This window comes from Idiotropiscis lumnitzeri, chromosome 17, assembly GCF_059441095.1.
Source record: "Idiotropiscis lumnitzeri isolate Australia: NSW breed Sydney's pygmy pipehorse chromosome 17, RoL_Ilum_1.0, whole genome shotgun sequence".
Lineage (NCBI taxonomy): Eukaryota > Metazoa > Chordata > Actinopteri > Syngnathiformes > Syngnathidae > Idiotropiscis > Idiotropiscis lumnitzeri.
The window spans coordinates 14,340,381-14,450,176 of NC_142407.1; the positions used below are offsets into that span (position 1 = coordinate 14,340,381).

Consider the following 109,796-nt stretch of genomic DNA (forward strand, 5'->3'; position numbering starts at 1 on the left):
GGAGGTGTCGAATGGTTACATTCTGCCGTTCCAAGGCCGAATGTTTCCGAATGTGATGGAGGAGTGTTGGATACACAGAGGAAGACGTCATTCAATTTCGGGGCACATCGGTTCAAGGTACATAAAAAACGACTATTTTTTTAAATGGAGTTTGGTTGACGTAGCCAAGTATGACTGGACTAACTGCGTGCAAGTAACAAACCTGATTTGTTAAATTCGATTCTCACTAAATTTGGCAGACTAGTTCTGAATACACAAAGAAATACTAGACAGAAAATTGCAACTTAGTGGGGGAAAAAATTTGATCTGAAGCTTGGTTGGCCCAGAGTCTGTTAGTGGAACAGCCATCCTTTTTCCCCCTTTTTAACCAAATTTTGCCGAATTTGATGATGGTGTGTCTTATACACAAGACTAAATTCTGGGGTGGATCGGTGGAACTTTGTAAAAAAAAAAAACAAAAAAAAAACATGTTCTTTACCTGGAGTTTGGTTGACCTGAGATCGGTTTAACTTTGATTTAAACTATTTATTTAATTCTTTTTTTACATTGAGTTTGGTTGGCCTCTCTCTACACTGTGTTCTGTTTCAGGTTACGGAGTTAGGATTAGGACAGCATTTTCTTTTTTTTTTTTAAACACGATTCTCACCAAATATGGTGAAGTGGTATCAAGTAAGACAAGAAAGACTTTTGAGGCAAATTGGATTACGTATGTTCAAACCGAGTTCTTATTTTTTTTATTTTAACTGAATTTTGCCCAATATTCATCCATTTGAAAGTTCTCACTGAAATACACCAAGAAAGACACCAATCAATTTATGCTAGATCAAAGCAATTTACTTGTAAAATAAATAAATAAATATTTCTTATTTATTTTTACATTGAGTTCAAATTGAAGGGCAATGTTAGTCAGCATGCCTTATTCCTTTTTCCTTGTTGGCTCCAATTTCCTATTCCCGGACTCTATTTTGGGAGTCCGCGTGTATTCTTTCTCACAATTTCCGCTTGGGTGCCTGCAAATCAAAGTATAATTCCACTGTGTCCCCCCCCCCCCCCCCCCCCCCCCCCCCCCCCCCCGCCGGCAGTCCCGCTGAGGACCCCTCGCTGGGTGAACGCGGCACAACAAAGGCTAAGGTTAGCGGTTAGCTTTGAGGACACGTCTCATTTTGGTTTGCGCCGCGAGACTTCTCCCGAGGTCGGAGGCTTGCGGATGATTCGCAGCGACGCGCCGTGCTCACCTTGATCGAGTGGGAATGACAGCTCCTCTGCGGGGGAGCGCGGGCATGTCACCCAAGTGGGGTTAGGGTCCAACAAACACGGGAATTGCTCTTGCTTTTTGCGCTAAAAGGGATGTTGGGTGAAGTCGTCAAGCCAGATGTGTTCGGGCAGGGAGACGCTTTGGAGAAAAATCAATGGGGAAGTCACGTTCATTGAAATTTTTGTCCGCTCTTTTTATAATGGAGACGACGCTGGCGACAGAAGTGGGGCACACTACGGATGGGAAGCCAGTCAATTAATTTTGGGTGATGGAATGGTCATTGATCAAATTCTGCGATCCGTCCCACCAAGTTGGACATAATCAAGAGTCTTGGAATAATTTAAATTTTTAAAATTAGAATAATGTATTCATGCTTTAGTTATTGTAATTTTTTATATTTTTTATTCATGATATAAGTAATATAGCATATAATAACTTATAAATACTAGTTAAAAATGAGAAAACACTTTAGACACACTGTAGTATCATTTGAATTTTATTAGATATTTATTTCATTAATAGTAATTGCATTTTCAAAATGAAAGAAAATGAAATAATTAATTTATTGTGAACCAAAAAAATACAATAAAGTAGATTAAATAATTCTTTTTTTTTTTTTTTTTTTGGGTGGGGGCAGTTATTTATAATGAATGCCAAATAAAAAAGAAAAAGTGCCTCAGCTGCCCCATTTTTAAAATGAAATGTGGCTCCGGGGCACAAAAGTTTGCACACCCCTGATTTCAACAATGTGCTTTTTGGCGAATTGGAATGAAAAGCCCAACAACAAACACACACCTCCCACCACTGCCAACACACACACACACACACACACACTCCCACGCACCCCCCCACACACACCCCCACATCAACAACATTTTCCCCTTGTACTCCAAACGTATTTGTATCCCGAATGCTTTCCCTTGTTTTGTATTCCGTGTGGCCTCCACCTGGAGTCTCATATAATTGTTGTGGTGTGGAAAAGCATCACTGATTCATCCCACCGATCAGGGTTTTCCCTCATTTTTAATTTTTCTTTTATTTTAGTTTCGCGTTACCCAGGGGGCCGTCGTTGTCGGCATCCAAACTGGAGACATTTTAAATAGCTCTGCCCCATTTATTTTGGTCACGGTGCTTTTGGCCGAGGTGATACCTCCGGGCTTTCTATCTCACACATTTCACAGCGTGTGAGCTCGGCGCCAGGCGAGGAGTCATCTCCTCGCTGCCATCCGTCCTCGTTTTCGGGGTTTCGTGCTATAATCTGCCCATTACTTGCTGTTTTCATACTTCCCACTGACCCGTACGTGGCTGGGACCGCACCGAGAAATGCGGTTCAACCGATTGTAAAAGGGCCACACTGGAAGAAGATAGTGCATGTCCACTAAGGGGTTTAAGTTAAAAAACAAAATAATAACGATAAAAGGTTATGAGAAAATTGTGCTGATTGAAAAAATTATATTATTCTTGGCAAAAAGGACGATTTGTGCAATTTGGTGAAAAAGGGTGCGAGGTTACGCAAATAAAGTAGTTTTATTGTTTGGTAGTTCTTCCTTTTTTTTTTTTTTCTAAGTCCCTCATGGAAAAATTTACATTTATCACTAATTCAACATTTTCACAGCAAAAGTTCCCATGAAAAAAAAAATCTCTGCAACTATTTTCACGGCAATATTTCCAAGCCCCACCCCCAAAAAAAATTCAAATTCATTACAGGCAATATAATTTCACATCATTTTATCTTTCAATATCATTGCACCCATTTCAACAAAATTTTCATTCAGCATTTTAGCCTTCACGTGGAACGATTCCAGAAATATTTCACGTCATTTTTACAGTAAACTTAACTTGCCATTGGCAAAAAAATAAATAAATGAATAAAAAATGCTTAAAACGAGCACGCTGTGCCTCTTATTTGGAGTGCTGTGCAACCGATTCATTTTCTCATTTCCTCAGTGATATCATACAATAATCTCGCATTTCTTCCCATTGCCTGACTGTGAACAGAAACCAAGTCTTCTTTAATCCAATCAATGAAACATATTTATAGAAGCAAAAATGTGCTTTCCAATGTGTGCGAGAGGTGACGTTGAGTTCAGTGAGTGAGTTTTTTTTTTTTTCTTCAGCCATGAAACTTGCGAGCCACAAATAATGTAGTCGGGCTGGCGAGCGTGGGAGCTTCCCCAAATGACTTTATTAAGCGTCCGTCTTTTCACAGGCAGATAAACGTGCTGCTGCGGCCAGACAGCTGCAATTACAATGATGGCGGCCATACGCCTCCCTGCGTGCCATCTCGACGGGATTTTGACAACCTTTGCACTATTTCTTCTTACCTGCTGCCTGACGAACCTCCAGGATTTTTCTTTTTTTTTTTGCTCTCTAATTTGCTGCACTCTGGTGTTGAATGATAAAGAGTGCAAGGATACGCTAGCTGCATTTGGATTGTTTTCACATCCAAAAACAAAAGGTGTTTTTAATGTTTTAGAGCAGGGTATAAAAACAGCCAATAATAGCATCATTTAAAAGCACGTAAATAATGAACGAGTTCACTGTGCATTGGTTTGGCTGGTGAGTGTGCCTTGTCCACCAGGGGGCAGTATAATAAACTCAGACGTATTACAAGAGGGGTTAATGAACAGAAGAAGCCCACCGTAACTAAGCAGCAGTGATAGTCTTTTTTTTTTTTTTTTTTTTTTTTTTACACAGGATCGACAATTTTATCTGTCAACTTCTTGCGATCTTTTGTACTCAAACATAACAACTGGTTTTGGTGTCTTTATTTAAAATGTATAGAAAATATGACAGAAGCATATTTTTTTTTAAATGAATGAAATGCACATCACACTTATCAGAGATTCTGATTATTAATTCTACAGATATGTACATGAAAGTGCATTGCCGTCACATTAGAAAAGAAAGTTGAAAATCACGTTATGTGACAAAGTTTGTGTTGTAACAAAAAAAATGACCGTATAAGGTGATCAAGTACATGTTTTTAACCTAAGTTTCGCAGTATAATGTGATACATTTCACAATTCAATTTAACATCTAGCAACTTTGGTTTAAAATTTTTAATTTTGTTTGTTTTGCCAAATACAAAAGTGATTATACCGTAAAACTTCAAATATGGGCTTTATCACATGATAATGACACAATTATTACATAAGAACGTCTTCACAAAATAATGCAATCCTTGGTGTGGCAGCGATACACTAAAGATGTTTTGCAAATTCGGCTGTAGCAAGTCAACAGAGCAAAAAATATTGGAAAATAACAAAGGAAAATGTACAAGAACAAAAAATGCCCAAGTAGGGCACCAGCGTTCATCAACTGTTGCCGCCACGATGGCTTTCCCCCTTCATAAATTTTCCGCTGCCGCTTAGACCGGAGGCTAAAATTACAAACGTCTTCTAATTGGGCCGCGTTCTAAATAGATGTCGTGCTCACTCCATCAGGCCTAAAAAAAACAAAAAAACGAGGGGAGTCAAAGAGTAAGTGAGGCGGCCGCTTTGGCCACTTTCAAAGTTAATTTAAAAATCTTGGAAAGCGTCCACGGCGCTTTGCCAGATCGAGCGCAATCTTATCGCGTCTATCTGTTAATGCTTAATTACTTTCGTTCCGCGCGCAACACAACACGGCCGGTTTGATAGTTGAATCATGGACATGTAATTAACCAAACGTGCCCTTCAAATACAGTGGATAGAAAAAGTCTACACACCCCTCTTCAAATGCCACTTTGCTCTGATGTCAAAATAACAACAACACGCTAAATCCTTTCTAAACTTGCACCACCATTAATGTGACCGATAACCTGCACAATTCACCCGGAAAAAAAAAAACTGCAATAATGTGATTGCAAAAGTGTGCACACCCGCTTATATCTTGGATTGTGTTGGCGTTCAGAATTCACGACTCAAATCAATTCATGTTAAATGTGAGTCGACCACCATTTAAAGTGCCTTTGATTAATTTTGATAAAGTTCAGCTGTTCTTGCAGGCTTTTCCTGGCATAGCGAGAGTTATTTACAGTATTTTGCTTTCGATTGTTTTCCTTCCACCGTCTTTGTCGGTTCAAGTGCCTTTTTCTCCAGGCTACTCGTAATTTCCCAATTCCCCAATTAGTCTTGTGCTGCGGGGAGGCCATATAGGTGCATACTTTGTTTAATTCCTGTTGTTTATGACAGCTAATAAATTTATGGAATGAAAAAAAAAAAAGCTAAAAGCCTCTCTAGCTACTTAACCCGCCCCCCTAAATGCTTCTTCATTGCTTTCAGCTAATTTGGCCACTGCGCAAATTGTGCCGCCATCTGTGTCGTTTCATTATGCTCGTATGAAACGCTCCTTTAAATTTTGCAAAGGTTGATAATGAGGGCAAAAAACTCATGTTGGTTGTTCTTAGCATAGCTTCTGAGCATGACCGGACCTCGGAGGGTCGGACCGTTCCGCCCCCGGGACGGACTGCCCACCTCTGAATATCACATTCCGAAACGGAGATGTCTAGAGTATATAATTGAAAAATACGTCTGGTTATTGTTTTTTGTGACCATTCTTTTTCCTCATGCCCTTTCGTAAAAGTTTCGAAAATCAGTCATTTTTGTTTGCAGCGTCATCAAAATGGAAGGCGCTTGTCGTCGTACTCGCCGGTGAACTCGGGCAGTGCTGCTGATTTCAAGTCCCATCCCACAATGCACTGGTCTTATTTCCTTTATTTCGGCCCCATTCGTCTTTGATGCGAGTCGCCCTCAAAGAGCACGTCAGTGTCGATGGCGGCGGCGGCGTGATCCATAATGCATTGGCTCTGTCGCGGCGGGCCGCTCGTCCACCGCCCGTCCTTTGATGGAATGACAATTTGAACACACACGCCGCGCGCGTTCAAACCATGGAGGGATTGGGAGAATCGCAAGATTCCCCATCTATTATGCATCGAAGGTCCGCTCTCAGGGCAAGGTGGGAAAGATTTCTCCGCATGAGCTGCGACAATAACAAGAGGAACAGTTTGGGGCCGCGAGTATTTGAAGAGCAAGACTGTGTGGCGTTGACGTGAAATCGGCAATATGGAGGTTGTCATTTTGGAGAGAACACGGGATAGTCTTACTTATCGGCGTAATCGGTGCAATTGAGCCGTATGACTCATCGAAGCCGAAAGGATTTCACGAGTGTTTAAATCCTTTGAAAAAAATATTCGAACAAACATCGATAACATTAAAGTTGAGATTTTTTTTTGTGTCATTTGATTTTTGTAAAATAATCTTGCACATAATGTTGGTTTGCTGTTGAACAGTTTTGTGCCGTCCTTGAATGGTCATTTTTAATTTGGCTAAGTTTGTGGCTCTTTTATACATGCATTGAAAATTTGTAGCCCCCCAAAAACTAAAAAAAATACTCGGGTGTGAGCGACGTGCGAGCGTTTCGGTAGCTGTCAGCCGGCATCTTTCAGTTCGACGCGAGATTCGGCCAGGCACTTAAAAATCATCACCTGCATGTGATGTCCGGCGGGCCGCCAAATAGCGCGTGGTGACCCGCGGAGGTCGTCGGCCACCTCCGGCGATCTCCTTTGGCCGACCAGCCCGGCGGAATAATGCATGTGACACCAGATGAGTTCTGTCGGGGGCAAGTGGACCTCGTGTGTCGACCGTTGTGTCGCGATTAGTCGGGATGATGAACACGGAACGGGCCGGAGCGGACTCGGAGGAAGTGACCTTTACCCGACGGACGGGAAAACAGTGCAGTGCTAAAATGTCGCCCCATTTCTTCTCCCAAAAAAAAATCTGAGCTCTCGTTCTACAAATTAGGCAAGACAAGGCCGCTTCACATAATTTAAATTTGATTTAAAACCACTTCCAAATATAACAATTCTAAAACTATTTTAAAAGCTAAGTAAATAAATAAAAAGTAGCTCACTAAAATTTGTAACCTGACGTGATATGAAATTTATATTAAAAATGCAATCAAATTCAGTATTGCGGGCTTTTGAGAGTTTGTCAAAAATAAGACTTTTATGTTTACATTTAAGAGAACGTACAATTTAACTAAGTTAAAAAAAATATTTTGACACATTTTTTAATATAAAAAAAGTTATAGGATGAAAGTTGTATTTTTTTTTACCTTGGATATGTTTTATTTATTTATTTATTTTTACAGAATCATAGTTCTCAGAAAGAAAATCACAATCAATAGATGGACTTTTTTTTTTTTTTTTGCAACTTTATTTTTCGGGGCGAAAAACACCCCATTTTTCCAAAAATGTGCTTTTGTGAAAAAAAACCCCCGTATGCGTTAAAAATGTTTTTTTCCCCCCAAAAAAACAAACACAACCACAAACTTGGTCACAGGTCAAAATAAAATAGTAAGTCAAGCAAGCACTCAACAGTATAAAAGTATTGACGTGGAGAATCGATCGTGAACGGCAGCCAAGCGGCGGTCTCTCGACTCGACGTGTAAAGCATCCAGGTGCTCGTCTGCAATTGAATCCTTGAACGTGACATTAAGAATTATACATCCAAACGTGAGGCTAATTCCAATGTTGCATTGGGGCTGTTTGTCTAAAAGATGATGATTACGCCTGAGCGTAGTCGACAGGCTGACCTTTAGCATTGCCGGTAATGAGAAGCAAAAAAAAAGCGGTGGTAAGACCTCGTTGTGGAAAGCCGTTGGAGAATTTGTTCCATATTTGACTTTTTTTTTTTTTTTTCAACCAGCGCATCATCTTCGACATCGCTATCCATCGTTTAAAAAAAACAAACACAAAAAAAACAAAAAAACACATATTTGGTAGAGACGCCACAGCTCGGGGTGGGAAAATTATGTTTTAACGTTTTACTTATATAGCAGGATTTCATTACACTTTTATATTACCGTTCGGAGTGTGCGTCCCCTCCAAAAAAAACCCCCAAAAAACCGTGTGTTTTATGGCAAAAACATTTGCAAATGTGTTTCAATCCACAAATGTGTAGAAATAATCCATTTCTGTAACCACAGTCCAAATTTGTAACATAATTCTGCAAATGCGTGCCTGAAGTCACAAATACGTACGGTCAACAAATGCGTGATTGGAGCCTCTTAATTGGCTGCAATCTTATGTGTGACTTTTGCGAGAGAGAGAGAGAAAGAGAGAGAGAGAGAGAGAGCGAGAGAGAGGAGAGAGAGAGACTTTCCTCACCCCGTTTAACCTCAAACAAAAAAAAAATAAAAATCTACACGATCCCCCTCTCAGTCAGATGGCCACCATTTAAGAAATGCGGCTAAAACTGGGGAGCAAATGAGCATCCCTTTCTCCACCAAGCAAAGATTTAAAAAGATAATCTCTCCACACAGCAGCCGAGGAGAAACACACGAAGTGCTCCTGTGGTCTAAGGTTGAGCTCGTGTTTTTTTTTTTTTTTTTTTTTTTTAAACAGCTGTACTGGTACAAAACATGCTGGGGAGATTAAAAAAAAAAAAAAAAGGTTTGCCGGCGAGCGACTCGGTCCGCCGACGCTTATCAAAACGCTGGGAGTCTTAACACGTCTTAATCGTGGCCGCTTTGCAGCAAGTCTGGCCGGGATGGCAGATATGATCATCGCTGTCCGTCAAGCTGCGAAAATGGAGCAGCTCGTCAAGGGTTAGAAGTTCGACACACAGCATCGTTCGCGTGAAAAATAATACAAATTATCGTGGAATATATTGAGAGAAAGACAAATTTCACAATATACATCAATAATCGTCCACATTTGAAAATACTTGACTAGAATGGCTGAAAATAAACATGCATGCTAACGTCAACGTAGCACGGATTTGATTTTTTCTTTTAAATCATCGTCTGTGAATAATCGCTTAACAACATTTTATTCTGCCAAATATCGGAAACTGCATTAGCCTAAAAAAAAAAAAAAATCACATGGGTCAGGCCCTAGTCGCTAGCTAATAGCACAAATTTGAATAAGATAATGTGCTAACATTAGCTTAGCTTAGCTTTGCTGGTGAGTTTTCTGCCACTGAAAAACATTTTCCTCCATAAAAATCCAATTCTACTTTGAGTTTCCTAACGATGCTTCAAAACAGGAAACGGAATTCAGGTCCCTCGTGTTTGCCGGGAGTAACATGTCACGCTTTTATTTGCTGTTTTCTGACACATGGATGTCATTTTAGCGCATTTTCCCTTTTGAGAGTGTTGATTGACAGCCGCAATCTCATTTGCTCAGCCCTAAAACGCTTTTTGGCTGAAACGGCGGCGGCGGCGGCGCCTCGGGGGAGAAAAGCCACGTTCCCTTTTGAGACACAAACGTGCAAATTGCGCAAAAATGGTTGCTTTAGCCTCATGTAGCGTTAAAGTGTCCGCTTAATTGAGGTAACGCGGCCTCCGACGTGACGTTTCCGAGCGGGATGAGGTTAAAATAGCGGCCCTCTTGTTCACGGGAAGCAATAATAGCAAATTTCCGTTTTTTTTTTTTTTTTTTTGTTTACTACAAGCTGCATATGAAATAGGGCAGATTGGCTGGTTGATAGAAAGAAAAAAAGAATGGGAGACAACAACAAGATGAATCCACAAATATTCATAGTAAGTTGGGGAGAAAACAGAAAACATGAAGGACGGGCGAGAGATGGGATTTGTCAGGGAGGGTCCTTTTCTTTCGTTCTTTCATTTTTTATTTTTTTTTTTCACTCCACTTGATGTTTTCCTTTTCGAGGACACAAGATAAGATTTCAGGCCCAAAAAAAAAAAAAAAAAAATTAAAAACAGGAGCTGTCAAGGCTGAACAGTGGGGCATTTGCAATAACAGTAGAAATGTCTTTTGTTTCTTTTTTTTTTTTTTTTTTTTAAAGCTTTGGAAGGAAACTAAAACGATCCACCTGTTTAATTTCATCCATGGCTCCTCAAGAATTATTATTCATTTTATGATTGTCATGCCCACCAAATTTTGGATGAGTTTTTTTTTTTTTTTAAATCATCGAAGAAAACTGAATGTACTTTGGTTGGTTTTGGTTCGGTTTGGTTTGATGTATCTTGTTTTTGTTTCCACCTGTTCCTTGTGTCCACCAATCAGCTCCCTCCGTCTTGACCAGGTGTGCCTCGTTGTCTCGTCTTGGTTCCCTGCTTTCTTTCGGTCTGTTTGTTCATTCTTGTTGATGCTGTTGTCCTTTTTTTTTTTTTTCAGAGCGAAGGGGTGCGCCTATTCCTTATTTTTCTTTGTTACTTTGAACCTTGTGTTTTTGTTAATTTATTTATTTTTTTTTCCATTTTCGATCCATACCGAAATGCCTCCGGGTGCTCCACAGGAGCTGGCACGACGACATGCAAACTTTAATTCCTCCTAGCAACTGGGTAAGTTTTGATCATTTTCTTAATTTGTCTGAGAAGCAAAATTGATGTCACTTGGTTTGTGCTGCTGTTTTGTTTAGCAACAGACCCGCAGTCTCTTGTAACGAGTGTTTGTGCGTGTCATGTTTGAATTGTCCTGCTGCCTTTACGAAATCTGAATCCTACACATGAATTCATTTGCAAATGTGCCGCGTTAGGCGCTGCTGTTTTGGTCAGCAACAGAGTTCAAACGAGCTCGTTGGCCGGCGTCCGTGCGTGGGAAAAAATAGCGTCTATGAATTTTTGTGTCAATTTATTGGAGCGAAAACTGTTTTGCTTGCGGAGTCAACCTCGCTGAGGCATCCGTCGTTGCCCCCGCTGTGATGTATGCATGATGTAGCAAGGCGCGCGTGTGCTAACACGCTAACGTGCGCCGACAACCCCCCCGCCTTCACATTAATTCACCTCCGTTGTTGCAATAAACCGCAGCAGGCTAATCGACGCTTTCATAATTGCATCCGCGTAAAGTTCACTCGGCTCAAGCTGATTGCGGGTCAGATGACCCCCCCTCCTCCCCTTTGCACCCCCCCCTCACCACCGTCGTATTAAAATTCATAATTCAACATTATGTGTGAGGATTTTTATTTTATTTTTTTCACCCGCGCTGGGGAGTGAGGTGATCAACATTAAAGGCGAGCAGACACATGAGGTTAATTGCCGAGCGGAAGGTCAGATCAATTATTGACATACACGAGACGGGTGAAGAGTTCACGGAGACCCGAACAAGAAGATCGAAAAGCAAAGACCAGTCATTCGCAAATTCAATTAAGATCGATTTGGAGTATTTGCACTCGTCAAGAATGTTTGTTTTTCCCGTTAATGATTTCCGATATATTGATGGCCTATGGTCACTCCACAATGTTGTGAAAAAGTGTAATGTCGCCAAAGCACCAGGAATGGGCGAGTTCCGATACCGCGACACCGCCAATACGACATTATTTTTAGGTATCGAGTACTCGTGGACACTAACGATACCAGCGTTTGATACTTAAGGCAAAGGAAATCTGCCTCCTGAGCAGTAGATGGCGCTTGACTACCACAGTTTGACATATTGGCGCATCATCATCGTCTGAGCGGTTTTGTTGCGATAAATTGAATTTTATAGTATATCAAAAGTATTCGCAATATCGATGAATATTCGTACTGGTATCGGTCTGAAACCACCTACCAAATAAAGTCCTGGCCAAAAAAAATATTTTAGCGGCCCCAAATTGACCCCCCCCCCCCCATCGAAACTCATGAGCGCCTGACTTTGAGCGAGCCACACATAATTGAGGCTATCGTGACAAGACGCACGCCAGGAATTGAAAAGCAAGTCGGCCATTTTGGCAGACGCCAACAAACTCCTGCGGGATAATTGGTCCAAAGCAGGACTCCAAACATTTCACGGATTCGTCATGGAAACAGCAGCGGGCAAGCCGTTATATACTGAGGGCGACAATTTGAGAGAGGCCTTTCTTAGAGTGGGCCGATGAATTTACTCTGGAGAGGGCAGTACATCACGCACGGGGGTCGTAACAATCATTTTCAACATGATCAAATTTCTTACGAAGGTAATGCGAACCTCCACGTTGCTCAATCTGTTTTTCACCGCCGACACGTAACAATGTTGCAATTTCCCTGAACTTTCAATTAGCTCGCACCGCCTCACCGTAATGGCTTTCTTTGAGAAAAGCCTCCGCAGACAAATGAAACCATTTTTTTTTTTTAAATTGGACCGCGTTGAATTACGATGGTCCGTCTAGCCTTTGAACGACTTCCCGTCTTGTTCCTCTTCTCATTTTCAACGCGGGCCTTTCGCCAGCGAATAATTAAAACATTAGTTCCGGCGTAATTAAAAATTGTTCGCAGCGTCGGCTGTCGCACTGTCGCAAATCGGAATTAATTGCGATGAAAAGAGTTGTTGGACTGCGTCGTCGGTACGACGCAGGTTATTTGACAATTGGACAAAAATAAAAACAATCCAGTTCTGAATATTCGCATAATTTAACTGCGACAATTAGTCAATCATTGTTGATTGGTTGGAAATTTGCTGAGTCCGTTTCATCAACGCCAATAAAACGGCTTCAATCATCATTCGAAGTCTTTTGTGTGGAACATTCGTTTCATTAACGCACTTTTTCTTAGCAACATGAGATTTGGTGGGCATGTTTATCATAAATGGAGCCACAAAAAAAATTCAAGAACCCATGTCTGGAAACCAAAGAGGAAGTTGGCCACTTTGATTTAAAATCAGTCACATTTGAGTCTGTTGCAGGTCTGTCGCGAAACGCTGGAAATTTTGGAAAAAAATTAGGTTTGGTAGGCTCGTCTATCAGGAGTAGCCCCACAAAAAAATCTTAAGAAGCCATAACTGCAAACATGCAGGAAGTTGTCATGTTTGAGTCCATTCCAGGTCTGAAGTGAAAAAAATTGGAAAATTCATTATCCGAAGCTGGTACCACGTTCCAGCATGAGTAGACCCACAAAAAAAAAGAAAAAAAAGGGTCACTTTGGTCATTTGCAGTTCACTAGTGCACTCCCGGAATATTTTGAAAATGCAATCCCAGAAGCCAATTTCACCTAACATCGTCAAATTTGGTCCATCATGAGCGGACCCACAAAAAAAGGGAACCATCCTAATCGAGCAACGTCTACTCATGCTGAATTCCGAAACATTTGAGTTTTCCTCGTCGCGTGTGGGCGGAGCATGGCAGCAAAATTTGAAAACTCCAATAAACCAGTTCCACCGGGTCAAACGTCTCGAGTGTGCCCCCTACTGGCTGCAAACGTATCCATCCAATAACTCCACACAAACGATGCGACTTCCCGCCTGCCATCGCGGATGAAACGTTTTCCTCCTGGCGTCGCGTTCCTAACTAATCTGACAACGACGGAGGCAGGCGAGAACGCGGGAAGTGATCGGCAAAGCGAAGACAAATCTCCCGTCACGGCGCGATTTTAGCCTCGTTTAATTTAGCGCCAAAGATAAGGCAGCTGAAGTCCTTTTTAATAGAGGCTTGCGTTCAGAACGTAACCGCTGCATGACTAATGGACGCCAGGCAACAATGTTAATGAGATGCGACAAGAAGATATACCTTTGGAATAAAAGCACACTGTGCCATTTTTCTTCTTGGGGCAAGATGATTAGTCTTGGAAGTGACATTTAATCAAATATTCGTAAATTCCTCCAGATAGTTTTTGCTTTAGAATGCAAGGGCAATACGAAAAACGCATTAAATAACTGCAGGATAATTTTTTTTAAATTTCATTTAATTTTTTTCAAGCCACATTAACAACAGTCTTACGAGTACGCCAATTAGAAAAAGGCAATTGAACGGACGCCTGTATTTCCTTGACGCCCTCACAAAGTCGCTTCAGGATGAAATGGTCCGTCCTTGTTTAGAACCTTGAAATTCATCTGCAAATTTCACTGCCGTCAAATAAACGCAGGCCGACGCTCAAAGTGCATTTATAGTGGCGGACCATCATTTTAAAGGCGTCGCTGGAAAGGACGACGCTACTTTCGAAGCGACCAATCATCCACTTTGACCGCCAGCGCTCGGACGCGCCAATGATGGAGCGTCGTTCCTCGCCGGCGTCGTTCTTCAATTAGGCCTCATTAGCGCCCGGCGTCCACGCCGACGCCTCCGTCATTGAGCTGGGCTTCCAAGCGCGAGGATCATCCCGACGCTAGGTCGGCGTGGAAAGAAAAAGATGACATGTCTGTGTCTGATCACCTCCAGGCGTAACATGACACGCCGTGATGGGACTGTGTCACTCTTATTCTCAACTGTCAGCTCAGTTCACATGACGGATGGAGGCTGCAAAGCCCCGATGGAAATTTGTCACGCAAACGGCAAATACGGCGAGGCGCAAACATCAAAACAGTTTCTGCTCTAAAACTATGGCGAATAAGTCAACAATTAAAAAAAAAAAAAAAAGGACTGACAAGTCGATTAGTCGCTAAGCGTGCTAATCGCTAACGTGAAACACAGAGTCGGGAAAAACACAAAATAAGTGCTTAGGTGTGCAGTCGACTTTTAACTGAAGTCCCGCAGAACAGAACATGAACAGAAATGTTGTCGTCCAATCAATACGCATCAAGACATAAAATAAGATAACAGCTACATTCGCAATTTAGCATAATCGGAACACGGAAATGGCTGACGTCAACATGATGAAGACGTTCGATGTTAAACGTATATGAAATATTTAGAATCTCATCATTAATATTTGCACCAAAGAATACTCACTTTTGAGATTCACACAAAAATAGTTCTCCAAATTATATTTTTGATCAATTTAGCGTTGAGAAGGGACGATGATTTTATCGACAATCTGACATGCACGAAATGTCAAACATTTTGGGGTTTAAAAAAAGGCATTTTCTTATTCACCATTACACATAGATTCCAAATTATACTTGACGGAAAGTAGGTTTGAAAAACTGCCCCACCGTAGATTGTGAAGCAAATCGCTAATTAAGTAGAAATTGTAACACCTGTGAGGAAAATCGCAATACCATTTTTTTTTTCTCCCTAAAATCATTTACTCCCTAACAGATGTTCAAATTTAAAAAAAAAAAAATATCACGGATGACAAAACAAACGCTAATCCCAAAACTCCCCCAAAGATAAACTTGCAAATGAGATTTGGGACGTCGGCGCCACAATTCATCGGTCGTTATCGCCCACGTCAAGTCACGCGAGCAAGATGGTCTCCGTTGGCCGAAGCGAGCGCGTCCCGCCTCATACATAAGCCGTTATCTGGCTCGGCCAAAGGCGGGCGCCATCGCTCTCGACAATTTATTCGTCAACGGCGCTTCGCTATCAAGGTCAAGCAGCCAGTCAGCCACTTCCAGGAGAGGTGAGGGAGGGAAGTCGCGACGCTTTGGTTTTGAGCGATCGAGACGTTCCGCCGGTTGAACAGAGTTGTTACTCTAACATGGACGCTTACGACATACGGACCAATTTGCTCTCCGAAGAAACCATCAGACTTTATGGATCGTTCTAATTGGACATTTTTTTTTTTTTTCTCTGCTGTAATCGGCTGCAATTCGATCCCTGAAATTAAATTTTGACTCTGTACAATTAATCACTATTTGGTTGCATTGTGTTTAATGAAAAAAAATTAATAAATGAAGAAATAAAAAAAACTTACTCACAGCTAACGATTACTTTAATGTCGATTATTTTGTTGTTGAATCGGATAAGAAAATCAGCAAAAAATAAAGTTGTTTTCCAAACTGAAAACAGATGTTTTCAATTGCCTTATTTTGAAAGACAACCAAATAATTTGTCAATAATCCAAAAATAATTCCAGATTAATTTGATCAATTGATTAATAGTCAATTTGTTGTTGCATCGCAATGATTTTTTTTTTTTCACCTAACAAAACAATTTAAGCTTGTTTCCCGGAACAATGCGACTTTATTCTCATCACTCTCCCATCCTTTCTTTTTTTCATTGTCTTTCTTTATGAGGCCGCAGGGCAGTCGCCGAGCCTTGTCGAAGAATTCCTTACAATGTCCACAAAAAAGACAAACGCGTGCCGATGAAAACCTCACCTCACTCTCACAGAGGTAATGACCAATTTCACACAGCACATAAAAGCCAACCTGTCAGTCCACCACCAGGGAATAACCCCCCCTCACCAAAAGTGTCGAGGTTTACGCCCCCCCCCTAAAAAAAAAGACAAATCTCCTCATGACTAAAGAACAAGCCGTAAATGAGCTTTAAAGGTGTTTAATGCAAGCACATGACTTCCTTGCCACCTCCTGGTAATCCTCTCGCGTATGGAAAAGAATTTTACCCCCTCTCGCCTCGCCTTTTGCACAGGCCGTGATGTTTTGACATCGAGAAATGTCAAGAAACGTGTACTAGCTTGCCTGAGTAGAACTCGACGTGGCATGCGCAGCATCGCCGCAAAAGCGCGGGCGGACGATTAGCGCAAGGATGTGTTCGGGGACACGTCGCTGATACGCAATCGCAAAGGTTTAAGCGCAATAGTCGCGTTGGTTGGTTGCTTACAAGTTCAATTTTTTTTCTGCAACCACAAAAATTTGCCATGAAAAAAAATTTTTAATTTGTTTTGCGACCACAAAAATCCACCCCAAAAAATTTAATTTGTTCTACGACCACAAAATTCTGCCCCAAAAAAGTGCTATTTGACCACAATAATCCACCTCCAAAAATAAAAAAATCCAACCAAAAAATATTAAAAATGTCTTTTGCCACCACAAAAATGCACCTCCAAATCCCCCCCCCCAAAATGTGTTCTGCGACCACAAAAGTCTGCCCAAAAATATAAAAAAAATCTGTTCTGTGACCACAAAAATTCACCCCCCCCAAAAAATTATCCCGCAACCACAAAAATTCCACCCGAAAAAAGAAAACATTTGTCCTATGACCACGAAGCTTTTCCCCCCCCAAAAAAATGTGTTCTACATCCACAAAAATCCACGTCCCCCCCCAAAAAACAAGTTTAGACCACAAACGGCCTTTTGGATTTCGTTAGCGTGTTAGCTAATGAGTTAGCTAACGTACGACAACCGTAGCGAGATCACCAATAGAATTTGTCTTTGATGCAGCAGGCGCTATTTTTAGCCCCGGTATCATTATCATGAATCCCTCGGTGACTTTTGGGCTCCCGTCGAGACCATCTTGCCTTCTCGCCGCTCGCACATCTACACCTCGGTGTGTGACACTTGGCTTGTTAGAGATGTCCTCCAGCTGCTCCCGCAAGGGCGCAGCACGGTGTCACTGATATGGCAGCGAAAGGAGAGCCAAACCCGCTTGGGGGGGCGGGGTCACTTGTTCACGCCAAACATAGAATTCAGTTTTTTTTTTCTTCAGAATAGCATGTTTTGCGTAATGGGGTTGCCTAGAACATATAATTAAAAAAAAATATATACTAAAATAAATTTTAAAAATTATATGGCGTCCCCTTCATGTTAGCATTTTTGCTAACGATATCGTACTTTTATTTTCCAAGTGCTCCCCGTCCATGTCTCACCTTTGGAACAAGCTATTAATTTTTGCGCCATTCCTCCAACTTTTCCTTCTTTCTTTCCTTCCCGCCGTCTTTCTTCTCTCACAGCTTCGCGCGTTCTGATTAACTTTGCTCTCGCCTTCGCGTTCTGCCTCACAAATCTGGCAAATGGAGACCGGCTCCGAGTCAAATGGAAAGGTGGCAGAATGATCCATCCGCATCCGTCTGTGTGACTTTGTTGTTATTCGTGAAAAACGCACACGAGCTCGCAATCTCCACATTGTTTTTAAACGGCGCGCTTACCGGCACATTAACGGCGTTAGCATAACTTTTGATATATAATCTGCAATTTCTCTATGAAGGGAGGGTGGGGGATGAGTTCCATTTCCATTTTGATTCCTTGTGATTATCCACAGTTGAGGCAGTTCTCCGAAGTCATTTCACGCATCCATCCTGCTCGGCACCAAGCCTAACTCTTATTATTTTTTTTTACATTTGAATTAAAAAATTAAAAATTCTAAAAGGTCCTCGCTAGAAAAACAAAATGTTGTTGGTATATTGTGACCACTCCTCTCTCCATCATCTTCCTCCTCCTCCTCCTCATCACGGGCTTCATTACCGTTTCCGATGAGCCGCCTCATGTGGTCACAGGTCATTACATTCAATCATCCGGGGAGTCCCCCATCGCCTCGGATCAATTAGTTCCTCGATGCCCAGTGGAGGCGGGGGGGGGGGGGAATCCCCTGCAAGTCCTGCCGTCAAATAACGCAAACTGATTGGATGACAGCAGCATGAACAGACGGCGGTGTCGGAGGACATTTTTTTCCCCTTCCCGCGCTATACAGGTGAAAAAAAAATCTCAAGAGCATGAACAGACTGCAGGTTGTTGCGTTTATTATTTTTCCGAACAATGCCAATCATGTCAATCGAGGGGTATGAAATTCATTCATTCATAAATTCATGAATTAATTTTTGAAAGAATTAAAATGGGTAATAATAAAATAAAATATTGGCGATAATAATAAGACATTATTCTGTGCCTGAATAGTAAATATTTTAACAAATATGGATTCAATTGCTTTCAAGAATAAATAATTTTAATTAATTAAAAAAAATAAGAATCAACAACACTGCTCAACAGCCATTTTTAATCACAGATGTGTTCTCAAACTTTCCAAAAAAATATTTTAAATTTCTTAAGTCTAGACATGATTTAATTTATAGTTTTGACATTTCCGGGAATGAAAAAAAAAAATTCCACCTGTTTCTAAACTGGCAAAGCATCGGAAAATTCCTCTGCATGGAGTCTTTCCACTTGACTGTGCGCTCAACCGACTAGCCGCCGTTGGCCGACGAGCGGCCGGTCGCCAATGCGCAACTGGCGTCCCCATCGGTACACCACTCGCTACTTCTCCCAATCACCTTTTGAAATCAATACTTGGCCGATGTTTTAGGCGACTCGCCTGAAACCGTGCTGATGAATTCATCAGGCAACTTTGCTCCTGGTGATTCATTTTCGCAATCATCTGTACGCGACTGTAAAGAATCGGGATCACTTCATAGCACGGCGCCAAACGACACTCAATCTTTTTTTTTTCTTTTCTTTTGTTAATCCATGAAAATGACTTTCATAATTCCCTTCCTCCCACGCGTCACAAGAACATACATTCCGCGTCGACTCATAGCGTCGCATGCATAATTAATGTTCGGCACGAAAGCCGGGCTTCCTTTTCTGGTGCTTCAAAGCGTTGTTTATTGTCTCCCCCTTTTTTTTTTGCAAACAGGCCACGTTTATTTCAGTCAGGTGGCATTCGGAAGAAGTAGCACTGCGGGAAAGCGCATCAACGTGAGGGCGTGGTGTGACGGTTGCTGTGACACCAAAACCTGAAAAAGAGACACGCAGTGAGATTGTGGCGGCGGTGTTCGATAAGTCTGGAAAAAAGAAGCACGACAAAGCGTGGAAGTGATGTGCGACACGAAAAAGAAGCACGAGCTGACTAAGATCGTGACAAAGCGCAAATGAGGCACCCGGTTGAAGGGTTGTGACAAGAAGCGATGGCCCGAAAGCCCGAAAACGAAGCACAGTGTCCCAACGTTATCATGTCAGTGATTTCGTTTTCACGTTAATCTGCAAAACCATGAGGAATCTCTCTTGCTTTAAAAAAAAAAAAATTCCACGTGAAAAAGCTTTGTATAATTTCCTTCCTCCTACACGACAAAAGCACATACATGTTCCCCCCGATGGCGTCTTCATGACTGCCGCTTAAAATGAGGACTTTCACCGACAATGGCTCGGCTCGCATGCATAATTAACCCCCCCCCCTCCTCCCGCCCGCTACGTTATGTTTCAAAGAGTTTTTTTATCGGCTCTCTTTCACAGACGCTCAGTCGTAATGATGCTGGCCAGCGCTCAAAATGCACATTTTTTTTTTCATCCCCATCCCGCCTCTTTTTGAAATCATCAATAATTGGCAACTCAACTTTTTCTAACGTGATCATTTCCGCAATAGGATGAATTACAAGATGAAATCATGACTTGACTGACGTGAATATTGTTGGCTTGCAAAGCAACCGGTCGGCACTAATTATTCCTTTCATTTGTCTGCCTTGTCTGTGGTGACGGCCAACTGGAAAGCAAGATGCTAATAATAGCCACGCTTGTTCAAAGAAGCGTGCCTTTGAAATGTTACATCACAGGTTTGGCTTTTTTTTTTTTTAAATGTCCTCATCATAGGAGAGTAGACTTCAGCCCGCTGTCTATTGTTGCATTTGTCCTCCTTTGCTTTAAAAACAAGTATTGATCTTGATACACTTCTCCCTTCAAATTAAGTAGTCAAAGTGTGTGCGTGTGTGTATGTGTGTGTGTGTGTGCGCGAGTGAGTCCCTTTCAGCGTGCGCTTCCTCAACTTGTGCTTCTTTAAATATTTTAATCGATGTTTATGACCCTTGGCAAGAGGAGCTGCTGTTAACGCGCCAGCCTCACTGACACACACACACACCCACACGCCCACGCACGCACGTTTTACTGCCTCCATGGGGTCATGCGGTCCTAAACTTGATCGAGTGAGGCTGCACCAAAAAAAAAAAAAAATGTCAGGTCATTTGTGGCAAAAGCGGGTTGAGTCGGACAACTTTGGCACACTAACGAGGCAAAACTGTGCACAAATTGACAACTTTGTAAAGACGTCATGCAATTATACTACTTTCCTACTAATTAGTCATTTTATGAGTGTGTCCTAAGCAGGCATGTGCACACATTCAACCTGCCCTCTTCCTCTGGACAAAAAAAAATAAACCTTTTTCTTTAGCCCATTTTTTATAAATTTATATCTTAAAACATTTTTTTTTTGATTTGCACAGCTTATCGCAGAAATATTTCCCAAAAAGCTTGCATTTTCGCATGCCACAAAAACCTGCCTTTTGAACAGGGGTGTGTAGACTTTATATTGCCACTATATCTTTAGATGAGTCAGTGCACTAACTAGAACCACTTGGGCCAGGAAAATAAATAAAAAATAAATGAATTAATTATTTAAAAATAAATATATATATATATATATATATATATATTATTTTTTATTTTTAATTAATTTATTTTCCTATATATAAAAATATATATATATATATACATGTGTGTATATATATATGTGTATATATATATATATATATATGTATGTGTGTATATATATATATATATGTATATATATATATATATATTCTTTTAAAATTTATTTTTAATTTATTTATTTTTAATTTATTTTCCTATATATATATATATATCTATATATATATGTGTGTGTGTGTGTATATATATATATATATATATATATATATATATATATATATATATATATTCTTTTTTAATTTATTTTTAATTAATTTATTTATTTTTAATTCATTTTCCTGGCTCTAGTTAGTGCACTGAATCGTCTTACTAGTACGAGGACCTTAAGATGGATCGAATAAATGCTCAGGCTGCTTTCCATCCTCGTCTCTGTTAATGTAGTCGCTCCTGCCTCTCTCTCTCTCTCTCTCTCTCGCTCTCTCCCCACCTCCCAAAGAAATCTTCGTCTCGCCTCTCACATCGCTGTCCGGATCCACTTGGCGCTCGTCGCCTCCCGCTGCACTCCACCTCCATTCCCCTCACGCACACACACATACACGCACACGCACTCCCTCTCTCACACACATATCTGCACACATGCATTCACACTCTGCCACGCTCTCTCTCCTGCCGGTGCAGACTTGTGAAGAAGATCCAATGCAAGCCAAGGAGCGGCTCTTTTCTTTATTTTTTTAAAAAACAAACAAACTCGAGCCATGTTTTTGGAACGACACATTTTTTGTCTCCCGTCCACAATTGGAACCTTTTGCCGGAATTGGAGCGGCAGTCATTTTCGGGCTCGCCACTGAAGGGATGCTCAGTTCTGAGCAGGAATATTCCCACTCCCAGTTTGGACACATTTGAGGAAGAGGGCATGTCAAGGAATTAACAAATCTCCCGCTGGACTTCTTCAACTTGCCATCTCAAGACAAAAAGAAAAAACGCAAATACGCAGCTTCACACCAGCCAATTTTTGGCATCAGACTAAGAGGTAAGGCTTTTTGGCTCAATGGAAAGTGGTTCTGATTGGACTCTGCTGCTGTATTTTGAAAATGAAGTTGCTTGTTGTGAAACCTCACTCTTGGCGCCGTGTTGATTGGTCACGGCTGGTGCTGCTCCGTCCTGCTTGCTATGCATCATTCAGCGTTTGGAGCAATGAGCATCACTGTGTCGTCTCTGCTCGACAGACGGACAGCGAGAGAGCGAGAGAGCGAGCGAGAGAGCGAGAGAGCGAGAGAGGCAGCTGACGTGGGCAGTGAGAAGCTGCAAGAGGATTTTTTTTTTTTTCGGCATCCGGCACCTGAGCTTGTTTTTTTTGGTTTGTTTGTGGGGTCGGGTCTGCAGGCGCTGTGAGAAGTTTGCGTTTTAAATCCGGCGTTGTGCAAAAAGATGGTTTTTGTGGTGTTGTCTGCAGGTAGTTGAGTTTTTTTTTTTTTTTTTTTTGAAACAATCGGCAGTTCAACTCCTGCATTTGCATTTTAGGGGACTTTTCCGCATGAAGCATTTTTTTTTTTTTTGTCGCCTTATCTTCGATCAAGTGTGAAGTTTTCGATTGACATTTGGCATTTAAATGATGTCGATTATTCTGCATGCGGCACCTGACTTTTGTTTTGTGGTCTGTGGTCAGTCAAGTGATCATAAAGCGCTTTATATTGGAGTTCAGCATCGGAAGGCAGAGGATTTTTTTTTTTTTACTTCTGACTGAATGAAAAATGCAGCAGATTTGCACTGAATTGTTAATTATTAATATTTGCAGTTGCATTCAAGTTTTGCTCGACTCGCTTTCAAGATGCCTTCCAAAATGACATACTGGCTTTTATTTATTTATTTTTTTTTTTTTAGTTTTTTGGAGGCAGTCTCAGCAGATTTGTCCTCATCCGAGCTCTGTCAATGTTTTCATGCTGCTTCACACCAAGAAACGAATCAAAGCGCTCATTCTTGAGCTAAGATGGATGAAAATAACTTTGATTTTCTGCAAATTGAAATGAAATCATTTTCAAATAAATAGAAATTTAGAAATGTCAAGTTGAGACTTTGTGCGGATTGTGGTAAATTTTCGGAATGATCTGGAAAACGTGAAATTCAGTCTGACTTTTTGGAACATTTTGAGGAATTTGGGAATTTGTTTGGTTTCTCGCTACATTCTGGAATATTTCTTGGCACAGAACAACGAATCCATCAACAGTTGCCTGCGACTACAAAAAAAATGAAGAAAACATAAACCAAGCCTTCAAAACAAAAGACACTCAAGTGAGAAGATGGAGGGCGCAGGTGTTGATGGGAAAGACATCCAAGCGGCGCAGTGACAGGAAAAAAAAAAAAAAAAAAAGCAAGAAAGCATGAATGATGGATTTTTGAGCAAAGGTGCACTCGTGGCGTGCTGCCGGAATTGCCGACACACCTTCATGCTACGCCTAATTACATATGCGCAGTCCATCTCGGAGGGAATTGCAAACCAAGTCAGAACAAGGAAAGTCTGTCAAAATAACAAACTTGTCATCGTCATTCCTACGCTTGGCAACTTTCAACGTGTCATGAGGAGCGCGTTCAAACGGGAACGATGGATTTTAAAATCACTTTTAACTCATTTAATGCCACCCATTTTTACTGGAGGAAAGCCCTCATTCCAAGCGTTTTTCTGGATTTTGACAAATTTTTGCGAGGCCAGCCAAATATTCGGTTCTAATGCTAGAAAAACACAGAGCTATGATGAAAAAAAAAAAAATAGCTAAGACGTATAAATCCGTCTTTGGGAGGCGGGGACTACGTTTTTCAAAAGGTATATGTATGTATGTTATGGATTGAATGAGTTAATGGCCGCCCGATATTATCCGCCAGAAATGAAATAAAGCCAACAAGGAACCACGATAACTAATTTTTCTGCTCACAAATGCCCAAATTAGATGGCGTAGGTGCGAAAACACGCCAATTTGGTCTCGCCCAACATTCCGATCGGGGCTCAACGTGACGAAATTTGCCAGACTTATTATTTGTCCAAAATGGCTGCTCCGACACAAAATGGCCGACTTCCGGTTCAATTTCCGGCTTGGGTCGTTACGTTAGACACGTGAGATTACTACAAACGTACATAATATCAGCATCGTGTGAATTCTACGTTATATACGAATAAAGTGTTTGTCATCGAATTACAGTCGAGATAATGGGGTGCCACTATATGCTTGGCACGCGGCTAATACGCGACAAGTAAAACAAGCGCATGAATGGAAAACCAAACGCGAGGACGTGAACAATGAAAAATTGCCTGGCATGAATATTTAACGCGCGGCTGCGGGGGGAAGAAAAAAAAAAGCGAGGCGAGTCCAAACAGCGGATTTGTCGCCGCCGCTTTTGTTGCCTGTCAACAAAAATGTTTTTGCCAGCCTAAGCTTTTATTTTGCTAATGCGATCTGCGGCGTTGAAGGCGGAAGCCTTAAGTCCGTCTTTGAATGTCCAACGCCACTGCGGCTCATTATGAACGATAAGACTTGAAACGGAAGAACGTTTAGGTTCCCGGCTACACTTTAATTACAAGTACAAAAACGAGAAAAATAGACGGATACTTCTTGAAGCAGCCGTGTTCGACCTTCATGAATTTGTGAAATTTGATGTTGCTTGGCAACTCAAAGTCCGTCCAAAGTTATGACACTTACACAATATAAGGCATCATTTCACGTACAATATAGTTTTGTTGTATTACCAACAAAAAGATTTTTTTTTTTGCAAAATTTTCATATATTTCCCAGACCTTTGAAAGTGAATTCAGAGATTTGTGAAAATTTTGTGTTAAATTTTCACCATTTCAGTTTTCCTCAATTTTTAGGGGGCGGGACTTAAGTGGCACTCAGGGACACACGCTTTAGAACTTGAGCACCATTTCTTTGAATTTTGTGCGCTTCTGCTTTGCTAGCAAGCTTTACTTCCGCCTCAAAAAAATATACCTGAACTTCAAAAGCTGGTGCGGTTGCTTTAGAGTGCCTCGTTGTTTTGCGCGTCACGCCGAACGTCCGACTTGACAGCCAGCATGTGGACCGCTCCTGAGTGAGTTTTGAGCACTCCCAAATTTATTCCGCGTAAAGAAGAAAAATAAAAAAAATTCAAGAGTACTTTTCCACTACCTGCTGCTCAGACCTTAAAAATGACCTTCCTGATAACTTTATAAGAAAATCAAAACTCCACTCCAACTTGCGGAGGGCTCACCCGCAACCGTGCCGATAAATCATGGACGAGCCTCCCGTATGCTCGCGCCGCTTCATCAACATTTCATTTCGATTCCCCACCGCCACTACATTGTATTTCTTTGATTTGACTTAAAAGAACACGCGCGCTGGATAGAAATATTGGGATTGCTGATTCTTATTGACGGTGGACATGCGCTAGCGAATTACAGAGTTGCAGTATAACTTCGTGACGTGCTTGGCAGGACTTCAAACTTGCTGACTTGTTCCAAATGGCATCACAACAGTGTGAAAAAAGTTTAAAAAAAAAAAAGTGAGATGCAGTACCCCTCCATGCCATCGGCGGCGCTAGTCGGCACGCAACCTTTGATGGTGATGTCCAATAACGGTGGTCTTTGGTGAATGAGAGTGATTAATTCATCTCGTTGCTTTTCTGTCTCATTTTTTGCGAAACCACTTCAATTTTCACCGTTTTTCTGCTTTTGTCACTTCCAGTTCTTGTCCAGTGCACTGATTCGCTAGCTAACAGCCAATCACGGTCATCATTTAACCTGACAGCCCGACCCGATTGTACATTGAATCGTCCGAACACGCCCCTAGACGTCACGACGATGGTTCAGATTTTACGACGTTTCGCACTTCACCAAACGGACGACATGTCCCGACGTTGCCTTCACCGATCCGCAGACTTCTCCCAAGATTGGTCGCCGGTCTGTGGCGGAGCACATCAAGAGACAGACATTTCCTCTCAGATCGATTCCCGATTGCCAAGCGGGAACGGAACTCACGCTTCCTGCACCAGTCGAGCCGATGCACCTCTCGTGACCGTTAAATCTTAAAACGCGTCATGGCGACCAACTGCGACCGCTTAGCACCCCGACGCAAACCTTCACGCCGAAACCAAACCCGTCAGCCTAACCTTCAAATGGAAGCTCAAAGCCCAAACCCAAAACGCATCATCAGAACCACAATGTGGAAATGAATAGTCCAGTAAAATCCATTTGTGTCCCCGGTTGGACTGCGGCGCCGCATCCCAACACACACATTTGCTTCCTCTCTTGTGGATTTTGTGCTTGTGTGCTCATAAATCCCCGTAATAACACCACATTGTGTGGAGCACATCCACTTGAGACGTGGGAGACACGCCGCCCCGCTACATTACCGACTCTTATTGTGTGGCTTTGCGGCCGGTTGTTACATCACCGTCGTCCTGTTGCTTTCGAGTGCCCCCCCCCTCCCTCGCCGAGCTGCGGAGAAAATGAAGCGAGCCGGGTTGTAAAATTCATTCATTATTTGATTTCCATCTCCGTGTGCACAATAACACCAGCGTATCATTTTCATGCAGACGCGCCGGTCAAATGTAATTCGAGAGACTTGTTTCGGATGACGTGCGCCCCCCCCCCCCCCCCCCCATTTTCTAAAGTCGTGCCGCTTTGGCGTGAATTAAAAGACGACAAGTCGCTCGAGGCGTTGTTTTGCGACCACCGTGAACAGGTTCTCGGGTTGGATGTTCTACAAAATGTTTCATTTGTCCAGCCCTAAATGTCGCGCTAAACCTTTTTTGCCCTAAATTTAAAGTCAATCTTGACCTTCATTCCTAACTTTAACACCTGAAACCAACTCGAATCTCAAACCCGAAACATGTTGCGTGAATCCGTGTACGGTGGTGCCTTGAAATTTAATTCTTAGAATTTAAATAATAAAACAACTTTTGCATCCTTTGAATGAAACATTTGGGCTGGCTGCTTTCTGGTTTGTGCCTTGGCCACTTGGGGGCGCTGTAATACACTCAGATTTGTTGTTGCAGCGCAAAGATTGTGAACGTCACAACTCAGCAGCGGTAATAAGACGTTTTTTGCAGAGGATAAAATATTTATGCTCGTGAGTGTTGTTGTATCGTCTGTCTACATGTGTTGCTGCACCGTTTGTGTTCAAATATATGTTTGAAGGGTTATAAATATCGTAACATCGACGCTAGTTTCGTGAGCCTATTGTGTGTGTGCTCTTCAGAAAGTTCAAGATTGTTCAATAATGACGACTGTCGTTTGACCCAAGGTTGGAAATTGCATCGGAATATTTTTGCGGCTGTCAAAGTGGCGACGCCCCCCCCTTGGCGACCTTGGGCCACGAATAATCAAAAATCGATGGGGTTCCCCTCTCAGTCTCTTTGGGCCTCTGTCTTCCTCCACCACAGTCGGTTAATTTGACAAACCGCAAAGCACGCACGGAGCATACCAGCGCGGCGTTTTAGTCGGCAGGAGGCGATTAATCCAAGCAATAAGCAGTCTGACGGGAATGAATTGTGACAGAGGAATGTCTCGGAATCAATGTTTGGAAAATACTGTACACGGAGAGAATTGAGAACAAATAGGGAGATTAAATTCTTTGTAAAGTTTAATTTTTATTATTTTTTTTCCCTCCATTTTAACACGGCAGGATGCACACGGGTGAGGCTGCCAAGGGGTTTAAATCCTGCACATGTCCACTTTTCGACGTCATGGCATATGGATGCGCAATCTGTATTGGGACACGATGTAGCGTGGTCGCAAAGGCTACTCGCACTCCGAGGGATCCAATATATGGACGCACCCGCTCGGAGCTCCTTGGATTTGTCTTGATATTGCCGCCGATTTGACAAGCAGATGTGAAGCGACTTTCGCAGATGTCAGCAAGTGTCGCGGTGGCAGCTGCTCTTGCTCCGAGTGAGCGAGTGAGCCTCTCTCATGTTCAGGGGAAAAAAAAAATGAAAAATTCCTTCACTTTTTTGTAGATTTTTCGTTGTCGTACGACCTAACTTGCGACAATTTGGCGTCACGCCATGCATGCGATGATGAAAATTTTAATTCCTCTTGACGGTCGAGTGGTTTGGAACAATTCTCAAGGACGGGTTTGTGTCTGTTTCTTTTTGGGGTAAGGTTTCTTGAGGCTTTTTTGTGGGGCTACTCGTGAAAGACACAGCGACCGGATTTTTGGGAAATTGGCGAGAAAAAAACCCAGAGTGCACGGCCATCTTGGAAATTGGACTAAGTAACCCTGAGATGGTTTCTTGTGTCCTTTAAATCTTAGCTTCTTGAGACTTTTTTTGTGGGTCTACTGGTGGAAGAAATGCCTGCAGAATTTTCCCCACAAAAAAATCCGTGGGTGTGTTATTGACCTGCAAATAGCCAAAATGATTCTAAAATTGCAAATTGCAGGTTCCCTGTGTCTTTTTGGGTCTCGGTTCTTCTTTTTTTGTGGGGCGGCTCATGGAAAACATGTCTACCAAATTTTATATTACAAAGCCACAAAATGAACCTCGAACGGCTGCGTTAAAGCCAATTGGCAAACTTCTTGTCTTTTCAGGCAGGATCAATCGCAATTTTTTTTTTTTTTTTGGGGGTCCACTGGTGTTAGACACGGCTGCCAAATTTCACGCTGCGCTGTGAAACGACGTGCTGCTGTCAAGATTTTAGGATCTTGCTTCTATCATGCTCAAAACTTCAGCAGGATGAAAATGCTCGCTTTCAACAACAACGCCCAAATGGCCAAAGTGTTTTGCGATTGTAATGAAGAAGCAATTAAATCCTCCCAATCTGCTTTGTAGGAACAACAAAGTAGCTTGGAGAAAAACATCTTTAATCACCTTAATTCAAGCTTGGGAGGAGGAATAATGGAGGCTGTTGCATTCAACAGTATCAATCTTTAATTCATAGATTGGTATGTATCTTGGTTTCAAAGTAACCATTTGGTTTCCGTTGTTGTTTTCCTTTTGCAAAAACTGAAAAAAAAAATATTCAAAATGCAAAAAAAAACGGTCTAAAAATTTTTGTGCTGGAATATTGCCAGTTAGCTTAGCATTTAGCATTCAAGCCCTGGCACCAAAATTGTGACACTCTGTAGTGTTAAAAAAAAAAAATTTTCATTCTCATCACAGCGACATTGGATCGTTTGCGTGCGGGGGTGTTCGATCCGCCGCTCCTCCAAGTGGATCAAGCTGGCCTCTCCAAAAACAACAAGTGGAAGCACTCCACCGGAGCTCATTAAAACACCAAAAGCCTTCACTTCCTGCAGTCACTCCGCCGGCACCTGTAACCTGCACCAGGTGCCAAAAAATCTAAAGAATCCCTATTAAAACGGGAAAAGCTGCTTTTGACTGGAGGCCCCTGCTTGGATTTTTACTACGTGGAATTAAACGAGCGAGGGAGGGAGAAGTGAGGAGGAAGGGAAATAAAGTCTTGGAGTCTAATTAAGGGAGTTTAGTACGTCCGAGGGAGGCGAGATGATGGCGAATAAAAGCTTGGAAGGAGCATACGGAATCATCCAAGCCGTCACCTACCTCACCTCCAGCTGGAGGACCCTCCCTACAGGGAAAGGACGACGGAATAATGGTCCGCGCTTCAGTAATATCTCACAAAAGTGAGCACCCCCCACCCCCCACCCCAAAATATTTCATCTTTTAATGGGACAGCACTGAAAGTACGTCAGCTTGTAGAACAGTTTAAATTTCCTCTCAAAATGACATCACAGACTGGCAACATAAGTGAGCACACCCCCCAATTTGAAGCCAATTTGCAAGTTCTTTCTTTCTCTTAGTAGTTACTTAGAATTAAGTTGGTAATTATTTGCTCATAATTGATTCTCGTTATTTTCTGACTGGAAATGAAACGATTATTTCCATGACGTCTTGGTCTTCTGTCACTTTCCAGCCATTTAGCCGATAATTACTCATCATTTGGACAGGAAATGTCTTCAATGTAGCAAATTTCAGCATAATTTCGCTAATCATGTTGGCCTTTATACAGAGAGTATAGACTGCCAAACTTTTTTTTTTTTTGCTTTTCCCTTTTCTGAATCTGGCTCTTTTTTTTTTTTTGTATCATTTATTATAACTAGCAAAGCACAATAAAAAGGCCCCCCCCAAAAAAATCTGCGTTATAAAGTGTATTGGAACACACATGCTATTTATTTTAGCGTAGCCTAGCTAATCGCATCCTAAACCTCAACGCCATAAATATCGATTTCCCGCATATTCCACATCATGCCCAACAAAGTGTTAACACGGGCCTTTTTCCAATATGCTAATGCTCGCTCACATATTTTTATTCCAAAATTTATGGCTCGTTAGCGCGCAAGCTAGCTCACGTCCCACCTCGCGATGCTCTCATGTTGTAAACGCACTGCCGCTGTCGTAAAAAAAAATCGGCAGCCCTCCATGTTGCCGACAATGCGCGATTGATGGGCGGCGAGAACACCGGCGCCGCAAAATGCCGTAAATCCACCGATACCAGAAGCGCCGTCCCCTTTTGGGGAGGATTTTCTTTGGTAATTTGTGAGGTGCTCAGGGGGAGGGAAAAAAAAAAAAAAGGCAGACTGCCGCTGATTAATCACCGCCACAAAGAGGACAAATGAAAGTCGGGATTTGTACAAGGAAAGCGTTTGTTTTCTCATCGCGTTCCTTTCACGAGAAGCGACAAAACGGTACAACACAGCTGGGCCGGACAGACGGAGGAAAAGGGCTTTCCTTTGCATTCTAATTTTCGCTGGAGAATCCTGTGCCGCTATCTTCAACAGCACAAAAAAAAAGGAAAAAAGCGGGATTATGGAGGAGCCTGTTATTGTTTCTCCAAAGCGCCTAACCTGGCGTCCGTCTGCCTCGCCAGGCATTGTTTCCTCTTGCTTTCCATTTGTGTTCTTTTCCCACAATTGGCCTGTCGATAATTGCTGAATATATAAATCCACACGACTCGAGGACGCGTGCCAAATATCGACAGTATATCAATGTTATCTCTTTGGCGGGCTCCTCCGGCCTCAGAACTCACTAATTTTTGCACTCCTCTCCAGCCAGGTGATTATCATAGATACGCACGGCTAATTTTCTGCTGGTCGGTAAAACTGAGGAGGAACTTGCTTTTTTCTTTTTTTTTTTTTTAATCTTTATTTATCCAGATAGAACATTTAGAACAATTTAGTAATTACAGTGTTGACCTGGTCAACGCTTACAGAAGATTTTCAAGCATGATTAGAGCTAGAACAAAAATGATTCCTTTCGAGTTCAGTTGGATACATTCAAAGTATGAGCGCCTGAATTCAGCTTCAATCCAAAATGGCCAACTTCATGTTCTTTTTGGGGTGTGGGTCTTATTATGTTGGACATTTTCATCCCATTTCGTGTTGATTGGACAAACTGGAGCAAGGGGTTGATTCAGTTTTTCATGGAGTGCATCTGAGGCCGTTTGCCCCAAACCAAAATGGCCGACTTCCTTTTCATTGTTGGGCGCGGGTCCTTGAGACTTTTTCCATGCAATTTATTAGCATGTGGACCCAATTTCGTGAAACTGGTGTGAGGTGCTGTTGTTATCTAATTTTCCTTTTTTTTAATTTTTTTTTTATTTATTTATTTATTTATTTTTACCATACTATTTATTAGTATCATTACATTGATTTAACAATTTACTGTACTTTGTTTTCATTTTTTAATTTTTATTTCAGGGGCCATAGGTTGCCCACCCTTGTTCTGCAGGATCCATCTGTGTCTCCTTTGTTTTTTTTTTGTTTTTTTTTCTCAGCTGTCAAGTCCTGGCAAAATCTGCTTTCTGTCTCCCGGCATCTCCTCGGGCTGCTGCCTTCCAATTATCATATGACTGCTCGGCAAAAAAAAAAAGAAAAGAAATCTGTGTTGAAGCATCTGAGGAGCTTTTGACAGTGAGATGTTTCACAAGGTGATCCGCCTGCTTTCCACCTTTTCCTCCCGTTAATTTCAATACGTTAGCTAACTTTAAACACAGCAAGACTGTCTAAAATCAGGTGAGCCACTGCTCACCTTGCCCCCCCGACTGCGGGGTGTGCCCACGCCCAGGAGTGGCGCTGCGGTGCATATGAAAAGTCGGACGCGTTTCCTTCAGGCCGATCCAGACTTCCCGGGAAGCCGTTTTGAATTGGATTCGACCTTCTAATGTGATAAACAATTCTTCCGCTCCTTCTCATGTTGCTTTCATCAATCTAAAACAAAATACAGTAATGAATCATTTAAGTTCTCATTTTCTGCTGCAACACCGGCCTGAAATTATGCAACTTGTGCTCATTTGCGCTAAATTGTCGCCACCAGAATGAGTGACTAATGAGGAGCTTGAATAAAATAAATGAAGAAAGAAATCATAATTAAAGCTGCAAGCGGCGACAAAGGGGGCATTCGCATCCCATTTTTTTTTGTGGCGCATCCTTGAAATTATCATCAAACTTTGACAGCATGCTCCACCCGCACAGCCTCGGCAAAAAGAATTTGTGAAGTAGCGTTTGTCAAGGATGCTACGATTGACGTGACCAGCAAGTTTTGAGTCGGTGTCAGGGTTTTTTTGGGGGGACTTTTTCGTGTGTCCTGTCATGCCTTCAATTACGGGAATTGAAAAAAAAAAAATGGACTTCCTGTTCAATTTCTGGCATGGCTTCTTAAGGCTTTTTTCAATTCCATGTCCATCGGTGAAACTGGTGTCAGAGGCAAAATTTTTCCAATTGTCTTTGAATTCCCTCCAAAATATTTCAAACCAAAATGGCGGACTTCATTTTTACGGGTCATTGAGAATTTTTTTGATCGGATCAAAATTTCTTGTCTGGTGTCCGGGATTGATTTTTAATGTTATTTTTTAAAATCTTTCCAGGGGGCGCTACTGAGCCGGTAGCCCTGATAATTCGATGGGGAGCCGGAAAACTAAAGGGCGACTTTTGCCAGTGCTTGGGGCTAATGACCATAAAGTGAATATACATCTCGACACCGTCCTGAGCTCTAAATCTGCAGCAAAGAGCTTCCCCTCCATCACGGGCGGCGAGCCAGCGCCAGATGATTTAACGGCGTTGTAAAAATGCGGTCCCGGACGGAGGCGGGGAAAGTCGCACCTTCAGCGGTAATTTGTTTCCCCCCAGAGGGCCCCCTACGCCGCTTCCCGGCATGCACCTGCCGGCCGCACACTTGAAATCCGTCATCGGCATGCCGCGCTACGTCGGCGATGAATGGTGAGCGGCTCATTTATTTGCACGGCTTCTATTATGCTTTGCTCTTATTGCCCTCGTCCGCGTTGAATACTGATTCTCTTTTTACGAGCACTCTCGCTTCACAATCACACGCCACATCCTGCTCACGTTTAGTCGTTTATTTAGTCCGGAAAAGTGGATGCAAGTTGTTTTTTTTTTTTGTTTTTTTTCTGAATATTTGCCGTCCTCCTTTCCGGCCTCGTTTCTGCTCGACTGATGACATATGCTGACAAATCCTCCAAAGAGCAAAATGACTGCAAGCCGGGACTCTGGGGGGGGCGGCGGAGGGAGTTAGCAGACTTTTCTATTTTTAATTTTTTTTTTTTTTTTTTAAGAAAATGGTGCCACGCAATTAGTAGACTACTAGCCATTTTTTAACAGATTTTTGTAGAAATTTAATTATAATAATATGAATATTTCCAATGTAATTTAAAAAGTTTTTTAAATAGATGAATATCAAGTATTCATTTGTATTAATATTTTGTACTAATTGTTTGGATTTTTTGCATGTTATACACTTTAATAAAATATTTTCATCTAAATTCCTTTAGTTTTTTTTGTGATCTTAGTAAGTTACTTTTTATTTCTTTGCTTTTTAGTATTAAATTCTTTTTTTCTCTCCTTTTAAATATCTTAAATTGTTTTGTTGGTAAATTTATACATTTAATATAAATTAATATTTTTCTCCGCGATAACTATCCTACAAGTTCTCTGCCATTTGTTCATTTATGAGTGTAACATTGAAATAGTGACTTCGCTCCGATGACACTTTGACACTTGAGTAAAACTCTTCAAGTCGTGCTGCCCTCTAGTGTTGCACAAAATAATTACTACTCAGGTACAGTTCACTCGTATTTAACTTTGCTTTGCACTACTTTTTAATCGAATCACTCCTCCCTACAATTAAGCACCGTGTTAATCTTCAAACTGATCTTGAGTAATATTTTTTTCGGTGACATTGTGACGCTTGAGTAGTGTCGGGGCGCATAGCCATCAGAGCGGCTTTTCTAAACTCCCGTGCGAGCGACAAGACGGCGTCTCGTTACCTCGGCTTCAATCCGACGAGCTCCGAGAGAGGCCGACAGCTCGTCAGGCTGAGTGACAGCGGAAGCGTTGCACGCGTTTGCGGCGGCGCCGACGGCAGGCGAGACTTCCTTCGGACGATGTCGACGCAGGAAATGGAGATGCATTGCTAAATAGCGCTAATGTTTTAGGTTTCTTCGAAACCTTTTGGTCCAGCTGACTCTGCTATGAAGAATTATTGAAGGTTAATTTGGCCTCCGACGTGGCAAGCCTGCTGCGTTTTGTCCTTTTATATGACCGTGGTATCAGAAAACCAGAGGGTGGGCAAGTGGGAGATCCTCAGTGGGGTCCCAACACTGGCCACCCCCACCCCTGCCCTCCTTAACCTTTGACCCCCTCCAGCTGTCTACGTTCATCCTTCAACCACGGGCAATGATGACTGAGACGAGAATGCCGACCTTGGTTCATGGCACACTGTAGTTTATCGTCGAGCTGAGACTTTGAGTCCTTACGACCAATTGTTTGTGTTTAGGAACAATTTTGAATGATGAAGAAACTAAAGAAAAAGAATTTGTTTGAATGGAAAATTCAATCTGCCACCAAAAAGTCGACGTGATTTTTTTATTGCAATATCCCTCCGAGCAATCCTCATTCTTAGACTTCCTCACTTATGTTTTATTAATATCCTCCCACTTCCAACCTTTTGCCCTAAAAGGATCCGCCCCCAAAAGTTCAAGTCATGTTAATTAATTCTGCATCAAAGCAGATTAGAAAAAAAAAGACTAAAAAGTGCTTATCAGCTCTTTGTTTATGAAGACTCGGAATGTAGATGGAGGGAAAAATGGAGGCTACTTACTTAACATTCATAAGGAGCTCGGCTAAGTGAGATAAGTCTTATCAGCCGACAGTAGCGGGCCGGAAGTTAGTCAAACGGCATTCACTGACTTCCCGGCAAATATTTAGCATTTTAGAAATGAATTACCGCACACGGGATTTATCTCCTGCTTCAAAATGTCATATTTTAACTAAATTGGATTAAAATTTATTTAAGAGAGTAGAACGCGTTGGATTTTGGTATGGAGCCCAAAAAAAGCGGGCGGCAGCTACAAAAATGCAGTTTCCAAAAAAAAAAAAAAAAATGTATAAAAATAAACTAAAATGAAGCATTTTCTTAAAAAAAAAAAAAAAAAATCAAACTAATCGAATTAAAAAGGCACTATCCTGCTAACTTTGGCGCGGACAAATCCTGTTCCGTTTTCTTAATTTCAACTTTCCTCTCCAGCTTCTTCCACAGCCGGCATGCATCTTGGAACATAATGAAATCCCGCGGTGATGGTCGGCTATCACACATCTCCAGATCCAGTAAACAAAGCCGACGCCGCACAACGACCCGTGAAGGAACCTTTTTGCCGCTCGCTGACGTTGACAACGAGGCACTCGCTTTCTCGCTCGCTTTGCTGGCGCCGCGTCAGCCGAGAGGAGGCCGGGTCACCTCTGCGCCGTTTCTGTAATTGTCATTCATTCGTCCTCCTGGGAGCTTGGGCCGCTTTGTTGCGACATCGCAGCGCCTCCATTTTGTGTCGGCCGACGCGCGACAAACGCAGTTGAGTTGCCAATTTTCGGACTCGGGACTGAAATTTGACCTGGACTTGAGCGTCGCACTTGACACGTCTTGCCTGGTTGGATTTTAAAAATCTGCATTCAATTGCACTCGGCACTTTTGCTGAATCAATTGTGCCAACGAAATCGTCGACAATTGATTTTCTCGATCATCTAGAAAGGAAGCTCGTTGTGGCTGTTTCTGACACGCTCAGTCGTGTCCGCAAGCTAGCTGTCGTTAGCACACTCAGGTTACGGTGCGTGTTTGACGTCATTTTCCAATGCTCACACGAACACGATGTCCTTTACGGTATGCTAACATCTTCATCTCATGAGAGAACTCAATCAAATTGCAGCTCAGACTTAATTCCTCACTTTTCCATGTTACAGTCCATGTGCATTGGGGCCAACGGGATGGTGATTCCAATTTTTCACAGTCAACGTTATTGCTCAGATGAATCGTATCCTTGGTATTTATTTTAATATCGTATTGAAGCTAAGAATACATTTTGTGTAGGTCACAAATTAAAAATATTCTCCGTCCGCATGGAAAATAACGAAAGCGTTTGGATAGCGTCTGCGTGCGACTCGATTGAACTCTCCTGCAGTAACGGTTTGTTATTTTCGTGTCGGGAAGATCAATGTTGGCGGCGTAGTGGCTTTTACGATTGATTCCCGTCAATCAGAACACCATCCGCTGCACTTTTATCTCCAGTGCACAGCGGCTTGAGGGGCTGGTGGGGGCGGGCCGTGGGCGGGGGGGGGATCGCTAAATCCTCAGGAGACCTTGGCGGAAGGGGGAGCGTTGTACAGTATTTTGGGAAAAAAAAAAAACACAAGGTGAATGAAAGCTCGCATGTTTTTTTTTTTTTGTTGGCGTAGTGAAAGGAAAGAACATCTTTGAGAATGATTCATGTATATGCAGTTCCAGCCTATTCATACTGTACAAAAAAAATAAAATAAAGAAGGAATGCTTTTCCCCAGTTGATCTCCTTTGCGCATCGGCATGCTCCGGATCTGCGTCCGCGTCTTCCGACGTGGACTCGTGTTAGCTCCTGCTAATCAGACGGCTTTCCACTTGTTATTTCTTACTGGCAGGTAGTGCGCATTAGCTGGCGGAGAAAAAAAAAAAAGTCTCTTTGCTGTGCCTTTCTGATACAATGAGCTTACGTGGAATCGTGGCAATTACTTCACTAGCCCGCTGTCCCAAAGGACCAGAAAAGCTTTTTTTTGTAATTTTTTCACAATGTGGAAATCCATTTTTCTCTTCGACATTTAGATTTTGTGTCGTCCCGCCAGGCTTTATCGCTCTCTTCCCGCCGCGTCACGGTCGCAAATGGCGTCAACTCTCCATTCTGACGCGAGCTGAAAATAAGTCTGGACGAGTCTGCCGCTGCACTTTTAATTTCTTCCTCTCGACTCCTGAATTGACTTTCAGACGGGATGAAGCGGCGCCCTTGCCGTCGCCCGTTGTGTGTTTTTATTTGGAGGAAGTCAGACTAGACGTGAGGACACGCAGATTCTATTAGAGCCTTGCCGTCTATTATTTTCCAGTAACCTTCGCGCAAGCGTCTGTTGGCTGCCCTTCAGCAAGATCGGACCTCTAAGCCTGTTAGCTAGATAATGCAAATGCTACTCAAAATTGCGAGCAGTAAAAATATCAAGGACCATGTCTAAAAAAAAATAATAATAAAATAATGGTCGTTACATTACATTTGATTTGATTTAGGTTGACTGATTGCCAAAAATGACAGAATTGGCACTGTTACAGTCTGCATGCAGCGGGGCAGTGACCCAGCAGTTTGAGCAAAATGGGCTTGTGCTGTCTTACCTCCACCAAGGACAAATCACAAAATTTGGCTTTGACCTGTTGAATCGTTGATTGGTCATATTACTCAAAAGTAACGGCGTTACAGTCTGCTTGCAGTGGGGCAAGTGAGTCACCAAGGACATATCGCACATGTTTATGTTTCTTAAATGAGTTGACCCACCAGAATGTCCTCCTCATTCAAGTTGTCGCTTCCCTGGGGCCTGTGCCAGCTCACTCGGGCCGCAAGGTGGGCTACACCATCGCCAGCGTTCCGGAGACTCAAACCCGGAATCTTGACTGTGATGCCGACATGTTAGCCACGACTCCACTGTGCCGCCAAAGTGGTTTAAAATTCTGCACGATTGTCAGCGGGAAAGCATTCCAATTCCGTTCTCTCCGTTTTGACCGCGCTGAATTCCGAGTGGCAACCTGTCGGCGCGCTCCAGATCGTGCAGCGGCGTACGGGAACTCTGTGCAACATGGCCTTGTGATGTGTTCAAAGGCCCCGCGGTGAAAGTAGAGCAGCCACTCGCATGGGAAATATTCCAAAGTCCATTTTTTTTTTTTTTTTTTTGGAGTGTTGTTTAAGCCCTGCTGGTGGTTGGCGAAGAGGCTGCTCTGCATCTCCGTCGCGGGAAAGGTCAGAAGGTTTTGTTGGTATTCCGGAGTTGTGCTCTTTCTTTAAAGGTGGGAGGTTGAGGTTGGCGGGGGCCGAGCACTTGATGGCACGGCGGGCACTCGAGCTTGAAATGATGTGGCTCCCCGTGCCACACGGTTGGCCCGCGAGGCCGCCGTAAATCCCGCTGTGTAAATAAAGATCGGCCTCGCTCCGCCACATCTCGCCTCTCGAGTCTCTGTGTAAACAACGTCTTGCCTCCTTCTCACTCTGAGCTTTTAATCCCTCTCTGGCCACGTCTTTTCCCAGTTGTTCTACAGCGTGTCATGGAAAACTCAAGATGGACGCTGATCTTGTGTCCGTGGAGGGCTTGCGGTATCTGTCGTGGGTATACGTTAACGCTGGATTTCCCGTGGCGACTAAACGGGCCCAATGAGGGAAAAGGATTTGAGGCCTGGAGTTGAATTTGTCAGATCAGTCGATTTTAATTGGCAATTATGCGCAGATAAGCCATTGTTTGGCGTACGATCCACAGTCAGGGTGTCATCGAGGCATTTCACGGCTCTCACGCGCTGTTTGGCTTCCTCCCAACTGTGATGTAACAGCGAGGAAGATTGACGTAATGAAACGACCCCCAATTGGCCGACAGTGGCGTTGACATTTTACGTCTGGCTACTGAGGCCTGAAACGTCGTCCCGATGACATCATAGGAAATATCTATTTTCTTGAAGAATTAGTCCTTCCGGTTCATGTTACAATCCAACTGGTGTAAGTCGAATTTGAGTGTCTTCTTAACAATGCAAGTCCATGCCTGTGAGTTGTGAGCTTGTTACAGAATCGGCGCTCCCGCACAGGAGGTTAATAACTAAAGGAGCACCGCTTGCCATTGATGGATTTTCGGGGCGAAACGGAAATTACAAGTCCTCTCATGTGACGTGACCAGAAGGCCCAAATTAGGTCTAAATTAAAATGCTAAAGAGGTTTAGCATATTTGCAGCATGGAGGCTGCGCCGGTATTGCCGGATGAGCCGAACAATCGCAAGCATCCAATCAGATTGTCCTGTAATCCCCTGACCTTATCTCCCCGAGTATTTCTTAGCATTGAAGGGAATTCTTGTTCCGTGTCCTGATAAACGGTGTTTTTTCAATTTTGTGTGCATGCTAATAAGGGAAGTAAAGAGGTTTGTGTTTTCAAGCAGGAAATATAGTCCCTGTGTTAATCTGAAAATAACATGTTGCTTTTAAAATCAAGTCATGAGGGGCGTTATTTTTTCAAGTTGCAACACGGGTCGGAAGTGAGATCGCTATCCACGACAGTGACATGATAATCCGCCATGCTTAGTCATCCTCCCCAATTCCTAAAAAAAACCTCATCAGGTCAATTCAGAGTGATGTGATGTCAGAAGTGGGGTCATCTGTGCTGAGGACACTTCTCATGTGGCGTCACGAGTCGGCTGGCTCGCCTTGACGTGACAGCAATCGCCCATACTTCGATTCTTGTTCCTCAACCCATTAAAAGCAATGACGCTTTATATCTGCATGATATTTAAGAGCTCCCCCACTATTCCATTTATCTTTGACTCAGTGGTGGCCGTGTGTAAAATATCCTTCTCATGTTCCGGACAATCATCTTTATTTCACTCTGTAATTGCCCCCCCCCCAATTTAACCAGCCCCCCCCTCCCCGCCGCTTGCATGTAACGTGGTACTGTCAGCTGCATTTCAGTACATGAAGGGAAGGCATCGCCATAAATTGAAAATCTGCTCGTGCCACACTCGTGCGCTTGTAATGCACTTACAATAAAATGTGGGCCGACGTAGCGCGGCGACAGAATTTTAATAGAACAATTACAATGAGATCTCTGGCTGGCACATGAAAGGGGCCCCGCTCGCCGTCGCCACGGCAACAATTAACAGTCACACCTATTAACTGTCTCATTGCGGAGATTTAATAAAGTCGCTTCTTGAATGAGATTTGACAAAATCATTAAACTGGAAGTGGTTACTTTGGAAACTTTTATGTACGAAGATTGTTCGTTGGAGCTGACTAGTTGGTTCAGTTTGTGCTTCTACGGTCTTCATCACCATTTTTTTTTTCACATTGAACTTAGACGTGACCTTCTTTTAGATTCAAATCGTTGATGAATTGAAGAGCGGAAAGGTAAAAATAGTTACCAACCAAACGATTTAAATAACACATGCAAAAATGTAGGTCAAATTTTATAGCTCAATGTTTCATTCAAAGGGGCTCTGGAGAAAAAAAAGACTTTTGATCGGCTGTAAGATGTCTTGATGAATGTGACTTTTTTTTTCAACTTAGATTTTTGTAACAATCACAATATACAAAGTACAAACACTTTGAGAAAAATAACAGTAATTTAAATGATATCATTTATTTTTACTTTTAGTAACGTGTCATTCAAAGAGGCTCTTCTCACATCGTGCTCTTATTGGTTGTCGCAGGCAATGCTGAACTTTGATTGGCTGGAGGGGGAAGGGCTGTTATTGGTTGTCTTTGGAAATGCAGACCGATGATTGGCTGAGGGAACGTAAAGCCCCACCTGCTTACTTGGAGGAGTCGACGCGGCATTAGCGAAAACAAAAATGTTTGGTAAGGTTACGTTTGTTTAAATACATCGAAGAATCATTCAGTTTTATTTTATCGATCTGGTTGCGAGCAATTTTGAACGGCGTTTTGGGTAGTTGAAGTCGAGCTAATTAGCCACACTGTCATGCTAACGCGCATGCGCACAGGCGGCTCTCATTATCGTCGTCCGCTCAAGTCACAAACGAGCAGAAAGGTGAAGTCAAAGTCATGTTGGCGAAAACGGTGAGCACTCATTTGGAATATTGACTCGCTTCAGTAACTTCCGTCATTAAGAGGCGCTCCTTTTCCGCTTGCAGGCCTTTTGGAGCCCCTCCTTCCCACCTGCTTGGAGACCCTCACGGAGAGCACCTTGCAGATGAAAGATGTTCTCAAATCTTTTGCCTGGCCGGTCAGCAGCATGAAAGGCACATAACAGCTTTAGATGAGGTGATTAGGCTTTCATTTGCTACTAAGATTTAATGCGAAATGTGACTGCAAATCATATTAGTGGGGAAATGGCAGAAATGGGAAAATAGCACCAGAACGCAACAAAAAGCTGCGATGAAGGTCATTTTGTGCTGTGATAAAGAGCACCTTGATTATGGAAATAACAAAGTAAATATGACTTGAATTACTACCAGAATCCGAGCTGTAATATGTGGGAGGAAAATGTCTTTATTTGTGAAATGAGGCTAAAATAATGTACAAGTATTGCTTTGGCGCCATCTTGTGGCACCATGGTGCCAACGAACTAGGTTGAGGTGAGGGCAGTTATAGTCAGGCCACAAGCTTGTCTAGTAGGAAAGTAGTGCTTTGCCGCCACATTGTAGCATCTCTAGGTATTTTTTTCAGTGAGGTCCATTTGTCATGATTCGCAGCAGGACTCTGTCCTTGTCACCTGCCAAATGTGGGCGCACTGCACCTGAAAAACTGCAAAATCCAAATTATGATCTCAAAACATTTTAATATCCTTTCAAAGCCGTCAGACAACATTACAATTTTCTGCTCCGTCATCCCTCCAACCACCCCCTCCTCCCAATTTCCAGTTGCAGTACCACCGACAGCTTTCCCGCCATTATTTTGGAGCGTCTCGCGGTTGCCGTTAATCGTATTTCAGCTCAGCTTGTCGCCTCTGCACGCCTATTGTCGGGGCAGGAGTTGTATGTACTTGGACACACACGCAGGCACAAACACACTCTTTTGCTTGGAAAGCATCACCACACACTGTAAAAGCTGACAAACACACACACACACACACTCTCAGGTGCACGTATGCTTTTATACACACTGATGGCTTTCTTGGAGATTCACAGCATGCTGTTAAAAGAAAAAAGTAATACACGCACACACACACACACACACATTGGGCCTTCTGCCTCAGCTTTGGAGTGTTCATTAACAGACACACACATAGTGAGGCGCCAACAGACATAAAGTGACCCCTGCGAGGAATTCATTCATTTTTATGCCTCCTCCTCACCGCATGACTGTTTATTTGTTTTTCCGACCCATTAGGTCAGCAGCTTTTTGGGACTCAATCCGCTTTTTTGAAATGTATTTATTTATTTATTTTTTTACCATGTTGAATGCGTGTCATGCCTGCTAAAAATGGCTTTTACAAGATATTAAAAGTGAAGCTGTCTAACATCTTTGACTTGACAGCAAACCCGTTAGGAAGCGGCACTTTTAAATCCACAGAGCGTACCGTCGTAAAGGGAGTAAACTTCTGCTGCCTCTTTCACAGCGATGTCGTCATCTGAGGGAGAAATTGTGGCGCTACGGTGCGTCGTTAAAACCATTACTAACCGTGCAAGTCATAATTTAGCGTACTTAATTAACATTCCCGTAAAATCGCAAGTCGGAATATGGATTAAAAACAATAACACAGTTTGTACTTTGGTGGAGATGATCCAATTTTCACATAGCTGGGTCGAACATTATTTATTTACTCTATATTGCGCATTCTTGTTCACCTATTATTGTCGGAAACGTGTAGTGACAGGCAGAACAATTACATTCTCCTCCACTAGATGGCAGAAGTTCCAATTAAGATGTGTTTCTAAACGTTGCCATTCAGTACTTTTTCATTTAGTCACCTTGATCAGACGCTGTTGACGTGCTAACCGCTAGCCCACCCTGCCTCACGCGTGTCCCCGTGTACAAACATAACACACACACACGGGGTATAGTACACCACGCTGCCTTTTGATCGTATGGCAACTAGCAAGTCGGCAGCTAATGTAGCAGCTTTACTGACAATGTTCCATGTTTGCGGGGTTTGTCTGGTTGTTTGAGCAGCTGTCCGACATTTCCCTCCGGCCTCCCCCCCCCCTTCCTCCTCCTCCTCTTCCTCTTGTATATTCATGTCAGCATATTCATAGCTCACGGTCAAACCATCTGTGAAGTTGTTGCGTGCCAGCAGCGCAAAACATTGCGCCCCGCCGTTACGAGCCACATTGTGGCAAATACCCAGATTTCCCACTTTTCGCCAGACCTTAAACGCAGCATGCTCATGCCCTACTTTAGACCTTTTGTATGCAAAGCCCCTCAAATGTCACACCTGACTTTTATAACGGTGTTCGGTGGGATGAAAATGATGTCACGCCGCAGGACGGGATTCCCAGACGGTGGCCTTCTGTCGCTCGATCCATCAGGGCCCCCTCCGAGGCGGCATGACCACACGCCGCCGTGACAAATCAGCCTGTCGTCCGGACGCGGCGCGGCATGACAACTTGGCATTTGAGGTGCTCGGATGGACTTTGTACCGTGGACGCGATTCTTGTGTACAACTATGTTTGTTCAGTCACAGCCCTTGTGACAGCAGACATTTTTCCCGCCTCACTTCTTCCCGTATAAATGGAATGAAACGAGTCGGCAAGTGAATGCAGTTGCTCATTCCGATTTTTTTTCTGCCTTTGATTCCCATTTCTTTTATTGTACACGGACAAACTAGCCCAAAAAAAACCCAACTCTAATTACACTTAAATTAATTACACAGTTCCCAGCGTTTGCGGCTAATGGATAGCAGCTAGCCGCTAAGTGAGTTCGCCATATGGACTGGCTAGCGCTGTTGGTTGATTAATTTTGCAAGCATTTCAATGTGCTCTCCATTTCGCTGTCTAAAAATCCGTGTACCAGTCCCTTGATGATGTTATCTATGTCATCAACTCACCTGTTAAAATGTTAATCACGACTGGCATTCCATCTCCCTTCGAAGCAATTTACCTCACGTAAAGTGTTCTTTTCTCGCAAGCATGCGTTACTTTATGTTGGAATGTCGTCGAAAAACGCAAACCTTGAATCCAAACCGCAACGTGAGTGAGAGCAGAAGAGGCGCAAACCCGGCAATGTCATCTCTTGATCCAGGCTGCTTTGCTTTGCTGGACTGAGGGATTGTGGGTGATTTATAGCACCGCCGAGACTCGGCGAGTGCAAGAGCAGAACTTATTAGACAAGTTCCAACACTCCCTGTTGCTTTGAAACATCAAATAATGGACCTTTGGAGGAAACACCTAAAGTGTATGATTTGTTGGAGACTATTCTGAGAGTGTGTGTGTGCATACGGAGTTTTGGCGTGTCCCCACCCCCTGTCAAGAAGAAGCGAGCGCTTAACGAATGAGCGCCAGCTCGGGGACACCGGGGCCGGGGACCTTTTGCAGGGCGAGTCGAGCAACAATAAATCTCCAAAATCAATATGACAGGGCCGGCGGTAATCAGCATCAATGATTTGAAAGCGGAAGAAGTCCCCAGGGGCGGCGCGAGAATGATAAAAATCCTCCGAAGCTGGGGAGCGAGGGGGGGAAAAAAACATCCCGAGGATGAAGGATGGCGAGTCGGAGAAAGGCGAGAAAGGACGAGGAGGATTATTGATGTGTTTCATCGCGAAAGCCTTCAAGCAGTTTGGTTGTGCGTCAACTTGTCTCGTTGTGACCCCCCCCCCCCTGCCCCCCCATCACTCAATCACCTTTTTGTTGACTTATTACGTTCCAGTCGCTTCTTATCGCTTTTTCTTTTTAAAGAACAGACTTTTGTCACTTTTTCACTCTTCACAGCTCAACAGTTTTTGTTGCTCTAAATAAGCTGTGGCTTTTGTGCGATTGTTGTTTGCAAATGTACGCTCTTGAAAGCGCAACTACAAAAAAAAAACAATCACGGTGACTAAACCAAACTTAAAAGCCTGCGCGAGGATCGACAAAAAAAAAAGCAAAAAGCTCATGAACAAAGTCGTCCTTGTGAGAATGCCGTCAGCTTTGATTGAAGGTTTGCCGAAAGCAGAAGTGGGCTGCCCAGCCAAATAACTTTAGCTCCGATTTTTCTGAGCAGCTGAGTTGTTTTTCTTTCTTTTTTTTTTTTTAAACATTTACATTGGTTTTACTTTCAAATTTGTGTCATTTATGGCGACAATTTTCACATTACCAATGCCCAAAATAATTTAGTTGAATTATCCGAATAAAATTTTCAAGTTTGTTGCCTTTTTGCTGTGTAGTTTCTGGAAATACAATTGCCTAAAATTCATTACGATTAAATATAATGTCAAGTCACTGTGGGAATCTTCATTAAGATGAGTGCAAAAAAAAAATTTAAAAAATACACTAACGCAACTCAAAATGTCGGATAATAGAAATGTAGTAATTGGTGTCAAGGAAGTATGCTGAAGTGATGCATCTCAACCGAGAGAAAAGCGTTGACGAGGGAGATGATCTTCGCGGTGTTATTTTCCTCAAGGCTCCGTACTTATCCCCTTTCAATTTGCAGAAATTTAAAAAATGTTACCTGATTTTTCTTGGCTTGACATTGTTATACACCTTATTTGACGACTGAAATTTTTTTCGTTGCAGCTGCAGGATTGCGACGGTGTCCTTTTCCCTGATAGAAGACGATCTCCTCGCCACGTTCGGCGTGTGCGCCTTGCCGTGATATACTTTGTGTCACCTTGCGACGCGCCAATCTGCACCCAGGCTTTCCCGGCCTCCTGTGCCGGATGCGTCCAAATCCCAGATAACGCTCGCTTAATACTCTCGCACTCTCCGCGGCCTCAACTCCACAGACATCCATCTTAAATGTTTTTTTTTTGTCAGCCAGGCCTTTCTCCAGCAGATAAATGTAGCCCGGATTCGGGGATTAGCCTCTTTTCAAAGCGGATGCAAACCTCCCAAACTCAGTAGAGAATTTTTTTTTTTTTTTTTTAACGGCAAAGCTATCGCCCCAGCCCGCACTGCGACGATCACAGAACACACTCAACGAGACCTGTACAAGGTCGGACCGTGCCCTTCGCTCGTCTTGTGTGGTTCGCAAATGGTTTGGGCGTCTTGTCTCACAAAAGAAGCGACGTCCATCCTTGCCATTAAGCATCTTGTGATGTCTCGCGATGAATGGAATTTCTTCCCGACTGCTTCCGAGTCGCTGCTTGCTGCAAGATTTTCTTTGTTTTTTTTGCCTTTACACTTCTGTGCGCTTTCACTCGTAGAGCGCATTTGTGCTTTCGAGGTCGCGCTTTCGCAGTCTCGCCAACTGACGACGGAGCGGCAGAAGCCACGATACAGTTTTTGCACCAAATAGTCGGGATCGTGTTCAAATAAACCTTGAAATTTCCTGTTTGTTTTTCTAATTTCCTAGTTGGATTCCCATGAGAAGTTTCACAACATTTTGCGACCTTGATGCCAATTTCCTGGTTTCCTCGATTTACTTACTTTGACTTCATCGTCTCTTCTTTGTGGAACCCATCAATGTGTTCTGTGTTTTTAATCCCCCTCCCGCTCCGTAAACAGACCTTTGGGGACCTTTTGCATGGCCAACAAGACCGTTCACGCATGCGAGGGAACGGAGGGGAGGGGGGGGGGCGGTGTTGACATGTTACCTTTTGCCGAGGCCGCGTCTCCATCTGCTGTTGAAGGTCACGCCATGACTGAATTCCCGCCGTGATTTTCGTGTGTCAGGAATGGGAATAACCTCAGGAAGGAACGGCGCAGGAACAGACAAAACGATAAAATCTTTGCAAGATTCGGCAATCATGAGAAGAAATCAACGGATTAGAAGTAAAGTGTTGAAATGGGACTATTGCGCCACTTTTTCGGCTTACATTCCGAATGTTCAGATGCCAGTTCAAGAAATGACATCATAACCGACGTCGTGAGCTCGTTATGTTAGTTTACATTTAATAGCGACATTTGAGGATTTTAGCGCTTGGCCCATCCAATCAAAATGGGAAATTGGAATTATGACTCTTTAAACACTATTACGACCTTTGTGCTATGAAAACAATTTGATGGATCTGCTAGACGATCATTTTTGCTACATGAGAGTATATATTTATTTATTTTTTTTTTTTTTCGCAAAGTACTGTTATTGGGTTTCTGTATTTTATTATGGATTTTGTAAGGATTTTTTTTTCATCTTAACTTTAGAACTTCATTTTCTTACATTCTGACCCTGAAGATTAATTTTACGACTATGGTAATTTGTTTTTATTTTTTTTGGGGGGGTTTAAAAAAATCTACGATTGTTTTTAGCACCATTGTAAAATTTGCGACTTTAAAATCAAGACTGCAAATCGTTGCTCTTTGAATTTGATCATTTTTTTTTAAATCATTGTCAATTAGATGGATACTATTATTCTAAAAGTTGTCGATGAACAAAGACACAACAGTTGTCTTTTTTTTTTTCCACCTGGTGGTGCCTATTTGAAGGAGGCGTTTTTATGACTGTCGTTGTTCTTTCTTTGATGATGAAGAACAGGCAGGCTTTTATTTGAGCGAGGGGTTAAATTCTCAATTCTCAAAAGTGTCATGACAACAGTGACTAACTGGGTTGTGATGTCAATTAGTTGGACACGAGTGTACGAACAATAGCGCTAAATCAAGAAAAAGAAAAAAATCCTGCTAAGGGAGAGGAAATTGTCAACTTGAAAAAGTGTTTATTTTTCAACTGTTAATTTATTTATTTTTTTTACAGATGGCTATTTTTGTCCAAAGTTGAACGATGGTGACCAATAATGAATGCTGAATGCAAACTGAGATGATGATATTCAATACATTTGTTGGTTAAATGTATTGAGGCTTTTTCAAAGAAAATACCTAGCAACCAGCTCATAAGCCTAAACACTCGCCAGTGCAAACATAGTGCATATATGTATAAATATATATATATATATATATATGTGTATATACATATATATATATATATATTTTTTTTTTTGGGGGGGGTCTTCTCAAGCTCTCTATTCATTTCTGTCAAATGTGTAAAGGCAGCCATTCATTCCTCTCATGAATACTTGCGAGTAAAATGTAACACGGCTGTTCCAGTCCTCCAGATGCCAATGGCAGGATGAGAAAGGGAGCAGATGAAGGAGAAGTGGACTCAAAGAAAGAGAGCTTAACCTTTACCTTTCATTTTTTTCCCCACACTGCGCCTCCATTAATTTGGAAGCGGGAGTGACACTAATGGCCGCCAGCTCATGGTCGGCACCGCCTACCTGCTTAATTAGACGGAGCAGGCCGGCGTGTCATGTCGCTGCACTCATTCTGCAGTTGTGCACATTAAATTCAAACGTTGGCATCTATGCCTCCCCTCTAATCGTATCAGCTGGCTACCACTAGGTGTCTTTTTTTTTTTTTTAACTCTTTGTTGCCGTGTCAATCGTTCCACCTAAATGGAAATTAACACCTCCGTCAAATAGTCGCCTCGCTGAACTCTTGTAGCAAGTACGCATCAAACAACTTATGTGAGCTATGCAAATTACAAAAAAAACCCACCCCGTTCGTTAGTAATTAGTCAGGGAATTACTTACTCATTTTGGCCTCTTCGCGCCTCCCCGCCGTGTATATTTTATTTTTCTCAGCATGAAAAAAAGGAAGGGGCAAATAAAGTTCAGAAGCAAGAAATGTGGCTCCTCCCCCTTCTCCCCCCCTCTATGGCGGCGCATTCTAATTTGAAGAGCGGCCGCCCCGACTCGGGACCCGGCTCGCGTACACCGTTTTTAATTTCAGCCCGCAGCGGAGCGTCGCCACCCTTCATTAACCTGCCCCGACCTGCTCGTTAATTCACACTCCAGCCCTAATTAGGCAACGGCATACACGTGTGTGCGTATTTGGCTGTGGGTGTGTGGATTCTTCAGTTTTAACTGTACGGAATACAAATGGAAGAATTCATGAACTAAGAGCCGAGAGATGGGTTTGTGTCAGCGGGAAAGATTGTGGGTGCGTTGGGGCTCGCATTAAGAAAGCAAGAAACGTCAATTAAACTGAAGAGGAGGTCTTTCGGGAGAAAAGTTTTTGGAGCCGGTGAGAATTGGGAGAAGTTCAGTCAGAAAATGAGTCTTTCCTCGCCAGCCAATTTAAGCACTCATCTAGACAAACAAGTATTCGCACTCGGATCTGTGAACAATTTTCGACTAATCTTCTTGCGTCTCTCTACTCCTATAATAATTGTCGTGTCAATTTGACGGCGGATTAAGCAATTTGACTTTGAGGTTTGCGCAACGCAACAAGAGCTGCTAGCTATCAGCTAGCTTGCGCGCTAACAGGGCTAAATAAATAAATCTGGAAAATTAAAATGGTGGAATAAGAAAGCAATTCAAGGCGTTAGCTCCACAATTGAGTACTTGGCAGTTTTGGCGTATTTCAGCAATTATCCTTTAAGTGGAGAGGTTGAGTGCTTTTGCTAGGTGATGACCCATAGCACCAATTCTCTTGCAGTACTTCTTGAAAACACTCAACTGTCACAAGGTACTTAAAATATGTTGTTTTTCAAGCACCTATTGCAACCATTAAGTAAAAGCTGCTAATGCGTCAGCACCGCAGTTTTTTTTTTTTTTTTTTTTTAACATTCAATTTTAAAGCCCACAAGAAAAAGAATGCCGAAAAATGCATTTTGGTCCAGGTTGGACATTCTTGTAAAAACGAATGCATTTTTTTTGTGTTTCTTTAGACTTTTACCTCATTGCAGCAATTAGGAATCCTTTTGAAAAGTGAATCGTGGAGAGTCTCTGTCATGGAAATGCACAAGGACAATGAATGGAACCAAAGGCCTCTGAAATATCCACCCACATACTTTCCGTCTATTTCTCTCTGTGCAAGGCTCAATTGCCTAATGACTGCATTTTTTTTTTCTTTTCTCTTTTGTTCAGTTCAGTCGCTTTCTGCTGAGTTATTTGGTGCGTCGCAAGCTTTTCGTTTCATCCTGGAATGTATTTCACTGCCTCTTGTGAATAAGGCACTCACACTTGAATGGAACAGTCCAATGTCCGGTGAATTAAAGAATGAGATTGTAATTTTTTCGTTTTGTATGTTTTTTTTTTTTTTGTACGGCATCGTGTCGTATACAGAACTGTGTAAAAAGGCTGCGGCATGACTTTTGAGTCGAAGGCCGGCAAAAGTTGCGCCATCAACTTTTTTTCTTTTTATAGTCAGATAAAGCAGCATCATCACAACAATGTCACCGCTGGTGACTAATTGCCATTTTGCTTTTTCTAATATTCGAGTGGCGCCTGCAACGTTGCTAATTGGCTAAATCACAGTCGTTTAATACGGAAACAGCCGAGACCAATGACCGCTTGGAGAGTTGTCGAGGCCGCCGGTGAAGCTTCATTGTCACGCCTTTTTTTTTTTTTTTTTTTAATGCTGATCCGCTCTACTTGTCGCCTCTCTTTTCCAAAGCGATGACGACGGGAGACGAGCGGCGGCGGACGATGGAGGAGTCGTAATGATCATGTGGCCCCCGAGAGGATGATCAGCTCAGCGGCGGCCCGTCCGGATCGCTCAGCCGCCTCGTCTCAGGTGATTAGGGAAAGCCCGCCGGACGCCGAGTCAGCACACTCGCACGCTGAGGTGAGCTTCACTTTTTTTTTCTCTCTCTCTCCCTTCTTCTTTTTTTTTTTTTTTTTAAAACCACTTTCTACTTTGGAGATAGGAAGCGTATTTCTTACAGTCCGCTAGCACTTCATCAGGGTACCAAATATTCGGTATGGCACCGGGAGAGTCGAGGTTGATTGGTTTGGGCATTTGTAAAACGTACTTTGGGGTATCAACTACAGCGGTTTGCTACTAAAAGTTTAGAGCTTAGAAGGTATCAAAATAACCATTGTTCGGCTTCTGCTGTCAGAATTAAAAAGTAGTTATTTTTTTAACAATCAACTCCGTAGCTCGGTTTAGCTGGCATGAGGGAACCAATATTACTGATCACTGGAGTAAGGAAGGTTTGGTACCACTAAATCTTTTTGGGTTACTAAATTATTATTTTTCATTATTTATTTTTTTAATTATTGTATTTTTGTCATTTTGTTTTTCCTGCTAAACGTTTTAATTATTTATTACATTTTCTCTCCATTGCAAATAATTGCGAAGCGTACTTTGGGGTACCGACTATACGAGCAAAATTGCGGCCATCAGTTGTTCGTAGTACCAAAAAAGGCTACGACGGTTGGGCTCCCTTTTTTATTTATTTGTTTCATCTTTTTTTTTTTTTTTAAGAGTCCTGTCAACAACGATCAGGACAGTTTGATTCAGTTGGTTGCAATGCACAAGCACACCAAAATAACGCCTAAAAGCTTTGGTAGAGTTTCTGCCTCATTTTTTTTTTTTTTTTTAGTTTGTCTTGCCACGGATTTGTGATTTGGGATATCAACTACAGTTGCACGGCAGCAAAAGATAGAGCTTGTTGTTGGGGGGGGTACCGCAATCACATACAACAGTTGGGAACCAAAAGAGTCTTATTCAGTTGTGCCTACTATACAAAAAAACCTGATTTTTAATTAAGACACCAAACGAGTCAAAAGGTACTAAATGAATCTCAACTCTGATTTCGACGAGTGTATAATTCTTTTCTGCTGAATAGAGTGCATGCTGAGGCAAAGTTGTCCCTTCTCCAAAGCCGCCATCCGTTTTCCTCCTTCTCTTTTACTGCCGATTTGTCCCTTTGACCATTTTCTATCATTTGGGACCATTCTTTGCCACTTTGCCAGCGGGACAAACACAGTAGTTACTCAACCTGCACTCTGAGGCATTCACTTTTCAATCTTCAGAGTGCCGGCAGAGACAAAACGCCCTCAATTAGATCCATTATTGCACCATTAGGGGCATGAAATTCACTCCGGCATGATCCGAGAGTGAATATCGCAACGCTTGGCGTCTTTCATGCATCCGAGCTGCCGGCCAATTTGACATCATCTAAGTAATTAGTTGCCGCCTTGTAAGCGAGCAGCAAAACAGCCTCTTCCAATGATTCCAGCCTGAAGGCGCAGAGCACTGCAACGTCTCGTCATCCCACCACGGCACTAAACGGAATTTCTCAGGTGTTTCCCGGGGCAAGAGAAAAAAAAAAATGGATTTGAAGGAATTGAATCCAACTAGAAGGCGTAATATCAAAATGTGTCAAGTCTGCTCCATTTGTAAGCGTGGATGAATCAGGCTTGCTTTTATGGCGAAAATGACAGATTGAACCGCAAACAACTTTTGGCAGCCGCTGGATCCTGCCAAAGTGTTTCTCGCTTTTTTTGAGCCGACACAAGCTTTATTGAAAGTGGGACATTTACAATATTGCCTCATATATGATTCGCAACTCATGGATTCGTCTGTTTGAAGATTTAAAAAAAATTTTTTTTGGGAGGGGGCGGGGTTATTGTAGCCGCTAATGATAACATAAGCCGGACTCACTTTCGTTCCGCAGCCTCAAGAGGCAAACTTGGTTGGGTTCTTTGATCCAAATGTCAGCAAAAAAAACAAAACCAAGAAAAAGCAGCAAAGTGTCTAATTGATTCCTGCTTGTCAGAGACGAGATAATCGGGCCATTCTGACTCGCTCGGTGGTCCCGGTGACACCTTGGGAGCGTTTAGCAGAACAACAGCAAATGAACGTCTACTCGCCAGACATGAGAAGAATTCAAAGAGGCGACTGCAGCCATTAGCAACACGGGAGTTCGATGATTCCATTGAAAAAAAAAAAAATTATAAATTGAATGAAATAACCAGATCACGTTTCGGTAAGAGTCCTGTCAATGGTGTGCAAATGATTGCCGATGAATCATGTCTCGAAGAATTCACTTTCTGTCGTGCTCGTTTGTATTCGCTTGCTGGTTCATTGGAGATTTGGTGAGAGAAGTGGGCTACACCCCAGATTAGGTCTGGTCGAGGTTTCCCAATGAAGTAATAAGTAATAGCTTTTCCCCTCGCAAACTTCCACAATTCTCCTCCCAGGACATAAATATTGACACATCTCTCCCGGATTTAATATTTACTTGCCGTGTCTCAGGCGATGTAGCGGCACGCGAGTGCACATGCCCCGCAGCATCCGTGTTTCTGCCACTCGGCTCTTTGTGCGTGTTTTTTTTTCTTTTTCGTACTCCTCCCCAAGATCTCGCTTCATATTTTATCGTTTTCTTTCTAAAAGCATTGAGACAAGCAATTTTTTTTTTGTGTGTGCCTTTTAAAGCGATTCGCTCGAAGGAAGCGGAGAGGAACTTTTACCTACCGCATTGTTTCAAGAAAGCTTTTGGTAAATATTGATGCCAACGTGGCCCGGGAAGCGAAAGATGCCAAATATGGCGGCAAGTTTGGTCGAAGTTTTTTTTAGCGTGCTAAATATCCTCAAACAATCTTTTAAAAATTGAAGACGAAACTCTCCAAAGTATGCCATCACACAGCTATTGCGATTTCTCCCGTCAATTGAGTGTTTTTCCTGGCCTGCATTTCAATGAGGTTTTTTTTGTGCAGTATTTACATCGACTTTATTTGCTTTAAAGATTATACTAAAATTGAAAATACAACTTTAGACCTTCTCCCTCTCACATTGTTCAAAATAGCCCAGCGACAAAAGGCGCATTTTAATGCACGCCCCATGTCGCTTCTTCCGCAATCATGGCCGCCTGTAGAGCGCTCCCATGAGGCCTTATGATAATAGCTCCATATGCGATGTCACACTGACACTAATTAACAGCTACACCAAAAGTGCGGCGCGACCACCTCCACGCGTTTCCCACTCGTAGCAAATTCTTTAGCATGGTGACCTTCTCCTTAAAGGGCCACACGCTCGCCAGATTAGAGCTGGCGCAAGGAAGAGCTCGCCATTGTTCCGATCGGAGATGAGGTGGCGCTTCTTTGAATAAAAGCGTGAAGCTGAAAATTCTCTGAACTTTTCAAGAAAGCTGCTGCCGCTTGCACTTTTTCATTTTCTTTCCTTTATGGCAGTCAATCATGCGAGCGAGGGTCTTTACGTAACATTTTACAAGAAGAATAAAAGCTAGAAAGAGAAGTGAGAGATCAGCGTTTCTCGAGCGAAACGTTTTGTGTTCGGTAAAAATTAGCAACATTGTTATGGACAGCGTGTGTGTGTGTGTGTTGGGGGTCGGTGGAGGGCCGACGTGAATATGCGACACTGAACGTTAAAACTGAAAAGTGGTAAGATGGTCAGTGGTCCCATTTTCTTTTTTTTTCCTGCTTCATATTTCATCCGATTCTTAAAACTTTCACAAAAGCTGCCTTTTTTTTTTCTGTTGTTCTGAAGTGCTTTGCTTATCGGAAGTGCGGAGGAACTAAGCGATTTCCAACATTGGCTACTTTGTTGAAAGAGAGCCTTCATTTTCAAGCCAACGTAGGCTGAGAGAAAAAAAAATCACGTATTCAAAATATTACACCATTTTTTTTCTAGTGTTGTGAAATCCTTGCAAGCCAATTTCCAGCAAAAACTTGCATAGGATTTACGAGATTGGCTTTGCTCTCCAAAGTATTTGGCCATCAAGTTCAGACTTTTGTCAAAACACAAAAAATTAAAGCATGCGTCTGTCAAACAGTGTCTACTTAAATTTTTATTTTATTTTATTGTTTTTTTACTTTATTTTCTAGTGGAACATGCCGACACATGATTCGGTAAAATAGAAAAGTTCTGTAAAAGTTTCCAGTTATTTGAAAAGTTATAAAAATAATTTTCTTTAAAATTTTGTAAGCGTTCTGGAAATAAAATGTGGATAAATATTTAGGAAGCGTAGAGCATAAATAAAATGACACACAATTACCCGACGTTGCGCGCTACTGTTTCCGAGCCACCGCCGTCATTTGCCTTCTTAAATTTGCCAAACGGTAGCTTTTGATAAATCTTGTTGAGCGCAGGCCGATTTCCACCCGGGTTTGCCGATGTTCTCGCTTAATTGCAAAGGCGCCGCTCCGACGCCGGTGCGCCTGCACCGCACACGACACTGCACGGCACGCTACGCGCGACGCGCGCACTTGCGCTTCCACACCAGCTGCTTGCTGAGCCAAGGGAGACGCAGCGGTTGAATTATTAAATGAATCAACATATCCCGGGCTTGTGTGTTCATGTGAAATCGGTAATGAGGCCGCTGGAGATGCGCCCATAAGTTGTTACCGAGACGTAATGTGTCTCTATTTGTCCCGAACTGTGTTCAAGTGTGTGAGTGTCCCCGCTTGCTTCAACTCTCCGTCCGCTCCGGCTTGATAACTGCGTTCATCATCGTAATCTCGCAGAGCCATCGGGTCCTGGCTTATTACGTTTTTTTTTTGTTTTGTTTTAATGGTAAATACTGAGAGTCCCAAGCTAGCGCGTTGCCAGCTGATAAAGGGTTACGAGTCACATACCATCAAGTGACACTCTGAAGAAAGCCAAAGTAACAACCTAAAAAAAAAAAACCTGAGATCTGATAAAAAGAACAGCCATTGCGTAAAGGGAATTTTTTCCCCTAACTGAGTTCTTACATTTTAGTACTTGCCGATACTTGATCATACGGATAAATCTTGAGAATTAAAGTGCGTGTTTATTTATTTATTTATTTAATCAAATAGTGTTCAAAACGCAAAATCAACCTCTTAAAAAGTGGCCCTCCATCATGTTCCTTATGGTGTGCACATCTCAGCCACCAGGGGGCAGAAAATACTGACGTAAGTGGCAATAGTTTGTCACTCTTTGCAGAGGATAAAGAATATGAGCTGTCACAAATGGATTGCGTATCCCAAAAGTGTTTGGTCAAGCTCTCAACACTGGGCGGTATGACTCAGTGGTCGAGTCGTCGTTTTCCAACCTAGAGATTGTGGGTTCGAAGTATCGACGATTGTTTTTTACGATCCTGGTTTTGCGACCCGGGAGCAGAAAATGTCTTCCCCCGAAACCGTTCCGAACCTTATACTGTATTTAGCATGTAGCGCTAATGAATACGTCTGGAAAAATCTGCATTATTTAGAAGATGTCTGCTCATCAGTGCCCCCCCGCAGGCTACATCATCATCATTATCGACGGTCGACCCTGATTCGAGCGCTTCTCAACCCTGCCGCGGAGCAACCTGTTTGTCAGTCTGTGGGAATGACTTTCTTCAGACGGCAAACCAGTAGCGACCCGAGCGATTATGCGCAAATTCCTATCAATTAATGAACGTGTTTCCCTTAAATAATGGCTTGAGACAAATAAATGCCTCCGTCAGATCGACCTTTTCCGCCACCAGCAGAGTACAGATACTAGTTTTATTCATCGGCATCGCGTGAATAAATACATGGAACCAGTAGAAGCTAAATCGGTTGTCTGCCTCCATCCGATACCGCTAGACAAAGCCCTACTTTTGTCTAAATGAGGCTCCTAAACTCGCGTCAATCGAGTTCTTTGACTGCAAGATACCACAAAATGGAAGTAAAGCACTACTTTTATCCAAATGCGCCTCCTCAATTTTACTTTACACCAAATAGCTAAAAATGGCAGCACTACTTTAGTCAAAATTAAAATCCTCTGCTCACTGCAACATAGTTCCTTGCTGCAAGATGGCTCTCCTCCATTGAGTGAATAAACACCCCCAGTCATCATGGATTGTCAAAAAAAAAACAAATCGCAAATCTGATTGTGGCTCGAGTGTATTAAAATGCATAGAGCACTACGTTGTGTACCACATCCTACTATGAACAGGTTCGGCGACACGCTCATCGCAGAGCGAACAGGCGACAAATGTATAACACTGATCAAACAGCAGATACGGCTTACACACGCAAGCACACACGGAGCAGCAGCGTTCTGCTTATCGGCAGACCGCAGATCACCTCTCAACGCTGTTCATTTCGGTGGATGACTTAGTCAATGGCACTTGGGGTCCGAGTCACTTGCACACGCGTTGCCATTCAGCTGTGTGCAAATTAGTGCATTCGGTCTATTTCTCACGTTGCAAGAAAGCTGAGCGGAAATCAATTTGCTGCGAGAAGTGGTCAACGCTGCAGTTTACAGGCGGATGTTTTGGGGGGCATTTAAACGACACGCAGCTATAACAAGACATGGATTCCTGCGTGTGTTTGTGTATCCGTTATGTATTCATGGAATATTCTCTTTTTTTCTTGCAATGTTTCCACTATAGTCCTTCAAAACCGCACCTTTTGTGTCTTGATAGTGCTTTTTGTCTTTGAAATATTTCAATTTAGCATGATTTTTGTTCTTAGGATTTTTACTACTTTATTCTCTTACTATATATCATATTTTTTTCATGCCACTTAATTCTCCTAATATTAAGAAATATTTTGCAGTATTAAAATATTTCTCTTTAAAGTTGCTTTTTGTCGTAAATTTAGCCTTTTTTTCTTTAAAAATGAACACGTTTTGGCATTTATCTTGTGTTTTCTAGATTATTCCTATTTTGCGTCTCGTAAAAAAAAAAAAAATCGAGCGTCAGTGCCGCCGTCTAAAGTAAACCAGCCTAAAACATCAAATTAGCAAAACAAAACCCAAAACAAATCCACACGAGCATTCTTTTCACTGCTTGTTCCCGCTGTAACTGTTGCCTTGTTTTTCTGTCTGTAGCGCTCTGTGTCTCTTTGCTTACTCATAAATGATTCATTGGCCTCTTAAGACAACATCTTTGACATGCGCTTCCCGCGACGCGTGGATACAAGCTCCCCCAGCTGTGATCTGGGCTCTTGTTGCACGCGCGGCTTCCTTCTCACCTTGCTCGCCGCCGCCGTTTCGGATCAATGGAGAAAACAGTCAATGGGAAGCTTTTGCTGGTCTGCTCTAGTCGGGGTCTTGCTTGGCGTCGGAAGGTGAAGTCGTTAAAGACCCATCCGCTTACGCAGGAAGCTCCTTGTGGTCGGGTCATTAGCTTGCGTCAACGTGGCGTCGTTCCATTCGCTCGGAAACGATAAATCCTTTTAGCATTTCTAACCCTTTAAAAGGGAAATATTATGGATTCCTTTTTTTATTTAATGATTTCTATAAAAATTCAGTCGAGCGAATCCCCACATTTTTGTGGTTCAGCATTCTTTAATTCGACTATTCATGGATGTCACGTCAGTTTTTGCTAACGTTTCATTGGGGCTATTATGCCAGCCGCAATTGATGAGTCTCGTGAATGTGGTTTGTGTTGAATAAATGTAGAGGTGAAACGAGTCCTTGAGTAATTAGAGTATTTTATCCGCCCCCCCTCAAAAAAAAAGCTCAGAATCTTTTAATTCACGTTGGGATGACATGTCAAGCTAGCAACAATTGTTCATGCTAGGCATGACGCCAACACGGTGAGAAGGCCAACTTCCAAAGAAATCAATGCTTTGTTATGCTTTCTATTTTGTTGTTTGTGGCGTGTGGAGGTGGCCTGGCAGCCGATGAATAGTTACGGTCCCGTTTTAGTTTAAACTGCCATCACAAACTGTTGCTAAATGCGAGAATGCGGTGCCTGTTCCCAGCGTTAGCAGCTAGTGGCTAACAGCTAGCCGCTAAGCAAGTGAAAAGTCGAATATCCAACTAGCAAAAGTAATTGAAAATGAACGCTGAATAGTTATTTATGCAACATGATTTCATGATTGAACAGGCTGGCAGTTTTCCAGAGGTTTCTAGTGTCTTATGAATTTGTATTCCTTCCGCTATTTTTTCTCTCTCTCTCTTTTAAGATGCGTCATCACCATGACGGCGAGCATATCAAGCGCTGGAGCGTGCCAGCTCCCCTGCGGGCCAAACTCAAACATGTTAAACGGTATAAATGAGTCCCACAGCTTAATTACTCTGCCCGTATCCTGAAGGGGCCTGGTTTTTCGTGTTCACTTTTTAGCGTTGGACATGACATCAGTTAGCATCTAGCGGCACGCAGCCATCCATCCGTCATTTTCTTCGTCTAGCTGGAGCTTATGCTAATCGATACTCTCGTTAAAACATGAAGTCAGGATTCTCTATGATAGCACGTTTATTCAGTGTCGAATATTGGCAATGGTGTTGAAATCTCCGGAGGGTGTGGGAGGCGCAGCAGCGAGGGAAAGCAATGCAAATGACTTCAATTGGGTTACATGGGATTTTCTGTTACATAAAACATTAAAGCGTATCAATTATTCATCGAGTCTAATACAATTATTTTCAGCAGCTGGAAGGAGTTTGTGTTTGGTTACCAAGCGCGTAAAGGAGGAAGGAGTTTGTATTTTTGTTTTTAAAATATCTTTTTGCTCAGGCAAGGACTTTTTCCTGGTTAAAGTTGGACGGTTCTTGTCATTTACATTTCTTCTTCTAATACTTGGAATTTTATTCTCTTGGAACATTTCTTTTTTCATGGCAAAGAATTCTTTTGCAATCTTTCAACTTTAGTGTCGAAATTAATATTTTTTTTGTAATTTTATACAACTTGCTTTACCTTTGTAATATTTCAACACTAATCTCAGAATTGAGACTTTATTCTTTCTTGTCTTCTTTTCAAATCTTTTTCATTTGTTTTCATAATCATTTCAATTTTTCTAAACTTTTCAAAAAAATTTTGCGGAAGTGTTTGCCTTAGAACAACTGTTGGTAATATTTTGACTTTAATCTTTTGATTACGACTTTTTTTTTTTTTTTTTTTTACATCATTTCACCTAAAAAAAAAATTTTGACTTCTCATAATCTTTTGCTTATTTTTATTTAAACGAAAACTTTCTTGTTGACACCAAGACGCCGACCTGTAATATGCCCCTTTTTTTTTCTCCATCGGTAGCGATGAAGGACTCTAGTCTTCATGTAAATCTAATTTGGCGGTAGTTGTGACATGTCAGCATTCCCGCTCTGTTTCATTGACTAACTTTGTCTACTGCTATTCATCATCTGTCTTGCCGGCTAATGTCCCCGATGGAACTAAAATGAAGAGCAGCAAATTCCTTCCGTTGTCTTCGCCGTCCTCCATTGGAGCGCAGTGATGGAGACACAGCGGGATGGGAAAAGGCAGTTTCCTTGAGGTGGCTCGGACAGATTGCATTGTGGGTCCTCGGAGTATATAAGAGACGGAAGTGGGGAGAAAAATGTGAAAATTGATCAAATGAAGCAACAGTTTAGGTTGAGGTATTCCACGAAATAAGTCAAAAAATGTCATGGGCGCATACTGAACTGAAAAATGCAGTGAACGCCGCAAAAACTCCAAAACTGCTCTTGCAAAGTGAGGCCGTTCATCACTGGGTTCTGTTTGGATGCATTAAGAAATTCTGCTTTCACACGGCGCTCTGAAACGTACCGTGAGTCCCCATTTATCGCGGGGATACGATCCAAATCTATTTTCGATTTCAAGTCATTCAGGCCTCGAAAGTCGAAACGACGGAGTGCTAGCTTATCGCTAACTTATAATGAGAAACACCATTCACAAGCTAACATAAATTAGCATCGATGTTACACTTGTTATAAACGTCCATATAAATGTAACATTAAAAATATTCCAGACTAAATCCGACAGCAGCAATCTTTCTTGAAGCCATACCATATTTGTGGGGGTTTCTTCACCTCCACCGTATCCCTCGTTAAAACCTGTATAATTCCGCCACCCGTCATGCGGCACAACCTCCGCGGCCCTCGTTAGTGTCGCCGCCACCCGTAGCTCATAATTAACGGCAAACCCGCAACACGCTGCGCCGCACCTCTGCCTTCTCATCAGCATTCTCCCCAGGTTTGCTTTGTCTCGGCCACCCGGTCGCCAAATTATCTCGTGAGCCTCTCGGAGAGGAAAGCTGGGCGGGGGGAGCTTCCATTACACACCCGGCAGATGGCGGGGGGGGGCCCGCGGTGGCGCAGTGATCATTAACCTGCCGGGCTTGTCTCTCTGCGCACCTTGTCGCTTTTAATTTGAAACTCTCTCCGCTCTTGAGGCGCACAGGACAACTGTCACTTTGCTGTTCTGAGCATGTGAATAGTCGGAGGATCATCGGTCGGGACGGAGACTCGAGTCGTTATGAGTCGGACTCGAGTCCAATCGAGTCATTGTTTTTGCTGACGTGACTCGACCCAAACAAAAGAAAACCAATAAGGATTTTCGTCCAAAAGACTTAAGACTAAATCTAACATGAATGCCCAAAACCAACACTGAAGGAAGGCAGATGTTGCGTTGCCGTCTCTTTGGTCATCATTACTTGGCCGGCTAACGAGATTTTCATGGAAAGCTCAAGCATGTTGAATATTTGGTATCGCCAAACGTTGCCAGTTCCAATCGAATCCCCGACGTCCTGCGTTTCCACTTTATCCATTTTAATGATGGCTTTGACTCCATGTCAGCCTTGACTCTCGCAAGCTAACCTGATATGTCGACACGGCCGCTTCCAAGGAATAAATCTCGTTATGATTAATTACGGCCGATTTGTGCTGATGTTGCGCACGCGGCAGGAAGGATATTGCGACTCATCAAAAATGCAGACGAGAGGGAAACGTCAGCGCGAGCCTTTTCTTGGTCGCTGCCACTTGTTGCTAGGAAGACTTCACAGGGCTCAATCATAACCACTAATAAAAAAATTGTAATTATAATAATATAATACAAATTAAAAAAATATTTTTTTTTAAAAAAGCCACACAAAGAGAATTCATCCAAAAACCCAACCGAATTTATTTTATTTATTTTTTTAGTTAATTTTGAGTTATTTATTTACTTGTTTTTTTTTTTTCATAATCGAGTTAAACAACCTCATCTGGAAAACTAGCAATTCTTTTGGTATAATAACGGCTCCATTCTCTTGTCACTCCGCTTTTAAACCCACATACATTCAATGTCACAGATACTACAGTACAGTGTAGAAAGTAATCATAATATGATTATTTTTTTATTTATTTTTTTTTTATAACCAGGCTGAACTTGGCTATTTTGAATTGCTAAAATTGCTCAAGAAATACATTTGTGTGCAATTCTGTGGCATAATTTTTATTTTTCAGGCTTTCTTCCTTAATCCTCAAGAGAACGCATGAGATATTAGTTCCAAATCAAGCACAAATCAAGACTTAAAAAAAAACAAAACAACAAAAAAACAAAAACAGCATGCTCCAGCGCTAAAATCAGCCCCGTCATTCTCTCACATTCTGGCTGAGTGGAATCCACTCGCCGTTATTGGAGCGCTGTGGCGTGATTGCTCCATTATTTATAAGAATAATTGGTTCCTAATCATGAAGAATATGGAGTGGGGAATAAGGGAGGCTGGTGATTTTCAACCAAATGGAAAATATGGATTTGCTTTTTGAAATAAACTACCTATGTGGGGCTGCTCCCGCTGGGATTGGACAGGAGTCTTAAAATGCCACCCGAGAGCCTGATCTTATTTCACATCTCCTTTCTCTCTTTAATATGAGAATTTTTTTTTTCAGGGGCAAAATACAGGCGCCATGAGAATAGATGGAGACTGCTACGTTAGCTTCTTGCTAGTCACCTGGTCCAATGGTTTCTCATTTGCGAATTGTAAACATTCACTCGTATGCTAACATTAGCATACCTGGTCATTGTGCGTTTCTGAACCAAAGGACTCACACACACAAAAAAAAACCCAACAGGAATACAGTTGGAATACAATAAGAGGTTGTATTTATTCATGATGACATCTGCGCCACCCTCCATATTCAGCTGCTTTTGGCGGTAAAAAAAATAAATAAAAAAACCCTACGGCCAGCACCAGCAGCAAACCTGTCTAAGCTCCTAATTGGCTGAGAACCACAAAGTAGGATTTATTTATTTTTTTTATATTGGGTATACCGTACTATTCCGGGCTAAAACAACATTCAGCACATTTGTTGTGCATTTGTACAGCAGCGGCGACGCATGCGGAACACGCGCCCGGAGGGACGCCGAGCACTGACAGATGAGTGATGGAGAAACAAAACGAGTGTCACTCGGCGTAACTCACAGAAGTACAGCGAGTGCAGTTGGTGATAATGTGCGCTGCGTATAACAAAGACGAGGAGCAGCGCGGCGACCGGGTGACCCCACGGGGGAGCGCGGCAACAAAACAAAATCAATCGGACTAATTAGCGACCTTCCTTTCGATATCGGCGGGCGGTGCTTTTGCTACCTGGGCCTTCCGGGGGGGACTGAATTGACTTAATCCACCGTAATCCCACCGCCATCACCTTGCAATTATAGAAACCCTCAACACTATAAAAAAAGAAAAAAAAACATGCTGCTACTGTGCCACATACATAATCTAAAGCATTTCAAAATCAATATCCAAAGCACAGGTGTCAAACTCAAGGCCTGGGGGCCAGATCCGGCCCGCCACATCATTTTATGTGGCCCACGAAGGCAAATCATGCGCGACCTCCTGCTAAAATACCAACATTTTAATAATGCTAAAATATTGCATGCATTTTTTTACCAATTATACTTTTAAAATTGATTGAACAATACTTGAATATACGGCATTTTCATGGATTCTGAGTTTAAAAAATACATATTCATCAGTATTCATGTATATATGTATGTGTGTGTTTTAATCTTGCGAACAAGAATCACATTTTTTAACAAAGTATTTAAAAAAAAAAACTCCTAAAAAGAAACATTGTATTGCTGTTCGACCCCTCAGCTTGAGTAACAAATGTGATTATCTTGTAGCTAATATGGTTGATCACGGTTGACGTGCAGTCCAGGCAACAGCGAGCGCATTCCGTTGCTTTGCTGCCCACTTACGATTCAGGCCTTCCCAGACCCGCTTCGGCTGCTAAACAATGATTGCTATTCTATTTTTTTATTTATTTTTTTTTCCCTCTGCGCGCCCCCTCACGAAACAACCTACACTCCTTGGCGACACACAGTCTTGCATTTTCATCACGACTTATGCTGAAAATCAACGGCATGGAAACCCAAACATGGCATTGACTTTAATGACCCCAACGAATGACGGAAAATGGACTTTTTAATGGCTCCTTTCCAAATAGTTGTCTTTGTGGCGTGGCGACCCATCCACCTAGTGTGAAATTAAAATGACACGACCAAATTAAATCTTTTAAGCTACCTACTTACAAAAAAAAAAGTGTCGTGAATTTAAGCCGGGCTAATTTGAATAATCGTATCCTTTTAATTTCAGCGGTTTCGTCGAAATAAATGAACTACAAACTTCTTCCCCTTTTTTGGTGCTATGTGGCGAGGAGTCACGAGGCACACACAGTCAAGCACAAAATGAAAACACTCGCAGCAGCATGGAGGTGATCTAATTGCTTGACTCCAGCTCGTCATCTCTCGCTATCAGCCACGCCCCTTAAAGGCACATCAACATAAGAATAAGATAGCATAATTAATTGCGCAGCTCATTTCATGACATTGTCTTTTAAAAGCATATGACAAAAGTTATGTATTTTTGCGGGGTGTGTTAGAACAGATTTCATTTTATTTCAATGGGGAGTAAATTGAGTTACAATCTTGGTCATAGAAAAAAATGAAGCTCTCCTAAGCCAACGTAACACTGCAGTCGTAAAACACCTGGGAACTGTTTTAAATGGAGACAAAACAGCATAATATGTCGATTAGTGCTGATGCGGGTGCATTTACGAGGCGTCTTCCGGAGCCAAATGGGTCACCGGACAACAATGACGGAACGAGGGAAGCTCATCTCGCACGCTGACTGCAGTTAACACCAATTACCAGTAAAATCAGCCTCCCATTTCCTGCTTGTTTGTCCAACAAAAGCACAGCGAGCAACTATGATGGCTGCAGCATCAAAGCTGCCCCCCCCCCTTCAAAAAAAACAAAAAAAAAACGGGCAGCATCCGTCTGGCGGAGCAAATGGGATCACAGGGGGGTGGGAGCTCCAAGGAGACGGGAGAAGGAGAAGCTTTGTCCTCGCGTGCTGTCGGGAATTTGCATTCTCCAAACCGCAGGCTCTCTCTGCTGGGCTCGCTGTGCACCCCAAACAAAATGCACTCTTCGATTGTGTTGCCATTCTCATGCAAATCAGATGAACCTTATAAATGTTGACTTTCCGGGAGGATGCGGGAGACACTCCGCTTTGTTATTAGTTGATAGCGCTTTCCTTCACTCCAGCTCGATTTAATCCAGCTGCAACCCTCAAGCTAGTTTTTGCCCCGTCTTTGCACTTAGTTTGGTCGGATTTTCCTATCTGGTGGTTAGCATATTTGCCTCACAGTCGATAGATTCTGGGTTTGAATCGTGGATCAGGCCGACCTGTGTGGAATTTGTGAAGAAGAATGTGTTCTATTTTTGTGTCCTGGTCGCCAGTCCTCGCGTTATTAGATCCACTTTTTAACATTCAAAACTGTCACGTAAAAAAATTAATAATTCTAATTAAGCCACAGTTAGTATTGAGGGTGGAGAAGGACCAAATAAAAACTGCAAAAATGGACTCTGTTACATTGTGCTTAAAAAAAAAAAAAAAAAAAAAATGGTGCCAGCAGGTACTCGTTAGCCCCATGGACGCGTTCCAAAAATAGACTTACTAAGAAGTATTGAAACAGAAGGTTAACATGTATTTGCTTAAATTCACATAGAACATGTTTTAAATAATTCCGATCCGTCTTACAAGCGTAAACACAAGTTAACTCAATACCACAAAAAAAGGGGCTGGTTTGGCCTGTGTTGCCGTGACGACATATGACAAGTAAGCTCAGCCCCCTTTAAACTTGGCAGCACATGTGGCTTCTAAATCAGGCAGACAAGTCAGAGGGCAGCCTGAAACAACTCGACACAGCACGGCAACAGGGAAGCGAAACGGGGAGGAAAAAAAAAAGAAAGTCAGACAGTTTGGGTCACGGGCATCTAGGAAAGAGTGATCCGAGGCGGGGGGGACCTTGTTATTGGAAAAAGCTGAGCAGGGAGCGGAAAGAAGTTGAGTCACTCAGCGAGGGCCACTTCACTCGCGTCCTATTTTGAACTGCAGCAGCAGCCGAATTATTGAAAGGACGCTCAACGAAAAAACGGCATCATGGTAAGTTGACTTTCGCTGGGGAAGTGTGGAGTGGGCGTGGAGGGGGGCCGAGCTGCATTCCTTTTAACTCTTTCCTCGCCGCGAAATTGGAACTGGAAAGTTTGAAGACACCCAAAGATTACTTAATTTTATATATAAAAGAAAATGTGAATTTAGCTTGCTTGTCACTTTTTGTTAGCAATAGTTTTCTTTGAGGTGTTTTTTTTCTTTTTGTTAGCTTGTTAGCGTCGCTAGTCTGGTTATGTTGTCATTTCTAATGCTTCTTGTCGTCATAGTAGTTCATTTAATTCTTTCTTATTTGTTCTTGCTGGGAGTTGTATTTTTAGCAATTGTTTTCATTCTGATATTTTTGGGTTACTTTTTTTGCTAGCTTACTAGCATCTACATTTATTAGCATCATGTGTAATATTAGATCTTGTCGGAGGCTTGTAAAAATCTGCTTCAATTTAGCTGTTTTTTAATTTCATTAGCAAATGATTCATTTTCTGAACAAGTTTCTTTCTGAATGTTTTCTAGCTTGTTTTAACTTGCTTGCTAACTTTTTATTTGAGGCTTTTCGACAACAGTGCCACCCACGGCACAGCTTTAAATGTTCTTGTTTCTGGTTTGATGTCCTTTTTGTTAAGAATCATTTTCACACGCAGCTGTCAGATTTTCTTCGTTTTTTTTTTTTTTTTTGTATTTTAGCTTGCTGTGTTTGCTTTTAGCGTTGCCTATAGTAGCACCTCCTATGGTTTCTTTCCGTTTCCTGTTTCTCATACTGTTTGTTGGATTAAAGGCACGACACCAGTCTGCCAGTGTGCGATTTGTGAAGAAATGGAGTCGTCGGCTCACATTTTCCAGCCGTGTTTGTGTATGGTGAGAAGGAGGTGTTGTAGAGGGGGGGGGGGGCGATGTGGGTGACGGGGGTGGCTCCCGGCCACACATTTGGTTTCAATTGCGTTGTCCCTCCGAGGAAAGGGAAGCTGCTATAAATAAGTAAGCTGAGGCTGAGCGGCGCAGAGTCAAGCTACTGATTTCTGGCTGCAGGGAGCCCAGCGAGTGGCCTAGCGACAAACGCTAATATTTGCTCTCAGGCCTTTTTTGGGACCACTTAAAGTCTGGAATCTGGATGTAGTCCAAAGTATTCAAAGCACATTGGGAGAGCATTTAGAGTTTCTTCATTTTCTGATTTCAAGCTTAGTTTAGCGCATTGTTTTGAGCCTTCTCTGTAATAGCGCCACCTGTGGTGCAACAGTGAATTAATGCTTTAATTTTGCTCGTTTCTTATTTTTTGTGGGCTGTGATTCCTTCCTTTTCTGATATTGTTTTCCCTTTGTATGTAAATAGTCGAGTTGTTTTAGCTAGCTTGCTATGTTTCTAACATTACCTGTATTAGCGCCTCCTGTGGTAACCGGTGAATATAATGCTTAAATCTTGTTTATTTTTAAGATCTTGTTTGTGCTTCAATATGTTTGCATTTTCCTGAAGCGCTTTGAGGGAGTCTTCGTTTATCGATGTTCTTATCCCCTTGTCTTAGCTTGCTCGCTAGCCTGTACGTTGTTTTTAGCGTTATTAGTAGTTGCTTTAATTCTTGTGTGTTGTGAGTCCTTTTGTTAAGATTTAATGTATTCCAGAACTTCTACATTGTCTTCATTTTCTCAAGTTTTTTTTTAGTTCTAAAGCTTTTTTATTTTTGCCTGCTGGTACTTATCCTCATAAAACATTGGTTGAAAATTGAGATGACCCAATGCAGCTGTTGCGAAAAATAATGAATAATTCCCAATTGACGCCTGGGGATTGGGCATTATTCTGCTCTCATTATCTCCGTATTCACAACGAAGATAACGGCGGACCTCCGAGACAGGACGTGTCCGAGACCATGTTCGATGAAGCTAATTGAGACGGAGACGATTTGCCCCTTTGGTGCTGAGGACGATCACAAATGGGAAAGTCTGCGAACTTTCGTTGGTTTCCGACGTTGTGTGGACAAGAGTTGGGCTTGTTAAAGTCTCATCATCCCGTTTCTTTAGGAAGGATCGAGACGGATCGCCTGGGGCAATTATTGATTACATGGGTAGAAACCGTGTGACTTTGTTCAAATGCACAAAAAAAAAGAAAAAAAAAAAAGATGTTCCACTATCCCAAATATGCCACTCGGCAGCTGTCACTCGGTCCAGTTTTAGTCTGCTCCCCAAATAGCCTGCGGCCTTCCCGCGCGTCGCCGTCCCTGTCGTGTTTTTCATTCCTTCTCGCTCCTCTTGGTGCCGTAGCACCCGCCAAATGCCGTCACCCTCCACCGGCAAGAGTCCCTGCCAACATTTTTTTTAAAGGGCACACTTTTACACGCTTAATACTTCAGGGTGTCCTTATAAGGTGTCCTCCATGGAAAGCCGTTGTATGCTCTTTGCCTACACTCGTAAGACAGCTAGTGCAATGATTCCAGCACACTAGTAGAATCAGTTTCTTATTAGTGCATTTTTTTTCCAGTGCTCGTGCCACTTTTGACCTATTGTGCAATTAAACCTTACTCCTAAACGACCGTGCTCTACTAGTAACCCAAGTAGGTGCAAGTAATAGTCTTGTGTCACACACTAGTAGCATGTTGGCCGCTACTAGTATCACCAAAATGCCTATTAGTACTTTTGGCTGACCAGTAACTTGTAGTTGTCCTACTAGTGGTCATAAATTCCTAGGAAAACATTGATTTTACGAATGCCCCCTTGTTGTTCTACTAGTGAGGACAAAGAGCATACTAGTACGTGGACCTTAAGGATTAAATTAAATCAATGCTCAAGCAGGTTTTTGGAACACAATTTCTCCTCACTAGTAAGACAATTTAGCGCACTAGTAGAATGACTAGGGTTTACTAGTAGAATGACAGTGAGGTAACTGCCTACTAGTTGGGCAACTACATGTTATTCAGAAGACAAGACTGCGCTACTACTACTACTGGTGAAGTGCTATATGTACAGTATACTAGTCGTACTTTTGCCATTTATCCTATATCTTTTACTTTAATGTCCAGTACTAGTTCGCCAATTGGCCTCACTAGTAGAGAAACTTTGTCATACAAGCAGAGTGACTACATATAGCTAGTGAGGCAAAACTGTGCACTAGTTGACATCTGCATACTTCTACTATTACTGATGAAGAGTTAGTTTTGTAATCACTAGTTAACTAATATCCTTTTATGGTCCATGCACATTGTTCTCACTAGTAGGATAATCTTGAGACACTAGCAGTACACGCTACTAGTGTGACAAAACTGTGTACTTGACACTAGTACTTCTTGTCGCCTGAAATTATGTACTAGTAGTGCACAGATGTCAACTGGTCCACAGTATTGCCTCGAGATTATTACTAGTGTGCCGAAAATTGTCATCTAGTTGTTGCACTAGTGAATTGTCTTACTGGTGAGGACAAAGAAAGTACTAGTACATGGACTTTAAACTGGATAGCAGGGATAAGGAATCAATGCTCCAACAGCTGTTTAAAATCCAAAACGGCTTCTCTGTGGGAAAAAAAAAAAATGTGCTTCCCCTTAGGACGTTTATGATGGCATTGATTTACGATTTAGTTTCCCGCCTTTGCAGATATCACCACTTTGTTCCCGCGCCGTGGTTTCAAGGTTGCGCTTTGCAAGTCGCTCGTTGCCTGACGACCGTCGAAGCGCACGCACGTTGAATAAACGCGCGGCGCCAGTCAGACTTGTTAAGTCCAAAATGAAGTCAATGGAGGCGTCTCGGGACCGCCTTGGCAAACATTGCAAAATCCCCCCAAAAAAACTTTTTAAAAAGTGGTTGTGACAGCGTCCACATTTGACCCTGGAGGCGACACGGGATGGCACTTAAGATGCCATTTTGCGCAACTTTCAAACGAAAACTGGAGCCGTTAAATTTACATGGCAATTGCATTGTCGAGATGTACAACAGCATAAAAGTCTCTTTTTTTTTTTTTTTTTTTAAATTGCCGCAGGTGCATCTGACAAAATGGAGGACTTGTATGCTAAGTTACTAAAATGGCAGACAAAAACACTTTTGTAGTGTTTGTTCTTTGAACACTCCAAGACCCCGTTAAGTGGATAGTCAACTGGTGTAGCCACGATAGAGCGCCTCATTGTTCACCATGAGTGCTGCGACGAGGGAAGAGGGGCGGGGGTTGGGTTGTTGCAACTTGACAGCCCGCATTTGGCTGCTGTGGCCGCTTTGCGGCGGAAGGAAGAGAGAATTTTTTTATTTGATATTTTGCAAAGTCGGACTTGCCAGCCAAGGTGTGTTTGGGGGCTTTGGGCTGATGCGGCGGCTTTTGCGCGTTTTGGATGAAGATCACTCACATCTGATCAAAGTGTTCTTGCAGACTCCCTGGAATCGATGCGAAAATCATGTCATCTGTCTTTAATCGGAACGATCCTTTATGTTGACAGGCCATGCCTTTGGAGGATGATGAAGCGTCATGTTACTTATCATTTTATTAATTTTTTTTGGCTCCTTAATTTCATCACATAAAACAAAGTTTTGTTGGCCTCTCATCCTTTGTTTGCTGCGTCACCCCGCTTAACCGATGGGCACTTAGCATAAACGTGCCTGTTTTATCAGGCTAGAAAGCAGCCTGGCATCTTAGCGCATACTAATGATTTTTCAACTGCCTTCCAGAAACAAAAAAAAAATAAAATAACAGGACAACCAAACTTTTAAAGTGAGCGTTTCGTCGTGAACTGCGTTCAAAGCGCCGCTGAACATAAAACGGGCCAGACAGCCAAGGGAATTTGTCTATGGAAGGTTCATCTGGAATTGCGTGTTTTGCATAAAAAGTACTGTAAGGACATGAACTGACTGTGCTGAGGCAAAATAATAATAAAAAAAATCAAATAAAATAAACAGCACAAACCTCCTACAAGGCTGCCAAAAATCATCCTTCCTCAGCACTCGGCTGCGTCAGTCGAGTGCTCGTCTTTTTTTTTTTTTGTGCTGACATTCAGGGCGGCACATCTGCCAGCTGTGCTCCATTTTTGCCTCAAGATAGTCAATTATCGAATGGGATGCAGTTAGCGCGAAAATAACCGATCCAACGATGGCCAAAGCCTTCTTCGCAATATCGTACAAGAACGTGAGCCAATCCTTCGCACTTTGATTCCATTTCGTTCTCGATCCAAAGTCGGAAGCGGACGTGAGAGACGAGGCGACGTTTCTCTCAATCTGGTGTGGATATTTCAAGAAGCTCGCTTGAGTCCGCTTCAACTTCAAAGCAAGCCGACAAATCCGCATGCCTCCCGAGTCAAGTGCCATGACCTCCCTCTTGGCTAAAAATACACTTTGGTGTTGGTGGGTGGTCACAAGTGGAATCTAAACCTCAAGTTACCGAGGCTTGAGCGTGTTTAAAAAAAATTAAATTAAATTAAATTTAAAAAAAGTTGCTTTCCGAGGGGGGGGCTACTGAGTGAGTTTCTGGCCGCTTGTGTTTGGAACCCCAACATTCATAAACTTTTACAAGGATCCGCGCGCTTGTCTGTGATTCCACCTTGGAGACGGACAACAGAATCGTATCCGGCTATTTCTTCGCCTTTCAGCCGGGTTTTATCCTCATCCGCACTGGCCCTCCGCCGTGTTTAATACTTCCAGACAGTTAAAAACAAAAGAAAGCAACAAAGAAAAACAATTCCCTAATCACAGCAAACACTTTAACGAGTTTCGGCCCAGACAAAGCTTTTTTTTTTTTTTTTTTAAACACCAATAAAGGCAAAGAAAGAAGGGAAGGGGCGGGGGGGGTGAGAAAGCAATAAATTGTCTGCCGGTTACGGCGTTGAACGCAAGCCCGGCGGCAACGACGGCGAGAAAGCACGCTCACAGTAAAGAGATGAGAAACTTGCTCCTCTTTGGATTTATTCCTAATCTGCGTCGCGTGCGGCAAATGTTTTTTGCGAGTGCTAAGTAGCTTAAGCGTGCTCGTCAGCGGCTTTGTTAATAATGACGACGAGAGAAACGGACAGCCTGGCGTCGTCGTGTTTTAAAAAGAAGCCAGCGCCGAGCAACCGCTGCGACTCAACTTGATCAAAAACGTCACCTGTGGAGAAAACATTTTTTATTATTAGCGCTTGTCGTCATTTGGGCGGCGAGTAACGGCGGCGGCCCGTCCCAGCTGACTTTTGACTTCCACTCTGGACTGCTCTCCAGTCAAGCTAGTCCAACGCAATTTGTTTTCATCCAAGCCTCTTGTTCTGTTCTTGGCTCATTTCTCTTGTATTTCTAATTCCAATCTGTATTTTAATTTCCTTTGGCAAGTCGCTTGAAAACCAAAATATTCAAGACGGCTGTTTCTCTTGGCGTCTTTGACTTTCTAAATCCTCCACCCTTATGCTCTCAAAGCCATAATCCTGGACCGGATTCAAAGACACCTCCGGTGGAGTATCGCAGGGAAGTAGAAGTGACTTTGCCAGGCTCGGTGTGAACTGGCACCCCGCCGTCATGGCGACGACGGCGACGTCTTGGATTTATCCCAAACTCTGAAATCTCCAAAAGCTTTTTTTTTTCTTTTTCCGCCCCAAACAGACAAGAAATAAATTGGCGGGGGGGGGGAGCTACCGAATGAACAGCAGACGAACATTCGAACAAAATAACACAATTAGGATTGTAATTCTCCTTCATGATCCAAATGACATCATTTGGACTTTGGAAGAAAAGTTAATTAACTTTCTGAACTGAACTGTTATAGGGTTGAAAAGCCTGAAAATCATGAGGTCCTCCGTTAGCAGCTTTGAAATTCTTATGTGGAGCGACATTTGTATGCGGGGACAAGAATTGGAATTGGCGAGGGCAGTGCTTTGCAAAACTGGGCTTCAGGCACCCGGAAAAAAAATAATTTGCCATCAATTAGAGAACAACTGAGTTTTGTTCCAGAATAAAATGATAGGAAATTAGACAAATAAATAGGAAAATAAAGTTCTATTTTTTAAATAAAAAAAAAAAAAAAGAAAATCAGTTTTGATTATTCCGCAAACTAGGACACAGCATTAGCATTCCATTTGACATTGGTCGATTTCTTTCAATATGAAGATAATTGAATGTTTTGCCTTCATTTTTTTTCCCCCCACGGCGAGATTGATGCCTTTTTCTCCTTTAAAAATGATTTAAAACCCAATTTCCTTGCCGTGCCTCATTTGCGATTCAGTGGCGATTAATTAGCGATACGCGTGGAAGTGTTTGTTGCGAGCGCCCGCCGCATTAAAAGGGGTGTTTTATTTAAGGCTTTTTTGAGCGTGGAAAGCATCGGTTTGGCTCCAAGCAATTACGCGTCGTTGTTAATGATCAAGATGTGGCTGAAAATTAATCGCACAAGGCCACAGTGAAATTAAATGTTGCGTTTACTGTATCTGCACGCTCCCCCCTCAGGACAAATCTCACACTTTTAATGAAAAATGATACTTTGAAATGGGCGGGAAAGGCAGGTCATCGCCACATCGCTCGCCACCCTCCCCGAAGAAAGACGGCGGCGTAAAATTGCTTTTCTGTTTATTCTCTTTTTTCTGCACTTCTTTGCATTCACCTCGCGGTGAGAGGCTAACATCTTAATCATAATTGTGTCATGAACCATAAACACTCATATGCTCGGCGCGGGGGAAAGCGCCTCCGGCCGAGTTGGATAAAAAAACAACACTAAAAAAAAAAAAAAGCCCGTAATAACAGTGGTGTCGTTCTGCACATTTTTTCTTTTTCACTCGCTGTGTGACTCGATATTGGATGAAAAACCAGCTAAATATAGCACAAACATTGAACAACTCCATCATGTCCATTAAGGAGAAACGCGGGTTCCTCCTGGACTTGTCACGCGTCAAGCATTTATTTTCCACACGGCTATATAATACCATATACTACTAACGACGTTTTTCAACCGGCATGCTTGGAAGTCGCTGCAGTCTGACTTGTCTGTGAAATTCAATGTCATGACTCACAGCTCCCTATAGATGGTGCCATTGCAACACTTTGGATTTGAGATCAGCACAGCTTTTGAGTAGAAGATAAAGATTACGTGGTGAATCATAGCTTGTCGTTTGTGAGGGAGAGACATAACGAACATGGAAGTCACGCAAGTTGAGGCAGCTCACACTCGAAGAGCTTACAATATATACGGGAGAAAGCGGGGGTGGCCATTTAGTCTGTCGTGTGTTACCAGTAGTAGGTTTTTTTTTCCCGCCTGTTTGAACAACACTTTATGGATTGTCATCCGCCTAGCCACGCCCTTGGTGTTGTAAAAACTCATTAAGAGTTTCTTTGGCTGTTGGAAGTGTTCTTCCGTGACCTTAAACTTTCACCCGGTGAAACTTTTTAATCAGCCAATCACATTTCTGTAATGGTTTGTTTAGCCGCGCATTGCGTGGGATTATAAAGCGCCGCTGGCTCTCGGCTATTTGCTCAGTTGGTTTTCGTACAGCCGCCGAGGGGCTGCGGCCGTTGGCAACGGTCGGTCCTGGCTGGTACGGGTCCACGTGCAGTTCATAAAAGGGCCAAACCGGGCAGCTGCCTGGCAGTTTGGCACTCGGAAGCGGCCAATAACATTTTGTAAAAGCTCATTTCTCTGTGTAATCAGAGCCGTACTTTGTTTTGTTTTTTTGGGAGGGGGCTGTGTTTTTTTTTTCTTTCAGTCTCTGGTTGGTTGAACAAGAGAAGTAGCAGCAGTGCGATAACGAGGTCCAATAGTTTGTTTTGCCTCTAATTTGCTTCTCCTCCCCTGTTGTCCAAACTTGCTTTTGGCACAATTGTCCTCTTTCATTACTGGAGCGCCTTCGCTGGATTTTTTTTTTTGTCTTTTCCAGAGAGCCTTTGAATACAAAGTCACATTGAATAATCAAGTGAGACAAAACGGCAATTAAATCTGATTATCACCGCCCCAAGTATTTTTAGCACTTCCGCCGATATTGCTCCCGAAATAGTCCGCCCCGTCTTCTGTCGGATTAGGTTTTAGTGAACCAACAGTGATTTTGTTTTGTCTGTCTGATGCGAAAAAAAAAAAAAAAAAAGAATACTTTTGGCCTTATTGAATTTTTGTCATTTTTACGTGAAAACTTATCAACAAGTCAACGAAACAAAAGGAATCAACATTTTCTGCTATAACCCAATTTTGCATACAAGTCAGAAATCGTCGTTGTCGATCACAAACTCACAATATGCTAAAGCCATAGTTTCCATGAAAAACCTTGAAAGGTTATGAACAAGAGAACAAACGAAAAACTGTGAGCACTGCCGGAACTGACGAAGCGCGTCTTATTAGAGAACCGCGCAAGCTAGCTCATCACGCGCCGTTCTTGACTTCAAAACGCCGTTTATCGATACAATTGGAAACCCTCGTCGTCGTCGTTCCTGTTCTCATAGATTAGGCTTGAGTGAAACGGCTCATGAGGGGGCGAGGAAACCAGTGGAACTAAATCCCGGGAAATGGGACTGCCAAGGTTGAAGCCTGCTGCGAATAATCTGAATTTTCATTGCTAGCTTTGCTCTCTCGCCTGGTGATTTTCCCTCCCGTCCGCTAGCCCGGGACATCAAAATAAGATCCGCCCTGCGATCGGAATGAAAACAAGCCAGTTAGCCCGCAACCGGGGCCCGCCTGTCTTGTGTCATTTGTTTCAGTTAGCCGCTAATGCGCCCGCTTGTCAAAAGCCATTTGACGGCCGAAACACAAGAGGACGGTAAATTGTATTTTAGCCGCCGAGGTATTAAGGCCGGCCCATTACGGCTGCGCGTCAAGTGCCTCGTCGGTGTGGTCGGGCAATTAGAGTCATCATTAATCGCTATCGGATGGCATCGACGGGGCCGAGGCGACGCGGTGGCGTTATGTTGGGCTTATGGGACGATCAATCAACGTGATCACAAACGAAACGTTTGTCGTGCCTGACACACACTCGCCGGCGAAGAGCATCACGTGAGGAAACGCATCAAATAAAAAAAAAAAAAGAATTGTGACTTACTGGGTCGTCGTGTGAATTTGTCCTTTGCATAATGACATTCTGTTCTGCCCCCCCCCTCAGATGACCCAAGAACAGTGCAGTCATAGGAACAATGTCCAGAGTTCAGAGCAAGCGCAAGTGTACAAAGTGGGAATCTACGGCTGGAGGAAACGCTGCCTTTACTTCTTCGTGCTGCTGCTGATGATCCTCATCCTCGTCAACCTGGCGCTCACCATCTGGATCCTCAAGGTCATGAACTTCACCATCGTAAGTCCCCCCCCGCCCCCTTCGCTGATAAACTCTTGACAACTTGTACAGCTTGCATGTGAGTGTTCGTTTCGTGTCACCTTAAATGTTCGCAACTCAATCGCTGGCAACAAAAGTGAGTGCACCCCGTTGTGAGACGGTCCAAATTGAGCCCAGTTAGCCATTTTCTTCTCCTGTGGCATGTAACTTGATTGTGTTACAAGATCTCGGGTGTGAATAGGAATCAGGGGTGGTAAATTATGTGTCATTGCTGGAAAAAAAGGAATTGGTGTTCAACATTAAGATGGCCTAAGCTATTAGAAGACTTTTTTTGTTTTGTGATATTTTTGTTTCAAACTAGGAATTGTACATTTTTGCCAGTAGCAAACTTGCGTGCCAAAAAGCAGCCTGGTTGTCACAAAGAAATACGAGGGCCAATCGTTGGCTTGTCATTCGTCACTCGCGGGGGAGTAGTGCTGGAAACGATGACGTCCTTGTCACCGCTAACGCGTTTGCAATTTTTGTGCCTCCTCTCGAACATGCGGGCTGACATATTCAAATGTACATCAACGAAAAAAAAAAAAGAAAAATTGAAAAATAAATGTGACCTTTGAAATGTTTTTCTGAAGAATTATGGGTTTTTTTTTGTTTTGTTTTTTTTAAGAATATAAACAGTACTATTTTATTCACGTAAAATGTACGGGGGGGTTTTTTTCCCAAAATTTTTGTAGGTATTTTTTAAACTTTTTTTTTTTTTTTAACTGTTTCATGAAAAATTAGTTTGGATTTTTTTTAAGGGTAAAAATTTCTGCAAAAATAATGAATGAAAAAAAAAATACCCCGCCAAAAAAATATCCTGAAATGTCAAAATTAAGAATTTTTTTTTAATTTATTTATTTTCTTTTTTTTTTTTTTAACCCGCTACACACATGAAACCTCCGCCCAGTTGTGTTAAAGAAATACAGGGACCAATCTTTGGCTCCTCATTTGTCACCCAAGGGGGAAGAGCGTTGCTGGAAACGACGACGTCCTTGTTGCCGCTAAGACGTTTGGAATGTTTTGCCTTCTTTTGAATGCGCCGGCCGACATATTAAATCGTCATGGCGCCTCACATGTGTCTCGACAAAGTGTTGGCAGATTTATGCGGAGCTCATATTAAAGCCCTGCTGTGAAGTGGACCTCATGTTTTATTCAAAACTACCGCCGTGTGTGCGATGGCATGTTCTGTGTGTGTGTGTGTGTGTGTGTGTGTGTGTGTCACGCTTTTGTAATATGCGAGTCATCATGAGCACGGTGGATTACAGAGGGGCGAGACAGATGCGTTGACACAGGCAGAGGGAGAAAGTCGGCATGAAAGCCAGAGGCGGGAAACAAGAGTGGAATCTCAACTCACGTGTTTCGTGCAGAATGGAGTCCATTCATCAAATGCAGTCAGTTGGTTAAAAAAAAAAAAGTGAATTTTCCAGAAAAATGATCATGTATGGTTAAGGGTTCACAAAATACACAGTAGGTAAAGACATCAATTTGGTGCGTTTGGAGACGACCAGGAAGTTGCTTTTGCAAAATACGTACGTAGTTGTAAATTCGCAAAATGGACTCCTTCTTTTCTCTCTTTCACTTAGCTCCCTTTTTCCATTTCACCATTCTTCTGATTATTATATTTCCATGACTTTGGTCTTTCCAGATCAACTCAAGGTGTGTATCTCCAGACCACTTTTCACCAGTAATGCATTTGGAGGCTCTCAGCAGATAAACGCCCCTCTCTCCATGCGCCCGATTGTTGGCGATAGGAAGAGAAGCCAGAGCTGTCATTTTCCTTCTGATTGCAGCACCGCCTCCCCCAGGGCTGTCTTCCTTTTTTTTTTTCCTGGAAACAGAGAGTCTATCAGGACTACCTGCGACTGACGTGGTTGTTTAAATGTTTTAATGCAGACCTCCACCAAGGCTTTGAAAATTGTACAAGGTGATCAAGGCGTGAACTGACAAAAGTGGCATCTGGATCACATTTGAATTAATCTTGGGTTGACATATGTTAATCTTGCATCTTTTAATCTTAAATCACATGCAGTTTGAGTTGGTATCTTGATGGTTGATAGGATTTACCATTTGGGATTTACATTAGTCAAATGCGTAATCTGGATCAAATCTGAATTCATTTCCATTTCAAATATGAGCCTCTCATTCTACAACCACGTGGCAACTTGTTTTAATTTAAACGTGCTTCTAAATGTGGATCTGCTTGAAAATGAAACTTGTTTTGGGAATTTCAAATTCTGTCGACGCAACTCGACATCAAAAACACAAACATCTTCAAATGTGGACTGGCATTTCCTGCACTGGATTTGAAGTCCCCCGATTGAGCGTTTTTCTGTTGTTGTTTTTTTTTTTTTTTTCATTTCTTCTTTTGATTTGATTCCGTGCCTGATATAGTCCTTTTTTGAAAAAACAAGTTACGTACAACCAAACCGCTTCACGGACATATAAAGAAAGCAAGAAAATAAAACCGTAACTCCGTTGGTGGAGCATAAAGAAAATATAGCCGAACATATTTCCAGCCAAGGTGGAAATGTCAAGGCTTTTCCTTTTTTTGCCCCCCCCTCGACGCGGCTCCCCTCCTGAACAATCGCGAGCTGCCTAATGGCTGCCATCGGCCTTAAATCTCCCACCGCTGATGAGATTGGAGCTGCGAGGGCTCTTATTTGAGGCAATTAGGAGCCCCTGACCCCGCCCCCGCGCCCTCCTCCTAGCTTTTAGCAAAAGGTCAGTGGCCATGGAGTTAAGACCAACCCGGGGATGGCTGTCAAACAAAAAGTCCGATCGGCGTCTGTGCCAACCAGTTTTCACGGTTCGTGTGTAATTTGAGGAGGCGCTAATCAGACACGCGAGCGCAGTTCGAGACGTGAAGGCTTTGCCACTTTTTTTTTCTTTAAGGAGAAATTAGTCGTTTGTATTGCAGCCAACAGAAAATGATTAAATGCAAAACAATGAGGAACAAATAATTACCCGCCGCCGTAGCCATATTTCATTTTTGGTGTGTGTGTTGGTCTGAAAAAGCAAAACTTTGTAGTGTTGCGTTGAGATGAAATGAATTCTTCCATTTTCCACTCGGGTGGCTTGCGCTTGTTTGGCCGTAATTGCTTCGGAAGAAAACAAGTGTGAATGTGGAAATGAGCTTGGGCTGCCATCTCTTTCGTTTCACGTTGTTGCTTGACTCGCACAACTTCAAAAGTCGTTTGTCAAGGGAAAACCTTCAACTGTACAGGTGAGGCGTTTATGTTGCGCGAGTATTCATTACGTTATAATTTAGATTGCTTTCTCAATCATCAAGCAAGAATTTGTATCAAGCAAAGCATGCCTCCTCTTCTTTGTAAAGAAATCCAAACTATAATGACACGACTGAAAGTTCAAACTAAATATGCAGAAGTTAAAAAGAAATTTTTGTTACTTTAATTCCTTTATTTTTATTTATTTTAGAATATTTTTATTGCTATCCTAAAAATCATCCTTTGAATACGCTAATGCGGTTAAAGAGTTGGCAACAAGCTTAGCGAATAACAACTTACATTTTTCTTTCATTTTTTTTAATGTGCATTTCCATTTTCAATTTGCATTTATTTCCTCTTAGAATATTCGTCGTCTTGCACTTTTATCTGTTAGGATTATTTAGTGAAGCTTATTGCAAATAAAACTTAAATACAGTAAAAGTACCCTTTTACGTTTTTTGTTTTTTTTCCCTGTGGCAAAAGTTGATCAAGTGTCTGACCATGTGTAGCAAATATTGATCAAATCAGTTCTACAAGTCTCAAGTATTCAATTTATTCTTTTTTTAGCATTTCATGGCAGACCTGATCAAATACTTCCGTAGGCCTGGCATGGCCCGCAGGCCCAAGGTTTCCCACCCCTGGATCAGAGGAGTGTGAGGCGGCCTCGCTCAAATAATGTATTTTTTTTTTCTTTTTTTTTTTTTTGCCTTCAGTAAGAAAAGCAGCAAAAACGGAACGTAAAATGCCACTTCAGCGTCCTCCAAGGCATCTCGAGTGGCCGCCGCAGGAAATCCTATTTAAAAAAAAAAAGAAAGATTCCACTGCACAAAAGTGGCAAATTAAAGATTTTTAATTTTATTCAATATTTTTGGCGGAAGGTATTCAAGGCTGCCAAATTTACAGGGTGCGCACCTGAAGTGGTTTTTACAAGGACTAACGAGCGTGTTCAATGTAGCCTCACATTATGACTTGGTGAGCTATTATTTTTATAGTATTGAAGGTTTTTTTTGTTGTTTTTTTTTTTAAAAAGCTTGTTTCAAAAAGTGTCATACCTACAAGAGCTTAGAAGCAGTAAGAAAACTCGTCGTCCATTTTCCTTGTCCCCTTTCGGGTCGCGGGCAAGCTGAAACCCGTTGGAGCCGACTCTGTGGCGAGAGAATCGAGAACTGTTTGCCAGTCGTTCGCTGAGCTCAAATAGACATCAGATCCACACCTACCGGCGTTATTACGCTTACTCCCCTTTTTGCAGCCCTTATGGAAAAAAAACAAAAAAGTTAACTTGATTTTGAAGGAGGCCTTTATTTCCCTTAAGAGGCTTTTCTGCAGTTGGTTGCGTAACGTCGTTTCCACGCACACACGGCAACATGGCTGTGACAGCGACCGTTCTCTTGCCAATGAGCCATAAAAACAATAAAGCGCGTCCAATTAAGCCCAAGTAATGACTTAATAATCGAGAGCTTAATCGCTCCACTTTGACTCCATTTATTCATAACAGTGTGTGTCCGTGCCGTCATCCTCGTGAGGCCCGGTCGCCAACATTCAAAAGCCACACACACACACACACGCAAGAGAGAGAGAGAGCGAGTGCGAGTGCAAGTGAGCCCCGCCGGTTGCAAACATCAGCCGTCAATCACGAGCATCGCAAAGGCATCAGCGGTGCCGAAGCAAACAGGAACTCCATCCGCGATTCTGACAAGTAGCAGCTGCAGGCCAAGAGGCACGATGGCGGCTTTCTTACACTTGCGTGCGTCCACAACGTCTATGCGTTAATGGTGAAGTCCTTTCATCCGAGACTCTTTATATCGGGGTAAATGTATGCTGATTCCCACTTAAAATCATTTTAAATCACATCCCTAGTTTATAACTATGTAACTAAAAGACAGCAACTAAATAACTATAACAAATTATCTAAGTCATGCTAAGCTACTAAAGCAAAGTAAAGCAAGCCAAAATTGTCAGGAAAAGCCTACAAGAACAGCTGAACTTTATTTGGGGATAATCACAAGCACAGTGTTAGTTATAAGTGGGTGTGCACACTTGTGCAACCTGTCTGTTTTATTTTTTTACATTTCAAATCAAGTCATACGGCTAATAGGTGATGTTAATGATCTTTGTCGGAGAAACTGGCATTTGTACAGGGGTGTGTAGACTTTTGCTATGCACTGCGTGTATCAACACTGTACATTCACTAAGACCAAAGGGCACAAGAACTAACCACACTGCATCACGAGCAGGTTGCAAGAGAGATATATAGACAGGCCCCGCCTCCCGTCTTCCCTTTCCCGCGCCGTCGTCGCTATCTCGCCTCATTTACGCTGCGACCGGTCGCCCCCTTGCCCAAATCTGACTCTGTTGCGTTTATCTCTCTCTATGTGTCTGATGGTTCCTTCTCAGGCTTGAAGACTCGCCCCTTGCCCTCACCCTCTCTTCTTTTCTAATCCCATTGATGGATGATGCCGTACGGCGGCGAGGACCTCAATCACGCCTCTCGGGAGACGGTCGGGGGAAAGGACGATCTCAAAGCTAATTCCGCCGATAGCCATCGCGTAGCGTTGAGTAACCGCTAGCTTAGCCGCCGTGTGCTCGTCACCTGTGATCCGTAAAACGTCTCGTGCCTCTTGTCGAATTGTATGCAACTGATCATAGGACGCGCTAAAATACGTCTAAAGAAATTAAAATGTTATTTTGAGTGAGAGTTGGATGACGCACGGATCGATTGGTCACGCCTGCGGCCCACTTGGCAGGCGTGACCGAGCTGCACTTTGAAACAGTTCCGACTGTGAGTGGGTGAACGAACACGCAACAGTGATTGGGTATTCCGTCGTGAGGGGACAAGTTGCTGCACAACATGTTACGACACTGAAGGCGTGCAACACTAAATTTAGGCATGCTTGTATGCTGCACCGTCGTTAAAAAAAAAAAAAAAAAATCGGCAATATAACTGGGGTCGGAGTGCAAACGATGATCGTCTCTGCTTTAATAACGGAAACAATTTGACCATGACATCCAGTAACAAACAACAACTGTTCCGCTTTTTCTTTTTGCTCCACTGAGCAGATGGTGACTCATCCAGTCGAGTCTTATTCTCAAATAAACCTTTTGATCTCCATTGTGAGAGTTTTTTTTTTTTTTTTTTTTTTTTTTTGGGGGGGGGGGCACACTTCTTGATAAGAAAAACCGGCGAGTCCTAACTAGGTCTTCCATACCAAGGGGTGGAGTAAGAGTAAATCCCGGCTGATCTTTAGGCGAGAGAGGTGTGATACACCCCCGCCTCCCCCCCCCAAAAAATAAGGGGGGCAAAAGAGAGAGAGAGAGAGAGACACGATGCAGTCTTTCCCGCATTACTTGATCATTTTTTTAAGCAAAAAAAAATCCAGATGACGGCTACTCATAAGTAAATAAACGTTTTAAATAGATTTATTTTTTTTTTTTTGCTTTTGTGGACTGGTGTATTTTTAATGTCGGGAATCATTTCCCCCTGGGCCGCGAGACGTCTATATTTGCTTTAGCCTCGGGTTCGCCGGGGCTTGATGCATATCGACGCTCGCGCTCAATAATAGCCTGAGTGCTTTGTATTATTGATAACCGGGCTTCGCCGTACCTCGGAAAGCATCTAAAGGAAGATGAAGGCGAAGGATGATGAATGCTTATGGAGGTGGGAGATACAAGCTGTTGCGTTAGCGTCCACGTCGGCGTTGCTCGGCCGTCGGAGTGGTAGAGCGACACGCGTGCACACAAACACGTTCGCTTCAGTGACGACATTGGACGCAATGATCGATGGAGCACCAGACGTCTTTTCAAATATGTATCACCGGTTTCACCGACCAACACGGAAATGGGTGGACTTGACAAGACGCATGAAAAAGTCTCGAGAACTCTCTCTCGGCAATTCACCCATAGATAATAATTTTTTTCCGCAAACCACCTTTGAAGAAAACTGACTTCCAATCTGAAGTCTAATTACATTTGCTGTCAACTTTAATGAATACTTTTTCGATGTTTTCTTTTTGCCGTGCCTTGTGTTCCATCCCAATGCGACTGCAGCGGCGGTGCGACCGAACGTGAAAACAAAGAGCCGGAGGGTAGGGCGAGGGATGGCAGGTGGCATAAAAAGCCGAGTAGACAAGGAAGAAAACACGGTTGTCGTCGCGGGAGCCCAAACAAGGGTGAAGACTTTTCAGGAGATGAAAGTGGGCTTTTTGCAGGCAGCCCTGAAGGAGAAGAAGGTGAAGATGCTCATCTGAGTGTCCTGCTAAGAAGTCGTTGTCGTCTCGTGAATTATTCATGGGGGCTCGCCTCGCCGTGTGCACGCTAAGGAGAAGAAACAAACAAAAAAAAGTTTGGATTGGAAGGCCAAGTAAAAACTGTTTCATCGCGTGACTGAACAATGCGGCTAATTAACTCGCTACACATCACAAGTCACTATTTATTTACTGGGACACATTGACAAAAAAAAATAAAAAATTCACTGTGCGTGTGTGTGTTCATGCGCGTGTGTGTCCAGCTCAGCAGTTGACTAAATAACCCTCCCTGGCGCCGAAAGATAGTATTGAGAAGCAATACGCTTTTTCCACAATATCATACTTTCAAAAGCATCCCAGACTACGCCGGGATTCAGCTCCCTTGATCTCCATGAGCTCCCTTAGAACCCAGGGGAGGAGCAAGGGTAAAAAAACAAAAGCAAAGCGTATTTCCACGTCTTATCTTTACACTGATCTAGCAGGTGATGTCAAAAAACGAAAAGGCAGGATATCAAGTGGCTGCTTAATATCCTCTCTTGCCGGCATTGTGTGAGCTGCAAGTGGAAATATGTGAGTGACAAGGTGGACGTGCATTAAATATTCAGCACATTATGACCTGCGTGTGTGTGTGTGTGTGTGTGTTTGTTTGCGTGCAGGACGGCATGGGCAACCTGAGAATAACAGAGAAGGGCCTCAAGTTGGAAGGGGACTCGGAGTTCCTTCAGCCTCTCTATGCCAAAGAAATCCAGTCCAAACCGGTAAGTCACTTTCATGCTCTATGAATGGATAGAATGGTAAAATAAGATGGTAAAATGTTCAAATGAATAAATAAATCAATCTTGACGCTTTTCATTATATTGCATTATTTTTATTTTTATTTTTTTTATGTACTTGTTACATTCATCCTCCCTTGATTCAATGTCGGAGTTAAAAATCAAATTGTGTCTTCATTTTGCTCTTGCGTCACATTTAAGCCATTTTTTTTCCAACACTTGTTCATTGACTGAGTGATTAGTCAAAAGAAACAACAACAACAATTTATTGGCCGCACTTGAAATAACATTCATTTGGCAACCGCGGCTGTATTTTCCTCTTCAAATATCCTCCCCCCCCTTGCTCGACTCACTGCCGTTTCTTCGTAACCGCCGAGACGTTTATGAAGCGTCGCCGCCTTAAAGAAAAGATGTGCAGACTCGCATGCACACATTCTCTTTGTGTTTGGTGAGAGACGACGACGTCCTGCTGGGACGAACATGCTCCGTTGCCGCGGCGACGGGAAAGGATGTAGGACGACGGATCAGAAGATGGCGGGTGCCAATCGTTTACAGTGAACCCTCGCGTAGTGGAAGGAATACGTTCCAGAAACACATCGTGATAAAACCTGCGTAACAGAGAGACTATTTTGAAAAGAAAAATAATTTTAAAAAAATAAATAATAATTTATATATATATATATATATATATATATTTATAAAATACAATAAAATAAAAAATATTTAATATATATAAATATTTTTTTTTATTTCATATATATATATATATATATATATATATATATATATATGAACTTGTTTGTATTCTTAATGAATTAAATGCAAACTTTTTTGTCTTTTGTCCATCCACAGGGTCGCCCTCTGTACCTGCAGTCATCCCGAAACGTATCGGTCAACATCGTCAACAGCAACAACCAGCTGCTCACGCAACTCGTAACAGGTACGAAGCGACCCGAAACTAAAAAGATGTTCAAGGTTCACTTGCAGAGCGTTTTTTTTTTTCAAAGGCTGACGACACGCAGGGCAACACCACAATAAAAAAAGAGTTTTTCTTTCTGATCGTTTGTGTTTGTAAATAGACGCAACGTGTTTGTTTGGGCTATGCCGATACATTTCAAAGGCGACTTTTATGTAAGACGTCACGCTGGTATTAAATATACATTTGAAGTCAATTTTAAACAACACGAGAAAAGACAGATCTGAAGTCCCACATTTATTTATTTATTTTTCCTCACCCAAATCTCCGTGGAATTGTACAACTTGGCATGTCACTTAATCCTTCATGCTATACTGCACCGCTCCTTTAATGTGCCATCAGGCTGCCGCAATCCACACCCGCCGTAACTCTGCTGCGACGTTGCACTCTGGCGCTAATAGCGCCTGGCAGACCGGCGAGGGATACAAATCACTCTGAGTAAACATGCACGCCGAGTGTCTTTGGCTCTGACGCGCCAACGCTGTCTGAAAGGGATGCGAACAACACCAGTCGCCGTTTCCAAATGGAGAGCGACAGAATCAATTGCGAGTGTCAATCAGCCGCTGTTTTTCCACTCCTTCGGCATACCACTTTAGTTTCGGGGGGGCACACTGTTTCAAAAACGAAGATTTCATTGCAATTCGTTCAGTATTTGAGCAGCTCGGGCGCTCCCTCGTTAGGAAAGTACGGAAAGTACTGCCGCTGGAGTTCACCTCAAAATGGCTGACTTGCTGTTTAATTTTGGACGATGGTACTTGAGACTTTTCCGTGCATCCTGTTACAGGATATTTTCAATTTCAATTCAATTGAGTCGAGTAAATTGATTTTTCAAGTGATTTACTTCCGAGCAAGTCACGCTACCCAAGCATAAGGACAAAGTGTTCGTTTTTTTAACTCATTCACTACCATTGACGGCTAAAGACGTCAAAGATCCATTTATTTTTTCTTTTTGCTGGGCTGGTATTAAGTGTCTTCTTCTGTGTTTGTTGGCGTTCAGGATCGAGCGGGTTCAAAGCGCGAGGCAAGCTGTTCGAGGTCAAATCCACATCGGGCAAACTCCTCTTCTCGGCCGACGAGCAGGAGGTGGTGGTTGGCGCCGAGCGGCTTCGGGTGATGGGTGAGTGGCCTGTCCCGCCGTTGTGGTTTAGTTTTGGACCGAACAACTCCAAAAATGAAACCACTCTCTTAATTTCATAGCGTTGCTCTTCCGTGCGCCTTTTTTTTTTTTTTTTTTAATTTCGTTTTTGTCCAAGATGATTTGTACAATTGCGTCGACGTGATGGTGGCGGTATTGCCCAACTGAAGGCGCAGGTGTCGCATGCAACGCCCACGCGCAGAATCGTTTGCAGAAAAATACCCATTTGTCGCGGTGAGCCTTTCACCAGCGTAATGCGCTCATATTTGAGTAAAAACACATTCTGCAAAAAAAAAAAAAAAATGTGAAGGATTCCCCTTCGAGGCGTCGCAGAAGACAATTTGCTCCTCGCTTTTGCAGATGGGAGCGATTACTCTGGCCGCTCATCTACATGCACTTAACATCCTTTGCAGTCATATTTGGTTAGCGTCAACCTACTGGAAAGTGCCGCCGAGCCACAGATGGCGAGGAGGAGATGGAGCCACGGATAATTGGACGGACGTTGCATTGTTCCACTTTGAAATCTGGGCGAAGACGTTCGCGCTTTGCTTTTTTTTTCTTTTTTTTTTTGTTAAAACAGACTTATGCATTTTTTAAAAATATCTTGAAGCGCTTCCCAGGTGTCTTATTAACGTTTCCGTGTCGCATTCTTGTTTTAGCTTTGCTGAAATCAGCCAGTTTTGAGGTTGCGGTCCTGTCTCTTGGCCTCTGTTGTCATGACAACCCCAGGTGAACATTTTTGGCCACGTTTTCAGAAATGGGCCGAGAAAAAAAAGATTTCACCATTTGTATATTATAATACTAATACGCAATTGATGATTTTTGATGAGAAAAAATTCTCTGGACAATTTCAAAGCATTTTCTGGGAATGTGATGGGATGCGAACCACTTTTGTACCGTGCTGCCTACCAGAGCGCCATTATTTTCAATTTCGCGCACCCCCTGAAGGGCGTTCAACCGCAGTCTAGAAATCTCTGGCATAGACCATGAAATAAGGTGTAAATAAGGTACATTAACGATGCATGGACCTTTAAATAAAAAAATAAGATTGCCAGCGGCAGCTGGCAGAGTATTGCTGAGGTCACCGGAGTCAGTCAAGGCCAACTAAATGGTTTTTAAAAAAAATCCACTTCAAAAACATAATCGGATACATGCTTGAGATTTTTCTAGGATACGCACACTTGCGAAAATGTTTGTTTTAAGGTCTGCTAGGATTCAAAATCGCTGTAGTTTGGGGCGGTCCAGGTAGCACACTAAATAGGAGCACTTGAAAGAAACACTCCCGAAAGCCCTCAGGACACGCAAGCTTTCAGGAGCGAATACCCTCTTGTCGTTAAGCCCAAACCTGAAACATTTAGTAGAAGCGCTTCCCCGTGTCGCTGCGACTTCTCCCTGGAGTGGCGCCGGCCACCTCCGAATGGGCTCTCGCTTCCAAAGTAAGCACTGCTCACTCATGCGGCGCGCTTCCCCCCTCGGAGATCAGCAGCGAGCGGATGTGTTCAAAGTTGAACTCCTGTAGAGAAGCGCAGTGGAGTGGAGTGGCGGAATGGCTCGGGAGGGGCGGGCGGGTTAGCGGGAGTCACCTTGATGCTGAGGCTCAAGCGCGTGAAGGGATTTATTTACCTGACAAATGGGGTTACTTACCGACCGATCGGACCCAAAGGACGGCTTGCTTCAAGCCTTTTGTCTCTCGGCATTGGCCTTCACCTTGTCACCGGAACGAATTAGAGTGACTGCCAGTGGCCTTGGATTCAGTCTAGTGAAGTTGTAGATTATACTTGGTACCATCCGGGAGTGTTCTGAGAGGACTTGGCTTGGTTAGCTTCCGAGATTGCTTTTGTTGGGGAGCACACGCGCCACAGAGAAGAAAGAAAAAAGCCAAGCATATAAAATGAAGCTTTGAAATCATGAAAAATGGATGCGTTCTCTCCGGTCGGTATCTGTGAAACTAAATAGCACCGCGACGACCGTCGAGACAACGAGGCGCTCTAATGCAACTCCGCTGGCCAAAACCCTTGTCCATACGCCGGATCTCATGTTAACCCGTGGTCGAAATGTAAAAAGAAATCAGCCAATTTGTATTGAAGCAGCCAATGCCGGGGAATTCCAGAACTTGGAGGAATTTCAGCCAATTGAGACGCACAAGAAAACGGATGGTGATCTGAAGGACCTATTCTCAAAATCTTAACATTTATGATATTTTAGGGATCTTCAAAAAATTGCAATTGTGCAAAAATCAGTTCCAAGACAAATGAGTGTCGTAAAATGTGTGCTTTCATCATGTCGGCAAAAATCCAGAAACTCTGGTGCCATCCCATTTGCTCCACTCGTCTTTTCGCTGGCAATTACAATTAGCCGCCTTTGATTTCCTTCCGTTTATGTCCCATTGACTCAGTGTGTCACGCCCCCCGCCTGGCAGACGGTCAGGAGGAGTGCGTTATCAGTTCAGGATGTGCTCGTGTGATCATCCCTTCCCATTTAAACATCCCCCCCCCCTTCTCCCGCCGCAAGGCGAATGGAGGCCAGGCTGCAGCGTGACAGGAAAAGCGGATGACGACGACGACGAGGGTGTGATTTCTTTATTTCGTTTTCTTCTTCTTCTTCTGTTCGCGTGATCACAGCGACTTGTTTGCCGAACGCCTCGATCAATGATGCGCTGGCCGGAATGCACAACTAGGCAGGCTTATTTAGCGACCGGGAGATCAGAAAGAGGAACTACTGGAGTGCAAAAAGTGGACGTAAAAGCGTGAGGAAAACTATAAAGAAATCGGCAATATTCAGATTTCAATCTTCACTGCAATGGTTATTTTTTTAATATTCAAGACTACCAAATGATTGATCCAAAAGTAGTTTTGCCGCCATCTTGGAGCAGCTCGGCGTCAAAAAACAATGTTGCCTGAGTCGAGCGGTTTCGTTAAAATAAAAGTAGTGCTTTAGCGCCGTCTTGCAGCATCTTGTTGCCAATGAACTACGTGGAAGTGAGATGAGAAGATTCATTGAGACAAAAGTAGATCTTGTCCGCCATCTTGTGATATCATGAGTTTATTTTCAACCTTTTTCGGGCGGCGTCCGTTACTCCTCGATTTTTGCTTTTCTTGTAGTGCGATGCTTCGTTACTTGGCTTCCGCTGTTAAAGCGTCACAATGTGATCATGTTATAAGTTCACAGAGAGTAGGTGTCTTCACTTTTATATTTGCCATCCGTCAAAGCCTCTGCCACGTTTTATTCGCCGCTGTCCTTCCTCTGTAGTGGACGCCGTTAAGCTGTAATGGGACGATAAAAGACAGCCGAGTTTCCGTGCGGAGGAGGACGTCGGGCATTTCTCGCCGTTATCTGGAGCGCGTGGCCAATGTGCAACGATTTCCTGCCGGCCGAACACGTCCGTACAAAAGGCCGCCAATGCGCCTGATGAGCGTGTTTCTTTTGTTTGCGTCTGCATGTTATACGAGGGTGTTAAGCAGTTCAAGGGTGACATGGTATCGGAATAATAAGGCACAACCATTCTGTTCAATTATTCAGCCAAGCATCCAGTGGCGAAATAAATTACTTCCGAGACTACGGGTGACAGCGCAACGCTTTTTTAAAAATTAATTAATTAATTATTTTATTTTATTTTTATTTACTTTTATTTATTTTTATTTTATTTTTTTAACTCAATATGGCCCTGGTTAGTGTGACCTGCTTTGTAGGCGTGGGGCACAAGGGCCCTTAAAAAAAATAAATAAATAAAAACGTAGCTTTGACGATCTCAATCACGCTGTCCGAGATCGCAATTTCGGCCCAAAACGATAAATCGTTATTTGTAGGGAATTCCTACCATACCAGAAATCTCTGACAACCTCTTCTGCCCTCACACTCACAATGGTGAGGCCAATCGATTTAAAGCTGCAATCTCTTTATGGGAATTTAGTGCCTTTTGTCAAAGTGGGATGCCCAATTTCCTTGTAAAGGAATCGCACTGCGTTTTTTTTTTTGTGAGGTAAGAAAGGCTCACGTGCGTCTTCCACATGGTTGGCCGCAGGGTTCGAGGACACCGCAGCCATCCTCGTTTCATGGCTGACATAAATCTGAACGCCGGCGGTCACAAAGCCCGATTAGATTGTAAGCGCTGCGGTGGGTCGGGCTGAGCTCCCGCCTCCACCCCCGCACCCCCTCCACGCTCGGGGCATGTGTGGCTGGCCTAACAAATGAGGGGATGGTCACAGCCTTTTGGGGTCCTGGAACTCCACAAAGTTTCTTTTCCAAGGAAACTTAATAGGCTTAACAATAATTAAATGTGCAGTAACAAACATGCGTACCCCAAAATGCCACAATAATGAAAAAGTTGTCTTTTTTTTGGAGAGGAAAACGCTTATTATGATAACAAATTCATATTTATGCAAGATGTTCATTGACACCCACAAAGCTTTATCATTGCATATCCATGCCACAAGGTGGCGATATTTTTTAAAAAAAACGACCATTAATTTATTATTGCAAATGATCTAATTTCCCAAGTTACGTGACTTTTGTATCAGAGCTTTAACTGGGCCAAAGTTCATCATATGCGCAGTAATAATTGCTTTAGCATGTTTATTTCATGAGCACTCCAGCACTTTGGCAAAAAAAAAAAAAAGATACAACAATAATTTCTTGTAAATGACCTTGGGGACCCCCAAGCTGTGGCTCGCGGACTCGAGTTTCAGAAGCTGTCATAGCCAGTCCCGGGCTGCAATGTTCCAATCCTCCTCCCGCCTTCAAATATGATGAAGCATCCATCAAGAGGGAGGAGGCGAGCGCACTTAGTGCTAATGTCATTATAGCATCCGGCACGGAAGCGAGGCATCATCAGTGACGGTGGTGATGCGGGCGCATCATTACTGATGGATCTCCAAGGTGACTTTCAAAGTCGTCTGCACGCTGCTGGGGAAGAAAAGGAAGCATTAGCAAGGTAACCGGGTGGCTTCCGGGATGCTCGAGAGGCATCGCATGTCCTTTAACAATCTAAAAATGGAGCAACGCGGCGCCGTAGTGCTTGGCACGTCTGCCTCGCCGCCAGGAGATCCGGGTTTGAGTTGGAGGACGACTTTCCCTTACAGAAAAATGGACAAATCCGCCTTTCCAAAGCATTTCTGTGGTAACTCATTCATGGATGAAATAAGCATTTGAGTGTCACCTGAAATCAAAAGTGCTTTGTTTATCTGGAAACAAATTACTGTTCTAATTATAGCCTCCGTGTTTTTGTTCTGCGACCGACGCCCACCGGGGAAACGGAGCGGCGTGTTGCTCTTGAAATACATAATGAAATGTGTGTGATTACTCAGTTGAAGAATGCGTTTAAATACGCAAAAGTCAGCACAAAAGGATCATTATTGCTGCCGTCTCGCACTTCAGTATCTGCAACCTTTGGTCGAATTGGTTTTCCGATTTTTATCAAAGCTTTTGTTTTGCGCACAATTGCAAACGGCATGATTAGATTTCAATCAAAAAAAGGTCCGGTCTGGTTATTAAATCCAACCGGGGGGAACCTGGCGGATACTGCTGTTAATTTATGCCGCATCTGCCCACGAAACAGCATTTCTAATTACCAAGACATTTTTTGGGGTGTCTGGTTTCTCTAATGGTTAATACACTGATATATATAAACGCAAATTAAAAATTGATTGCTAAAATATATCTTTTTTGGGGGTTTTACCGGACGGTTTATTCATTGAATTTTTTTTCAAGTTCGGCGGGTCGGATTTAAACGTTTAACGGGCCGCATGTGGCCCCCGGGCCGTAGTTTGCCCACGCCTGGTTTAAAGCTTCTACTTTTTGGACAATTTAGCAATTTCTCCCAAATCCAACTTGCAAATCGTGACCCATTTCTATCATGAATACAACGTAGGTGAAGAGATTGTGTCCAAGCGGAGTTGAAGTCCGCATTTACGCTCTTTAGTGTGACAGGCGATGAATTGAATCTATTAAGCGCTGGAAACTGTATTTTCCATATGCTGCACTCCGTCCACCCAGCAATCATGTTCAGCGCCACCGACACTAACGCACTCGATTGCCAGAAATTGCCAGTGTGTGTCCCATTTAGGCCCCCCCCCCCCGGCTCCCTTTGACCCGCCCTAAGATGGCCTCCGCGAACGCATCCTGGAGGGCTTGTGCACGTCGAGATGCTCCTTCGTTATATGACGGTTTATTGCTGGCGGCCCTGCTACATGTCCGATTTTTAATCGCTGCGTCGCACGTCCAGCGACGGTGCAGGATTCGACCCTCGTGAGGCTCGTTCAACTTGACAAACACGGGATGGAAAGTGAGACTATTCGAGCTTTATTTAAGACATTAGTCTAATTTAACTCATTCACTGCCATTGACGGCTCAAGACGTCAAAGTTCCCTTTTTTTTTTAACTCGGCTGGTAGTGAATAACTTAAGAAGCAGTATTATGCGCTGCACTTCCTGTACTTGAGTCTGGGAAGTGTTCGAAAGTACCGGTATTTGATTTGTGGATGGACGTTTTTAAGATGTTTTTAATGTGCGTGGCAGCACTCAACTATTGAACCCGACTCTCCATCTTGAATTTCCTCCTTTATGGAATGGATCCCCTCGCGATAAATCGCCTTCACTGTGGAGGCAAAGAAAGAATATGGAGGCTAGTTGCAAAACTTTTTGCAAAAAGTGCTGAGTGAGGAGAAGAGAGAAAATTCAGAGCCATACGTCCTTTCATGCTGTGGCTCGCCTCACAGATTGATGTCATTTTTTTTTTCCCATGGCAAATGGAAGCTGAGGGCCAGATGGATGCCGCCAATTTCCCCTCCATTGGGCCACCTGCAGCTTTTTCAGCTCGGGGGGGGGGGGTCGAATTTGGCATGCATAACCTGGCTTCTGGCTAATGGCGGCAACCCGTTAAGAAAAGCCGCATTCCGGGGGCGGGGAAACGTCTTTCGATATTTCATCTCTGAAACGAACGTGGTCGCTGATGACAAAAGACAAAAAGCCAAGTCTGGTTCAAAGTCTTTTTATGAACGCAGGCGTTTTTGACGAGAATAACTTTGGGTGATGAACCCCATGCTGCTTCACCAAGCCCAAAGACACGGTCCTGTGTTTGCTCAACGTCATTTCTTGCAAATCCAGACAAGAAATAGCATATTAGCAACTGACTTTTTAGGGTAAGCCTTGAAACGTTGCCCTGACAACTTTTAAACGGTGTGAGGATTTACAGCACAACGGGCTTAAAAAAAAAAAAAGTGGCGTGTTTGAAAGAAATCTTTTGACAGCCCGCTGCGATGGAGCTTAGAGGTGGCGAGATGTGATCTTAATGGTCCGAGAAATGTCTTCCACGGGAACATTTTTGGGGGACAGATGCTTGGTCAGGTTATCAATGGACAAGCAAAATACATCCACTTCCTGAGTTCAGCCATCTGGACTTGAACCGTTCACGTGGTTCATTGGCCAGCTATTCTTATTTGTTTTGTTTTGGGGGTTTTTCAAATTACTTTTTTTTATCTGTACTCTTGGCTTTTGTCTCTCCAAATGTATTTCTATGCAAATCCCTGCCACCCAATTATTGGAGTGGAATATATAATATATATTACAATCTCACTAAAAGTCATCAATGTCTATTGGTCAGTTTTATGAAATTCAAGCTGGCATGTTTGATGAGCGACGGAGTGATGCCGAGGATGAGAGGAAGATGAAACGATCGCACGAGAATCATCGGCGCGGGTCACATTTTTTGAGAAAAGCCGACCAATGAAATCGTCTGCCCGGGAGAGAGCCGTGTCCCGCTTTGGCCGGCGGAACCAGAAATTAGACGGCGAGATGGCTTTTATCGATTTGTCGCGTGGGTAAAAGGGGGGGGGGCTCCTGGTCCACGTTTACGAGAGGAAGACGAGGCGAGAGGAAGCCGCATCGCCAACGCGGCTCGCCTGCATCGATCGCCGGCGACTGAGGCGCAGATGACGACTGATTACGCCGAGCGTGACGGCTCAAGTGTGTTGCGGGACAAAAAATGACATTGCCACATTAACGGCAAACGCCCGCATGGACTGGCTTTGGCATTCACTCACCTATTTGCTGTTTTTGTGCCGGTCCAAAATAAATTAAAAAATGTGGTGCCAATCATGTGTTCAAGTGAAGGGAGGAGCTTTATTTTGTTCCGCCAAAGCGTCGTCTAAGTGTGAAAAAGCGCTTTACCGCCATCTTGTGGCATCTATAGGCAATTAGCAATCTTGTCCCAAACAATCGTCGATAATTTCATTTTCCTGCTGCTGACTCGATATGTTGGGTTGTTTTGAGTGAGAATGCAGGGGGAGCAAAAACAAAAAGGAGCGAGGACGACGACTGAGTGAGGGAGGGAAAACTTGTCGACAAGAAACAAGATGTCGTTCTTACAAGCCGAGCGAGGTTACATGATTAATATTCCACGCCAGTGCGGGACGAATCGTCTGGGAGGCGGTGCTGTTCGCCCGCTCTTCCGTGTTGGTGCGAGAATCTTTACGTGGCATGGACAGAAAACGCTTCCAAATTTTGCTTGCCCATCTGCCTCGGCTGCTTCCAATTGTGGCTCAATTGGGCAAATTGGCAAGTTGGACCATTCCACGTCGGAGTGCGCTTGGAATTCCTCCCAATTGCCTGCAGCAAGTCAATGAGTGATGGCTGATTTTTATTTTTTTTCCATTTCCAAACATTTTGCAAGAATTTGCAAACCGGGTGATATTTCCTGGCATGTTGAGGCCCTCAAAAGGCGAGGCGAAATGTGTCAAAGCCCCTCAGCAGTGCGCGTTGAGTTTTTATTAGCAAAGGTCTCGAGGCCTCACCTCCGGGCTGACTGCAATACTAAAAAGGGAAGACTATTAAGAAGTGCGGCGCACGGAAAAACAGAGTGAGCAAACTCTGGAATGAGATGAGAATCGTCGGGAGTGCGTGAAGCGTGAATACAAAACTTCCATCAAAGTCCAAGTTGATTCATCGCCACGAGAACTGAATATCATGACGTCATTTTTTTTTCCCAGTGTCGGAATTGCTCGCCTTGACGTCCGCTAGCCAATGGCTGAGCCGCTTTGGGATTGTTTGAGGAGTCGCATCGTGGCAATCAACAAACTTGCTTTAGCATTCAGTTAGCATTATGCGCTAGCTAGCATGGCTTCAATTGTCCTCTCTGACCTCGCTTAGCAATTTTTTTTAATTTTTTTTTTTGCCATTCTAAAAGTGAAGAAAAGTAGCCTGGACTTTATCTTTGTCGCATTAACCTTGCGCTATTTGTTTTATTTTGAGTTTGACATCCTATCGCTTCCGGCGAGAAATGCTAGTCAGAAGCTGAGTCGCACCGTGATTGTTTGCAGCGATTACAAGTGTGTTTTTTGTGGCATGTGCAAGTGTCGTGTCAACATTTACTCGATTTATTCCTGTAGGGGATTTTTTTTTTTTTTCGTCTCTGCACAACTACTATTTCATCATTGCTGAGCTACTTCGGGCCAGAAATGATGATGTTGGGCTGCCCTATAAAAATCCAACCCGCACGCACACATATGCATTCATATTTAATAGCATCATTCATTCTCCTCACCTGACCCGCAAACGCATGTAATCAAGAAATCGCTTCACGGGCTGCGGAATCGTGTCGGCGGGGAAAATGCAGGCGACGCGGCGGGATGGAAATAAAAACCAGCGGCGGGCTAACATTTAGACGGCGTAAACGTGTCGATAATGCTTGACATTTAATGCAAGTAAACACCCTCCATCAATGTCGAAATGCAGCACTCAAGCTGACAAGATGATATTTTTGGGGACGATTTTTTTTTATACGTAAGGAAAGCCAAGCCAGTTGACTTTGGAGTTGTGTTCTATGTTCAAAATCATTTTTTTGCCATAAGGCTGGGGGGACGGGGCCGGCCGGGGGTCTGAAAGCAAAATCGAAATTTTTGTCATTGTATCGATTAGTCAACGCTGATGCTCAAGTTGTTATAAAAATATCCTTTCAGAATTGATTTTAAATGCATTTATTTTCGTATCGCTGTATGTCTGTTCAAAGGAGGGAGGTTGAAACAGTCGTTTGATAATTATAGTTTTTTATTTCAGTTTTTTTTTATTTTACACAATACTTAGTGACCTATATATTTAAAAAAAAAAAAACTAAGACTAAAACTAGTAAAAACTACAATAAAATTAAGCATTAAAAAAACTAATCAAAACTAACTTAATTAAAAAAAAAAAACTATAATGGAAAAATCTCAAGCTCTTATAACCCTGATGAGGACACGCGTTTCGAAACTCTTGCGTCATCCTCAACTCAAGCGTGAACAGAATACTTTCGGTTCTCTGTCAAACTGTCGCGTTCCGACACGCTGAAGCAAAAGAGCGCTTTTTGTCCTCTTTGTCGCCTCGGAAAACAACAACAGCGCTTAAAAAAATGCGAGCGCAGCTTTTACGCGCCCCTCTCTTCTTCGCCAGCCGCCGCCGTCTGCCTCTTGGCGCGCTTAATGTCCACATTACGAAAAGTACGCCACTTGTTGCCTTTTTACGTGAAGTGCCGCGCTGATGAAAGTCCTTTGCAAGTGACAGAAATGATGGTTAACGCGCGTGTGCGTCGCGGCGACGTTTCATCAGCTCCGGAACCATCTGTTGGAATGAAAAGCATAAGGGTGCTTTTATTGTGTCTCTAAAAAGCGCCACTTTGAATACAAAGCACTACTTTTGGTTGACAGGTTGAGCGGGGTGCGATAAAAGCCGTAACGCCGATGTTTGATTTTTCTTTTTCTATTTTCAACACGCCTTATGCGACCTAAAAGACTCGAACATGCTCCCTTTTATGTCGCGGCACGACAGTTAAATGTTGAACTTGTTTTATTAATATAATAGCAAACACCTGTGTATGAACGGGAATCATTTCAGTGTTTTTATCAACTTTGCCCAAAAAATAAATAAATTAAATTAAATTAAATAAAAAAAAAAAAAAAATTGGGGTTTAGTTTTTTTTCCTGATGCAATTATTAATGTTATCCATGTCTTTTACCCATTTCAAATCTTTGTGTTTTTTTTTTTGTTTGTGGTTGCAGGCGCCCAGGGAGCCGTGTTCAGCAAGTCAATAGAGACGCCGCACGTCCGGGCCGAGCCCTTCAAAGAGCTGCGGTGAGTTATTGTGCCCCCGGGGGAGGAAACCAAAAAAAAAAAAAAAAATGTCCCACTCCTCACTCATTTATTCCCACACACGTCAGTTCACGATACGGTGACATCGCGCCTGTGGTGAGATGGAGTACGTCAGCTTTAATGAGCCGAGGCAGGCGTGTCTCACGTGTGTGAATGTACTGGTACACGTTGCGTAGGCCGCTGTCGCACATTTCAAGACAGTCGCTCGAGGTCCGAAAGAAAGTTCGCTGCAGGATGGGAAGTGTGTACGATTCTTACGTCGAAAGTCGGCTGATGATGGGCTCAAGTGAATTGAAAAATGAAAAATGACAACTTTAAAATGAACTTTTTTTTTTAAATAATTGGTAGATAAAAATATGTTTCCCACTGAACCCAATCTATTAAATTTTTAAACCAAATTAAACAAAATATTTGGTACAAAACCAACATGTGCCATTTTAGGTTTAAATGACTAAAAAAATCATCTTAGTAAGTCACAATGTCCAAGCATTGGTGAGCTCGTTTTAGAGCAGACCCATGTGCTTCTCATGTTGTCCTTGGGGCTAACAAGTACCCGCTGGCACCATTTATTTCATTTTTTCCGCGCAATACACATTAATCAGAGTAAATAGCTCCTCCTCCGTGCGTAACTACTCACCCCTCCCCTCTCTGTCCCACAAGTTTATTGCAAAGAGCCAATCATATTGTGTCCTGTTTGGAAAAATAGGTGATTAGCGCTGGCGGCCAGTATCAGCGGTTACTAAAACTTGCAATCGGCCCGTGACTATTGAAGAGTCAAAACTAGACCATTTGGAAATTGTCTAATTTCGATTCGTCGAGACTGGCAACCAGTCGAGGGTGTCGCTCGGCTCGAAGTCGTTTTGGAGCATTTTCCGTGTGTCCTGAAGGCAACTTGTGTGCGGCGGGCCCGGCTTGTTTGGGTGGCTCGTAACTTTGTATAACAAAAGGTGCGCTTCAATCCGTGTCAGGCTTTTGATGTGAATTTGAAAAGCAGGCGGCTGGGAAACGAACTGGAACATGAAGCGCGGCGGCAGGCGGGAGAGAGGATAGCGCACAGCGACGAGCGCGCGCGTGTAGGAGGCACAAGACCGAGATGAAAGTCGAGAAAGAGCGGCAAGGGTTTTGCTTTTTGTTGCTTTTTTGCCATCCAGGAAACGCGAGCGTGAAGGGAATAAAGACTTGAGGAACTTTTGATGACGACGATCTTATTAATATGATTTCACTTTATCTGAGAACTTTGCGAAGCTGCCGCAGACGACGGTTGATTAGGTTAAGTCAAGACACGGCTTTGGGGAAAAATGAGCGTCAAAGCCTGTTTGTGCTTCGTATTTAAGGAACCGTGCTTTTCTCGTCCAAAGGGTGATGGGCGGGGCAGGATATATCCGGCGTCGCTCTCGCCAAAAGTAAACCAGGATCGACTCCAATTCGACGGTTGGAAGGTTTACAGGAACCATCTGAGACATTTGAACAATTGCCGGTCCACGTTTGGGCAATGTGAATGCAAATGTTTTGCGAGACTTGTCATTCCCGTCATATCCGCCTTGACGCTTCAGGTTGCCGTCGGACATTACGAGATAACATTCGCGAGGCTCTCACATTAAACTTACACTCTCGCGGCTGTCACTTTTCTAAGCGACGCATCCGTCTGCGTGTGTCCTTGCATCACAGCTGCGACTTTGTGCCAGAGTAAAATGGCTGATGGATGTCAATCCCGAGCTCAAGATAAAAGGCAATATTTATGAGGCAATAAGGCGCAAAGTGACAAGTCGGGCGGCGGGCAAGAGGCAATAAAAGAAAGTAGGGACTTGTTTGTGTTGTGTTTTGTTCGCCGTTGCACGGACTTTGATCGACCCTCGCTGTGAAAGAAAAAAAAAAAAAGGTACTCTAACCTGTGATGATGCTCGTCCCTGAAGTCCTGCCTTATGGACAGGCGATTTATCGTCCACAGCCTTCCACAAATCATAAGGACGCTCAAAGTGAAACTCGGACGGGACTTCAAAGTCGTCTGGAGAACAATTACCACACCGTGCAACCTTCAAAGCGGAACGTCGATTCATGACATCCAGTGCTGGGAGGAGCAGAGCAGCCCCGCATCATAACCTGCCACCACATGCTGTCACTTCTCTGTTCCGCCTCGTCTACCTTGATTATTTTTTTTCCATTCTCCACATTTTCTTCATATTACTCCGCTTTTACTTAACATGTTTAATAAAGTGCTAACTACTTATGAAGGCCTCCCCCAATCGCAATAAACCATGCAAACTAATTAGCATTCTGCGCCGCTTTCTAAATTAAAATCTCATTGCATAACCTCGACCCTGATCTAAGTCACGTTAATTATGATCAATTAAACACACACTTGATTTTCAATTGAATTCCTTCTCAAACGATACATTTGGCCGTTCGGCGCAAGTTCTGAAACATTGGAGACTATGCGCTTTGAAAAATTAATTTCACCTTTGAAGGATTCATTTATCATCCATAGCTTTTGCGCGTAATGTTTGTACGAGCATGCTCCTTTGCACATGAAAATGTTCTCCTTGTTTTCTCGCTCTTCCAATCTCATTTCCCCCCCAGCGATCGATAAGCTTTCATCATCCTTTCAACACTTCATATCTGCAACTTGAATCAAAGGTTAATAACTTTGGATGGCGCGCACTCGACGGGGCGGCGGGAAAAGAAAGCGCGGAAATGATTGGACGTCTCCGACATGATAAGAATTTGCCGCCTCCTCGCGTCCTTTTGCGTCTCTTCTCTGTTTTGCATCCTCCGTCCTTGGCGATGTCCTCCGCCAACGCCGGAGACACTTTGGGCTTATAAATATATAAGCGCGGGAGCAAATGGCAGGTTAAATGGCAATCTGGGCCGCTCCGTCGCACGGCTGATTGCTTTCGTTGGGCTTTTGTGAAGGCGGCCGAGCGGACAAACGCGGCGGAGATCTGAGCACCCTCCGCGTTACCAAGCAATGCTAAAGATGAAGTGAAATGTGCAACCCTGGCTGATTGTTTAAGAATTTATGCGAGTGGGGCTGCTTTGCTGCACCCGGCGCAGAGCGTCTCAAATGTGATCCAAAACAATTAACGCATTCGGGAGCAAACTGTAGTGGCTGCTGTCTGAAAGTTCAGACTTAGCTGTCACCGGTTTGCGAGAAACACGTCGACTGCGCGTGTGTGAGGATTTTTTTTTTTGTTGTCTTTTCTAACCACATTCCATGCAAACAAGACACGGTGCCGACTGACATTTTGTTCTCCAGGCTGGAATCGCCCACCCGCTCGCTGCTCATGGAGGCCCCCAAAGGCATCCAAATCCTGGCCGAGGCCGGGGACATCCAAGCCATCTGCAGGAACGAGCTGCGACTGGAGTCCAAAGACGGAGAGGTGCGTTTCCAAATTTGCCTTTTGCCAAGCGTGACACGAAAAATTTGTGTCAAGCCATCGTTCACCTTTGACATGGATGGCACTGCCATCAATCCATTCCAGCCTGCCTGAGAAAAATCACATTTTTTAAAATAAAATAATTAAATGGAATATAACAAATTAAACGTGTTATGCATCAGGGAGCAGTATAATCCAGTCATGAAGCGAAGAAGATTTTCACAACTACCTTTAAATGTGAATGAGTCCGTAAAGTGCAATTAGCATTCTTCTTTTTTTTTTTTTTTAACAGAGGATAAAGAATCTATGACGGTCGACAACAGGGAGACAGCATATTATAAGCTTTTTTTTTTTTTTGCATGATTCAATAGAAGGCAATCTATTGAATATTTGCATGTTTCTGCGAGTTAAACATAAAATCAATGTGATCACTTTTTTACCCGAACAATAGGGGGCACTATTTCGTATTTAATCTGTACTTGTAATTGGCACAAGCAAAGTGAGTGTCAAGGTCATCTTCCTCCTCCTCTTTGTTCATAACAACAGCAAGCAGGTCTTAATGTACACAACTAACTTTTGAAAAGACTTTCTTGGCCCCCCTCACGCACCCCCCCCCCTCTTCATTAATCCTCCTCGGCTGATGTGAAACAGATCTGACACCACGCCACTGCCGCAGAGCCAGGCAGGGAAATCCTTTTATCAGCGTCGGCTGATGTGCGGAACGGATCGGCGTGGAAGATGAGTGAGCGGCAAAAATGTACATGAGGCACAGACTTAGAGACAGAACGAGGACAGAGGGAGGACGTCAGGCTAAAGGAAGGAAGATTGGGATTTGTGATTAATCGTCAAAAAAAAAAAAAGACGATTGCGTAACACGTCATATTTCATGAGCACATTTTTCAACATCAACCCATTAGGGACAAAAGGAAATGAAGAAATGGAATCATTTGTCCTTTTTTTGGGGGGGGGGGTGGCTGTGTTGTCAAAAGTATTGGGACCGAGAGGCAGGTTCTAGACTGGTCGGCAGTCAAGCACGGGGCGTGTAAAACGTGACACTCCCGACGTCGAGTCTCGGGCTGTTGCTCTTTGATTTGGTCCGATTTGAACTGTTAACGAAAATCCAGGCAGCGATTGAGCCATAGCGTTGTTGTCCACCGTCTTAAAAACACCTTCCGCCTCCAGTTCCTTGCACAAAATTGGATTGTTCCTGCCGGGAGCGCGTCCACGCCCAAGGCATGAGTGGCGAATGCATCGCGTGACTCCCTCTTAGCCTTTCCCTTTTTTTGTCACAATGCCGACCTTCCGCCATCCGCCGATTGGCTCACAGCTGCGCGCGCCGACCTGCACCTCGCTCCGTCTCTCGTGGCCGAGCGATTGCCAGGAGGGAGAGGTCGCGTGACATTTCCGAGGCGGCGCGGGTCACCCCGCGACGCCCCGAGGCGGCATTTTGCCTTTTAATGGCCGACAGCGGCAGACCCTGAATCGTCTTTTTTTTTTTTTTTTCGTCTCACGTGCGAGATGTCCCTCAGGAATCCGCAATCGATGTTGGCTTGGAGCGAGCGGAAATGAGAACAATTGGATGTGATGCAAACACGAGCCTGCTGCTTTTAATGATTTGTGGGTAATTTGGGGCTGCTGAGTCTTAAAAAAAATGACATCAATTTATTTTGAATTATCAAAATCTAATATTTAAAAAATCATGTCGAAGGCCTTCTGTGATACTGATTGTCGTCTTTCCCGAAAAATGAAAAAAAACTTGGCAAGACGACTGCAGCCTCATCAAAGCTGTGAATATCGATGTCATGACTTGCGTATTCTTTGCGCTTTTTAAAAACTGGAGCCAATTTGGGAAAAAAATCCACTTCAAATTGAATACAAAAGAAAATAAATTCATTTTTTTTTAATCTTTGGAAAAAATTAAGATATTTACAGAAGAGCCGGTCGAGTGATTCAGCAGCGACTTTGAGGGCGCCAATAAAATGCAAGTGAGCAGCGGGGGCGGCCGGAAGCAGACTTTGCTTGGAGAGCAATTACGATGAACCGAGGAGACGTTGGCCGAGGTAACGATCAAGAAAAAAAAAAAACAGCTTAACCGAGAGAATGAGAGGACCAGGCCGAGGTGAAATTTGAACTCGGGGGGTCAAAAGAGACGACGTTTGTGCGTCCATCCAATCTGCCATTTTCCAAGACAAACGCCCAATATTTGAACCTCGCAAACTGTGCAAAATAGCCCATGAGTGAAAAACATCAACGAGAAAGATTTAAGATGTTTAATAATAATTAATAATTATAAGCACATGATGATGATGATGAAGTAGGCAGCTGGCTCACATTTAAGTCACGAAAGCACGTATTTTTGAAAGAGTCCACATTAAAGCACAACATAAAGCTGGATTTTCTGTGAGACAAATTGGCCGCAAGTTTAAAATTTGGGTTGAACAACATCCTTCCTCGTCAAAGTAGGCAAGAATGTAAAGTGAACTTTTTGAAGCAATCCACTTTAAAGTACATGATGATGATGCTGGATTCTTTCTGGCTGGCTCAAATTTGTCATGACAACGTGCGAATGCCTAATTTGTGTTCACCATGGCCAGTGAACTTTGAAGGAGTCTGCATCAAAGCGCGTCATGACTCTGCTTCAAATGTGTGAAGAAGAGGAATTCACTTTGAAATCGAAAGCGTCCTCATTAAAGCGCCTCATGATGCTGGCATGCTCAAAATGGGCGGCTGGCTCCAATTTGCGGATGAAATTGAGGAGGAGTCATCTTAAAAATCTCCGCCCCCTTACTGGAATGGAAAGCATCTACATTAAAGCGTGTCATGAAAACGTTGTAGACCTTCCCGTAAGCTTGTTGCTCCAGAATCCCCCCGATATTGACTTGGTCTTCGGCGTTCATCAGCCTTCTTCCTCTCGTCCGTGTGGTCCTGCAGATCTCCCTGGACGCCCGTCGTATCCGCCTGATGCGTCTACCGGAGGGTAAGGCGTCCTCCAGCGCCTCGTCGTCCGGCGCCAGACAGACGGTCTACGAGGTTTGCGTGTGCCCCAACGGGAGACTTTTCCTCTCCCAGGCCGGCATCGGGTCCACCTGCCAAATCAGCAACAACGTCTGCCTCTAGGACTGCCGAGCACGACTTTACGAGAGACAGCGGACTCACGGAGTCTCATGCGGAAAAAAAAAAAATCCCTGGGACTGATCTTTGAGGCCCGGATCCGTATTTTTCTAAATAAGTGGGGGAAAAAAAGCCTCTGGACGCTGTATTTATTACGTCATATTCCGTCACTTTCTACGTAAGGAAATTCAATTTCACTTTTTTAATTTTTTTTTAATGTGCATTAATCTGGACACCCCATCTGGAATATTGAAGAGGAATAATTGCTTTGAAATGGCGTGACCCGAAACTGCCATACAAACATTTTATTACATCACAGAAAGGTGAGAGACGCCGACCCAATGCCAGAACCACTCGGGGGATCACTAAGCCCCCCCCCACTTTCCCGTCACTCATCCTCGCTTTGGAATATTTTTCATTTACTTGCAAGGATTTACTGGAACATGAAGAGCTCAACAAATGTATTAGACGGGCACTTCAAGGTATCACAATGCTGAAACATTATTTTTAATCTTCAAATTTACAAATGTTTGATAGTTAAATGGTAGACACAGAAAGTGTCTGCATCAAAGCTCTTGGTGATGCTGATTGCACTCTCAAAAATTTGCGGGAAAATGATTGACCCTTTGAAAGAATCGGCATTCAAGCATAACTTGTTGGTTGGTCTCATACATTTGCTCAGCGCTGCGCAACATTATAAATGCCGACTTGGCTCGTCCGGCGTAGGTCAGTCCAAATTGGAAGCAGCAAGCACTCCAAATATTTGACTGATCTTCTCACCAAATAAATAATTATTTATAGGGAAATTACAAAAGAAAATCTGAAAACCTGAGGAATTTTGATCCCGGCAAATGACAAAGCTACGGGCGACACTCGGGCTGGCTGCAAACATTTCTGACAAAAAAAATGAAATTGACTTGACTGTGAAATCAACATCTCTTGTGCCAAAATGTCCCCGCTTTTTCTTTTTTTTTTTTTTGTGCCACCATCCCAGCTCCCGAGGGCTCATTTTTGTGGATATCGTTTGGACTGCGATGCGCTCGACAGCTGTGGTCACCCCTTCTTGTTTCTCGCGCGTTTTGTTTGAGAAGAAAATGCACCTGTGCCTTACGCTTGTGGCAAAAAGAAGCACATCATCGTCATCATCACAACATGGAATCCATTGCCGCCTTTTTCTCCCATCCGAATGCAAAGACCGTCAGGAATTCATCATGTCTCCAAATCAAAAATGTTAGAAAAAAAACAAAAAACGAGAGAGTGACAATAATCACCTCTCCAGTTGAGTAAGGTAATGCGGTGTTTTAAATTTTAAATTTTTTTTTTTTTTTTAAGGATCAAATGTACACTGCGTTACGCATTTTCAGTTACTCACAGTTGTGTGTGCATGTCTTTTTGTGTGTGTGTGTGTGTGTGTGTGTGTGCGCGCGGCTTGAGGTCTTTGCATTCCTACCTAAAGTGTGCCGGGTGTTAAATGTGTGCAACTTTGACTTCTGACCTTTTGTTTTGTCTTTCTGCCCAAACACAAAAGAAGACGGAAAAAGAAAATGACGCTTGAATTGAAATAAGCTTCTTTTCTTCAGTCCAGAACTCGTCAACCATGGACTTTTTTTTTTTTCAGTGGTGCCAAAATAAAAGGCATTGTTCAGAGTGCTCACACTCATAATTGGAGTCGTGTCTTTATTTTTTTTTTTCACAAAACATCGTCTGTTTCACGGCCGTGCGATCGCGAGTCGAGACGCTCGCACAAGTTTGCCCTGTGCTGCTCCTTCAAATAAATGTTCAAAAAAAAAAAAAGAAAACATTGGCAAGGTCTCACATCTGTGCTGCCATTGCAAACCAAACTTTTTTGACCTCAGCATAAAAATCTATTTGACTTTTTTTATTCTTATGATAACAATTGCACTTCTCTTTACACTCAGAAAAAAAAATCCTAATTATTTTTTGGCTTAAAATGAATGGTACTTCCCTTTACACTTTTTAAAGTTTGATTTTTGATTTTTTGATTTTTATTTTACACTTGTATCGATAATAAATCGATTTACATTTTTGTGACGTTAAAAAAAAAATATAAAAAATTTGTACGAATAAAAAGTGATATCGCAACTGACCTGGAAAAACAGATTTACTTGCTAACACTTAGCATTTAGCTTTCAACTGAGAACTCAAGTGGGCTAACTCCGTTTTCTCGCGCGATGTCGAGTTTCATGGATTGACACGCAAATGCAAGGGCACCTAAGAAAACGAAAAAAACTTCTGAGCGCAATAATGGACTGCCCCCTGGATGTCATAATCGGAAGTACCAAAATGGAGTTAGCCCTCTCTTGTTCTCAGTAGCTTATTTTGTATTAAAATGTCTTAAACGTTTTACGTAGATGATTGTTTAACCTGGAAACGAAATAAATGGACTTGATGGCACTTGGCAATTAGCTGGTAAAAAAAAAAAACATGGCCGGGTGTTTATCAGCTTCCATTGTTCTGCCACTCCTCAATGAACGGAATGAATTGTGCTGAAAGAAGCCGAAATCCTTCTTAAGAAAGAGCCCAACACAAACAAGTCATCAAGAGAAACGGCAGACGACACAATAATTGGACATTGTTGACAACATGCGGCGTGTTGCTGGTTCGCTTTTGCAATCGTTGTGCACAAACAGGGAAGGCGGAATTGAAAACGGAAAATTCACAAAAGACGTAATATTCGACCAAAGCCGATTAAGTCACCCTGCGTTCATGATTTTTATTTTTAAGTCTATCCCAAACTAACAACTTAATAGGGAAAAAAAAATGTTTTTTTTCCCCCTTGTTGATGTAGCGGTTCACTTTTTTGTGAGCTCCATTTTGAATATAAAAAAATATTTTTTTTATAACTTTTTTTATTTTATTTTTATATATAAATATTTTTATAACTTTTTTGAATCATTTTTTTTTGGATAACTTTTTTGGGGGGTAATTTTTTTTATTTGACCTTTTACCTTACCTCTGACTTGATCTCTTGAGTAACATTTTCAACCGCTTGAACTGTTGCTGTTCTTCTTACTTTTGTCCATATTCTCTCTTTTGGAAACTGTCACTACGTGTGCTTGAATGCCCCCACCCCTCCTCCCCCCCAATGCAGTCAATGCCATTCTGTTGTTGTTGTTTTGTTTTGTTTTTCATAGCGACGTCGCTAACAATTAGCAAGCAAATCACAAGCGGGCTTCTTGTGACTTCAGCGAGGGAGCAAACTTGACTCCCCCCATTCATCAAAAAGTTTGCCAGCTCAAAAGGGGGAAAGTAGACGAGCTCGACAACACCTCTTGGGCCTAAACGGGAAGCTAATGAGGTGAGGAGATTCACACAAATAACTTGTGAGCGTCAACTCTTGCTGACTTTTACTTGGAATTGACAGCAAAAAAATGTTTTTCCATCTTGTAAGGGGGGCAACAATCCCAGTAGATGGATGGAAGGGCGGGGGGGCAACAATCCCAGTAGATGGATGGAATGCAGTACACAAGGGCTCCAAACAAGTTCAGAAATGAGCCACATGCTGCTTCACCAAGATATTTGTTAAATTCACATGCTTTTCTTCTAAGATGTGAAGTTTTTTTCTCTTATTCTTTTTTTTATATTCTTTTTTTTGTATCTTGTGCTGCTGCCGTTTTGGCTTGAAAAAGGACAGCAATGCGCGTTTCCATACGATGAAATATGAAGAATACGCAGCTGCTGCGATCTCACTGGCGTGGCTCCGGCGACTTGATAATCAGCTGCAGACTAATTGACAAATATTGTTTGTCTTGAATTCGGCGAGAGGAGCCAGCGGGCGAGGACGCAATAGGAAGAGCAATTTCCGCTCGGTTTATGAAGCGCCATTGAGCGCGCCCTTTCTCGGCTCGCAATCTGCACGTCGGCTCAAAATTATTTTCTGTCACGCTCACAATTTGAGGACCGAGTAGAACGGACTTCTAATGTCAGACGAAAAAAAAACATAACAAATATGAACGAGATTAAGGGCTAAATAAAGAAAATTAAAAATTTTTTGAATATTATATTAATAAAATTGTGATTTTTTTCTCATTAAAAAAATTTATGTATTTCTCAGAATTAAAATTTTAAATTAAAAACTGGTATCAAAATAAAGCCATTAACTTTAATGTTGGATTTTTTTTCTCTCTGCAATATTACAACACTCAGAAAACTGTTTTAGAGCAAAATAAACTTTTGTTAAAAACTTTTTTTATGTGACATGGGAACTTTAATGTTGAATATTTTTTCTTTCAAAGTCACTTTACAATGCTGCTCACAGAACATTTTTTTCTTCTCATCAGCAATCGCTACAAGAGACTACGATCATTTCAATCAGGTGTGTTAGCGGGAACAACAAATAGGAAAGTAGCTCTTGAGGAGGCACCCCTGCTATAAAATAATGTCCAACTATAGAAAATGGATGCAAATTATATACAATACGCCTCTTTAAGTATTCACGAATATAAAGTGTGTGGCAGGCGTCAAAGCACACGCACGGCCCCCTTTAGGAATGCATTAAAAGTGTGGCGTACGTCGAGAAGCATCAGGACGTGTAAGCGAGAAGAACAAACAAGACGAGCGCTGGCTCATTACGATTCATTGAAAGGCGCCGCAACGCCGCTGGCAGCTAATGAAGACGCTGCCGGCTGCAAACTGCGCGCACGTCAATCAAAAGTCAGTTACTTCCAAGCTCCGCCCACCATCAGCAAATTTAGAAAATGGTCAATCCCACTTCTCTCACTTCTGTCCTTAAAAATTGGCTGGATTTTGTTTTGGTAACCTGATAAAATGCGCAAAAAAATATGGATAGCTCGTCCAGGAGGTACCCTACTTCTCTCACCAAAAGTCAGGTGAGTAACCTATTTCTCTATGCCCCACTTTTATCGCCAAAGGTCAGCTGAAATGAGCTGCAGCTCACTCATGATTTTAATGAGGACAATATATATTGAAAATGGGTAGTTGGACAGTCCAAGACGCACCCAGTTTCTCTCACCAGATGTAGGTTGGATTTGGCATCGGTTACCAGCAACCCTGAGGATGTCAAGCTGTGTAGAAAATGGATGGTCAGTCCACATCGTGATCCACTTGTCTCACCAAACATACTTTTCAAATGAGGAGAAAAACTTGTAGTCGCTGTAATTATCTCAGCCTGAGTTCCCTTAAAGGGACATCAAAGACAATGTGAAGTTGGGAGTTTTTTTGTTTTTTTTAAATGCAGACTTTTTACGCCATCTGTCAACTCCTGCGGGCTGCTGCCTTTCTAGTTTGTTTATTATTTGATTTTCTCCTCCTTTCTGGGGTCTCTTTGTCTCTTGTGTTTGCATATTCAGGGCCGCTGTTATTCCCTCCAACACAAACTTTTGGCTGAGAGAGTCTGCACAGCTGTCATGATGGCTGCGATATGCAGATTCCATTGACTTTATATGCCGATATTGTCATTTATTATATGTCTTCTCTTGTACAACATTAACACAGACTTTGTGGTTGCCCCTCCGCTCACTTCAACATAGTGCGATTCATCTGCATATATGCCAGTCAAGTGTCCCAATACTTTTGCCCCGACGCTGTTGCTTTCCTCGAAGTTTG

General features: G+C 42.9%; 1 protein-coding gene across 6 annotated transcripts; it reads left to right on the forward strand.

Moving 5' to 3' along the window:
* Window positions 1–10,368: 10,368 nt before the first annotated feature.
* On the forward strand, window positions 10,369–105,873 carry sgcd (sarcoglycan, delta (dystrophin-associated glycoprotein)). Of its 6 annotated transcripts, none has more exons than XM_088280022.1 (10): window positions 21,656–22,149; window positions 41,289–41,418; window positions 50,625–50,795; window positions 76,059–76,244; window positions 84,384–84,485; window positions 85,353–85,440; window positions 86,474–86,593; window positions 97,635–97,707; window positions 100,979–101,102; window positions 104,031–105,873. In XM_088280022.1, the coding sequence occupies exons 3-10, from the start codon at window positions 50,694–50,696 to the stop codon at window positions 104,214–104,216; spliced, it is 981 nt and encodes a 326-aa protein (XP_088136148.1). In that variant the 5' UTR covers window positions 21,656–22,149; window positions 41,289–41,418; window positions 50,625–50,693; the 3' UTR covers window positions 104,217–105,873. The 6 variants fall into 6 exon arrangements, with proteins under 6 accessions (XP_088136149.1, XP_088136148.1, XP_088136146.1 ...); XM_088280021.1 differs by lacking the exon at window positions 21,656–22,149 and adding an exon at window positions 41,103–41,214; XM_088280023.1 differs by lacking the exons at window positions 21,656–22,149; window positions 41,289–41,418 and adding an exon at window positions 10,369–10,546.
* Window positions 105,874–109,796: the final 3,923 nt, after the last annotated feature.

Excerpts from the sequence above, each read along its gene's own strand:
- sgcd (XM_088280023.1), top strand. The coding sequence starts at position 50,694 with ATGATCAGCTCAGCGGCGGCCCGTCCGGATCGCTCAGCCGCCTCGTCT. Across the intron at positions 84,486-85,352 it reads AAGAAATCCAGTCCAAACCG|GGTCGCCCTCTGTACCTGCA; the intron begins GTAAGTCACTTT and ends GTCCATCCACAG. Across the intron at positions 101,103-104,030 it reads TGGAGTCCAAAGACGGAGAG|ATCTCCCTGGACGCCCGTCG; the intron begins GTGCGTTTCCAA and ends GTGGTCCTGCAG.